At 38.7% G+C, this 144,179-nt stretch overlaps 4 protein-coding genes across 8 annotated transcripts in view; 2 read left to right on the forward strand and 2 right to left on the reverse strand.

Moving 5' to 3' along the window:
- Window positions 1-6,957: 6,957 nt before the first annotated feature.
- Window positions 6,958-39,999, reverse strand: LOC121374990 (titin-like). The gene is made up of 19 exons (XM_041502171.1): window positions 39,941-39,999; window positions 37,369-37,471; window positions 36,900-36,947; window positions 35,924-35,990; window positions 32,532-32,617; window positions 30,398-30,469; window positions 29,675-29,733; window positions 26,668-26,774; window positions 25,991-26,200; window positions 20,952-21,127; window positions 20,167-20,316; window positions 19,436-19,528; window positions 18,839-18,931; window positions 13,067-16,688; window positions 12,080-12,229; window positions 10,736-11,523; window positions 9,534-9,638; window positions 7,967-8,056; window positions 6,958-7,621 (listed from the first exon to the last, which is right to left on the reverse strand). Exons 2-19 carry the CDS (start codon window positions 37,447-37,449, stop codon window positions 7,523-7,525), a joined length of 6,096 nt encoding a protein of 2,031 aa, XP_041358105.1. The 5' UTR covers window positions 37,450-37,471; window positions 39,941-39,999; the 3' UTR covers window positions 6,958-7,522.
- A 600-nt stretch (window positions 40,000-40,599) lies between these two features.
- LOC121373931 (transcription activator BRG1-like) lies at window positions 40,600-88,295 on the forward strand. The gene is made up of 36 exons (XM_041500759.1): window positions 40,600-40,722; window positions 43,869-44,002; window positions 46,049-46,844; window positions 47,410-47,595; window positions 48,068-48,305; window positions 49,581-49,707; window positions 50,086-50,259; window positions 50,979-51,152; window positions 51,992-52,156; window positions 52,750-52,779; window positions 55,763-55,893; window positions 57,112-57,166; window positions 59,410-59,513; window positions 63,812-63,944; window positions 64,557-64,720; window positions 66,386-66,563; window positions 67,258-67,386; window positions 67,750-67,863; window positions 68,342-68,455; window positions 68,882-68,989; window positions 69,500-69,633; window positions 70,873-71,101; window positions 72,453-72,469; window positions 75,114-75,351; window positions 79,527-79,640; window positions 80,607-80,837; window positions 81,326-81,403; window positions 81,622-81,732; window positions 81,955-82,065; window positions 82,524-82,741; window positions 84,052-84,157; window positions 84,585-84,686; window positions 85,130-85,313; window positions 85,788-85,831; window positions 87,083-87,181; window positions 87,653-88,295. Exons 2-36 carry the CDS (start codon window positions 43,904-43,906, stop codon window positions 87,740-87,742), a joined length of 5,325 nt encoding a protein of 1,774 aa, XP_041356693.1. The 5' UTR covers window positions 40,600-40,722; window positions 43,869-43,903; the 3' UTR covers window positions 87,743-88,295.
- A 2,695-nt stretch (window positions 88,296-90,990) lies between these two features.
- Window positions 90,991-121,409, reverse strand: LOC121375718 (ribosome biogenesis protein BRX1 homolog). The gene is given in 10 exon segments (XM_041503316.1): window positions 90,991-91,416; window positions 91,918-92,012; window positions 98,839-98,974; window positions 99,228-99,278; window positions 99,910-99,983; window positions 101,956-102,013; window positions 109,289-109,375; window positions 110,331-110,374; window positions 110,521-110,632; window positions 121,231-121,409. Coding segments are annotated over 10 exon segments (945 nt in total). The 5' UTR covers window positions 121,348-121,409; the 3' UTR covers window positions 90,991-91,245.
- An 8,616-nt stretch (window positions 121,410-130,025) lies between these two features.
- Window positions 130,026-144,179, forward strand: part of LOC121375717 (polyadenylate-binding protein-interacting protein 1-like) — a 53,157-nt gene continuing 39,003 nt past the window's right edge. For 2 of the 5 annotated variants that reach the window (XM_041503310.1, XM_041503312.1), the window contains exons 1-3: window positions 137,906-138,106; window positions 138,725-138,814; window positions 139,913-140,025. In XM_041503310.1, coding sequence (XP_041359244.1) covers window positions 137,977-138,106; window positions 138,725-138,814; window positions 139,913-140,025 — 333 coding nt within the window. In that variant the 5' untranslated portion in view covers window positions 137,906-137,976. Of the gene's footprint in view, window positions 130,266-137,905; window positions 138,107-138,724; window positions 138,815-139,912; window positions 140,026-144,179 lie in introns of those variants that run through there. The other 3 variants (XM_041503314.1, XM_041503315.1, XM_041503311.1) reach the window with 2 other exon arrangements.

Here is a 144,179-nt window from a genome sequence, read left to right on the forward strand (position 1 = left end):
ACATATGTGGGGGTGGATTGACACCAGAGAAAGCTTGGTATAATTTGAAGAGTGCTTTTGATCCCTTATTACCGAGTACAGTTTTAGTTTCGGTAAAGTTTCCAGCGGAGTTTATAGTGCAACCCAGATACGTGTATGCATTTGTTTGAGAAATTGTATTGTTATCTAGGTAGTTTAGTAGTTGTGGGGCTTTTCCCTTTTTGTATGATCATAAAATTTGATTTTGAATGGTTTATATTTAGGTGCCATAGCTTACAGAAGTCATCAAGACTATTAAGACATTCCTGAAGGCCTTGTGGGGTTTCAGACAGGAGGTCATCTGCCCATACAGGGATCGAGTAGTTGCTTTCCAGACGGTTCGTCCTCTGGACGTTTCGTCCACAGACGATTCGTGCACCGTACAATTCGTGCACCCACCTCGGACAATTCGTCCACTCGATTACAACATTTAGACCAATAAATCTAAAATGTTATTCCTTAGCCATTGAAATGGTTAATTATTTTCGTTTTGTGGTAAATTACTAGAACTAGTATAAGAATAAGAATAAGAATAATTTATTTGCATAACACCAGAATATGGGCAAAGCAAAAATAACAATATAATATACATTTATCTGCAGTAACAATAACATAAATATACATTAATTACATGAACAAACATCTGAATCAACAAATACATATGTAATTAAAGCCTCATTACTAGTGATATTAATATTTAGGTGAAACGAATATTGTCAGAAGTGTAGAGCCATAAAAAACCCATCAACTATGGCGTTCGTGAATTATTTTTCACGATTCCACACACCTTCGTACATTTTTCATTAGTTTATACAGACGTGAAATGCAAACAATTTGAAATTACTTTCAATTCATATGCTTTCACGCAACTTAAAGTATCTCTTTACAAAATTGCAAATGATAGGGCATAATTCCGGAATATTGTTGTGTGTAAGAAATAAGAATATTTCATTATTAGTCAAAAAAGAAAAATGTGATTCTAGTTTTATTATTTTATGATGTAAATCATTTCTAAAAGCATTATATATAGGGCACTTCATAATGAAATGATATTCGTCTTCAACTTCTAGGGGACAGTTGGGACAATATCTCTCATTCGCAGGGACAGGTGGTTTCTTGTGTCTTCCCTTTTCAATCATAAGTGAATGTGAACTTAAACGAAGCCTACTAAAAGCTTTTCTGCTTTCATAGTCTTTGATATGTAATAAATAGGACTCAACTGAACTCGAAATTTGTTTGCATGACATATATGTGCGCATTTTATTACAAATGAAATTAGTATATGAAACAAACTAAATTTTAGTGGCACTATCAACTTGTTATTGTCTGTCTGTGTCCATTATTTATAGTATTGATATGTTGTTATTCAAATTGCTCTTCAGTTATACCTATAATTCTAACATACTATTTAGAAAACAAAGCTAGTAACAACTCTTGCCAAATTACCATTTTAACATTGCGATTGCTGTATTACCGTACTCATTTCGTCGACATGATTTTTGTTGTTTCTATTGGAAAGTTTGCGTCGGAAGGTAATAGTCAATGCGCATCGGATAAAAATGTCGTCATTTATGTGAAAAATACCATACCCTATTATAATTACAATATTATAACAATAATAGAGTATGTCTATCAAATTTCCCCCATCATACTTGGTAACCCCCCTTCTGCTGTGGGAAAAGCCACTGGCAATGTCAGAGATATAGGCATGGCAAAGCTGTTAGGTTAGGTTACAATCTGCACTTCTCTGGCAATTCTCTGTGTCGATATTCCACTAAAATGAAAGTGTCCATACATTTATTTAGTCCGTGGACGAAATATACGGTAAATAACTAACAGAAAAAATGTATAGTGGACGAATCGTCCAAGAATGTTTTTTGGTTGTGGACGAATCGTCCAAGAATGTTTTTTGGTTATGGACGAATCGTCTCGAGTTCAACAGTGGACGAATTTTTAGTGGACGAAAAGTCCAGAGGACGAACCATCTGTATCCCGAGTATTTAGGCCAACAATAGTTTCAGAATTCAATAGTTTTAATTATCAACTGATTAGGCCTACATACAATCCATTTCTCACGTAAAGGTCATATATATACCATCATTTTTAAAGACTATAATATTAGGCTAGTTTTGTCCAAGTTCACTACAAAACGCCATTCCTTAGGGAAAGACTAATATATTTAGTTAAATATTTAGTTAGTTATGTTTCGTAAATCAGCTGCAACGTAATCAAACAGAACAAGCAAGTAGTAAGGCCTTTATGGGATCATGACCTACTTTCAGTGACCATGACTTACTATTCTGTGACATTGACCTAGTTAAGACATGGGGGGGGGGGGGGTGGCCTCAACCTACTGACTCGCTAGCCGAACATTCTATAGGCTAGATATACGTTCACAATTTGACGACATTCACAATTCTGTGGCTTGTGACTCATTATTTTGAAACAAAGAAAGAAAGAAATGTTTTATTTAACGACACACTCAACATATTTTATTGACGGTTATATTGTGTCAAACATATGGTTAAGGACCACACAGATAATGAAAGGAAACCCACTGTCGCCACTTCATGGGCTACTCTTTTCGATTAGCAGCAAGGGATCTTTTATATGCACCATCCCAGACAGGGTAGTACATACCACGGCCTTTGGTATACCAGTCGTGGTGAACTGGCTGGAACGAGAAATAGCCCAATGGGCCCACCGACGAGGATCGATCCCATACCGACCGCGCGCTGTACCACCGGGCTACGTCTTACCCCGTAACGCACGTCAGTACCCCGCTTGTCATTATGATGTAATTTGACCAATGTTGTTGCATTTTATTTGTGGATTTATGCTTGTTTAGTTCATTAGTAATAATACTAGACAGAAATGTATCTATAGTCCCCACCGTCATTTTCTTACTATTGGTATGTACTACAAGTAATTTGTTTTTGAGCCAATTGTTTTCTAAACTGCACACTGTTATTTCCAAAACACCGTTTACTTTTCTTACAAATCAAACTAAAATAATTTACAAAATAATGTTCCTGAACTGCTTGAAATAGCGCCTGCATAACCGATGATGACACCCCCTCACCCGTGATCGTTACGTAATTTCTGAACGGCCCCTTTCAATTTTCAACATTGATCGACATTTTTCATTTTCAAAAAAAAGTGTACGCTGGTCCCTTAACCCCCTCCCCCCACGTACGGTTTGTACGCTCGTGAAAATGTTGAAAATTATGGACGGCCCCATAGCCAAGTGGTGGAATTCTCCGAATACGGAACAATGTTTGTTTTGTGTTATTGTTTTTTTGTTTGTTTGTTTTGGGGTTGTGTGTGTGTTTGTTTTTTGTTGTTTTTTTTTTTTTTTTTTTTTTTTTTTTTTTTTTTTTTTTTTTGGGGGGGGGGGGGGGGAATGTCATACAATTAAAGTATTACTTATTTGTCCGACCGGCCTCGGTGTCGTCGTGGTTAGACCATCGGTCAACAGGCTGGTAGGTACTGGGTTCGGATCCCAGTCGAGGCATGGGATTTTTAATCCAGATACCAACTCCAAACCCTGAGTGAGTGCTCCGCAAGGCTCAATGGGTAGGTGTAAACCACTTGCACCGACCAGTGATCCATAACTGGTCCAACAAAGGCCATGGTTTTTGCTATTCTGTCTGTGGGAAGCGCAAATAAAAGATCCCTTGCTGCTAATCGGAAAGAGTAGCCCATGAAGTGGCGACAGCGGGTTTCCTCTCAAAATCTGTGTGGTCCTAACCATGTCTCACGCCATATAACCGTAAATAAAATGTGTTGAGTGCGTCATTAAATAAAACATTTCTTTCTTTATTTGTCCGAATTCTCTCCTCTTTTTTTCAGTTTAAGAATAGGCGTAACAAACGTTGACCAATCACGAGTCTTTCTGCACTTGAGAGGTGGGGTTTCAAAAGTGCAGTGTATGGACAAATACTGCACACTTTTGTCAAAGGGGCCGGTACCAAAGCGTGGTACAAATTCAGCGTAAAATACAAAAATCTTAAGAATCACATTTTAAAAGGATTAGCCAGCATTTACTGTGATTAATTTGCTTGGAGAATGCCGAAAATATATCAGAGCATTTAATTTTCCGAATTATCTCCTTTAAAATGCCCCCCCCCCCCCCCCCCCCCCACACACACACACACACACAGCCGTGTTCGATCAACCGCATTGCCTAAGCAGTCAATCTTTATAAAGACCCTCTTGCGTGGCTTTGTATCTGCGGCGCTCGCCAGTCTTGACCCCCAACACCCTTCATTTTTTTTTTTTTTGCTCGCTCGCCTGCCAGTAAATCATCTGGTAATTGTCTCTGTAAAGCTTTATTTTGTTTTATATTATTTTAATGATTTATCTATTTTATTTTTATGTCTTCTCAGTGGCCTTTACAGATTGGTAGGCCTACGGGTTTTTGTTTTGTTTGTTTTTTTAAGAGTGGAATTCGCAATAACAATTGAGAAAATCGAGCGCATCCACATGGTCCGCGGCGTCTCACAGTTTTAACAGGACTACGTTCGGTCTTTGTAAAAACCATTGAACATGATATATAGGGAATCACTGGTTATTGTCTAAAGATATCAGCTTTATCCTGCGACTTTTTACAAATGTTATTCACTCAAATTTTTTTTCCACTGCATGTTTTTTGCCTTAGACATTTTCTCAATTGTTGTGGTTGCTTAGACCACACAGGTGATACTTGATGTCAAACATTTGTTCATTTTTGACTCAGTCTTAGGGGAAACATGCAACATATTTTTCATTAGCAGTAAGGGATATTTTAAATGCCCTTTCTCACAGACAGGACAACACATAACACATTCTTTGATATACCAGTTGTGGTGCACTGGTTGGAATGGGGTAAAATGCAATCAGAGTATGGATCCTCTTAGGTGATTCGATCCTCCAACTGAGCTAGATCCCAATACAACCATATATGTCTGTTTTTTCCTGCTATTATTATCGTCATATTATTGTTCACGATTTTGCACGATTCATATATGGAAATGTAGGACTGAATTAAATTATATCAGTTCCAGCAAAAATAAAAAAAAATAAAAATATATCAGACAAGTTTCATTTCATAAACAACAATAATGTAAGTGCATAAATAATTGTTTTAATATTAAAATCCGATAATACCGGAGTAGTTCTGCTAACTGATGACTCGCATGATACAATGGCCAAGGCACCAACAATCACAAACTACTGGTGTCAGTTAAATACAATTGTTACAGGTTTTCACAATCAAAATCAAATTACTATTTTATATATTTTTGGCATGTATTTTGCATTCATTGAGAATAATTTTTCTCTTTTTTTTAAAACAGCTGATGAACTTGACACACAATCAGAGATCCGTAGACAGACAGTAGAGCAATATCACCATTGTTTTTTCAAGTGGGAGAATAATAAAAATGTTTGGTAGTTTTTGTAATTGATCTAGATTATGTATAGGCTAGTATTATTTGAATGTTGTGTAGTAAATGTAGGCAGTTACGATGTTTAACAAGTCTAAATTTAAATATGAACCTGACAAGATTTAATAATTAATTGCATCACTCAAGTCTACCACACACAACTATCAGATGGTTTTCCTGTCGCAATCAGCAGTTCCTGAGGTAGGCTGGAAAAATTAAGGAAGAACACTTCAACATTGAAATCTCCTCTGTTGCTTATACAGCTGAACCTGTATATAACAGCCACTCAAGCGATCTGGCAAAAGTGGCTGTTATTGGCAGGTTGCTTTTCTATACTGGTAAAACAAACATTCACATAAGAACATCTAAAGTTTACTACGAAAGCTATTACCCAACTGTCCTTCATACTAGTAACAAGTCATTACTATTGCCAGTGGGCTTAATATGAATATTTTAAATTCCTAATAATTGTCTATTGTTCACCTTTTGGAAAGTTAAAAATCCTAGCACTTAAACAATCTTTGTCTGTAATGAAATGCATAAAACTAGCAGTGGCCACATACATTTACGTAAATCAGTTATTACTCCAGGGAAATTTATACTACTTTTTGGTGTTACTTTACCCATAATTCATTGAGGGTGTATACTACCAAATCAAGTCCCACAGATGACAATAGTAACATATGTGGTGAAAACTCCTGCCTGCAGTGTATCAATCAACATAAACGCCATGGATATAAATACTACCACCCCTAACCCTTAAAGTGAATCAGAAAACGTTGGGGGTCAAGCTGCTCATTTCAGAGATAACAGGTAGCGTCTATGACTACCCTAGGTCTGCACAAAATTTGAGTACTTTTTTACAGGTACCCCATACATGTATCAAGCTACAAGGCTACATGACACAGTGGTACTAGATGAAATAAAATTACATACATTTTTTATCACCAATCACAGGACTTGTGGTGTTAACTTCTCTGTCAAAAGTGTGGTGTACCTTGAACTTTGACCCAGCAGAAAGTTAATTGGTTTAGTACTACCATGATGCAGTATTGATATAAGACAGGCAATAGGATTTCAAATTTCATTGGAAACACTTGTGATCATGGGAACCCATCAGAAACAGTGTTTTAAAAATAATTATATATAGATTATTTTTGTTGAATAGTCGTGCTTGAAATAATATTCATGGGGAAAAAAAATTTGGTTCAGTGATTTTACCAACACGCTACCGACACGGTACCCGGAAATGATCATTTCGTGAAATCAGAGGGCATGCAACAGTTCTAGCTGATGTGCACTGGCTGACCAGATATCACTGATGTATAACTAAACCTGTTGACACCTGAATACGGCCATCTAGCTGTAATTGGAAACCGTGTATGACAATGCTGTCTTGTCAATGACCACACCATCTCATACAATTGAGATGCAATTAAGATCAGACAACAGTTGACAATTTAGTTAATTAAATTTATAAAATTAAGTTATTCACAGACAAACTTATATGATGCAAACTATAAAATTGTATTTTGAGTAGAACGTTTACTATATACAAACAAATTGCTTAGTCAGTGTATCTAATGACCATCATAGGTTTAGCCATTATTAATTTTGGTTAAAAAAAATAGTAGCCACTGGCTGCATTAACAGGTGGCTGTTATATACAGGTCAAATAATGAATCAAAGGCACTGGGTGTGTTTAGAGTGGCTATTATGGACAGATAGCTTTTATAAACAGGTGGCCATCAGATCATTCTTGACTGTATAGACTACATATATTAAGTGATGTGTATGGAAAATCACAAAATCCCTCATACATATGTATAACGAAACAGTACTGATTTGGCCCTTGTTTACGTAAGCCAAGGCACTGGAAGTGGGGACAGAGGGGGGAGCACTGCGTCTCCCAGTTCTGGTCAGAATATGTGTTGGCCCCTCCAACTGCTGGCATCTTCTGCTGCCTCTGTGAGTGGGCTCTGTAGTCAATCAGACAATTACAGGTCTAGATGTTCATTAACTTGTCCATTCTGTAGCTGACAGGTTTTGGTTTTGGCATGACATACGCCTGCAGTGTGTCATTGCTGGGAGACAACCATTCTCGGAGAGGGCAAACTGCCCCCAGACATCTCAAGGTCGCCTGTAGGAATGGAGACTGTAATACCCCTTCCAGGAACCTAAAAAACAAAAACAAATTCAAATCTTATGTTCTTGTTTTTTTTTAATTAATTTTTACAAAGCAGTAGGAATAGTAAGAGTCATTGTTAGTCCGTAAAATGATGTTAGCATGCCATATATAATTTTGTAAATACATGTATACTCGATGGTCAATAATATGCTATTTTTCGTCTGCTACTGTAAACATTATTTGAGGCCTTAAATGGGTTAGAGTAGTTAAATATTTAGTTTAAGACTGACCAATACTGTAAATGAAAACTGGGATTTTGATAACAAAATCAATAGGGTTGCATAAACATAAATGAAAATGAATGATGTTTAAATAATGATTTTAAGCAATGTACCTGCTTGTATCGCTGGAATTGACTTAAGCCATCAGATCTTAAGGATATTGGAGATATTGGTGGAGAAATTCCATTAGTATGAGCCAGATTCTACAAAATAAATACATTTATTAGCATACCCAGCCTCACAAACACAATGGTTAGGACGGAAGGCACTGGGTTCACATCCGGGCACTGGCTTCTTAACAGAGCAAGTATTAATGGTTTAATGGGGAGGTGTAAGGCCACTACACCAACTTTTCTATAACTGACCACCAATAACTAACCATTAACCCCTATCCAGGTCACACAGCTCAGATAACTAAGGTGTGTACCCAAGATAGTGTGCTTGAACCATAACTGCATGGCATTAACGGCATGAAAATAACTGAAAAAATAAAAATGGAAAAATAATGTAAAATATACAAACCAAATTGCCTACCACTAAATCTAGCAGGAAAATGATATAGAAGGTATTCATTTTGACACTAGGACAAAGCTGGCTAACACCCCAATTAAAAATTTCAACTTGTGATTATTTTTACATTCTTTAGATAATAAACTAATAATGTTCAGAAGAGACCCCCCACCCCACCCCCAAAAAATGGCTGTAAAAGTAACTTTATAATTTAACTGTATATTTAACACTACAAATTAACATATATTTCAGGAAAGGCTTGCATGCTTAGATTGCTTGTATGTATATATACACACACAATATATACTGATGGAAATAAATAAAGGACCACCCCAACCCAACATCAAATAGTGACTGTATCCAACCCCTTCATCCATAGTGTCAGAAAGTTAACCGTTTTACTGGCTTTCAATCAGACATTATTGATATTACATCTTTGTATTTCATACAAACATTACCATGCATGTATAGAACAAAATATGGTTAATAAGGTAATATGTTGCATTATTCAGTTCTACCTGAAGAGCAAGTTGAAAAACGACAACTGAGATACCTTCCATCTTTAAACAGAGTTCTGTCTTGCATATGCAGGAATGAGTGCCAGGGCAAGCTCTGGGTCAGCAGAAACATTCGCTAAATTATCTACTAAAGTTCAAAAATGGCAGAAACCCTGTTGTTTTCTGACAAAATATCATTTATTTCATGAAATTATTTCCCCAAATTAAAATACAATTCACCAATTGTTTTTGAAATTTACAATTGGCGAATATGGCAAGTGCCAGAGCTAGCCTGAGAGCAAAAGGTCTGTTAGACAGTATCTTGAGTTACAACACGCATATCTTTTAATATGGAAAATATCATCCGAGTTTACAAGCCTGATATTTTACATATTAAAAAAAAAGAAAAAAAGTACCAAATTTCATTTATCTTATAACACTTCCAAAATAACATTTAAATTAGATATGTAGTAAATTACAGTTGCCTTCAATATGATATGTTGCAGTTTGACGTCATGCACTTTAACTAAATCGTATGAAAACATTATGCTCAGGTCTTGTTGAAATGATCCATTGACAACAATAATGACAATTTTCAACTGGACTCATAACATGGATATTATGGTTAAGTTATGGGATAATATATATTATCATCACTGATAAGGGTATTCACCTCGTTGTAGTAGCTCGGTTGCGTATTTGTCTGCTGCCCCGAATCAACACCGTGAGACGTCACCGATACAGATGCCGGTTTCAAGTTAATCTCAACTTGGTTCGGCTGAAAACGAGAAAATCAACATAGAAGCAAATGAACAAGTTATACACTGTAACAAACTTCTAATAAAGAACAAGTGCACCATAGTTTGACCTGTTATATATCTGTCACACAAATGAGACACTGTGACTGCCGTGTAGTGTGTGTACAAGGGACCAGTGACGTTCCTCTGTGTGTGAGGGGTGTTGATATATTCACTTTACTTGAGTAGTGTGTGTACAAGGGACCAGTGACGTTCCTCTGTGTTGGGGTGTTGATGTATTCACTTTACTTGAGTAGTGTGTGTACAAGGGACCAGTGACGTTCCTCTGTGTGGGGGTGTTGATGTATTCACTTTACTTGAGTAGTGTGAGTACAAAGGACCAGTGACGTTCCTCTGTGTTGGGGGTGTTGATGTATTCACTTTACTTGAGTTGTGTGTGTACAAGGGACCAGTGACGTTCCTCTGTGTGGGGGGTGTTGATGTATTCACTTTACTTGAGTAGTGTGTGTACAAGGGACCAGTGACGTTCCTCTGTGTTGGGGTGTTGATGTATTCACTTTACTTGAGTAGTGTGTGTACAAGGGACCAGTGATGTTCCTCTGTGTGGGGGGTGTTGATGTATTCACTTTACTTGAGTAGTGTGTGTACAAGGGACCAGTGACGTTCCTCTGTGTGGGGGGTGTTGATGTATTCACTTTACTTGAGTAGTGTGTGTACAAGGGACCAGTGACGTTCCTCTGTGTGGGGGGTGTTGATGTATTCACTTTACTTGAGTAGTGTGTGTACAAGGGACCAGTGACGTTCCTCTGTGTGAGGGGTGTTGATGTATTCACTTTACTTGAGTAGTGTGTGTACAAGGGACCAGTGACGTTCCTCTGTGTGGGGGGTGTTGATGTATTCACTTTACTTGAGTAGTGTGTGTACAAGGGACCAGTGACGTTCCTGTGTGAGGGGTGTTGATGTTCAAGAAAAATCAGACACTACAAGATACCACAATAAATGTTATTTTTAGACACTTCAGCCGAATGTATGATTCATGGATATTGCTTGCTTGTATCAGACATGCATTCCTTAATAGACAGACACACACACTCAATATAGATTCTTTTCTCCTTACCTGTTCATGTTGTCCAGAATAATACTGATGCCCATGTGCTCTCTGTGGTTGTTGTTGTTGTTGCTGCTGCTGCTGCTGATTAATAGGATACCTTTGACCTACTGGCTGTTGTTGTTGATGATATGAAGACTGTGACCTTTGGCCCTGTGTTTGCATTTCATAAATCTTTTGCTGAGGCTGTGGCATCGGCATATGATGTTGTGGAAGCTGTTGATGATGTTGAACTTGTTGCTGCCGCAATATCTGTTGCTGCTGCTCTTGATGTTGTTGTGTCTCTTGAATGTGCTGCTGTCGTTTTACTAGCTCCTCCTGCTGTCGTTTCATTAACTCCTCCTGCTGCCGTTGCACCTGTTGTTGCTGCTGTCTCACTTGCTCCGTCTGCTGTTGTAGCACTTGTTGCTGTTGTGAATAATGTCCTTTCTGCAACAACTCAATTCTTTTCTGAGCCGCTTCGTGCTGTTTATTCAACTCGGCAATCTGAGAGGCAATATTTCTGTTTGTTCCGGCAACAGGCAGACTTTGGTAAGTGGATGTTGAAGAAAGACTAGACTGCATCAAGTCATTTGCCTCCGTGTTTCTCATTGTCGCTGTCTGAGTCGTGTTTTGTGCACCACCAACCTCATTCCAGGCCTCACTGACATTACACTGAACCAGAGGTTGTGGGCGTGGCACTGTGACAGAGGCAGCAGCAATCAAAGACTGAGACTGTGTCACTGGTCTTGTGGTGTAATGCTGCTGGGAGCCTCTTTCAGCAAGGCTCGAAATGTCAATTAAGGAAGTCTGCCTCCCTGAAACACAGTTTTAAAGTAAGAAACACCTTGAGAAACAGTTATCTAAATGATGTATCCTATTAGATGTAGACGTATTTTCAGAAACCTCTCTGAAACACATTTTAAAGTAAGAAACACCTTGCGAAATAGTTATCTAAATGATGTATCATATTAGATGTAGAAGTATTTTCAGAAACAGCATTTATAATGGTTGGCCAGTAAAAGTGGAATAAAGGAGTGGATGGAAAAATAAAATAAAAATATCAGATCTGTATGTACTAAAATCTTAAATGCTAATAACAACAACTAAAACATTTGAGCCATGCACACTCTTACCAATGAATAGATTTCATTTTGAAGGGGATAATGGACTATTTTTAGTTTTCCATTAAAAACACAATAAAATAATATTGACATATTTTAAGGCAGTCCTTAATATCCATTTAGATTGTTTTGTCTAATTAGCAGCATTAAATCTGATAACATTTCAAATGAGTTAATATAGAGAATGCAGATTAAAAGAAATGGCACAAAACCGTGTGTAATAATATGGATAAAAAGGAAATCTTCCTACTCTGCAATGTGGCCCCAGGTTGAGCAGCTTCAGGCAGCCGTGTTTTCCTCACCACCGGAGAAAGCAGAACAGCCAACGGGGCCGGGGACTGGAGGTGTTCACGCGTCAAGCTGGCGTTATGACTCACAAGATCGCCACATCCCTCATCACCTATACACAAGAGAGAATTACACTAGATCATTACGTAGACTTGAAGACGGGATAGTCTGTTTGATTATTTATGCCTTGAGGACAGTCCAGCAGTGTGTTAGTGTTCATTGTATTCAATCGACTGACAGCTTTAATGTTTTGTACAACTGCACGTGCTTGTGTGATCCAAGCTATTTAAGGATCATGGTTTTCTTGTGGTTAGTTTTCTTATATTCAGGAGGTTAATTTAAGCTATTTGATGTAATATTGGGAAGGGCATCTGTTTATAAAAAATATGAGATAATTCATATATGATTCTCTTGAAAAATGACTGTTTCTTTTGTGTGTTTTAGCAGATGAACATGTCTATTTCACCTGCTAGGTCTAAAAAATGGACAGCTTTTCGCAGGCCACTATTTCAAAGACTGCCTTACTATTTACAATTACCCATACAGTGCAACATATCCAGGTTCTAATCAAAGATGTTTGTTCGTCTAGTAAGTGATATTCCAACCACAGCTGATCATGGCAACACACACTGTTATCACATATTAACATGTTGTCTGGTTTCAGTTCTGTATAATAACGTCACTGTTTAAAACATGCCTACTGGATAATAAACAAGACAATATACATGATATTGCTGCTTGTATGTGTGTGTGTGTGCGTGCATGCGTATATGTATGTATGAATGTCTGTGTTGTGGGTGGGATGGGGTGAAAATACACACAAAAATTAGAGCAGTTTAATCGACATACCCCTCTCCCTTATTGGTTATGAAAAGACTACGAACAAAGTTAAATGAAAGGGTTTTCAATAGTTACCGACAATAACATCTTTATAAGAACTTCAGCCTACCTTGTGACAGGTGACATTGTTCTGGTGATGGTTTCTGTGCGGCAGTCACTGGTGGAGGTCCAGGGCTCACATGTTTCAGCCTACCTTGTGACAGGTGACATTGTTCTGGTGATGGTTTCTGTGCGGCAGTCACTGGTGGAGGTCCAGGGCTCACATGTTTCAGCCTACCTTGTGACAGGTGACATTGTTCTGGTGATGGTTTCTGTGCGGCAGTCACTGGTGGAGGTCCAGGGCTCACATGTTTCAACCTACCTTGTGACAGGTGACATTGTTCTGGTGATGGTTTCTGTGCGGCAGTCACTGGTGGAGGTCCAGGGCTCACATGTTTCAACCTACCTTGTGACAGGTGACATTGTTCTGGTGATGGTTTCTGTGCGGCAGTCACTGGTGGAGGTCCAGGGCTCACATGTTTCAGCCTACCTTGTGACAGGTGACATTGTTCTGGTGATGGTTTCTGTGCGGCAGTCACTGGTGGAGGTCCAGGGCTCACATGTTTCAGCCTACCTTGTGACAGGTGACATTGTTCTGGTGATGGTTTCTGTGCGGCAGTCACTGGTGGAGGTCCAGGGCTCACATGTTTCAGCCTACCTTGTGACAGGTGACATTGTTCTGGTGATGGTTTCTGTGCGGCAGTCACTGGTGGAGGTCCAGGGCTCACATGTTTCAGCCTACCTTGTGACAGGTGACATTGTTCTGGTGATGGTTTCTGTGCGGCAGTCACTGGTGGAGGTCCAGGGCTCACATGTTTCAACCTACCTTGTGACAGGTGACATTGTTCTGGTGATGGTTTCTGTGCGGCAGTCACTGGTGGAGGTCCAGGGCTCACATGTTTCAACCTACCTTGTGACAGGTGACATTGTTCTGGTGATGGTTTCTGTGCGGCAGTCACTGGTGGAGGTCCAGGGCTCACATGTTTCAGCCTACCTTGTGACAGGTGACATTGTTCTGGTGATGGTTTCTGTGCGGCAGTCACTGGTGGAGGTCCAGGGCTCACATGTTTCAACCTACCTTGTGACAGGTGACATTGTTCTGGTGATGGTTTCTGTGCGGCAGTCACTGGTGGAGGTCCAGGGCTCACATGTTTCAACCTACCTTGTGACAGGTGACATTGTTCTGGTGATGGTTTCTGTGCGGCAGTCACTGGTGGAGGTCCAGGGCTCACATGTTTCAACCTACCTTGTGACAGGTGACATTGTTCTGGTGATGGTTTCTGTGCGGCAGTCACTGGTGGAGGTCCAGGGCTCACATGTTTCAGCCTACCTTGTGACAGGTGACATTGTTCTGGTGATGGTTTCTGTGCGGCAGTCACTGGTGGAGGTCCAGGGCTCACATGTTTCAGCCTACCTTGTGACAGGTGACATTGTTCTGGTGATGGTTTCTGTGCGGCAGTCACTGGTGGAGGTCCAGGGCTCACATGTTTCAACCTACCTTGTGACAGGTGACATTGTTCTGGTGATGGTTTCTGTGCGGCAGTCACTGGTGGAGGTCCAGGGCTCACATGTTTCAGCCTACCTTGTGACAGGTGACATTGTTCTGGTGATGGTTTCTGTGCGGCAGTCACTGGTGGAGGTCCAGGGCTCACATGTTTCAACCTACCTTGTGACAGGTGACATTGTTCTGGTGATGGTTTCTGTGCGGCAGTCACTGGTGGAGGTCCAGGGCTCACATGTTTCAACCTACCTTGTGACAGGTGACATTGTTCTGGTGATGGTTTCTGTGCGGCAGTCACTGGTGGAGGTCCAGGGCTCACATGTTTCAACCTACCTTGTGACAGGTGACATTGTTCTGGTGATGGTTTCTGTGCGGCAGTCACTGGTGGAGGTCCAGGGCTCACATGTTTCAGCCTACCTTGTGACAGGTGACATTGTTCTGGTGATGGTTTCTGTGCGGCAGTCACTGGTGGAGGTCCAGGGCTCACATGTTTCAACCTACCTTGTGACAGGTGACATTGTTCTGGTGATGGTTTCTGTGCGGCAGTCACTGGTGGAGGTCCAGGGCTCACATGTTTCAACCTACCTTGTGACAGGTGACATTGTTCTGGTGATGGTTTCTGTGCGGCAGTCACTGGTGGAGGTCCAGGGCTCACATGTTTCAACCTACCTTGTGACAGGTGACATTGTTCTGGTGATGGTTTCTGTGCGGCAGTCACTGGTGGAGGTCCAGGGCTCACATGTTTCAGCCTACCTTGTGACAGGTGACATTGTTCTGGTGATGGTTTCTGTGCGGCAGTCACTGGTGGAGGTCCAGGGCTCACATGTTTCAACCTACCTTGTGACAGGTGACATTGTTCTGGTGATGGTTTCTGTGCGGCAGTCACTGGTGGAGGTCCAGGGCTCACATGTTTCAACCTACCTTGTGACAGGTGACATTGTTCTGGTGATGGTTTCTGTGCGGCAGTCACTGGTGGAGGTCCAGGGCTCACATGTTTCAGCCTACCTTGTGACAGGTGACATTGTTCTGGTGATGGTTTCTGTGCGGCAGTCACTGGTGGAGGTCCAGGGCTCACATGTTTCAGCCTACCTTGTGACAGGTGACATTGTTCTGGTGATGGTTTCTGTGCGGCAGTCACTGGTGGAGGTCCAGGGCTCACATGTTTCAACCTACCTTGTGACAGGTGACATTGTTCTGGTGATGGTTTCTGTGCGGCAGTCACTGGTGGAGGTCCAGGGCTCACATGTTTCAGCCTACCTTGTGACAGGTGACATTGTTCTGGTGATGGTTTCTGTGCGGCAGTCACTGGTGGAGGTCCAGGGCTCACATGTTTCAACCTACCTTGTGACAGGTGACATTGTTCTGGTGATGGTTTCTGTGCGGCAGTCACTGGTGGAGGTCCAGGGCTCACATGTTTCAACCTACCTTGTGACAGGTGACATTGTTCTGGTGATGGTTTCTGTGCGGCAGTCACTGGTGGAGGTCCAGGGCTCACATGTTTCAGCCTACCTTGTGACAGGTGACATTGTTCTGGTGATGGTTTCTGTGCGGCAGTCACTGGTGGAGGTCCAGGGCTCACATGTTTCAGCCTACCTTGTGACAGGTGACATTGTTCTGGTGATGGTTTCTGTGCGGCAGTCACTGGTGGAGGTCCAGGGCTCACATGTTTCAACCTACCTTGTGACAGGTGACATTGTTCTGGTGATGGTTTCTGTGCGGCAGTCACTGGTGGAGGTCCAGGGCTCACATGTTTCAACCTACCTTGTGACAGGTGACATTGTTCTGGTGATGGTTTCTGTGCGGCAGTCACTGGTGGAGGTCCAGGGCTCACATGTTTCAACCTACCTTGTGACAGGTGACATTGTTCTGGTGATGGTTTCTGTGCGGCAGTCACTGGTGGAGGTCCAGGGCTCACATGTTTCAACCTACCTTGTGACAGGTGACATTGTTCTGGTGATGGTTTCTGTGCGGCAGTCACTGGTGGAGGTCCAGGGCTCACATGTTTCAGCCTACCTTGTGACAGGTGACATTGTTCTGGTGATGGTTTCTGTGCGGCAGTCACTGGTGGAGGTCCAGGGCTCACATGTTTCAACCTACCTTGTGACAGGTGACATTGTTCTGGTGATGGTTTCTGTGCGGCAGTCACTGGTGGAGGTCCAGGGCTCACATGTTTCAGCTCTTGTACTTCTTGCTGAAGAATACACAAATTAAAATATTTAACAACCATGCACATCAATGTCTATTACTAGCCAGAGAGAACACTACTATTTTGCATATAATGGAATTTTTTTAAAGGATGACCGACATCAAACATTGCAATCTTTCTTCCACATTTTTATTTTTAAAAATAAATAATAAAAAAATAATAATGTGTCTTTTCCCTATCAACAGACATCATCTTTTACCCATGTAACTAACAAGTTCTATCTTTATTTTAAAAACAAAAACACACACATATAAAAGTGAATTAGATTTAATTGCCGTAGGCCTATATTTATTAATGAATGTTTCCAAGGTATTTTTCCAAGTAATTAGAAAATAATATACAGAAATCAATGAATTGAGAACAGTATTTTCCAACTTCTGTTTGCACTGTAAATACATGTATGCTGTCACATTGCATCAGTGTCCAGCCAGACATGATCTAATTCACATTCAGTGTGTTTCAATATAACCTACCGTATAACCGCACATTTTCGTGGTCTTAATTTTGCGTGGTTTGGGGTATAAAAGGTTTCTTATTTTCGTCGTTTGCCAAATCTAAATTGAAAGTGATTTTATTTTCGAGTTTTAGCAAGTCTAGTAGCAATAATACTTGTTATTGTTTATTAAAATTTCACGTGGGCTGCCAGTTGTACGATACCACCGACGTGTAATGTTAAACAATAGAACACGCAGCTGTAGCCTAATTGGCCATTGTGATACACGGTATGCTATTCGCAAAACAACTGATCACAGTCTTTGATTTTGTGTAAAGCAATTACAACGTATGTGTGAACAAACCACTTAAGGACGCCATGAAGTCAGAATTCACCACATGGTATTCAAAGCAGGTTTTCCCTGGCTATGAAAGACGTCGAAGGTGTAAGAGACATCAAGATCGAAATGCGTACTTCGATGATAACACGAATTCATGCAAGGTGGATTATGAAAGTTATGGCAGAATTAAAAACACGCCAGGAAATGTTGAAATATGCATTCATTCACCCCGGAATCACTGATGCAGTGCGGGCGGACACTGACAAAAACAATATACGAAATTTCAAAATATTTCATTATATTCTATAATATTCACACAATAACTTTTTTTAAATTTATATTTTTTTAAATTTATATTATTTTCTTGTCGTATCCGGTGGACTGCGCATGACAGGAAATAAAATGTTCCGGTAAATTGTCAGTGTGTTATGGTTTTCACAATAAATATTTTAGATAGAATTTGTTGATGTTTTCAAATATTTTCAAGGATTTATATTTTCGATGCTGACTACTTACCCTCGTAACCCACAAAAATAAAAATCCTTGAAAATTTCCAGTTATACGGTATATTGTAAATATGAGCTAGCCCTATATAAAATCAAAGCATGGTACACCCCTGGAACCAGTTCATATACACTAAATGCTAATATTAAATATATACAACCTTAAAACATGCTCCAAGTAACCATGCTTTTTTTTGCTTTTTTCGATACAAATAAAAAGTATTTTTACCTGTATTTAACCTTCTGACTACTGCAGGCGAGATATCTTGCCCGACGTCACGCCAGTCAACATACTGTACACTGTATACAGTGCATTCCTCAATTCATATTTCCCGCCGTTTTGCACACAACACTCACCGTTTTACAGTATGATAGCTTTTGTTTGTTGCTTTTCAATGGACAGTTTGATTTTGGTTTTCAGCAAGTATTTTCACTTGACAACAACGGTAATTTTCAGGGATCGATAGCTGATTGTGACAACTAATTTGATAATTAATTTTATCGTTTCACCAACAACGAAAATCACCAAATATTCGGGGTTTTTTGGTTTTTTAAATTATGGTCATAAAACCACCGTTATCGGGAATAATGGACATAAATACTTGATAGCTGGCCACAAATTCCCGTAAGTAAACGCGACTTCTTTTTTTTGGTCTAATTTTAATCACCATTATCTGATCTAAAATACCATAAAAATTACGAAAACCCACGAAAATAATACTTACCGATTCAAATATGAATTTTATTTTATGTATTTATAAAATTTTAAGAAAATATATGTGAGTAAACATTTTGTCAAAAATAATCCTGAAGTCTAAAGGTTAAAGACAATTAGGTGATGAAGCAAACTAAAGCCTACCCATAAGGCAGCCATCTCATTTGTTGTGGCACAGCGATGTCTGTCGAATTCACCAACAAGCTTTGCATATTCTTCTTGAGTGAGAATCAAATCCTGAAACATGCAGACTTACATCTCAGATTTCTCCACAGAGAACATTCTCTGTAACTAGAGGTATACTTAGAAACGTTCAAATGCATGTGTAATAAAAACAGCATTAACTATATTTATCCTGCAACCACTGGTTCTATTGGCCGATTATGATGACCGATTAAAGCAAAGTCATAAACGTAGACTAGCAGATGAGATGAGATGAGATGAGTGCCATCACATGCACAGCTACATTACAAAACTGCTCATTTGACCTCTAGGTTATCGTAAATGTAGCTGAAATAACAGAAATAACAGCTTGTCCCCATAATGGTCTGCAGGATAAAGATAATAACTAGTTAATGATTTAGGATATCGGCTTTATCTTGTTCAGCCTTGCAGAATTTCCCATTCCTATCTTCACAGGATACAGCTGATATCCTACGTTATTAACTAGTAATTCTCTATGTAGTCACCTTCTACTGAGAACATTAACATCACAAAGACTGACAGTAAAGATCTGCTGACCGTGGTAAGAGAATCCACGATGGTTCTGAACTGCAACATGTCCTGACTCAGCGTTTCCCGGACAGCAATCTCACCCTGTAGTTGAAGGTCAGTCTGAAAATAGACGGTCTCTTGCAAGTCTACAGCTAAACTCAACTAATAAAGTATGAATAAGTACTCTTGACATCCAGTGGTCGATGATTGGTGAGTCAATGTGCTCTAGTGGTGTTTTTAAACAAAACAAACTGGACAAATACTCTACCACTGAATTACATCCCAACCATGACCATGGTTAAGTAATGTGGAGCAAATTAGTTAAAAACCAGTTCCTAGACCCGAGTCTGGGCTTATAACAACTTAGTCTAGACTCAAATCATTTATGATGTGACACACATGCAGTTTGTATGGCAATGTCACAATGTTAAAGTCTTAAGACATTGTTAAAATCTTAGTTCTAGACTCTGAAAGTGTTATAAGTGTGGTGCCAGATAAACTAAACTGAATAACAGAGAGAAAACCTTTTTTTCAAAACTAACATGGATAACGACAAACACTGTTTGAATGTACAGTGAAACCACTCTAAACCAGACAGTTTGAACTTAGAAAAATGTCCAGTTTTAAGAGGGATCTGGATTAAAGAGGATAAGTTCTGTACTGATTTTTAAACAGGGACTCTTGTGTAAAATGTCAGGTTTAGAGGGAATTTTACTGTATGATGATTTCCGAGTGTACAGAATGAAGTGACAACTGACCTGTCTGAGGTATCTGGCGAGTTTGGTGACAGCATCAACGAGGGCTACAGTGTATCCAGACAGCGAGTCCGACCTCTGCTGCTCCGCAGGCGCACAGCGGCCCGTCTGCCTCTCAAACTCGGCTATCTCCTCCTGCAGGCTTAGCAAAACCTGGAGACAAATATACACTAAATAAAACTTATCAAAACCTGGGGGAAAATATACACAAAGTAAAATATTAAACAAAACATTAGGCTAGGTATCGAAAGTAACTAGTTGGCCGTAACAAGACCTACTGTTCTCACGCAATTCTTTTATCAGATGTTATTTCCTCTGCCTTTATAAAATATAATACTAAAAAACTACTACTACTAAAAGTACTGACTGACTGACTAGCTTTGAAGCTGATATATAATGAAGACTCTCATCAACATAAAGTGGATGCTAACTTTATCAACTGTAGAGAGACATGAAAACTGTATAGCTCTCACAATTAGATGGCCAGGCAAAATGCTGCATTTTAAGAAAAATCTTTTTAATGGAACACTGTTTCTCTGGTGAGCTTTTATGCAACATTTAAAAACGAATTATGATATAATAAAAAATAATTCTCACTATAAATGTTTTTGACAAATACTTATATGTTTAAAAATCTGTAACTAAAGAAAGGAAAGGAATTTTTATTCAATACACCTCATTACTAATGAGAGAGTGTGTCTGACAAATGAATGAATGAATGCTAATAACTGGTACATATCTCACACCCAGTAAAATTGACTGAACAGCTAACAACTGAAAAACTACACCTTTCGGAAGTCCGTGAACTGCATAGTACTGCTTCCACTAATGGAACTCTTTTGAGGTGAGGTTCGTTTCTTTGTTTTCTTCACCCTTTTCGTGTCATTGATTGCTGAATGGGGAGTGCGTAACATCTCAATCGATTCATTATGTTCTCTCTTGGGCGTTTCAAATCCACTTCCATCTGAAACGTCAAGATAAAAGCTAGAAATGTGTCTGCTAAACACTGATGTCACATTCAAACCACTCGATAAAATGGAAACAAATAATAAAAAAACTCACTATATTCTGGGAATTTATAAAAGCCAACTAAGAATACTACTTAATAATTTTGCCAGACTTTAGAAAATACATTAACAAAATTTAAACATTAAACCTTTTCAAGGACTTGTTCAACCTCTGTACTGACATTAACATCTTCAGTTAAGATGCATTTACTACTATTTACAGTTTTTGATTCAAAACAAAATGCTGGGGGAGTACACCCCTCCATCAATTTAAAATTGTCTCGCAAAACCAGAGTTTAACAGACGAATATGAACATTTATTTGGTTTTACTGCGTGTTTTATTTAACAATGCACTCAACACATTTTATTTACGGTTATATGGCGTCAGACCACACAGATTTTGAGAGGAAACCCGCTGTTGCCACTACATGGGCTACTCTTCCGATTGACAGCAAGGGATCTTTTATTTGCGCTTCCCACAGGCAGGATAGCACAAACCATAGCCTTTGTTGAACCAGTTATGGATCACTGGTCGGTGCAAGTGGTTTACACCTACCCATTGAGCCTTGCGGAGCACTCACTCAGAGTTTGGAGTCGGTATCTGGATTAAAAATCCCATGCCTCAACTGGGATCCGAACCCAGTACCTACCAGCCTGTAGACCGATGGCCTGCCACGACGCCACCGAGGCCGGTTTACTGCGAAAGATGCAATATCTTGGTCAGATGGATTTTTCTCCAAAAGACTGCCTATATCTACACTAAGCTTTACATAAAGAAATTTTTTGAAATCAGGTTAACAAATATTTAAGAGATGAGTTTTTGCTTTTGAGGTGTATTTATTCATGGATACTTTTGTCTCTCAGTGTATGTAATGCACATCAGTGTACTTAGGAATATTGTGTGCCGTGCAGCCCCTCCCTACATTACCCTGCACTACATATAGTTGTAGGTAAGGATTGCCCTGTGTGCCATGCAGCCCCTCCCTACATCCCCATGCACTACATAATAGTTGTAGGAAAGGATTACCTGTGTGCCGTGCAGCCCCTCCCTACATCCCCCTGCACTACATATCGTTGTATAGTTATAGGTAAGGATTACCCTGTGTGCTGTACAGCCCTCCCTACATTCCCCTGCACTAAATATAGTTGTATAGTTATAGGTAAGGATTACCCTGTGTGCCATGCAGCCCCTCCCTACATCCCCGTGCACTACATATAGTTGTAGGTAAGGATTACCCTGTGTGCCGTGCAGCCCACCCTACATTCCCCTGCACTACATATCGTTGTAGGTAAGGATTACCTGTGTGCCATGCAGCCCCTCCCTACATCCCCCTGCACTACATAATAGTTGTATAGTTATAGGTAAGGATTACCCTGTGTGCTGTACAGCCCTCCCTACATTCCCCTGCACTAAATATAGTTGTATAGTTATAGGTAAGGATTACCCTGTGTGCCATGCAGCCCCTCCCTACATCCCCGTGCACTACATATAGTTGTAGGTAAGGATTACCATGTGTGCTGTGCAGCCCTCCCTACATCCCCTGCACTACATATAGTTGTATAGTTATAGGTAAAGATTACCCTGTGTACTGTACAGCCCTCCCTACATTCCCGTGCACTACATATAGTTGTATAGTTATAGGTAAGGATTACCCTGTGTACTGTGCAGCTCTCCCTACATCCCCTGCACTACGTATAGTTGTATAGTTATAGGTAAGGATTACCCTGTGTGCCATGCAGCCCTCCCTACATCCCCATGCACTACATATAGTTGTAGGTAACGATTACCCTGTGTGCTGTGCAGCCCCTCCCTACATTCCACTACATTACATATAGTTGTATAGTTATAGGTAAGGATTACCCTGTGTGCTGTACAGCCCTCCCTACATTCCCCTGCACTACATATAGTTGTACAGTTATAGGTAAGGATTACCCTGTGTGCCGTGCAGCCCCTCCCTACCTTACCCTGCACTACATATAGTTGTAAGGATTACTCTGTGTGCTGTGCAGCCCTCCCTACATTCCCCATCACTACATATAGTTGTAGGTAAGGATTACCCTGTGTGCCGTGCAGCCCCTCCCTACATTACCCTGCACTACATATAGTTGTAAGGATTACTCTGTGTGCTGTGCAGCCCTCCCTACATTCCCCATCACTACATATAGTTGTAGGTAAGGATTACCCTGTGTACCGTGCAGCCCTCCCTACATTCCCCCATCACTACATATAGTTGTAGGAAAGGATTACCTTGTGTACTGTGCAGCCTTTCCTACATTCCCCTACATTACATATAGCTGTAGGTAAGGATTACCCTGTGTGCTGTGCAGCCCCTCCATACATCCCCGTGCACTACATATAGTTGTAGGTAAGGATTACCATGTGTGCTGTGCAGCCCTCCCTACATCCCCTGCACTACATATAGTTGTATAGTTATAGGTAAGGATTACCCTGTGTGCTGTGCAGCCCTCCCTACATTCCCGTGCAGTACATATAGTTGTATAGTTATAGGTAAGGATTACCCCGTGTGCTGTGCAGCCCTCCCTACATCCCCATGCACTACATATAGTTGTAGGTAACGATTACCCTGTGTGCTGTGCAGCCCTCCCTACATTCCCCTGCACTACATATAGTTGTATAGTTATAGGTAAGGATTACCCGGTGTGCTGTGCAGCCCTCCCAACATTCCCCTGCACTACATACAGTTGTACAGTTATAGGTAAGGATTACCCTGTGTACTGTGCAGCCCCTCCCTACATCCCCCTGCACTACATATAGTTGTATAGTTATAGGTAAGGATTACCCTGTGTGCTGTGCAGCCCTCCCTACATCCCCTGCACTACATATAGTTGTATAGTTATAGGTAAGGATTACCCTGTGTACTGTGCAGCCCTCCCTACATTCCCCTGCACTACATATAGTTGTATAGTTATAGGTAAGGATTACCCTGTGTGCTGTGCAGCCCTCCCTCCCCCTACATCCCCTGTGCAGCCCTGCACTACATATAGTTGTAGGTAAGGATTACCCTGTGTGCTGTGCAGCCCTCCCTACATTCCCCTGCACTACATATAGTTGTATAGTTATAGGTAAGGATTACCCTGTGTGCTGTGCAGCCCTCCCTACATCCCCCTGCACTACATATAGTTGTATAGTTATAGGTAAGGATTACCCTGTGTGCTGTGCAGCCCTCCCTACATCCCCCTGCACTACATATAGTTGTATAATTATAGGTAAGGATTACCCTGTGTGCTGTGCAGCCCTCCCTACATTACTGTGCACTACATATAGTTGTAGGTAAGGATTACCCTGTGTTCTGTGCAGCCCTCCCTACATTCCCCTGCACTACATATAGTTGTAGGTAAGGATTACCCTGTGTGCCATGCAGCCCCTCCCTACATCCCCCAGCACTACATATAGTTGTAGGAAAGGATTACCCTGTGTGCCGTGCAGCCCCACCCTACATTCCCCTGCACTACATATAGTTGTAGGTAAGGATTACCTTTGTGCCATGCAGCCCCTCCCTACATCCCCCAGCACTACATATAGTTGTAGGTAAGGATTACCCTGTGTGCCATGCAGCCCACCCTACATCCCCCTGCACTACATATAGTTGTAGGTAAGATTTACCCTGTGTGCTGTGCAGCCCTCCCTACATTACCCTGCACTACATATAGTTGTATAGTTATAGGTAAGGATTACCCTGTGTGCTGTGCAGCCCCTCCCTACATCCCCCTGCACTACATATAGTTGTATAGTTATAGTTAAGGATTACCCTGTGTGCCGTGCAGCCCCTCCCTACATTACCCTGCACTACATATAGTTGTAAGGATTACCCTGTGTGCTGTGCAGCCCTCCCTACATTCCCCCATCACTACATATAGTTGTATAGTTATAGGTAAAGATTACCCTGTGTGCTGTGCAGCCCTCCCTACATTCCCCCATCACTACATATAGTTGTATAGTTATAGGTAAGGATTACTCTGTGTGCTGTGCAGCCCTCCCTACATTCCCCTGCACTACATATAGTTGTATAGTTATAGGTAAGGATTACTCTGTGTGCTGTGCAGCCCTCCCTACATTCCCCTGCACTACATATAGTTGTATAGTTATAGGTAAGGATTACCCTGTGTGCTGTGCAGCCCCTCCGTACATCCCCGAGCACTACATATAGTTGTAGGTAAGGATTACCCTGTGTGCTGTACAGCCCTCCCTACATTCCCCTGCACTAAATATAGTTGTATAGTTACAGGTAAGGATTACCCTGTGTACTGTACAGCCCTCCCTACATTCCCCTGCACTAAATATAGTTGTATAGTTACAGGTAAGGATTACCCTGTGTGCTGTACAGCCCTCCCTACATTCCCGTGCACTACATATATTTGTATAGTTATAGGTAAGGATTACCCTGTGTACTGTGCAGCTCTCCCTACATTCCCGTGCAGTACATATAGTTGTATAGTTATAGGTAAGGATTACCCTGTGTACTGTGCAGATCTCCCTACATCCCCCTGCACTACATATAGTTGTATAGTTATAGGTAAGGATTACCCTGTGTGCTGTGCAGCCCTCCCTACATCCCCCTGCACTACATATAGTTGTATAGTTATAGGTAAGGATTACCCTGTGTACTGTACAGCCCTCCCTACATTCCCCTGCACTACATATAGTTATAGGTAAGGATTACCCTGTGTACTGTGCAGCTCTCCCTACATCCCCCTGCACTACATATAGTTGTATAGTTATAGGTAAGGATTACCCTGTGCGCTGTGCAGCCCCTCCCTACATCCCCGTGCACTACATATAGTTGTAGGTAAGGATTACCATGTGTGCTGTGCAGCCCGCGACTGTCCTGGAGACGAGTGCTGTGAACAGGACCGACGTCAAGGCGACTCGCTTGATTGGGACCACTGATGGAACTGACTGTCCGGTTCCTCTCCTCCTCTGAGGCCAGGAATTGCTGGAACCGCGCCAGGTTCATCTTGGGTTCATAGACGATAGGTTCACGAACAGACACTTCTTCACCATCTTCATCTGTTACAAGACACAAACATCTTCACTTACATACCATTCTGTTATCGACTGACTGAATTGTTATCACATTCAATACAATCACCACCCCGAAGATGGATATTCTAAGACATTTTATACATTAACTCACTGAGATTTTAGATTTGATTCTACAATTGCTTGTAGAGGTTATAGGTCGTGATCAAATCATACAATGGTAATTATTGTTAATTTTAAGTATTTCAAATTCAGTGGGTGATTTATTGATAGTTGAAATATTTGGACTGCTGTCCTCTAGCAATTCCAGCTGCCATAGTGACATATTCATTACACATTAAAATTAATGTTCCATCTTTTCATTACATATAATTTTTCAAATTTTAAGGTTTGAAGATTAAAGAGAAGAAAATTACTTTTAAAGTGTTAATTGAACAACAACACTAATTACGACAATTACAGTAAGATTTATTCCACTAGTAAACATAAGTGACCTGATTCCGAGCTGTGACATTCATTGAGTGCCGTGGTGTTGGTAACCGTGTCACTGAGAGCATCCATCCGGGTGTAGATCTCAGGTACAGGCGGCACAACACTGGACCTGTACAAAGTAACGGTAATCACATACAACATGTGCATTGGCACAACACTGGACCTGTACAAAGTAACGGTAATCACATACAGCATGTGCATTGGCACAACACTGGACCTGTACAAAGTAACAATAATCACATACAGCATGTGCATTGGCACAACACTGGACCTGTACAAAGTAACAGTAATCACATACAACATGTGCATTGGCACAACACTGGACCTGTACAAAGTAACAGTAATCACATACAACATGTGCATTGGCACAACACTGGACCTGTACAAAGTAACAGTAATCACATACAACATGTGCATTGGCACAACACTGGACCTGTACAAAGTAACGGTAATCACATACAACATGTGCATTGGCACAACACTGGACCTGTACAAAGTAACAATAATCACATACAGCATGTGCATTGGCACAACATCTGTACAAAGTAACAGTAATCACATACAACATGTGCATTGGCACAACATCTGTACAAAGTAACAATAATCACATACAGCATGTGCATTGGCACAACATCTGTACAAAGTAATGGTAATCACATACAACATGTGCATTGGCACAACATCTGTACAAAGTAACAGTAATCACATACAACATGTGCATTGGCACAACATCTGTACAAAGTAACAATAATCACACACAGCATGTGCATTGGCACAACATCTGTACAAAGTAACGGTAATCACATACAACATGTGCATTGGCACAACACTGGACCTGTACAAAGTAACAATAATCACATACAGCATGTGCATTGGCACAACATCTGTACAAAGTAACAGTAATCACATACAACATGTGCATTGGCACAACACTGGACCTGTACAAAGTAACATTAATCACATACAATATGTGCATTGGCACAACACTGGACCTGTACAAATTAACGGTAATCACATACAATATGTGCATTGGCACAACACTGGACCTGTACAACAAAGTAATGGTAATCACATACAGCATGTGCATTGGCACAACACTGGACCTGTACAAAGTAACGGTAATCACATACAATATGTGCATTGGCACAACAATTTGTGTACAGGCGACTCATTTTATGTATAAATATTGTTGAAGTCACAACGTTACTTGTTGTTTAAGACTATAAATATTGAAACAAACACAGCAATTATGATAGTGATGTTTATTTGTGTCAAAGTGGTCAAATAATAGTTAATTTATCGAATGAATGAGAGAAAAAGACTACATCATTTGCAACCATGTGGGAGAGAAAAAATACACCATCAGTGGTGGAACTTTCGAAGAAATTCCATCATCTTGGGTGCACTTTTTCTGTCCGACATGACTGCATGTAATGGGAGTCTTATATTCCAACCAATTAGCAAATGAGTGGTTTTATATATACTTTCTCAGACTGGACAGTTATACCACAGCTTTTGATATACTGTAAATACAGAAAGTTCTGCGAACAACAAAGTACTGCGAAAACTGCGATAACTAAAGATCGCAATACTTTCTCCACGCAGTATTATGTCGTTGGTGATTTTTTTCTCTTTCCAAAAAAGAAAAAAGAAAAGAAAAACAAAGTATCAAAATAATTAAAAATCAGTTTTATTTAGTAATTTAATAATCAACCAGTCATAAGCAAACATGTTCAGTCTTTGTAAATTGCACAATTCTCACTTTGGCCTAGTAATCCTGCCAGAAACCATCCCCTGAGAATAATTTCTTTGTCTTTCAACAACTGATCCATGCAGGCCACAACCCACCGAGCATGAATAGGCTTGATCACACTTATTCTTAAGTCAACACCTTTGTCATTCTTTTCTTTCAAGTTCTTAGCTACAGTATCAGCATACCACTGAGTAAACCTTTCCTTCATGGCAGATTTAAAATCTCCGTTCACGGACAGATCCATTGGCTGCAGCTGACCAGTGCAGCCAGCCGGAACAAATTTAATTTCGAATGACCGTTTGCGTAACAAGTCAAGAAAAGATTTGCATCTGTGTACATGCTTAGCTCAAAATGTCAGCTTGCCAATTAACTGAAAAAACATGTGGTCTAAGTTTTCACTCCTTGCGGTTAATTATAAAACGTTATTGTGTAAAGTTTTAAATACAGTTCTATCAGCTGAGGTTGCAGTACTTTCTACACGCAGTTTTGGCCATTGTTGACTACTCGCAATACTTTCATGACGCAATACATAGTAGATTTACAGTATCATTGCATACTGGATATAAAAGAAAAAAATTAATGGAATAGTCAACATCAGTAAATACTTAAATGAATACAATTATGTTTCTTGCTTAACAGAATAATATATACAGGGTTCATACACTTAAAGGAAGTCAAAATTCAAGGGTTTTTCAAGCACTTTCCAGGTCAACTTTACCAAAATTCCAGGACCGTACCGAGTTTTCACAGGTCGTTAAACACGCAAGTGCAAACCATCTTTGTGGGTTTACAATAGATTCATTAACTTAACACGCTCCCTGAACTTGCTAAATACCCAGCGGCAAAAAGTGACAAACTTTCTTTTCCAATATGGCGACGCTGTCGCTTGGATCTCGTGGCCGCGTGATCTTCGCATCGCAAGATAAAAAACAACAACAAACATTCACACGTCAACTGAGTCGGTAAACATCGATTGGCCGGACGATTGGCATTTGATTGTGCCGCGGAAATGAAACAAATAATTTAATTACATGTTAAATAAAGTAAATAAAGCCTCCGTTTTAGGCGTTTATATTTTATTTGACATCAAATTATTATTTTCAAGGGTTTTCCAGACCGCAAGATGATTTTCAAGGGTATTCAAGCACTGGAATACATTAGTTTATTTTTAAGGGTTTTCAAGGGTTTTCCAGGCGCGTACGAACCCTGTATATAAATAATACGAAAGAATACCATACAAAAATATTAAGACATACTTGCTTTGATCTGCTAACCCAGCTGGTACAGATGTCACATTGGGAAAGCCAGTATACCTCTGCCGAAAAAGTAAATAGCATTACATTAGTATCAGATACACAATATAATTCAATAATACAAGCCAATACTAAGTTTATTAATTTTTTCTGTTAAGTCTTTTTAACATACATGTATGTGTATGATGTTATGACCTTCAAACTGCAGTAACCATGGAGCAGCTGGGGTTATGCAATATGCCTTGGTGACCATCCATAGCAAATATGAAACCACCCATTACATAATTCAGAGTTAAATTCAATCAGAAAATGTTTAATCAAACTTTACTAAATTCTAAATCATCTTGACCTTTGCCCAAGATAAAATTCTTGGGGCTGCTAGTATGCAGTTGAATGTATGAATGAGCGAATGGCTATTGGATTTCAAACAAAGGTGAATATATTGAAAGACTGTGAAAAGACAATGTTGGAACCTATGAGAAATAGCACAAGTTCTTCAGCTAATTTATACAAATTATTTATACTTTAATCACTTTTATACATACAGCTTTAAAGCTGTCCAACTTTCATTCGTATTAGACTCAAAATCAGTTTACTCTACCAGAAAATCTGTGAATACAGGGGCCAAAACATAAGTGAAAAAATTGTAACCTGAGTTCAACCACAAGACTTGGCAAATGACTAATATGACTATACACTTAAAAGTGTGACATTTCAAAATGATACCTTTGGATCGTCTCCAAACAGATCCTTCACCACCGACATCATTCGATCCGACTTAGACAGGGCTTCTTCAAGCTGAACATACAAACAGATTCATTTTATTTTAAATAAAGTTTATTATTCCCATTATTCTGATGGTATCAAAAGTTCTGGCAGAGTTTCTGCCAGAGGGTAAAATGGGTATGGCGCCATACCCAAATTGTTATTTTTTTAAGTTAACATTTTGACAAAATTAATTACTCTTATCATTATTGTATGATTTTCTTAAGCCTAACCCTAAATGTAACCCATTTTCTTTGTGGAGGAGGCCCCCCATAGCCCCTGTTGACTGTGGTTGCATTCAATAACATAGTGCCATACCCAAAAATTTCTTTCTGGCAGAAACTGGTTCGGAATGTCCCTGAAACATATACACACATACTAAATATGCTAATAGTTTTTCTTTGTTTTAATGTTAGAGCACATTGAATTATTAATCATCAGCTATTGGGTGTCAAACATTTGGTAATTTTTATGTATTGTCTTAGAGAGGAAACTTGCTACATTTTTCTATTAGTAGGAAGGGATCTTTTATATGCACCATCCCACAAACAGGATAGCACACACAAAGGCATTTGGTTCACTGGCTGGGACAAGAAATAGCCAAATGGGCCCACTGACGGGGATCCATCCTGGACCTGCCATGTATCATGCAGGTGCTTTACCACTGCACTACGTCCCACCACACAAAGGACTGAAGTAGCACTATATAACATTATAGTCTGCTTGCATCAAATGGGCCCACTGACGGGGATCGATCCTGGACCTACCATGTATCATGCAGGTGCTTTACCACTGCGCTACGTCCCACCACACAAAGGACTGAAGTAGCACTATATAACATTATAGTCTGCTTGCATCAAATGGGCCCACTGACGGGGATCGATCCTGGACCTACCATGTATCATGCAGGTGCTTTACCACTGCGCTACGTCCCACCACACAAAGGACTGAAGTAGCACTATATAACATTATAGTCTGCTTGCATCAAATGGGCCCACTGACGGGGATCGATCCTGGACCTACCATGTATCATGCAGGTGCTTTACCACTGCGCTACGTCCCACCACACAAAGGACTGAAGTAGCACTATATAACATTATAGTCGGCTTGCATCAAATGGGCCCACTGACGGGGATCGATCCTGGACCTACCATGTATCAAGCAGGTGCTTTACCACTGCGCTACGTCCCACCACACAAAGGACTGAAGTAGCACTATATAACATTATAGTCTGCTTGCATCAAAAGAATGGAACTCAAAACCTGTCAGTGTAAATAAAAAGGTTTCTTTATAAATTACCTTATAATTGCATCTATCAAGGCAACCGATGGAATAGCCAAGGTAATAGCAATTGCCTTTAATTTCTGTGTACTGCATTATTAATTACTAGTGACAATGGTAATTTGTTAAGAACCTTTGTTATTTATATAGAATTGTATTTACATAGATTATTGGTCATGAGAATTAGTATGGGATAAAAACATGACGTGAATTTCAAGAGCTGCAAGCTATCCACATGCAGCAGTTTATACACACATAGGAAACGCCTTGCCCTTAAAATTAATTGAAACATATGGGCGCTACATTGTATTAGCCTTTGACTACTCTTGTTTCAAACACAATTGGTTTTGAAAATTTTAGTGGCACCCTATACAATGTTTTAAGTCCATTAGTATTTGATGCACTAATACTAGTTGAAAACAAATTACGTTAATTTATTGATGAGAAAACAACATGGATGGCAGACATCGGAGTATTCTATTTAAAGCTGGGGACATGTCATACTTTGACCATGTAAGGTGTAATCAGTTTGCGTCAAAATGGAACCGATCAACTGGCATATAGCTATATACTAAAAATAATTATAAAACTACAATAAAAACTTTATTATTTTGCAATAGCATCTTAGGACAAATAGAAACAAAGTAAAATACCCAATAATAATAAAAACAACACTGTAGTAATCATTTTTTCAAACTCCGTTTGCAATGGCACTGCTAACTGATATTGTGAATTTTAAAGGCTACATTCGGGGGATTTGATTTGCAACACAAAGGAAGTCTCAGACTGTGCTTAATTAAACCAGACTGTTTACCTGACTCTGGTCATAAAGGATTTCTTTCATGATGGCCATCTTGCGTACATCAGCGGGAGACATTGTGTTGTCTTTTCTCGCTTGTTCTGTAAATAAAAAAAGCATTCTGAGAATCCTGCTAAAACAATACATGTCCACTAGCAGGTCCAACAAATATTTTTATCTTATAAATTCAAGGGCCATAACTGTAAAAAATATGTCTATTGCCATGAAAGTTAATCATACAGCTATATATAAAATTTCATTTCAATATCTTTAGTCATTGCTGAAAAAAAGAAGTCTGGAAAACTAATTTTCATATCTCCTATGTTCTGTCAAAAATGGGTTAATGGCCATGAAAGTCCATCTTGATCTGTAACTGTACATGATAAAGCTATACACAAAATGCCACCTCAATATCTCAAGGCATTGTGAAAAACACATCTGTAAAACTATATGTGGGACACCAGACGGACAGACAGAAGGATATAAAACCTATACACCCTCCAGTTGGACCAATAGTGGACTGACATGTGACAAAGTGAGTGGATAGTGCAATACCCATATCACATTTGTCATCAGTTGTGTGTATGAAGCAGAGGCGTAGTCAGAACATTTTTTGCATAATGCACATCACTTAATTGGGGGAACTTAATTACTGAAAAAGGAAAGAGGATATTTTATAGAACAATTACAGACAGTCTCGACCTATTCCCGGATTTTGTTTTTATTACGCATGCATACTGGGCATAATGGGCGCTACACCTTTGTGAAGGAAAGGTTTCCCCATATTTTATTATGCATGCATACTGGGCATAATGGGCGCTACACCTTTGTGAAGGAAAGGTTTCCCCATATTTTATGTTCTTGTTGAAACCCAAGTTCTTGTCTTCCAATACATTTTAAAGAAGGACCCAAACTGCAGTCAACATGTAATGCAGTTCTCAAATGAGTTTCCAACATTTTCTGCACAAAAACACTTTAAATGTGATTCACAAAACAAATGCTCATAATTCGATCTTTTTAATGAAAAATTAACATATTAAAAACAAAATTGCGAAAGAATTTTCAGTTTGGCAAAACAATTATATTCAAACATTTGTAACTGATTCTATCGATTTCTCCACCTATCTGATAGATTAGGTGCCAATTGCAGGTCCATGTGATCAGTATATTTTTATAGAGTATAAAGTATCTTTATATATATTTGTCCAACTAAGCGACTTAAATACTGAGACAGTTATCGAGGGTACCAGATATCAAGGGTCCAATTAAAGGATCAACCTATTCAGATAGTTATGTAACACACAGTGATATGAGGAGACAAGTCACTACCAGATATCGAGGATCAACCTATTCAGATAGTTATGTAACACACGGTGATATGAGGAGACAAGTCACTACCAGATATCGAGGATCAACCTATTCAGATAGTTATGTAACACACGGTGATATGAGGAGACAAGTCACTACCAGATATCGAGGATCAACCTATTCAGATAGTTATGTAACACACGGTGATATGAGAAGACAAGTCACTACCAGATATTGAGGGTCAACCTATTCAGATAGTTATGTAACACACAGTGATAATAGGAGACACGTCACTACCAGATATCGTGGGTCCAATTAAAGGATCAACCTATTCAGATAGTTATGTAACACACAGTGATATGAGGAGACAAGTCACTACCAGATATCGAGGATCAACCTATTCAGATAGTTATGTAACACACAGTGATATGAGGAGACAAGTCACTACCAGATATCGAGGATCAACCTATTCAGATAGTTATGTAACACACCGTGATATGAGGAGACAAGTCACTACCAGATATCGAGGATCAACCTATTCAGATAGTTATGTAACACACAGTGATATGAGGAGACACGTCACTACCAGATATCGAGGATCAACCTATTCAGATAGTTATGTAACACACCGTGATATGAGGAGACAAGTCACTACCAGATATCGAGGATCAACCTATTCAGATAGTTATGTAACACACCGTGATATGAGGAGACAAGTCACTACCAGATATCGAGGATCAACCTATTCAGATAGTTATGTAACACACCGTGATATGAGGAGACAAGTCACTACCAGATATCGAGGATCAACCTATTCAGATAGTTATGTAACACACCGTGATATGAGGAGACACGTCACTACCAGATATCGAGGATCAACCTATTCAGATAGTTATGTAACACACCGTGATATGAGGAGACAAGTCACTACCAGATATCGAGGATCAACCTATTCAGATAGTTATGTAACACACCGTGATATGAGGAGACAAGTCACTACCAGATATTGAGGGTCAACCTATTCAGATAGTTATGTAACACACAGTGATAATAGGAGACACGTCACTACCAGATATCAAGGGTCCAATTAAAGGATCAACCTATTCAGATAGTTATGTAACACACAGTGATATGAGGAGACAAGTCACTACCAGATATCGAGGATCAACCTATTCAGATAGTTATGTAACACACCGTGATATGAGGAGACAAGTCACTACCAGATATCGAGGATCAACCTATTCAGATAGTTATGTAACACACCGTGATATGAGAAGACAAGTCACTACCAGATATTGAGGGTCCAATTAAAGGATCAACCTATTCAGATAGTTATGTAACACACAGTGATATGAGGAGACAAGTCACTACCAGATATCGAGGATCAACCTATTCAGATAGTTATGTAACACACCGTGATATGAGAAGACAAGTCACTACCAGATATCGAGGGTCACAATATAGGAACAAGGATCAATCAACCTATTCAGATAGTTATGTAACACACAGTGATATGAGGAGACAAGTCACTACCAGATATCGAGGATCAACCTATTCAGATAGTTATGTAACACACAGTGATATGAGGAGACAAGTCACTACCAGATATCGAGGATCAACCTATTCAGATAGTTATGTAACACACCGTGATATGAGGAGACAAGTCACTACCAGATATCGAGGATCAACCTATTCAGATAGTTATGTAACACACAGTGATATGAGGAGACAAGTCACTACCAGATATCGAGGATCAACCTATTCAGATAGTTATGTAACACACCGTGATATGAGGAGACAAGTCACTACCAGATATTGAGGGTCCAATTAAAGGATCAACCTATTCAGATAGTTATGTAACACACAGTGATATGAGGAGACACGTCACTACCAGATATCGAGGATCAACCTATTCAGATAGTTATGTAACACACAGTGATATGAGGAGACACGTCACTACCAGATATCGAGGATGAACCTATTCAGATAGTTATGTAACACACAGTGATATGAGGAGACACGTCACTACCAGATATCGAGGATCAACCTATTCAGATAGTTATGTAACACACAGTGATAATAGGAGACACGTCACTAACCTTTCCTCATCTTCTCCAGTTTGACAGCCATGTGGTTTTTAGACTGATGTCTCATGGTACGAGCAACCTGAAACACAAGCTTTAATTATCTTGGAATCATGACACAAAACACCGACATGATAGAAATACAGACATACAGTGAATGTGCATCAAGATGTGTATGGCAGTGGTTAAGAGCATGTATGTCCGAGAGTCTATGTGTTTGACTGTTTGTGTGTGTGTGTATGTGTGCGTGTTTGTATGTGTATGTGTAACAGTGTATGTATGTGACTGTTTGTGTGTGTGTGTATTTGTGTCCAAGTGTGTGCGTCTATATCTGTGTAAGTGTACAGGTGCATGTGAATGAGTACATACATGTGACAATATTAGTGCACAAATGTGTGTGCATGCATGCATGTAAACAAAAACTGCACTTTTGCAAACTACAAAGATGACACAGTATCTCTGATTACTTACATGTATTAACCAATATGAGTATGATTAAAGTAAGCAACAATAAATACAAATTGTTTCACTTTTAAAGTTTATTCACAAACGTACGTGTTCTTAAAACATTCCTTGTCTCTGAAAACTATTTTGGGACGGGATGCAGCCCAGTGGTAAAGCGCTCGCTCGATGCGCGGTCGCTCTGGGATTGGTCCCCATCAGTGGGCCCATTGGGCTAGTTCTCATTCCAGCCAGTGCACCACGACTGGTATATCAAAGGCTGTGGTATGTACTATCCCATCTGTGGGATGGTGCATATAAAAGATCCCTTGCTGCTAATCGAAAAGAGTAGCCCATGAAGTGGTGACAGTGGGTTTCCTCTCAATATCCTTAACCATATGTCCAACAACATATAACCGTAAATAAAATGTGTTGAGTGCGTTGTTAAATAAAACATTTCTTTCTTTCTGAAAACTACTTTATTTCTGTTTAATCCTTCAAGCCAGTGTGATATGTTGACATAAAGTAGGGCATAATTATCTAAACTCACCATTTCTTCTCTTGTTGCTTTGTATACCGACAGATCATGTATCGTACTCTGAAAATATATCCCATTAATTAATTAATTTATTACAAGCATAGAATATTTGTATATAACATATAACAGCACGGTTTCTACCAGAGTACAGAGGGTAAAATTATGTACTATAAAATCTTGGAAATTAATGCATATATATTTTTATTTTAGATAATGAATGAATGTTTAATGACACCACAGCACAAAAATACACATCGGCTATTGGGTGTCATAAATGGTAAAATGATAATAAGAAAATTCCAGTTTAAATTTTGTAAAAATGCAAAATTACATGAAAAGTAGTGTCACATTTCAAAACATTTCAAACCCGTAACCACCGAAGTAGGGGCACTTATGATGTTATACTTTAATTACGTTCCCTCAAATTATGTTATGGCAGAAAACGTGAACAGGTTTTTAAAGAACTACAATATTCACATACATCCCATGCAGGTTTCCTGGCAGTGGCTCTTTTCTTGCGAGCAGTAGCACGACCGTGGTGACCAACTCGGATCAAAGACATTGACGCTAGTTTTGACCTTGGTCTACAAACAAGTTAAAAATATCAACAAGTATTCCACCTTCAGATAATATTCTTGGCTAGATAAATACAAGTGGATCAACTACAATAACAGTCTGAAATCTGTAAACAAGAGAGAGGCCACAAAATTCCAAATATCATGATTCAACCGAGTCAACAATAAAGTCAATGCACCATTGTTTTGGCTTCATACACAATAAGTATGACATATCGAATGGTAAGTTTTTCATATATTATATTTTCTCCTCTTTTTATTCTTCCTGATTTTTAAACTTGTTTTTTGCTTTGCAGGGCTTCTAGATTATGGTAGCCCCATTCCCATGGCTAGTGATATCCAATGTTGGGCTAGTAAATAACTACTATTGTCATGCCCGAAGGTTAGTGAAAACAAAAGTCAAAAGATGCAGTAAAGTCAATTATGTAAATATGAATATCCTGCCCCTACACCAGCCCCTCAATGTTTGTGTTTTTAAGCTCTATCTCCCTCTTTTGGTAACATACCTGATTATTACTAATATTTAGTAAACTTTTATTAACTTAAAGTAGGGCTAGTGGATTTTTAATTGCAGCTAGTAAATTTGTTAAATCACTGATCCCATGGCTAGTGGATTTTATAAAAATTCTAAAAGCCCTGCTTTGTGTACATTCATATACAAAAAATAAAACATACAGACATCAGGGCTCATGTGTGTTGTCATTGTAAGCAAATCTGTCGGGACTGAATGGGTATCGGTACTAGTATTCCTGAAGGTGTGACGATTGATTATTTGCTGCACCTTTTATATCATAGTAAACATTCACTGTGGCTGCTTAATACAGGTATTTTAGCGATTTGGGATCCTCTGTAGGTGGCCGCTGACCGCATTAGGCAGGTGGCTGCTTATTACGAATACATTTAATTTAACAATCATTTGAGAGGGGGAAAAAGTGGTTGCTTATGGCAGGTGACCACTGTTTATAGGTGGTCACTAGAACAGGTTTGACTGTATTTGTATATTTACAATAATTTATAAACATTATTTTAAATATTTTAAGGTAAATTACACAGTGGAGTCCTCAAGAACGAATATTAACAGACATTTTTGAAAAACTAATATAACAATTCTGATGTCTTGCAATCATGTTATAAGTTGAGCAAATGGATGTTTATAATGATAAAAAGTTTTGTTTAAAAATATAAGCTGCATTTTGAGTTTTAATAAATATATAAACTGATATCCAGAAAGATAGTTATGTTAAAACATATAAGGACCATATTTTTGGCAAGTATTGATCTGTAAAGAGAGTTTTGCCAGCAGATGCTGTAACAATCATGTGACATCAATACCAAGAACAGGCAAAAATAGTTTTTAAAATTATGTTTTCTTTCAAATTACAATCTTTGAAAATCATAGAAAAAAGGGACAGCCGTGTCCGGTGTATCGATGCATCCGGTGATTCAGCGCACTTGGTATTTTGCTTAAATATACTTAGGAAGTTGTCATGTTGTTGGTGTTTTTAAAGAATTAAAGTTTAATTCCTTTTTCAATGGTTAATCAAGTATCAACATATTTATTGTTTTAAAGAGTACAATTAAAAATTATTGGAATCAATAATAATATCATAATTTCAAAATAAATTATTCACCTGCTTTTGTGTATATAAACGCGAAATAGGTCAGCCGTATTGATATTAAGAATGTTAAAACCAGTGTAAAAACATGTTTCCTGCATTTTTAAAATTATAATAAATGGTAAAGTATGTGTTTAGGTTAATTTTATTTAAATTGAAATAAATTGCAGACAAATGCAAACAAAACAAACGTTTTACACCTTAACTGACAGTAATATTTTTAACAATAACGTAGCGTTTATGGGCTACAAAGTTAGGTCATGGGCGGTCTATATATAGCGGGGTCACCGATCTACATCTACTGTGCTGAATCACAGGACATGCAAACTGTTTTGGATACAAGGGGGTGTCTAAATTTATGCACAATTTTAATGTTTATTTACTACATACATAAAAGAATTTCTATCGTATTTCCGATTATCCACTGCTTCATTGGTGAGAGACACATTTTATTAAGTACTGAAACCAAACAACCATCGAAACAGGTCCCTCCCCAAAACAGGAAGGCTAAATGGGGGACAACAATAAATTGGAAGAATTTTTAATGAAAATTTTATATTTTTTTTACTGAAGACTATTAAAATATTTACGAAATGTGTATATGATGTGTTATATTTGACATTTGTTGTGTACGAAGCGAAAAAGGTGGCGTGCTACTTGTCGTCTTCACCGACTTCAGTTCAAGTGTGACAGTAAACTTGTATGGACATGTCATTGTCAATCGGAAATTATTATATTTTTATCTTGTTCTCTTTTTCAATTAAAAAATCTAATTAAATTTTTTTTTTAAATATAAATTGGTAAAATGTAATATTACAGCAATCTATATACAGCGCTATAAAGTAATTAAAGTTATGAAAACCTTAAAACAAAATTAAAGAAACCGCTTCGATTTCCCCCGTACTTGTACCAGGCTGTTGATTGGTGACCTTGTCTCGTTAAAGTGTTTATTATATGTGCACCTGTAGAAGCACAGGAGATATCTAAAATATCGAGGATAACTGCAAGGTGAAATAGACTGGTATGTACAACTAGATAAGGTCTCACTACACAGATCACTTCCGGGTGAGAGTTGATTGATGACGGTCCACTATAGTTCCTAATTGTGGCACATGTTATGGTTCACATATCCACTTCTAGGAAATGGTGAAGAATTAAAACAATATGTATGTTTAATGGTAAGCCTTCTGGCTGTATTTTGCCCATGTTATTTTGTAATATTGTGCATCGACCTTTTGGAACAAGTGACAGCCGGAGTGAATCGGTTTATGAACCACCTGTTCGGACCGGTACTACAGCCAGATGCGGTCATATAGCAAAAAACTGAGACGGAAATGCTCACAATTTTGGAATGAATATAAATGCTTATATAATGTATGTTCGCAATGGTGTATGTTGTTAGTGCCAACGAGAACCCGTTCTATGGGCAGTCTTCGCTTGAAGTTGGGCAGTTTAACATGGGTTTCAATGGCAGATGACATCTGTGTAGTGAGACCTAAGTTGACAAGCGTATCTAATGTATAAACATTAGTGTACAAAAAGAGCATATGCGCAGAAAGATGCGCATTAAAAAATCAATCAACCATTTCAGAAATTTTTGTGAAAATTATTGTTGATGCTTTAATTGACCACTAGATTACATTGGTAAGATTGTGTAATAGCAAGAAATGTCTCGATAATCCTATTTCCGGGTTTTGCTTATAAGCGCGTTATGTATAATTAGTTTAGTTTGTTTATCGGCTGTAGAATGCACGCGTGGAAGGTTCTTTGCTTTGTTATCGGCCTTCCAAAATCCAATTCGATCACCATTATTATTCCGAATTCATACTGAACTCATTCCGATTTCTAGTTTCATAGTGTTAGTCTACAAAGGCCCCGAATGTTTTGATCTCTATTATGGTCACATTTTGTTACATGTCTACACAATATATGGGGCTTTTTACTGTAGTGCTGTATAGTGTATAGGAAACAAATTAACGTATCATAATCCATTATCCTGGCGTCATTACTGTCATATGTTTTCCAATTAAAAAATTTAATATAATAAAAACGAGGAAGGATGTAGCTCAGTGGTGTGCGATCGATCTAGGATCAATTCCGATCGGTAGGCCCATTGGGCTATTTATTCTAGCCAGTAGGCCTACTCCACAACTGACATAATAAAGGCCGTGGTATATACTATCCTGTATGCGATGCCACATATAAATGATCCCTTGCTGCTAATCAAAGAATAGCCCATGAAGTGGCAACAGAGGGTTTCCTAGCTCTCAATATCTTTGTGGTCCATAACCATATGCCCTATGCCATATAACCATAAATAAAATTTGTTTGACTGCATTGTTAAATAAAACATTTTTTTCCTTCCTCCAAAAAACAAGCCGCAAACTTGTGCTAGTATTTAGCTATATTTTGACGCCATATGTTTTGCATAACTTCATTAGTTGTCTATTTTTGTCCTTGTTATAGTAGTGTAGTGTCTACCAGGGTTTGAAACAAAACCTGACAGCAACCCTATTCAACACTGCTTCGGTAAAGTTTGCTGTCTTTTTGAGATAGCGGCCTGTGAAAAGTGAATAGCAACCTAACAGTTGAAATACAAATTCACCTGCTAAAATCCAAAAAATTGCAGGTCATTGTAGTACAACACATATCAAGCCAAAATAAGTGGGGTAGTAGGTTGAAAACAGTTACGTGTTTGCCTTCAATCCAGCTAATCCTGCTTCTTTTTTTTCTTTTTAAAACTTTTTTTCAAAGTAACATATCAATTCCCCACCCCCAACAATTTTATAATTTGTGCCATGTTGTTGCGTTGTGTTAAATGCTTCTTGTGATTTCTGCTTGTAAAATACCTAGGCTAAGAATGCTGACTTCACAGTATATTTCATTTATTAATTTATTTTTTATTTTTTATAAAATTAAAATTTAGTCTAACTTATTAAATGTCACCTCACAGTCTTACAAATATATATCTAACATTATCTAACAAATATGATTATTGTAAACTAATTCAGTGTACGTTTAACTGCAATTTGTATAAATACTGCATGTTCATTTCCCGCGATCTGCATGCATGCTCTTGACCATAGGTACAAAATTAACAAAGACAAAGGAAGTGGGAAGGGGGTGTTAGGATGGAAATGATTGATTGTCAGCTTAACTGTACTGTTAAAAAGTGCTTCACCTATCATTTATTCAGAAACCCCTGACTGTTCCAAACCCTCCACTCGCCCCATGGTCTTTTGTTTTTGGCCTGCTATGTTAAAAAATAACAGCAGGCCATATTTTACTTCTTTTTTTGAGCCCTGTCCCTAAGACTGAACATGCAATTACTAGGCTCTAATCTAGCAGGTGGAATGGAGGCTTTTTTTAATCGAAACTGTTCGTCGCCAAGTTATTAGCAGTAATGAGAAGTTGGAGTCGCTGTAATATTTTGGACCTAATCTGATTTAAAACAAAATCACACAACAGACGAAGAGGCCCATACTTGTATAGTGCCACAGCTCACATTAAACATGTTGTCGGTCCGTGGTTTTACTTTGATGCCAGACTGTACATCATCGCATATCATGCTGTTTGCAGTAACCAGTAAAGCATTATTTCTCGGCCACATTCATTTCAGGAATGCCAGAAAATACTTTTATTTTATATAACAATGACACAGTAATGTAAAATTAAATATTAACTGATACTGCATTTTTAATTAAAACAAAAAATTTTTTTATCGAAATATTACAATTTGAACCGAGTGTATAATTCGGAATGTTTCCGAATGAACGCGGAACATGACGAAATATTACGAAAGGTACCGATACTACCAATAAATTTATCTTCGCTTTGGCTATTTTAATCAAACGTTTTCCCTTTCTCCTAAGAAGGGAGAAGTCACTTCTCCGGCTTTTTCAATTCTAGATTAATGCTTGAAACACAGTTTTGCTTCAGCGTAGTGTTTATTGATTGTTCTGCCACTAAATATTGTAATATTTTTATTGACTATCAATCTATATGTTGTGAGTGTAACCATTATATATCATTGCGGGGTTGTAGAATGCCAGAGTATGACAAATATTTTGAAAAGTCACTAGCCACAGGGCTAGTGGGTTTGTGAAAACCACTAGCCCACCAAGATAAAGCACTAGCCCAAATTCCTGATCAATTATAACTGGATTTTTATATAATTTTTGTAACATTACACATTTATGAGTATAACAGTAAAATAAAACAAACACTTAAATCATGTTGTAACTTTCAGTTTTTTGTCGTGTCGTACGTTTTGTCTTTTGTCAAGTGTGATCCATCGTCATTGTCCCGCAGGGGCTAGTGGTTTTGCGTTTCTCACTAGCCCGAACTTAAAAACCACTAGCGTCGGGCTAGCGGATTTGTCGAACTCTGAGAATGCTTGTTCAAGCCACCCCAAGATGTGTGATGGGTTGCAGGATTAAACGCTTTCTGTAGACTTGTGATGGGTTGCAGGATTAAACGCTTTCTGTAGACTTTATTTTCTTTCCTGTCCCAATCTGTGCAAACAACTAATACGTCATGGCTATGGTATATATTGTCCTGTTCAATGTGAGTAGTTTGTGTGGTGGCTGTGGGTTTCTTCTCTCAACCAGTTGTCAAAGTAATGATATGTTAGGTGCCTTATAGCCTTGGTATAAAATGTGCTATTGTATCACTAAACGGTGCTTTCAAATTGATTAGCAGCTGTCACTAATACAAAATTAAGAACAATATGTTTCCTGTAAAACGCTGTTATGTGTCTGTGTAATTAACATCTGCTCTTGTTTTGTTAGGCTCACAACACGTGTAGTTCTGTAGGAAGGCCAGTATGGCTTCTGGCGAAGACGGTGGCATGATGAGTAGTCCAGTACCCGGCCCAGGACACAACCCAGCTTACCCTCATGAAAACACACAGATGATGCAGAAGGTGATGTAAATTATATAGGGAATAACTGGTTACTGTCTTAAGATATGAGCTTTATCCTGCGAAGGTTATAATGGCAAATGCAGCGAGACTGCTAAGCTGCATTCGCCATTCGACCTGAGCAGGATAAAGCCGATATCTTAAGACAGTAACCCGTTATTTCTTTTATTCTGTAATCCTACAGAAATATTCGGAAAATAATTATTTATTCCAATTTTGTGTACGCAAATCGAGTATTGTCAACCTAGCAAGGCTTTGCCGTATGATGTCATACAAGATACATGGCGTCATTATTTGTAAGAAGTTAGCTACATTCTGTCACATTAAAAAAACATTTTCTAAACTCTAATTCATAAATAAATATACAAGTTTTGTATTGTTATTGCAAAACTAAAAGTTATTTGTATTTATTGTACAAATGATTTAAAGAGTATGTTTATTGAAAATCTAGTCTGAAACACTCAAGTCGAGTTGGGCTTATGTCACGTGGCCTATATTTTTGGTCAGTGACCGAAAATATAGAGATTTATCTAGTCATCACATCTTGCCAATGTATACAGTGATTGCTTGATAAATAGAGGTTATTACCAGAGTGTTTTTCGGTATCGTCAATATCATATATTAGGAATAAAAATTGTATTATGCGAGCATAATACATTATTTTTATTCCTAATATATGATATTGACGATACTGAAATACACGAGGGTAATAATCTCTTTATCATATAAGCTCAAGCTTAATACAACATGTTTTTGTAAACTGTACACGCAACTTTAATTCCAGTCCGCCATTACTAGATATTCAAATGACGTAAGAATATGTGGCGCGGTGTATTTTTGAATGGAAATGACGTAATTTTGGATGTCCTTACATCAAAATAAAGTTATGCCTAACGTTTTTTGTTTTCTGGACAGCTTTCAGTGTCAAATTGCCATTGAAATGTTTTTATTTGATGACTATGAAAGCAAGAAATGTTTTATTTAACGACGCACTCGACACATTTTATTTACGGTTATATGGCATCAGACATATGGTTAAGGACCACACAGATTTTGAGAGGAAAACCCGCTGTCGCCACTACATGGGCTACTCTTCTGATTAGCAGCAAGGGATCTTTTATTTGTGCTTCCCACAGGCAGGATAGCACAAACCATGGCCTTTGTTGAGCCAGTCATGGATCACTGGTCGGTGCAAGTGGTTTACACTTACCCATTGAGCCTTGCGGAGCACTCACTCAGGGTTTGGATTCGGTATCTGGATTAAAAATCCCATGCCTCGACTGGGATCCGAACCCAGTACCTACCAGCCTGTAGACCGGTGGCCTGCCACGACGCCACCGAGGCTGGTTTGATGACTATGAATGTCAGTCATGGAGTGTCACCCAAATACGTTTGCTTAAATGTCAGTAAACCTAGTGCCGAGACCTCAAACTAATTTACATCTAATTTGCAAAGTTATCAAATTCTTAAAGTATGTGATCTGAAAAATATCACATACTTTGATTGCACTGAAAATGTAAGATATTATATGATAAATAGAGATATTATATACAGTAATGTTACAGATCAAGTTTAACTTTCATGGTGATTTATCACTTTGTCACAGTTATGGCCCATGAAATTTGTTGGGCCTGGTACGGAACATGTATTGCTTTAGCAATTATCTCAGAATGCTTCTATTCTTTTTAATACAAAATAATAAACCATTGTCAAACTGGCTACAAAACAAAATGAAATAATACTAATAGTCCTATTTATGCTGTGCTGTGCTGATTTTGTATGCTAAATTTCAACCCTGGTAATACCCCAGAATGATTATAATCTGTTTCTTCCTCACATTTGTTGTTACCCTTCAACATGTAATATGAAAAATGTAAAGTTAGCTATGAGTTATCTAGCTCATTTGTATTATTATTCTTAAAATGAAAATAAATTGTTGGGCACTTGCCCATAACAATTAAATATTTCTTATTACAAAATATGTTTATCATATAATTGGTACTGTTTATAGCTTTGTTATCAAGTATGTAATTTGTTTACTGTTTTCAGATGGATGATAAAGGAATGCCGAATGATCCACGTTATGACAATTACATGTCCATGGTAAATCGACAGAAAGGAATGCCAGGTCACATGATGCAGGGTCACAACATTCCTGGGGGCCAGGGTATGTCTGGGAACCCGCCCCATGGGATGGGGATGGTTCCGCAGTCTCAGCAGGGAATGTCGGTCAGCGGAGGCCCAGTTCCCTTGTCCATGTCAGGAGGGCCGATACAGATGTCTGGACCACCCATGCAGGGCATGCCACAGGGTATGGGAAATATGCCTGGTGGGCAGGGAATGCCTGGACCTCACCACAACATACCGAGGGGTACTTCTCCTGCCAACATAGGAGGCTCCCCTGGAATGTCGGGTGGCCCTCCAGGAATGTCAGGCGGCCCCAATGCTGGGATGCCTGGGCCTATGAATCCACAGATGGTCGGACCAGGTGGTTCTGGGTCATCGGGGCCACCGATATCCAATTCCAGTATGGGACAGGGGAACATGCCCGTGCCCAGCATGAACACTCAGAGCATGAGTTCCTCGTCGATGGCGGGACCCAATGGTGGTCCAAACATGGGTGGACCCAACATGACCGTCCAGCCCAACATGGGGTCTGGTGATGGGGTCAGTTCTGGAGGGATGCCCATGTCGGCTGCTAGTGGTTCCGATGTTCCCAGTTCAGCTGGTGGGAGTATGAACACTGGACCGTCAGGCCCTCCAATGAATCCAGGCTTCATGGGACCACAGCTTACATCGGGAGCGTCAGTTGGACCTCCGAATATGGATGGCAGTCAAGCACAAGGTAGGGACTAAATGGTCTAAATTGATTCAGATTTTCATTATTATTATTTTTGTAATACAGTGGAACATGACTAGTTAATATTTTGTATTTTATGGACTTTTATTAAAGTGTTGTTTCGTACTGAGCTTTATAGCATCTGGTAACTGAACATGTGTTTGTCCATTGTTCCAATATGCCATTCACTGCAATGTTTGCTAATTACCTGAAGCTGTTAGGAAATATGAAAGTGTTGTGGAATTATCCAGATTTCAAAAAATTTTTCTCCATAAATCGTCTGTACATAGTTCTAGATTTTTATCTGTGTATCCAAAATTTTCCATATTATTCATTTGAAACTTAGATTTATTTTAAGCTGATGCTTTGCCTACATTGTGAATGGATGCCACCAGTTTAGATCATTGTACAACCCTAATCCTAGGATCAATCTTGGTACCCAAGTATCAGTATTAACATTTCCAGATTTATTTCAAATTTCCAGATTTATTTATTTATCTCTAATTGTTGTTTGATGCAGTATTCACTGCAATGATTGTTACTAACATGTTTTTATTGTTCTTTGTTGCAGGTCCCCCAGGAAGCCAGGGACCGATGGGAGTCGGCCCTCGACAGTCCAGCTTCAATGCAACCCAGCTTCACCAGCTGAGAGCTCAGATCATGGCCTACAAACTTCTGGTGCGCAATCAGAACTTGCCAGATAACCTGCGAATGGCTGTGGAGGGCAAACGGCCACTGGGACCTTTCCCTCGGCCAGGTAAATGACACTTCTATTCAGAGATTAATTAGGCTTTGCTATGTAGTTGGATGTGACGATGGTTTTTATCTCCATCCTACTGTCTGCATCCATCTGCCATCTTGTCTGTTCCAGATACAATTTTCAGGACGTTTTTTTGCAGTGCCTCAAATTTAAGCTGAAATTTTGTGTATAGCTTTAACATATAAAGAGTATCAAGTTGCATATCAAATGTGATTTCTTTGGGGATTGGGCCATTTTTAACAGTTATGGCCTATGAACTTGGGAGATACAAAAGGGGACATATACTGCTGTAAGCAGTATTCTCAGAATGCTTGTTTAAATATTGTTGGTTATTACTCTGCATATCATGAAATGGTGCTATGGGACATATAGCATTATCCAACTGTCCCTATCACCATCAAATTTCATGGAAGTGAGGTTAGCAGTTGTCATGGTCATATTTCAATTTTGTTGTTGATTGTGCTTACAGTTGACCAACAACAAATGCATCAGATGCGGATAAGTCAGAACCTACAGCCAGTGCATCATGGGACAGTGATGGGTCCCGAGATGCCGGCCCAGCCCCCGCGGATACACAGCACCCAGCCGCCCCCGCCCCCCTCGGTCCAGGCCATGATGGCCATGCAGCAAAAACAGAACCGGATCGCACCGGTCACCAAGCCACAAGGTCTCGATCCTGTTGAGTTACTTAAAGAGCGGGAACACAGGTCAGTGTCTTGTGCATTTTATCACCAGCAAATATTATGTACTGTTATATTTGCTAATTAATTGGTCTTGTTATGTAGATACCACCAGCCTTTTATTTATTTATTAATTGTTAGTTTTTAATTTTTTTTAAATAAGGTGATTAGTTAGCAAGAAGAAATCTCCCTGTTGGGCTTTTGATAAAATATCTATTATGAACATTTTCGTTGATACAAATATGTTTTGTGTTTAAAAACAATATTGCTTTAATTGATTTCAGTTAGTTAATGGTCTTAAGTATCGCTGGCACTTTTCAGTCAAGTTCATTGCGATTCATGGCACTTTTTAGTCACATTCATTGCGATTCATGGCATTTTTCAGTCAAGTTCATTACGATTCATGGCACTTTTCGGTCAAGTTCATTGCGATCCATGGCACTTTTCAGTCACGTTCATTGCGATCCATGGCACTTTTCAGTCAAGTTCATTACGATTCATGGCACTTTTCAGTCACGTTCATTGCGATCCATGGCATTTTTCAGTCAAGTTCATTACGATTCATGGCACTTTTCGGTCAAGTTCATTGCGATCCATGGCACTTTTCAGTCACGTTCATTGCGATCCATGGCACTTTTCAGTCAAGTTCATTGCGATTCATGGCACTTTTCAGTCAAGTTCATTGCGATTCATGGCACTTTTCAGTCAAGTTCATTGCGATTCATGGCACTTTTCAGTCAAGTTCATTGCGATTCATGGCACTTTTCAGTCAAGTTCATTGCGATCCATGGCACTTTTCAACTGAGTTATTGCAATCTGTAAACATGACTGTAGGTGTACTAATCTAAATCTGCATTGTCACTGTTTTTTGGTTTTACAAACAATTAAATGCTTGTTTCATTAATTTACAGATGATGGACTGATAAATATTACACCGAACAATAGGCAACAATATTTCACCCAATCCATCATTCTGTTCTGGTGTCAGTTACATAACTTGAAATCCACAATACCCACCAATTGGTTATATTGGGTTTTTGACGTGGTTAAATAAAAAAATACTATCTCATTGAAAAATCAATTAACTTAAAAAATATTTGAAATGTCATTGTACCAATTAACCATTGTATGAATGTGTTAGAATTAGGTAACAAAAAATAATTTTCTTAACTTAACAGGCGTTATCTAAGTAAAAATCATGTCAACCAACATTCGGTTAACTAAATTGTTGAAATATTGTCCCCTGGAACAAAATAAAATTGTAGCTATTTGTAATGTGGTTGATATTGTTTTTATTTACAGACTTGCAGCCCGGATATCGGCTCGAATAGAAGAGCTGAGCAGTCTTCCAGCCGTTATGTCAGATGACCTCAAGGTCAAGGCTACAATTGAGTTACGAGCACTCAGGCTGCTTAATTTTCAGAGACAGGTATCTCATCAAATCAGCTGTTATTTTCCTTGAAATTAATTCATGTGTTTAGGAGTATTACAGTGAACTGTAATTTAATACTCTAACTGTAATACATCCCATGGATCCTTTTGAAAGTAAACTATATATATTTTATGACAAAAATTATTTGTATTAATTATAGTTTATATAACTTAAGTTAGCTGGTTTGGAACTTGTATAAATTCATAAATGGTTACCTTTTGATAGGGAAAAGTAAGATAAAGAATAGTGATCAGACTAATTTGTTAGGATTCACTTTTACTCTTTGACTTTATCTTTAATGAGTATAGACAAGACTAACTGATCTATCATTAAATATGTGTTTAGAGTAAAGTTACACGTCATAAAATGTTTCAGTTGCGTGCTGATGTCACCACCTGTATGCGAAGGGACACAACTCTTGAAACTGCGCTGAACACGAAGGCGTACAAACGCAGCAAGCGACAGTCGCTGAGGGAAGCGAGGATCACAGAAAAGTTGGAGAAACAGCAGAAGGTGGAACAGGAGAGGAAGAAGAGACAGAAACACCAGGTTTGTAACTTTATTCTGTTTACTCAAGATACATGTTTAAACACTATTCAGTAACTGTACAAGAATAAAAACAACAATGTGGAACAGGAGAGGAAGAAGAGACAGAAACACCAGGTTTGTAACTTTATTCTGTTTACTCAAGATACATGTTTAAACACTATTGAATAACTGTACAAGAATAAAAACAACAATGTGCAACAGGAGAGGAGGAAGAAGAGACTGAAACACCAGGTTTGTAACTTTATTCTGTTTACTCAAGATACATGTTTAAACACTATTGAATAACTGTACAAGAATAAAAACAACAATGTAGAACAGGAGAGGAAGAAGAGACTGAAACACCAGGTTTTTAACTTTATTCTGTTAGTGCTTGAATGGATGTAAGATAAATATTGATAAATCAACTCAACATTGTTAAAATCCATGTTATGATGCATGTTTAAAATCTTTCAGTTAATAACTTACACAATAAAACCATTACAGGCGATCATCTCTATTAAATAGTTGGGTTTTTTTTGCATAAAAGATGCATGGCATCAGATCAAATCTCATAGCAAACGGGTAACAATTTTAGATCATTAATGTAATCAATCAGCATATACATTAGACATGGAAAACCTTGATACACTGACTTGCTGTTGTATGTATCGTAGTTGGCAGTAGATTTTGTGCTGGATTAATGAAAGGTATTTGACGAGTTTGTTTCGACTTGTTTTCAGGAATACTTGAATGCAGTGCTGCAGCACGGTAAAGACTTCAAGGAGTTCCACCGTAATGTGTCAAACAAGCTGAGTAAACTGAACAAGGCAGTGATGACGTACCACACCAACACCGAGCGGGAACAGAAGAAGGAACAGGAGCGCGTGGAGAAAGAACGAATGAGGCGACTCATGGTAAATATTTAAATAAATCCAAACTATTTATGATTTAACATAACTAGTAGTTTTGAAGAGCTGTGTTGTAATATGGTGGTGTGGCAAAGATTGTGTTTACTAGTAGACACTGCCTTTCTTCTGCATATTAGAATTAAATTGAATCAAACTGATTTTGATTTGCTATTCATGTTTATTAGGAATAACAAGTATATTTGGCTGAAATGAAAAGTAAGTTAAATATGCATATTATTTTTTAGTGTGTCTTACAGTCGCATATTGAGCCAGTTGAAAAGTTTATTTGTTACACTCTGTTTTAAATTAATCCTATGTGTTGTTGAATGTGTAGATACCAGTTGGTAATCATAAGTTATCATCTGTGTAGAGATAAATAGGGTTTCCTGTTTATATCTCAGTTATAGATACTAAAGGTCTGATAGGAGACCGAGATAGACAGGTTTAGAATGATTACAGACTGACATGTCTCTGTGTTACTAATTAAGGTCGGGCTATTTCTCTTTCTAGCCATTGCACCATCACATATATAAAAGGCCATGGTATGTGGGATTGTGCTTATAAAAAATTCCTTGCTACAAATAGAAAAAATGTTGCATATTTCCTCTCCAAGACTATATGTCAAAATTACCAAATGTTTGACATCCAATAGCTGATGATTAAGAAGTCAATCTGCTCTAGTGGTGTCATTAAACAAAACAAACTTTAACTTTTACTGACACCTCAGAACTTTAAAAACTGCAGATATTTGATGCGACAATTGATCTAGAGTGTAAAACAGAAATTCGCTGCCACCTAGTAATGTCGTAAAACAAAACAAACTTAATACCGTTTTTACTGATCAGGCTGAAGATGAAGAGGGCTACCGGAATATGATCGACCAGAAGAAGGACCGGCGTCTGGCGTACCTGCTGCAGCAGACTGACGAATACGTGAACAGTCTGATGAAACTCGTCAAGGACCACAAGGACGACGTCCGCAAGAAGAAGAAAGAGAAGAAGAAACCCAAGGTCGGTATGGTGTAGTGTTGCTATAAAGTGCTCCTACTGGCAGTAGCTAGGGGGGGATTTTACTATTAGCTCAGTTGGTAGAGTGCTGGATTTTTCGTACTGAGAGTCCATGGTTCGAATCCCGTCAGTGGAGGTTGATTTTTACTGTTACATAGCCCACATAGCGACTTGGTGTGTTTTTAATACAAGAATACAATTATAACCCAGTCAGGACCCGTAACAATTCAACTGCCCATGGCCCACTTGAGGGGCAGTAGATCAGTTGATAGAGCGCTGGAGGTTGATTTTTCGGTTACATTTACTTAATCACACATACTCTGTACACAGTGACAGATAACATCCAATATACTGAGATAAGCAGAGTTGTAAAATCTTATAATCTTTACATAATACAAACAAATGATAGATATGTTTTTAAGATCTGCAAAAGTAATTGCAACTTTAAATAAATCAAGAGTAGATTCAGGTAATCTGCTGTTCCTAGGCTTATTAGTATTAACAATATTTTTAAACATATTATAGGATTTTGGAGACTGGGGAGTATTGTGTGCATTTGTATAGATTAATAGTGGACAGCTTTTAATAACTTGCAGGAAAATGAAGATGAATCGCTCAAAGAAGCAGTAAGTCTGCGCTGTCAAGTACAGTACTCCACTTGATTAATATGCTACATTTGTCCACCCATATTTTAGTACCCCAAAAAACCCTGAAAAAAACATTACTTATACAAAAATAATTTTTTGTCTCAATATCTGACAACTATGCTGTTTAGTTGAGTGGAGTAAGACCTAGAAGGCTAACCCTTATTGCTTTCTAAACATTGATTGGGCTTTCTACTTCAGCCCTAATCATATACATATATTAAACGTATATCTGTTATTTATTTAGTAGTCTCACTAATTCTTATATTGGTCATGTTATAGTTTTTAACAGGATTTTTTCTTGTTATTGTTGTTTTTTGAAAATATCAGAATGTACTGAAAGTATTATGATTTTAATGGCTTAGAAGCATTTAACTTCTTTACCTAATTTGTGAGTTAGCACTTAAAAAATGAAAACAGTGAAATGAAGTTACTAATATTCATTTTGTTTCAGTGATATATATATATATATATATATATATTAGTTGTGATGAAAAAGTGGCAGTGATTTAGCTCACTTTAGAATGTAGATTAATTGCAAATTCAACATCATGTGTTGAAAATACTATTTACTTTGAACTTGAATGTTCCAGATATCATTCTGAATACATGTTACTCTGTATTGAACGATAAATGAATTCATATTAACAATTGACATGTCATGTGTGTTATTTCTAATTCTTAAAGAAACAAATTTCAAATGATGTTTTTATTGATCACTTTTTAGGTTCTTTCTATGTTGCATGTGTATATCCCTCTAATAAGCAAGCACCAGTTGATCCTACAACCTTCAGTCTGTAGCCATGCTTTTTTTATCATTAATGAAATAAGCAAATTCACTCCAAAACACTGGCCACACTTAGAATTATAATTACTTTATATGTAACAGTTGTCATACTAGTGAGATGTTAGTATTACGTAATTATGTAGGTGACAGATACATTGGTTCAGCCCCTGTAATTGCCCACGACAATCGGCATTGCCGTGGAGGTTTTCATTCTCTGTGGCATTTTCTTTGCCGTGGACTATATTGGAAATTTGTTTCTAGATGGATTTTTTTTTTCCTTATTGTTAAAAATAAAATATACTTTGTGAATTGATATGGATTAAAAGTAAATATTAAAAGAGTAACTGCACCATTATTACTAAGTATCTGAATCTCAGTGTCATCGGCAGGCTTGCAAGCGGGCCCTTATTTTCCTAATTTTCCTTATTTTTTGACAGCAGCCCTAATATTCCTTATTAAAGCTTCAAAATCCTAAAAAGCCATAATTTTTTTGTGAAAATCCTAAATTTTCAAATTTTGAATTTTTTTGATAAATGCAACATAAAATAAGTGTTGGAATTAATTAAATCTAGCCTTAGTATACTTTCAGATAATGAAAATGTTGAATTAATGTATTTCTCAGAAGACATCTTGGTGGTTATCAGCATCATATTCAGCATGGATTTGCACCATATCAGATTACTTTAATCTGGTTGTATTGATATGCTGAATATCGCTGTTGATGACCATTGGCATGATCTTCTGAGTTGGTAATTAGCTTTTGTATTTATGTTCACCCTGGAGGTGAGTACAGAATGTTTTTCTTTTATATTGATTATTGAATTTCAGTCCTTATTTTTGTCAAAAAATTCCTAAAAATTCCTAAAAATAGCCATTATTTTTTAAGAATTTTGCCCTAAAAAAAAGCCCTTATTTTTCACAAAATCTTGCTTGAAAGCCTGCATCGGGCATGATCGAAAATAACATGAAAATTACCAGCATTAAGAGAGTATCAATTAAGTTGTTAAACTCTGTTGACTGTTTATAGCACGGGTATTACAGGGACCACAGGGTTGCAGGGGCGTGACAGCTTATACCTTGTTGACCCGTTGCTATGGTGCATTACGGGTGTTTTATTTTCAGTAAAATGTTCTACATACACTCCTACAAGTCACTAGAAGTGTTATGGTCAGCCTGATGATGAGATATTTCTAGAAATACATAGAGAGATCGTTCCGATAGTTTAATAAAAATTTCTCCGTCATTTATATTGGCAAAATAGCCTAATCCAAAAATCTAAAGAAACTTTACCAATTTTATTGGGCTTGAAAGGTGGGCATTCAGTCTAGGTGACAGATATCCTAACAGAAATTATATGCCATTATTAAAGAAAATTATTTTAATTCTATATCACATATATTCTGACAATTCGATGTAATATAATTACAATATAAAGATTGAATTGGCACATCATTGTGAACTGACTATGCTGTATATGATAAATTATCATCCCCTTGCAACCCCATTGTTCTTGATCGTGCACATGTCATTAGCGTGTATTTTAATCAACGAATACCGCCACTAGTATAAATAAATCTTACAGCATACTGGCATAAAACAACAACAACAAACTCATCATTCAAACCACATATGCAAACATGTAAAACTATTTTTCCCACAGCAAATAATTTGCCGTGGTCACTTTGTTAATTGCAGGGATTGTTGGTTGCATGTTATAAGTCACTTCTGCATATTTAGGTTTTAGTATACATAGCTGTTTTTTAATGGGCACAGTCATTCCTCATTTATATTTAATAGCACTGATTAGAAGTGGGGGTTTTCTTTCTTTTCTATATTTTCATACAGGGGTGTCATTTCTGTGTGTTTCCAGTGACTAATTAAAGTCATCTTACCAACTGAATAAAAATGCACATAGTTCAGTTTTGGTACAACATTACAGACAAAATGCAAAAAAAATAAAAACATCAATAACCTCACACACCCACCCCCACACCCACCTTCCAAATACATTGCACTTGATCCTGGTTTTCAGGTTTCATTACTAATATTCAGCACCCTGACTTATTAATTTTATCTGAATCTCGGTAAAGTGTATGAGATAATTTGTTGATATATGCATGTTTAACTTGACGAGGTGTACAGTTATATAATAGCCGTTTTGTGTGGTTTCTTTCTAAGAATGCCGATGAGTCGTCCAACTCGAGTGACCAGCGGATCAAGGTGATCGACAACGAGACCGGACAGATCCTCACTGGGGAAGACGCACCTCTAGCCAGTCAGCTCGAATCATGGCTGGAGATGCATCCCAAGTAAGACAACTCAGTCTTTGTTTATTATACTAACCATGGATTGTGACTTCATTTTACTTTAATTATACTGACCATGGGGTCAGATTGTGACTTCATTTTGCTTTAATTATACTGACCATGGGGTCCGTTTTAGCAGAATTGTGCTCCCATAGACCGGTCACCTCAAGTGTGATGGGGCTCATGATAGATGGCCTCAGATGAAGTTGGGGTTTTACCATTCCAACCAAAAATATTAATATCAATCAAGGTGCATAAAATATTACATTTGTTTTTGTTTACTTTTAACTGATGAGTTTGTGGTAGTAAAAATGTGTATGTTTTGGTTGTTCCAGTTAACCGATAAGTCATGTAATTATAACACATTATTATTAGTCCCCTATGGGTCCAACCGGAGGGTACTATAGGTTTCATCTCTGTCCGTCCATCTGTCGTCTTTCTACATATAGAAGGCCTTGCGATATAGACATGCAATGTTGTGTATAGCTTTATCACATACTCTTACAGATCAAGTTTGACTTTCATGGTGATTCACACATGTTTGATGGCCCTTGAACTTACGAGAAATGAAAATCTGTTTTTCCGGACTTTTTTTCAGAAGGCCTTGAGTTATTGAGCTGAAATTATGTGTATATATATCTTGATCATGTACTGTTACAGATCAGGTTTTACTTTCATGGCTATCTACACATTTTTGATAGAGTTATCAACCTTGAACGTAGGAGATACCAAAAAGTGTTTTTCCGACTTGTTTTGCAATGCCTGAAGATTTTGATATGAAATGTTGTATATGCCTTTATCATGTACTGTTACTGATCAAGTTTAACTTTTATGGTCATTTGCCATCTTTTTACCATTTACTATCTCTTTTTACAGAAGTATGGCCCTTAAATTTAGGAGATACAAAAAACATTTGAGTTCGGTAGGGGACATGTATTGCTTTAGCAGTACTCTCATAATGCTGGGTTTTTTGTTTTGTTTAAACAATATACAATTATCGTCAAACAGACACTAAGCGTATATAAATGCCTCTCCATATTATTATGGGTGTTATCATTGTTGTTACCTGATGAGTTATGTAGTAATGAAACATCTGTATGTTTGTTGTTCTTCCACTTAACTTGTAGTAGTAACACATTATTATGGGTGTTATCGCTGTTGTTACCTGACAAGTTGTGTAGTTTGTACAAGTGAAACATGTGTATGTTGTTGTTGTTTCAGTTTCCAAGTTGCCATTCGAGAGGAAGAGGAGGAGGAGGAAGAGATAGAGGAGATAGTAAGCCAGTTAATCTTAGTCTCGGGTCCACCGCAGGTCTACTCATGACTCGCTTTTCTTTTGTCAAATATTAATTAATATATTTTGTGAAATGTTTTGCTTTAAACGGATCACTTTGGCCATATGTCGGCTGATATGTAACGTATGATCTGAACCCAACGTGGTACTATATTTCAATTGCTTCATCCGTTTACCAACTTAATCATCAAATGTTTTGCTTTAAACGGATCACTTTGGCCATATGTCGGCTGATATGTAACGTATGATCTGAACCCAACGTGGTACTATATTTCAATTGCTTCATCCGTTTACCAACTTAATCATCAAATGTTTTGCTTTAAACTGATCACTTTGGCCATATGTCGGCTGATATGTAACGTATGATCTGAACCCAACGTGGTACTATATTTCAATTGCTTCATCCGTTTACCAACTTAATCATCAAATGTTTTGCTTTAAACAGATCACTTTGGCCATATGTCGGCTGATATGTAAACGTATGATCTGAACCCAACGTGGTACTATATTTCAATTGCTTCATCCGTTTACCAACTTAATCATCAAATGTTTTGCTTTAAACAGATCACTTTGGCCATATGTCGGCTGATATGTAACGTATGATCTGAACCCAACGTGGTACTATATTTCAATTGCTTCATCCGTTTACCAACTTAATCATCAAATGTTTTGCTTTAAACAGATCACTTTGGCCATATGTCGGCTGATATGTAACGTATGATCTGAACCCAACGTGGTACTATATTTCAATTGCTTCATCCGTTTACCAACTTAATCATCAAATGTTTTGCTTTAAACAGATCACTTTGGCCATATGTCGGCTGATATGTAACGTATGATCTGAACCCAACGTGGTACTATATTTCAATTGCTTCATCCGTTTACCAACTTAATCATCAAATGTTTTGCTTTAAACAGATCACTTTGGCCATATGTCGGCTGATATGTAACGTATGATCTGAACCCAACGTGGTACTATATTTCAATTGCTTCATCCGTTTACCAACTTAATCATCAAATGTTTTTGTGAACCTTCAGAATCAGTTGGAACCATGTTCAATTAGCAAACTTGTTTAACTGTCATCCTATCCAGTATATCAAACCATGTTATTCTTACCCTGTTTGTGGGGAAATACATCAAAAAAACCATGTTGTTTATGACTAAGAGTAGGCTATGTGGTGACATTCATTTTAGTGTTTACTTGACAAGATCATTTGCACAGCAGAGCACTAGAATTACATATAATTAGTGACAGAAATAGGAAAGCAGCATGTTAAAATGTAAGGTTCATTCTGCTATAAAATGCATTTACCAAAAACAATTTCTGTTACATTAAAAAAAAAAAAAATGTTTATGACTAGGAGTAGGCTATGTGATGACATTCATTTTAGTGTTTACTTGACAAGATTTCTGTTACATTAAAAAAAAACACATATTGTTTATGATTAAGAGTAGGCTATTTGTTAATTAATAGTTGTATATACAATTGTAAATTATATTATTCTACTTGTCGTTTATGATGTTGTATTTGTGTTACTATGTAGCCCAGTACGGTTGGTCATTGAGCTATTTCTTGTTCCAACCACATGGGCGGATCCAAGGGGGTGGGACCAGGGGGACGCGTCCCCCCCCCAAAATTGTTCAAGTGCCCTCAAAATGTCCAAGTGCCCTTTTTGTTTGTAGAATTTTTTTTTTTTTAAGTAAACAATAATTATATTGTAGATAAATGAAATCAAGATTTTCGTGTACATGCGCAAGCTTGCAGATATGTGTCTGTGTTATTGAGTCTCAATGGGGCCCCATTGAGGTTCTAACGCGAGTGACGCCAATTTACTACATTATTGCTAGTATATTATGACGTAGAACTGTAGGAATTCATATTAATTGTAAATATCATAACTTGTAGTAAGGTGCCCTTTTGACGAGTCAATGTGCCCTTCTTTTTTGGTCCCCCCCCTAAAAATATTTCCTGGATCCGCCCATGAACCAGTGCACCACAACTGGTACACCAAAGGCTGTGGTATGTGCTATCCTGTCTGTGGGATGGTGCATATAAAAAATCCCTTGCTTACTAATGGAAAAATGTAGGTTTCCTCTCTAAGACTATATATCAAAATTACCAAATCATAACATCCAGTAGCTGATGATTAATAAATCAGTGTGCTCTAGTGATGTCGTTAAACAAAACAGACTTTAACTGTTTAACTTTTGTGTTGTGCTATAGGATGAGGAGTCTGAAACTGTTGCCCTGCCGATAGTTGAGGAGAAGAAGAAACTGGCAAAAAACCCAGAAGATCTGGACGAATTTGAAGCTGAAGAAATCATTCAGTAAGTTTGTGAACTTGGCTTGTTTATTTTGGGTAAAATATCTTTACCCTATTAAGTGTTTTAGATAATAATGCATCGTGTACCAAAATAAGTTCACCCACAAAATTATCCATTGTGGATTTTTACCAAAAATATCCAACATATTAGCAACTGTTTATGTGTATTGTTCATAATACAAATGTTTCAGGCAAATTTAATTTGAGCTTTTGTATATTTGAGCTGTTAAACAGATATGAATACAAACAGTTTGGTGCTATTAATTATAGTTAATGTATTAATTATAGTTAAAGGAAACATGACACGAGACCATATTATAGCTCATTTTAAAAGAAAAATGATATAAAAATAATATACAAATAACTTTATAACAATAAAATACGTGTAGTTAACTTAAAATGAAGAAATTACGCTAACCAGTATCAAAGTACGATTTATGCATATTTCTTCGTGAGCGTTCGGAAAAAAAGGGAAGTGACGTCAGAGCCGCTGTACTCTTCCATTGTTGTTAACTGTTTATATATGGAGTAAGGGGCTTACGATCTTTTCAGTCCAACAGTGCCGTACTGCGCGGCCTTCGGGTGTAAAAATAAACAGTTTAAACGATCGGGATTGTCTTTTTATGGTTTTCCAAAGGATTGTATCCGAAGAAAGACGCGTGTATTTTATCGCAAAAGAAAAGATTGGACACCAACACCGCATAGTACTTTGGTGTCCGCCTAATTACAGCCCGGAGCCTGAACGTTACCCGGAGACACAGTACTCGGTTGCGAATGCCGAGGTGTACATTGTACATATTTGGCACAAAGATACACCTCAGCATGATGTATTTATATATGTTAAAACAAAAATGTAGAATTTTTTATTTATTTATTTTTTTGGAAAAAAAAGATTTTTCATGTTAGGGCTGTAGGCCTACATAACAAAATCTGTATTCACCGTCCGAAGAAGGAAACGTCAATAAGTAATTAAATATGGCATATACAAACATGGGATTTGGCATGAGGATACATCTCAGTACGATGTATTTAAATATGTTTTTAAAAAACGTGTAGAAAACAATAATAATTTTAAATAATGTTTTTAATCTTCGGGCTGAATAAGTCACAAAAACGTTCCTCATCGCCCGAAGCCCCAAAGCAACACGAAGTTCAATACAAAAAAACCCACTACTGTCGGTGTCGAAATAACTATTATGTTTCATCCACGGGCTGACTTGAGAATCGGAGTGTTGTTTTAGTTAATTGGTCCTTTCTTTCCGTGGCCTGCACATGTGATTCCTGATTGGCAGGTGTATATTGCAGGGTATCGACCAGGTAAGTGATTACCACAGTCTAGACATGCGTACAAAATACGTGCCAGTTTTTTTAAGATCACAGGGTATTGTGGCGTAACCTGTCGCGACTATAGTACAATGTTAATGGACATTATCAGCCGCCCTGCTTCATTACTGTAAATAATGCTGTAAAACCCTTGATTAAGTAGACTTTCCCATCTAAAACTACAAAACTGACCAATTACGTAGTACCAAAGAAAATAAAATTATCACTTGGGTATCGTGAGTGGTCGTTTTTACTCTAACGCACCCTACCAATAAGCCTAATAATATGCTACTTTTTTTTTATGAGAGAAAAATACTATAATCCCATTTCGTTCTATTGATGCAAATAGAAATATATTTAGTTTAAAAGTTGATTATACTCTCAAGTCATTTATGTTGTTTTACAAGCCAGGTTAATGAAAGTGAAGCGCCTTGTCGTAAATTAGAGCGTTTGTTTACACTGTGCATACAGATTTCATTATGTACAGCCCGAACATAAAAAATGCGATATTTTCTATAAAAAACAAACCCAATAATGTTTGTCCTACATTTATATTTTTTACATATTTAAATACATCATATCGAGGTGTATCTTTATGCTAAATATGAACAGTATACACCTCGGCATTAGCATCCGAGTTTTGGTTTTGTCTCCGGGTTACTTTCGGGCTCCGGGCTGTAAATTGGTCGACCGGTCTGGTCTGGCACCATCAGTTTCTCCACCCTCCGACTCTCTATCCGTTTTTTCTTCAGTATCACTGTTGTAAGTAAATGTGTGTCTTTCTTCATTTACTAACAGCTCATATTGATACGGCAAAACGTTTTGCGAACGAACACTCATTGTTTTGGTAAGCTGTGCAAGTCTTAGATTCTTTATGAGTGGTACGGACTAATGCTTTTAAGTGTAAGGCTTCAGATCAAGCGATGTGTCTCTGACGTCACGGACCTCGTGATTGCCCTGCTCATTAAAGATCGGCAATTTCCGCTAAGAGCTCGTATATGGGGTTCTTTTATGGAGATATATTAAGTAATTAATTTTTTATAAAAAAATTTTTTAGGTGATTCAATTTATAATTAATTGTACATGGTTGGTGCCAAATATGGTTTACGTGACATGTTTCCTTTAATGTATTAAATGTTATGTTTAGTCATGGCTAATTTGGATACCAACAACAAAGTCCCTTGATTGGCTGTGTAAAGTTGTCTTGTTTCTTTCTCAGTGAGTACTAAAACATCTTGTACATTTATTTTGTCGAGTGCTTTATGTTTTTAGAAATTGTATAATACTGTGTTGTTAACACTGTTTTGTTTGTTGTGTTCAGGGGCTCTGTGTTAACACTGTTTTGTTTGTTGTGTTCAGGGGCTCTATGTGTTAACACTGTTTTGTTTGTTGTGTCCAGGGGCTCTGTGTTTTAACACTGTTGTTTGTTGTGTCCAGGGGCTCTGTGTTTTAACACTGTTTTATTTGTTGTGTCCAGGGGTTCTGTGTTTTAACACTGTTGTTTGTTGTGTTCAGGGGCTCTGTGTTTTAACACTGTTTTGTTTGTTGTGTCCAGGGGCTCTGTGTTTTAACACTGTTGTTTGTTGTGTTAAGGGGTTCTGTGTTTGAACACTGTTGTTTGTTGTGTTCAGGGGCTCTGTGTTGTTAACACTGTTTTATTTGTTGTGTTCAGGGGCTATGTGTTGTTAACACTGTTTTATTTGTTGTGTTCAGGGGCTCTGTGTTTTAACACTGTTTTGTTTGTTGTGTCCAGGGGCTCTGTGTTTTAACACTGTTTGTTGTGTCCAGTGGCTCTGTGTTTTAACACTGTTTTGTTTGTTTTGTCCAAAGGCTCTGTGTTTTAACACTTGTTTGTTGTGTCCAGGGGCTCTGTGTTGTTAACACTGTTTTATTTGTTGTGTTCAGGGGCTCTATGTGTTAACACTGTTTTATTTGTTGTGTCCAGGGGCTCTGTTTTAACACTGTTGTTTGTTGTGTCCAGGGGCTCTGTGTTTTAACACTGTTGTTTGTTGTGTCCAGTGGCTATGTGTTTTAACACTGTTTTGTTTGTTGTGTCCAAAGGCTCTGTGTTTTAACACTGTTGTTTGTTGTGTCCAGGGGCTCTGTGTTTTAACAGTTGTTTGTTGTTTCCAGGGGCTCTGTGTTTTAACACTGTTTGGTTTGTTGTGTCCAGGGGCTCTGTGTCAACAGTGTTTTGTTTGTTGTGTCCAGGAGCTCTGTGTGTTAACAGTGTTTTGTCTGTTGTGTCCAGGAGCTCTGTGTGTTAACACTGTTTTGTGTGTTGTGTTCAGGAGCTCTGTATCTTAACACTGTTTTGTCCAGGAGCGCTGTGTTTTAACACTGTTTTGTGTGTTGTGTCCAGGGGCTCTGTGTGTTAACACTGTTTTGTTAGTTGTGTCCAGGGCTCTGTGTGTTAACACTGTTTTGTCTGTTGTGTCCAGGGGCTGTTGTTAACACTGTTTTGTGTGTTGTGTCCAGGGGATCTGTGTGTTAACACTGTTTTGTGTGTTGTGTCCAGGGGCTCTGTGTTGTTAACACTGTTTTGTGTGTTGTGTCCAGGAGCTGTGTGTTGTTAACACTATTTTGTGTGTTGTGTCCAGGGGCTCTGTGTGTTAACACTGTTTTGTCTGTTGTGTCTAGGGCTCTGTGTTGTTAACACTGTTTTGTGTGTTGTGTCCAGGGGCTCTTTGTTAACACTTTTTTGTCTGTGTGTTAACACTGTTTTGTGTGTTGTGTCCAGGGGCTCTGTGTGTTAACACTGTTTTGTCCGTTGTGTCCAGGGGCTTTGTGTGTTAACACTGTTTTGTGTGTTGTGTCCAGAGGCTCTGTGTGTTAACACTGTTTTGTGTGTTGTGTCCTGGGGCTCTGTGTGTTAACACTGTTTTGTGTGTTGTGTCCAGGGGCTCTGTGTGTTAACACTGTTTTGTCTGTTGTGTCCAGGGCTCTGTTTTTTAACAGTGTTTTGTTTGTTGTGTGCAGGGGCTCTGCAGCAAAGGAGATGGATGACGACTACAATAGCATGGACACGTACTACGGCATCGCTCACACGTACCGCGAGAAGATCAAGGAACAAGCCTCCATCATGGTTAATGGATCACTCAAGGAATACCAGGTTTGTGGCAAGAAGGAATTGCGTGTAGATCGGCTCACCTGATATATGATAGGTCATGAGCTTCAATGATGTCATTGATGGCTGGCTGCCAATGATGTTTGTACTACCTGTTTTGTAAATGGTCGCCAGTTATAGAATTACAACGAATACATGCTTCCTCTGTGTTATTGTTTATAATTTGTGCATGTTGATAACTTTGTGAATTGTGTTTGAAAGCTCAACCCTGACTGGTTAATGTGTGGTGTTAAGATTTAAAATGAACCAATGAAAATGCCATTTTTAGGCTTCAGTATCCACTTGTTTAGGTGACATGACCTAGCAACCTTTAATTTCATGTTCACCTGTTATCTATTCTTAATGACATCACAGGGCTTGATTTCATCAGTACTTTCAGAGTTGCTTTTGATTCCAGCTAGTGCTCCGCAACTAGTGTATCAAAGGTCATGGTATGTGACAGGTCGTGATTGTCATGTTAATACCTATTAGATCTAAACTGCAGTCACTAATACATTATCCATATGGTTTTGTCTAAAGTTATACCACGGGTTTTGAATAACATAATATATTGTTTGTGTATGTGGTAAACTGACGTAGAAGATTTCTGTGTTTCAGGTGAAGGGTTTGGAGTGGCTGGTGTCACTGTATAACAACCACCTGAATGGGATCCTGGCCGACGAGATGGGTCTGGGAAAGACGATCCAGACCATCGCACTCATCACGTACCTCATGGAGAAGAAGAAAGTCAACGGACCATTTCTTGTCATCGTTCCGCTTTCGTGAGTAGCATGGTTTTCATGTAACTTCAGTTACAGATAGTTTAATATGAGATATTTTTTTTATGCAAGGTTGGTTGTATGTCTCAGTCCCGGATTTGAATTGAGGAGCATATATAAGTAAGTTGAGGCCATTATGATTGATGTGAAATACATTAAAGGTACTTCACGGTCAAAATAGTTTTAGCTATATTTCAGTAAAATACTTAGTTCCATTAGTTTGAGGTTGTGTCAAGTATTCAGGAAAAGAGAAAATAGTCTATTGTCTGTCCCATCATTCTATTAAAACAAAATTGAAAAATAATTTCAGTTTAGTCTGACTTAAGAATAAAACTAAAAGTGTTTTGGAAATAACACACACAAAAAACTATTTTTGTGTGCAATTTATAAATTAATCAGCTCAGAAATAAATAACTTGAAGAAGTAAATTCCATCGTATGAAAAAAGGATTTCCTTGTGGGACGGACTATACATATGCATTCAGTCATACAAGTGAAGTTGAAACAATATGTCAACTCATTCTGCCCATTGCCAAATTAGCCAATTGTTAATTTAAATACAAAGTGGCTACAACATTTAGTCTGATTAATTAAATATTCTTTAAATTAATCATTGTGAGGATCAGCTCTCCTCTCCAATACTTCTTTTTGAATCAGTCTTGTACAAATATAGGGGATTAAATATGCTAATGGATGATTCATAATTATCATGTATCTTACAACTTCCAGTAAAATTCTAAAAAGTCTTAATATCTCACAAGGAATATAATTTTATTTAAAATATATTCTGAATGTCATTGTAGTACATGTAAGAAAAGTCGAGAACGGTGTTTTGTTCTCGACAAATATTTCAACGTACAGTAGTTTCGTTTCTGAACGTAAACCATGCAATTGTTTCCGGACTTCTGCGTTTCATTTTCTCGTAAGGAATTGCATAGGCGTTCGCACGCACTTGTGCAATTGCAAGCAATTATAGTCACTGCGTTTAAGCACTAGATGAATTTATTTGCACATTTCATTTTCTCGTACGAAATTGCACTGATGTTTGTGCGCACTTGTGCGATTGCAAGCAATATCGGCTATCCACGTTTAAGCAGCGCCCACTAGATAAATTTACTTCCAGATTTCATTTCTCGTACCGATATTCGTGCACACCGATACAATTTCAGAACGACCGCGTAGTAGTAACAGGACTTCAATTCTAACTTTCATATAGTTGTGGAAACCTATAGGTTACCAGACTATATTTTGTAAATGGGTTACCAGACACAATGCTTATTTCGATGCCTGGTACAGATTCTTAATACAAGTGTGTTACGATGAGGTAACACTGTTTATACAGATATAATTTATGTAACTAAACAATCGGTTAAATAGGTTAAAAATCACATGAACCAACTTACATAAGATTTTTAAATATTGTCCCCTGAAAATTGTGACATTATCAAGAAATCTATTTCAAGTAACAGCCAACATATTGATTAATAGGAATTTTGCCTTTATTGTGTTTGGTTTTAAACTTCACTACCTTTTGTAAATAAGGATGACATTTTCTGCAGTTTTCAGCCCTAACACACTTTTTGTAGTACGTTTTGACTGTTAATTACGGAACTTTGTCAAACTGGTGTTACGAGTCAGCTGTACTAAGTTTTGACTGTGTTAATTACAGAACTTTGTCAAACTGGAGTTACGAGTTCGCCAAATGGTCGCCATCAGTGACCGTGGTCGCCTACAAGGGTTCTCCGACTGTGCGTCGTAACTTGGCTCAGACTCTCAAGGGTGGCAAATTTAATGTGCTGCTTACCACGTACGATTATGTCATCCGAGACAAAGCTGTGCTGTCCAAGGTTTGTTTGATAGTTTGGTGTGTAATTTGCTATATCGTCATTCATAACTAATTTTCATATTTCTCACTGACAAAATATCACATGGTGGAAACTTGGGCAGTCCATTTCAATTTGACACCAGTGATTTAGTTACGGCAGCATTGGTTTCATTAGTTTCTATCAAAAATCTAAATGTTTTTGTTTCCCTAATTTATTGTTATTAATAATAATAATGTGGTGGTATTAAGTAATAAATGAATAATTAATTGTGAATAAGTTGTTACCAAATTTCTCATTTCCCTAAAGCTTGGGATAAATAAACAATATTTTGTTGATAATAACTGCTGATTCGTTTATTGTTATTTGTTTAATATGGAGAGATATTTAAGATTTAATTGGGATTATAATATTGAAAATAGTGCATTGCACCAATTTTCACATAACTATAGATGCACTACTGAAATGGAAGTGTTTGATTTAAAATGAACACATATTTAATAGTTTACTATATTTATTTAGGATAATTTAAGTTTTTGCTGAAATGAGAGCAATTTACTATATTGAAAAAAGTAGCAGATGAAGATGCTAGATTTTTTAAAATACAACTTGTATTATGCTTGTTATTAAGTAGCTGTATCATGTTATCATGATGTATATGCTTGGTAAGATAAATTGTAGATGTGTTTTCATGACCAAGATATCTCTGTCGTTACAGCTGCGTTGGAGGTACATGATAATTGATGAGGGTCATCGTATGAAGAATCACCACTGTAAGCTCACCCAGATTCTTAACACCCACTACATTGCACCACACCGATTGCTGCTCACAGGAACACCTCTACAGGTAAGTTATTAGGAACATCGTCAGACCAGGAGTCGGGCATCTAGCAGCTGTCACACACAACAGTTAGGACATGAAAGTGTATTTCAGACATTTTCTCAAGTGTGGATAGTTTGTAGATTCCTTGGATATTATCAGTACAAATCACTCAGATGGATGGGGTGGAGAGTGAGAAAGTAAAAATTGCTACAATATTATCAGTGATAACTGTAGTCGAGGAATGTTTCAGTTGTTGGAGACCTACCGAAATTGTTTAAAGTCGACCAATTTGAGATATTTGTTTTTTAGAATATGAAATACATTTGTATTGTTACAGTGTTACTTGAGTAGTAATGCAGGAATGATAAACATCTTGTTGTGTTTCAGAACAAACTGCCGGAACTGTGGGCTCTGTTGAACTTCCTGCTACCGAGCATCTTCAAGTCATGTTCAACATTCGAACAGTGGTTTAATACGCCATTTGCACTGACTGGAGAAAAGGTGAAACCCAGATCCATATGAATTTTATTTAATAATGATGTCGAGTTCCTATCACCAGCTATTTGTGGGAACATTGTAATTTTCAACTTGTCTAGAATAGCTAATTTTGTGTGTGTAGGATCATTTTATTCATTGTGTTTAAAATGTTTTGATTATTAAAAACTTAAAATTTTATCTGTTGAGATTAAATGGATTAAAATTAAAATCATATACAGCAGTGTTAAGATTACTACAAATGACTAATTTGTCAATTTTGTTTCATTTACCACCTGTTAGTAATATTTGTATTAAACTGAATATTGCAATATGTTATACCATTAATAGCCTTTGCTCATTTTAGGGGTGGTTTTCACTGTTAAAAATAAATTGTATTTTCTTATTGCACGTTTATATTTAATTAATCTTACATAATTGCTGATGAAATATTCAGTCAAATTCATTGTAATGCAAAATAACCCTTTGGCGCTATCTCTGATAGGTTGAACTGAATCAAGAGGAAACACTTTTGATCATTCGCCGTCTCCACAAAGTGCTGCGACCGTTTCTGCTGAGACGACTGAAGAAGGAAGTAGAATCTCAACTACCCGACAAGGTATGGTGACAAATCTCAGTTTGAAAAATACGGCAGTTGTGCTCGACTATTGTGTTGTGCTCTTTCATCATTTTTGTCCAAAAAGTGCGACATATTTTGTTTTATATATGACACGTGTTTTAATAAAATAAAAATTGAATGTAGGAAACTCATTTGCTTGTCTAAAGTCATTTTTTTAACATACATGAGTAGATTGTAAAAGAAAAGATTTTGTTTTCATTATATTTAAAAAAACATCAGAATTTCTTGTTATTACTGCAAAAAGACAAAATTTTGATGGCATAAATATTGAGAATTCCATAACAGAATATCAAATAAACAACGGTTCATAATACAACGGTGTTTTAGAAAACGTCAGATATACAGCATATTTTTGCGAGATTGCTTATAAAAATTACAAGTTATTACAACCATTTATATTTTCAGGTGGAGTATGTAATAAAGTGTGAGATGTCGGCTCTCCAGCGACACGTGTACCGACACATGCACAACCGAGGAATTCTCCTCACGGACGGATCCGAGAACAACAAGAAGGTCAGACTGGCTTACTTTTGAGTGCCTTAATGTATTAGAATGGTGCACTGCTGCACCACTAGTTCATCAACATAAACATGATAGGCTGGGTTTCTTTTACTTGCGTATATTTATAATGCATTTAAGAAAATCAGGTTTCATAAATTCATCCCTATATCTCATTATTTAGCTTTGAACAATTACTTGCATGCTGAACTATTTAGCCAGTACGTAGATGTGGCTCTCTGTTAGGGTGTCCATTACCAGTTTTTTTTTTACCATAATACTAAATCCAAAATGGGTTAAATGAAATTAAAATCATTATCTTTTGTTTTTTAAAAAAGCTGTCATTAAAAAAATATTTCTTCATCTTCTAATAGCAAGTTTTCCATGAGTTTGTGTAGATTAACCTGGTGTTGTTTGCTATTCATGCAGGGTTGTCTATGACGTATTCTTATAACCTACTAATTAGTGAGTTTTCCCTGGGTTTGTGTGGGCTAACTGAGTAGATATCGTTTTTGATTTGTTCAGGGTAAAGGAGGAGCGAAGACTCTGATGAACACCATCATGCAGCTGAGGAAGATCTGTAACCATCCATTCATGTTTCAACACATTGAGGAGGCGTTCGCTGAGCAGACCGGGTCCAGTGGGGGGATCGTAACGGGGCAAGTATTAACATTTATCATCTGTTCATGTTTCAACACATTGAGGAGGCGTTCGCTGAGCAGACCGGGTCCAGTGGGGGGATCGTAACGGGGCAAGTATTAACATTTATCATCTGTTCATGTTTCAACACATTGAGGAGGCGTTCACTGAGCAAACTGGGTCCAGTGGAGGGATCGTAATGGTGCAAGTATACTCAACATTAACTATATAACTAGGTGTGATCTATGTCGGAGGGTTTTCTTCTCTGTTTTCTCAAGTTTGATCATGAATCCATGTGTGACATAAAGTGATTAAACACCACATGTGGATGGCATTAAGGAAATATTTTTTTCATTTGAATCATCTAATTTTGGGTTTTCACAAATAAAAAATTGTGGATTTTGTGTCCATCAGCATCAATCTTGTGAATCGTCTCCCTTTCCCAATGAAGGTCCTAGGACATCTACCTGATTTTTGGTTTTAATTTATTTTTATTATTTTGTAAAATCTAACGTATCTTTTTTTCCATTTTTGCGAAAGTTAAATATGTACTAATAAAAGTAGCCACACTTCATATTATTAGGCATGAATTTTCCAAAACTGAGTTATTCAGTGAACATAATGTTTATATTTTGTGTTCATTGGCGAGTATAATAATAATAAGATTATCACAAACATGTTTAACTTTAATACTTTGCAAAAACAACTGAATCCTGTTACAGACAAGTTACTTCAAGGGTTTTTAATACTTGCTTGATTTTGTTGATATCTAACATTTTGTGTATAAAAATTGCATTCAACTTTGGTAACCATAAGAAGCATGCATAGTTTCATTGATGGCAGTTTTATCTTTAATTTTTGCCAGAAGTTATTTCATTTTTATTTGCGATTTGGGAAACACTTGGGACACACTGATATAAGTTTAAGTTTGATATTTGACATTGGGTACGTGAACCAGGCTATGGAACTTTCACTTTCAGTTTCAGCCATGAAATGTTTGATTTTCTGCAGATGACTGGTGTCAGAATTAAAAGTTGAAAAAATTTAAGCTGGATTTTTTTCCAATGACCATTCTCATCCTTGTATATTACAGCTGTGATCTCTTTTTAAATTTACTAACATAGAATGACATTATTTAAGGTTAGTTTCAATATCTTATATTAAAATGTATTGTCTTATGTGTGTATTTTTATCATTCTTTATGGAAGTTATTTTAAAGTCGGATCCTAGTTTTAATGTAAACATACTTTTGTTTTCAGTCCCGAGTTGTACCGATCATCCGGGAAGTTTGAGTTGCTGGATCGAATTCTTCCCAAACTTCGATCAACAAATCACAAAGTTCTACTCTTTTGCCAGATGACTTCGCTCATGAGTATTATGGAGGACTATTTTCTCTACCGAGGTAATTACAACTTCTTTCATAATCATTTCTGGATTGTGACACTGACATTTATGGCATATATATCCCTTATCAATTATTTAATTTTGGCTTGAAATAAAAGGAAAGGTGCATTTTGTAAAAACTTTGGGTAATGTAAACTGACGATCAAAAGAAAGTATACCAATTATTTTTTCAAAGTATTAAAAACAACACAAAACACAAGTTGATGCAAATGTTATATTTTGAAAGTATAATAATTTGGCGATAAATAAACATGAGTATACTCGATAAAACCAATAAAATGATAATATCACAGTTCACAACAGCACTAGGGGTGAAATGTGCGATTTCATAAAGGACCACTCATAATGAAGGTGAATATATTTAACCACAAAGAACATGTTTCAGTATCGTGTATGTCCACCATGTGCAAGTATGCAAGCATGGACCCGACGTTGGACAGATTTCCGTCAATGACAATAAGGTCTGTACGCTGTTGGCCACAGATACCGCCCCAAACCATCACAGATCCACCACCAAACGGTTCAGTCTCCTGAACACAGCACGGACCTGTTCTCTCTCCTGCACGTCGGTATATCCGAGTCCTGCCATCAGCTCTGAATAATTGGAATCTGCTATCATCAGAAAAGAGTACACGTTGCCAGTTCCGATGTTGCCAATGTTGAAACTGACGTGCCCAACGTAAACATCAAAGTTGATGTTGCCTTGTCAATGTCATCCCTCTGAATGGTGATAGGCCCTGATACCATGTTGTCGTAGTCGACGACGTACAATATAATGACTGATGACATGTCCAAGGCCAGTCGCTGCAGAGGACGTCATAGTGAGGAATCTGTTACGTAAGTGTAAGATGCGGAGATGGCGGTCCTCGTTGGCTGTTGTGACGCGGGGTCTTCCACTTCGTGGTCTGTCTGCAGTCCTGCCAGTCAACCTATAACGCTGTATCAACCTGGTGATCGTCAATTTTGTGCAATTCAGGATTCTTGCCACATGGGCATAACTCGCACCCAACTGCACCATACCAATACCTCTTTCTCTTTCTTCAGCAGTTAGCCTTGCCATGTTCTCTGGTGTTTTACTGTTGACTGAGGCATGTTCTAAGCAGTGGCACCCTTTTTTACACCCTTATGTGCACGAGTATCATGTTTCTCGTGCAGTATAAATTTGATGAATAAACTCATTTTGCACGTGCAGCATCGCCCAAACGCAGCAATGTGCGACTATTCGTCATTGATTGCATTATAACGAACAATACTGGGACCTATCTAACCTTCCATGGATGTGTATTTGTGTAATTGGTATACTTTCTTTTGATCGTCAGTTTATATAAAATATCAGTACGTACCTGTAGTGAAGAATGTCTTAACTAGTTTATCCTATTCAATTTATATTGATTACTCTTTTCTTAAACTCCATCTTTTAAGCTTTCTCTACTAGGTTGAAATCTGTTTTTGGTTTGTATGTATGTTTGATTAAAAAAGATTGAGAAACGGTTATTTAACCTTCTGACTACTGCAGGCGAGATATCTCGCCCGACGTCACGTCAGTCGATATACTGTACACTGTATACAGTGCATTCCCCAATTCATATTTCCTGCCGTTTTGCACACGACACTCACCGGAAACGGAAATATAATTAAAGAAAAAAGATTTTTTTTCAAAATGGTGATTTTTGTTTTGATTTTTTCAATTGAGAATACCTTGAAATTTTGAGTTAAAAAAGTGGTTTTCGGCAAGTATTTTCGCTTGACAACAATGGCGGCACGTCGCGGTAATTTTCATGGATCGATAGCTGATTGTAACAGCTAATTTGATAATAAATTTGATCGTTTTACCAACAACGAAAATTACCAAATATTGCAATATGAATCGTAGTTCGGGTTTTTAAAAAAAAATCTGGTCAGAAAACCACTGTTATTGGGAATAATGGACATAAATACTGGACAGCTGGCCACAAATGCCCGTAAGTAAACGCAACTTTTTCGATTTTTTGCCTAATTTTAATCACTATTAGCCGATCTAAAATAATAAAAATTACAAAAAAAGACACGAAAATAATACTTACCGATTCATATATGAACTTTATTTCATGTATTTATGAAACATTTAAGTGAATATATGTGAGTAAAAATTATAAACTTGTACCCACTCAACGTGGTTTTTGTTAAAAATTAATCCAGTAGTCTAAAGGTTAAAATTGCATGACATTCTTCACAGTGAATGAGTTATGTTGTTTTAGAACTAAAATTTTGTTTCCTTATTCAACTTACTGTGCTAGCACAACAAATATGCTATTCAACCTGAGTCATACCTACACACTGCAGAATTCTCTCCCTTGCCGGATATGCGCAATGCTATCCTTGCACGGGCTACCTGTAACTTCATTCTCAATTCTGCAGTCCACCTGTTAACACCTGTTAAGCTTTGGCAAAAAGTTTTCTTTACTTGTAATTTTGTGTTTGTTTTTTTGGTTGAACTTGACATACGGTTGGTAGTTGGGAATTCTGTGTTGAATTTACCATGTCCGACGCGAGTTCGTTGACAGCTAGCGCACGGAAAGTTTGTGCGCGAGATGGTTGTCCATTTCTTTTACGACGTAAAGACACACACGTGTTGTGTCCGGACTGTCGGTCTTGTTCTCAAGACCGTCAGTGTGAGATCTGCGCCACGTGGTCTCCTGACCAGTGGGGTCGGTTCGGTTCGCAGACTCAGGTTTCGGGTACCAGCAAAATCTTGTCGTCTGCTTCGGCAGTAGTCGGCAAGTCGGACTTAGTGGGTAGGTCCCATAAGTCTGTAGACACTTCGAAAAGTGTCCGGAAAGGGGGGAAACACAAGGGTGTTTCTTCTTCGGTCCGTGTTACGAGTACAGTTACAGATACTTCGGGAGCGCCCCCCCCGGGCTCCTATTGTGACCGTGGTACGTGAGCCGTCTTCGTTAGTGACGGCGCCTTCCTCTGTTTGTGTGGCTTCGTCGCGGGCGTCGCCATCGTCGTTACGGTTACCTTTACAAACAGAAGGGGGGCAGGGTGGAGTCGTCGCGGCACCGGTTTTGACGACTTCATCGGTTACCGAGCACATGCACTCCGTTGTGCATAGGTCCACTGCTTCGTCCGCAGAGCAGGTGGCCCCGACTTTGCCTTCGATTGCTGACAGTCGCTTCGGCACCTCAGCATTCTCAAGGCCCGAGGAGAGTTCTGCCAGTTTGCTTCGAACTGAGCCAGTTGTTCCGATGCCGGGATCCGTCTCTGATGGCATCCCGACCGATGTTTACCGTTGGGTGGAGGACTCATCCCGTTTGGTCCCTCCGTTTGCATATGTTTACCCCAAGGGTCCGGTGACTTCGGTAGCAACGGACATCTCCTCACAGTTTGCACCGTCTTTGGTCCCTACCTCTTCGACTTTACTCGATAGAGGACGAGGTTCGCGCAGATACCCCTCGGTTGGGGGTACTCTGTGGCCGCAAACTCCGACCGTTCCGCACTTGGCGCAGGAACGACCGTTAGGTTTTCAGGAAACGTTGTTTCGGAGTTTTGTGGAATTTTTTGAACGCTTCGCCTCAGTTGGGATCATTGCTTTCGCAGACGGGACCGACGGGTGCGGCTCCCATTCCCCCCCCCCCCCCCCCCCCCCTGGTTTTCCGCCAAAACCAGCAGAAACTGCGTCTCGACAGCAGTTTGACGATGCAGTTAGGGATTGTCGTTCGGTTCCTATTGTTTCCGTCTCGGGAGACGCTGCCCCAGGGGCGTCTCGATTAGGGGGAGGAGTCCATATCGATCTTCGGGATCCAGTGGACAGTGACCTGGCTTCAGAGGAAGCGTCGGTTGGACCGGATTCTGTCGCTGACCCAGCTCTCTCTCACTTCGGTTCGGAGGTAGAGGAGGAGTGCGATTATCCGGCGGTTCTGGCTTTTGTCAGGGACCAGGTCCGACAGGTATGCGGGGACGCTATACCTCAGGTTGAGGCCCAGCCTACATTCAAGGGTGTCTCCTTCGGGAACCGTTCTTTGAATTTGGTCACTCCTCGTGAGGAGTCGGGTTTACCACTTGCACAGGAGGCGCACAGTTCACTTTGTGACATTGATGTGTTGATCACTGGCAGTGATCGTATCCTGGGAGTGGGTGTTGATGAGTACCCAACGGCACTGCCTACGGGGAAAATCCTAACGGGAGCGCGCATTTTTCGTGCCGACTCCTATGAGACGTTGGGGGCGGATTTTCTCGAACATCCGGCGGTCGTTCCCGCTAGTGTCCGAGCCGCTTGTTCCCCATCGCCGCATGTGTCATTGCCAATCGCGGATCTGGAATCGTTCGAACGGCTGGCTAAGTCGATGTTCCAGGTTAATAACCATTTAGGTACGTTCCTATTTGGCTTGGATAAGGCTGTCGAGAGCCTTCCCGCGATGGCGAAAGGCTGTTTGGAGGCTGCGTCAAAAGCCTCTAAGCATATCGCTCAGTTATCTGGCCGATTGTTTGCGAACAGTCTTTTGTTACGGCGTGACCATTACCTGGCGGGTTTGAGTGCGTCAAACGTTGCGAAGACGTTTTTTCGTACACGTTTGGTACGGGAAAATTTACTTTTCGGTCCCGATTTTAATATTTGTCCTAGACAAGGATTTGTCGCGACCAGTCCCGAACACTCGACCCTCAACCTCTGGTAAACGTCGGTCCACGTTTTCGGGGTTCAAGCCTCCTCCTGTAAAAAAGGCTGCTTTTTTACAGTCGGATCAGATCCCTAGGGTTCCTGACACTAGGAGGCAACCAGGTAACAACCCGTCTTCCGCTAAGCGAGGACGCAAACGTCGTACTGCGTTCCGTTCTCAGTCCACCAAAGGCGTTGCGCCTACGGGTGGTAAGCGGTTGGGGTGAGGGTACGTGAACGATCGGCAGTTGCTTTCGGAGGTACCGTTAGCAACCATACCCGTGGGGGGCAGGCTCCGCCATTTCCTTCGAAATTGGTGCAAGCTGCCTGGTCTCGACCCCTGGGTTCTGTCGGTCGTTCGACACGGTTACAAAATACCCTTTTCTTCGAGCCCCCCTCTTACTTCCACTCCGAGAATGCCGCCGTTACCGTCCGCGGATCGGCGCGTTTTAGTGGAGAGTATGATTGCCGAGTTTCTCGACAAAGGGGCCATCCAGAGAGTCAGTCTGGACACTCCGGGATTTTATTCTCATCTTTTCTTCGCCCGGAAGAAAAATGGGGAATGGAGACCAATCCTAAATTTGAAGCCACTGAACGTCTACGTCGATGTTCCTTCCATGAAAATGGAAACGGTTCATTCGGTCCGGAACCTGCTTCAAATTGGGGAGTGGGCTGTGTCGATCGATCTGAAAGACGCATACCTCCATGTCCCGGTGCACAAGGCGTTTTGGAAGTTTCTGCGCTTCCTGTTCGACGGGAAAGCGTACGAGTTTCGTGTGCTCCCGTTCGGTTTGGCGACGAGTCCCCATGCTTTTACACGTGTGGTAAAAGCGGTGGTAGGTCATGTTCATTTGTTAGGGGTTCGAATGCATACCTATCTGGACGATTGGTTGATCCCAGCTTCGTCGCAACAGGAGTGTCAGACCAATGTCGGGTTGGTTTTGGACACGATCCTCCAATTGGGTTTTATTCCCAATTGGGTGAAATCGGAGTTAACGCCGGCTCAGATTTTCACATATCTCGGAGTGGTCTTCGATCTTGTGGTAGCGTCGGTTCGTCCCACCGATGCGCGTATCCACAATTTCCAAACGTCGGCGCGACGTTTGATGGGGGAGCAAAGTACTACGGTACGATCTCTCCACGTGGTGTTGGGCCACCTCGAATCTCTGGCCTCATTGATCGTGCGGTTCAGACGATTCAAACGACCACTCCAGTGGCATTTGTCCCCACGGTGGGACGGTCACAATTGGGACACGATAGTGCCTCTGGGCCCATGGTTCACTCATCCGATACAGGAGTGCCTGTCGGACAAGTGCATGTCCCTATCGGTTCCGTTGCACCCCCCTGCTCCGGATCTGATCCTGTTCACGGATGCGTCGCTGCACGGGTACGGGGCGCATCTGTTGGATCAACACATTTCAGGGGTATGGAATCTCTCCGAGAGGAAGCTTCATATCAACTGTTTGGAGATGGAGGCAGTGCATCGTGCCTGTCTTCATTTCCGGTGTGTTCTTCGACACCGTCGAATTCTGTTGAGATGCGACAATACGTCGGTAGTGGCATATCTCAATCGTTGGGGTGGAACCAAATCGGAGACTTTGGGTCGCAAAGCTCTTGCGATTTTGGAATTCTGCGACCAACTAGGGACCACTCTGTGGGCGAAAAACATTTCCTTCATCGGTGAATGTGTTAGCAGATGCCCTCAGTCGACATACCCCTGTTCAGACGGAGTGGATGTTGAACAAAGGGGTGGTCGCAGCGGTTCTTCGGGTGTGGGGCAGTCCACAGGTGGACATGTTTGCCACACGGTTGAACAACCAATTGCCGGTGTTCGTGTCCCCGGTACCGGACACATTGGCGTTGGAGTACGACGCGTTAAGTATGGATTGGACGGGACTGGATTTTTATGCCTTCCCTCCTCCTGTCTTACTCGGCAAGGTGTTGACCAAAGTGGTCCAGGAACCTTGTCACGTGACGTTGATAGCTCCTCTGTGGGTGGCGCAGCCCTGGTTTCCACAGCTCCTGTCACTGTTAGTGGCAGTCCCGTTCCGATTACCAGTGTTGTCCGATCTACTCAGCCAGCGACTGAGTCAGACGGTGTGGCATCCGAAGCCGGAGGTCTTCCGGTTTCACGCGTGGAGGTTATCAGGGCTTCCTTGCGACGCAGAGGTTTTTCGACAAGAATTGCGCATCTCGTCTCTTCAGCAAAGCGCAAATCTACCGAGTCGGTTTATCAGTGTCACTGGCGTATGTGGGTTCGTTGGGCGAACGCACGGGATTTCGATCCCTTATCGCCTACTGTCAACGATTTAGCGGAGTACTTTCTGGCGTTGGTCCAAGAAAGGAAACAAAGTCACGACAGTGAAAAGTCACAGAGCTGCGATTTTCACTACTCTTAAACAGTGTGGATGTCGTGACTTTTCTACCAACTTGGTGTTGCATGATTTACTTAAATCATTACAATCCACGGTTGAACGACCTTCCATTATTCCGAAATGGAATGTCTTTCTGGTGTTACATGCTCTTAAGGGTGCGCCTTATGAGCCGTTGAGGTTTGCTAGTCTTCGTGCCTTGACGTGGAAGACTCTGTTTCTGGTTTCACTGGCAGCTTGTCGTCGGATCAGTGAGATACATGCTTTTTTGCATGACTTGGTTGATTACAATTCGGACGGGTCTGTCACTTTACGTACCGACCCTATCTTTGTTGCTAAAAACCAGTCTCCAGGGGAAGAGTTTCCACCTACTGTCATTCACAGTTTATCTCGTACACTGTCATCTGATAACTCGGATAGACTTCTTTGCCCGGTGAGAGCATTGAAGTATTATTTGCAGCGTACGAAAAACCGGCGGCAGGGTAAAAAGAGATTGTTTATTTCTTATACCATTAGGCCGGGTGATGTCACAAAAAATGCTTTGTCTCGATGGATAGCAGCTACCATCAAGCTAGCATATGAGATGGCGGGTGATCATGTGTTACGGAATTTCTCTGTTAAACCACATGAGATCCGAGCCATTTCTGCTTCCCTGAATTTTCATGACTCTTTAGATATTATAAAGGTCATGAATGCAGGGGTTTGGAAAGGACGGCACACTTTTGACCGTTTCTATTTCCGGGATATGGCGGTTGGTCCTGACGGTACGCGTAGGATCCAGACAGTCATTGCGGCTCAACACGTCGTGTCTGTGCGCAGGGCAACGGAAAGGGGTCGACCTCTTTTCCGTCCGACTGCCATCGTTTCACACTTCGGACATGTTTAACACTCCACTCTTTTCTGAGGGATGGGGTTTTTTGTAGTGTTGTCTACCGTTTCCTCTCCCTGGGGAGATGTTTTTCCTCCTTTTCATGGGGATGAGTTTTTCTTTTGGGAAGCCCCTTTTTATTCCCAAAAGTTTTTTTGACTCCTTGTTACCGTATGTCGTGGTTCGTCCTATCTCCATGTCATTACTTCAAAGGAGCTTTTTGGGTACGGGTAAGTCCTCTATTTTCTTACCTCCTCCCATTAATGTTGAATTCACGTGCTCTAACGGTGTCATTGCACGTCCGTTATAGCATATTTGTTGTGCTAGCACAGTAAGTTGAATAAGACTATTAGAAAATTTGTTTCTAATTTTCATTATTATTCATACTTACCTAGTGCTAGCACAACAAACTATACCTCCCACCCACCCCTATGAGGCTTTCCCTCGGTGGGTGGACTTTGAACCGAGAATGAAGTTACAGGTAGCCCGTGCAAGGATAGCATTGCGCATATCCGGCAAGGGAGAGAATTCTGCAGTGTGTAGGTATGACTCAGGTTGAATAGCATATTTGTTGTGCTAGCACTAGGTAAGTATGAATAATAATGAAAATTAGAAACAAATTTTCTCAACGAGCCCAATTCTCCCATCTTCTGTTTCTTGCTGAGCACTAGGGCGGGTGGTCTGGGCTTGAATCTGCAGACGGCAGACACGGTCATCATCTTCGACTCGGACTGGAATCCTCACCAGGTTTGATCAGTTCTCTCTCCTGTGTGTCAAGTAAACAAATGGGAGATGAGTAGCCTTGTCTGTTAACAATTGGGAGATGAGTTGCATATCAGGTAACAATTAGGAGATGAGTAACCTTGTCAGTTAACAATTGGGAGATGAGTAGCCTTGTCAGTTAACAAATGGGAGATGAGTAGCCTTGTCTGTTAACAATTGGGAGATAAGTAGCCGTCTCAGGTAACAATTGGGAGATAGAGTAGCAGTTTCAGGTAACAATTAGGAGATTAGTAGCCTTGTCAGTTAACAGTTGGGAGATAAGTAGCCTTGTCAGTTAACAAATGGGAGATGAGTTGCGTATCAGGTAACAATTAGGAGATGAGTTCTTGCTCAGAACCAGCTTGGGCAATCTGGCTTCGAATGTAGACTGTTGCAATGGTTGACTTTGTTTCATATCCAGTGCACCATGACTGGTATACAAAAGGCCATGGTATGTGCTATCCTGTGTGGAATGGTGTATATAAAAGATCCCTTGCTATTAATGGAAAAATGTAACTGGTTTCCTCTCTGAGACTAATATATCCAAATTATAAAATAGCCGATGATTAATAAATCAATGTGCTCTAGTGGTGTTGTTAAACAAAACAATCTTCTTCTTGTTTCCTCTCCATGTTAGGTTGATAGATTGTCTTATGTACGGTGTTAATAAACTAATTCACCAGACACAATGGACATAACAAGAGTTTTTATTGTAATGCCTGCTACTAAGATTTTATTACAGAGACTATCAAATCAGACTTTCAAATTTTTTAAGCTTTGTATTTGTTAACATGTATTACATTTAGTTTCCTAGATTATTTGCTGAAACCGTCTTATTGAAAACATATTGCAATGCTTCATCAGCAAAATGCTGATATCCTTCAGAAAGGAAAAAAGAATTTAATTTTTTGTTGTTTGTTTACTAATTAAGAGTAAAAATTGTCTTTAAAGGATTTGCAAGCCCAGGATCGGGCTCACAGAATCGGCCAGACTAATGAAGTGCGGGTGTTACGTCTGATGTCCGTCAACAGCGTGGAGGAGCGCATCCTTGCCCAGGCTCGATTCAAGCTGAACGTTGATGAAAAGGTCATCCAAGCCGGGATGTTTGACGCCAAGTCAACGGGAAACCAGCGTCAGATGTTCCTTAAGAATCTACTCATGAATGAAAATGAGGACGAAGAGGTTTGCAAATAGGTTTTCTGAAAATATATACTTGGTCGTGTTACTAATATTTAATTCTTGGGTTGAATAACCTATGATTTCAGTTACTATACTCTTCATAATTTAATATTTTTATGTATCAGTGTTGGACAATTGGAGTAACTGTACTCATCGATGTATATATTCAGTTTTTCATTAACATTGTGAGATGGGGTAATTACTTTTTTACTATGTGTGAATTATTGTGATTGTTATTCTTTCTGCATACAATATATTATATTTCTTTAATAACACAAATGAACACACACATGGAATTTGGTGTGCATAAAGTGTATGATATGTTTAATTTATATTGGCAGTTGGTTCACAATGTTTCACATAATGGTTTTAAAATGTATAAAATACCAGTAATAAATACCAATTCACTTTGATTTGTTGTGATGTACTCATCTTTGTTCATTAAAAACTGTCTTAAGTGTTTGTTTATGAACAAATTTGCTTTGTGCCAGGAGGAAGATGATGTCCCCGATGACGAGACCATTAACCAGATGTTGGCCCGCACAGAGGACGAGTTTGAAATATACCAGGTATGACTTTATTTCACCAAATAGGCACCGGTAATCTTTAATGGTTTCCTTACTATTGATATGCTTATAAAGCAAGTGGTACACTAATGCACAACTATGTAACACCAAAACTGCAAGTATCTGTGCCTTCTGTTGCCAGTTTATTTTAAAATAAAATTATTTAAGCCCACTTATCAGTATGTAAAATGTTTGTTTATATATTTATTTATTTAATTTAGAAAATGGATATTGAACGTCGACGTGCAGAAGCTACAACGACAGGTAAGCGCAAACCGCGTCTCATGGAGGAGGATGAGTTGCCCAACTGGATCAAGCTGGACGAAGAAGAGGTAAACCTCATTAACTCAAGTCTAGTTTTTTAACTCTTTTCCTATTTATTACTAATAGAATTTGTAAACAATATTATACTCTATTTTTCTAAGCAGCTGTTTTAATCTTTTTCAAGTATTGTTTATTTCAGTTTTACATTGTTCAGACTGATAGATCATGTAATAGTTTTGTTTTGAGTGTTTTGAAAAATTGATTAATTGAGTTTATAATTATGTTTCCAGGTTGAACGGCTGACGTTTGAGGAGGAAGAAGATAAACTGTTTGGACGTGGTTCTCGGCAGAGGAAGGAAGTAGACTACTCTGATTCACTCACAGAAAAACAGTGGCTGCGGGTAAATAGCGATTCGCAGTTTTCACGCATAAATATTGTATGTGGTGTGGGCTTTATCATGTGCTGACTGAATTTTGGAGTGGTTTACACTGTTAACTTCAGCGTTGAAGGTTCTGTATGTTTTTATTTTTAAAAATGAAGTTTTTTAAATTTAGTTTTGCTCAGTGGTAAATTCAATTATTCAGTGATAAATTGGTTGTCTGTATGTAGCTATCTTGTGTGTGTGTGAGATAAGCTGTTACAGTAGCTGTAAAGGCCTTGAGTACATAGAAGGTCTGTTGTGTAGTACTTGATAATTAGCTGAACATGATGAAAAATAATAAACATTCTTTACATATGAAGTATTCTGATTAAATATTGCTGATTATTTTTAATAACCACCTTAAGCAGCTGATTTGATACGCTGTTTGACCTGATAGTTTTGTTTACAAATTGTGATTGTCATTTTGTTTGCTCCAGGCTATAGAAGACGGCAATTTGGACGAGATGGAGGAGACGGTGAAGAAGAGCAGCAAGAAGAAGGGTAGGAAGCGGAAGATGGTGGAGGAAGAGCCCGAGACCCCCAAGGTGAAGAAACGGCGAGGACGCCCGCCCGTCGAGAAACTCGCTCCCAATCCACCCAAACTGACCAAGGTGATGAAGAAAATCTTCGATGTAATCATCAACTACAAAGACAGGTTCGTGTTGCATTTCATGGAGAAACGTGTAGCTCGGCAGTACAGTGTTAGCCTTAGAATCCGTCTCGGTGAACTCATTGAGTTATTTACCAATCTAACCACGTCTAAATCTTATAAAAGAGGGTTGATGAAACTTAGTATTAAACTTAGTTTTGTCAGTAATAATTAATTGAATTTGTATTGAATTAACTTTGATACAATATAGGTTGTAATTTAAAATAAAATCCAGTGCCTTGGTTTCTAGAAAAGTTGTATGTTTTACGAGAGAAAAGGAAGGAATTTTTTAAAGACTCACTCAGCACATGGTTATTTATGGTTATATGGAATCACACATGGTGATGGTCTTCAGTTACCAGCAAGGGATCTTTTATATCCACCATCCCAGACAGGATAGTACATACCATGGCCTTTGTTACACTGATTGTGGAGCATTGCCTCGATTGAGAAATGGTCTCTTGGCTTACGTACATGATTGATCCCAGACCAGTCTCACGAAGCGAGTGCTATCTGACAGTTACGTTAGAGGTGTAATCTAGTCACAGAGTTACGTTAGAAATGTAATCTAGTCACAGAGTTACGTTAGAGGTGTAATCTAGTCACAGAGTTACGTTAGAGGTGTAATCTAGTCACCGAGTTACGTCAGAGGTTTAGTCTAGTCACTGAGTTACGTCAGAGGTGTAGTCTAGTCACCGAGTTACGTTAGAGGTGTAGTCTAGTCACCAAGTTACGTTAGAGATGAAGTCTAGTCACAGAGTTACGTTAGAGATGTAATCTAGTCACAGAGTTACGTTAGAGGTGTAATCTAGTCACCGAGTTACGTTAGAGATGAAGTCTAGTCACAGAGTTACGTTAGAGGTGTAGTCTAGTCACAGAGTTACGTTAGAGGTGTAGTCTAGTCACCGAGTTACGTTAGATGTGTAGTCTAGTCACCGAGTTACGTTAGAGGTGTAGTCTAGTCACCGAGTTACGTTAGAGGTGTAGTCTAGTCACAGAGTTACGTTAGAGGTGTAGTCTAGTCACCGAGTTACGTTAGAGGTGTAGTCTAGTCACCGAGTTACGTTAGAGATGAAGTCTAGTCACAGAGTTACATTAGAGATGTAATCTAGTCACTGAGTTACGTTAGAGGTGTAATCTAGTCACTGAGTTACGTTAGAGATGTAATCTAGTCACTGAGTTACATTAGAGGTGTAATCTAGTCACTGAGTTACGTTAGAGATGTAATCTAGTCACATCATGAGAGAAGTTTCAACTTTGAGGTAAACATGGCATATACTGTTTGTGACTCCTCAAATAATGAATATTTATTTCAGTGATGGTCGTGTACTGAGTCAGATGTTTATGGAACTGCCGTCGAGGAAGAGAATGCCCGAGTATTATGAAATCATCAGAAAGGCTGTGGACTTCAAGAAAATAAAGGTTTGTGTAGACAAAGTCTGTACTGTATTGGCTCCAACCCAGAGATAATGGTCTTCTCTACACTAAAACTAACTATTAAACCACCATTCTGGACAGTGGGTGATGACAACACAAATCGTGAATCTTAACAGTGTATGAGCACAAAAACCCCACACAAAACCCCACACAAGTGTTGCATGCGAGGACCCAGGTGAAATAATATATTAGCACAATAGTAATCATGTTTAACTTGTTCTCAAATGATTATCCACTAGTGAATTTAACTGTACTATTGATAGTCTTTTTTTTCTTTTCTTTTTTTGCTGTAATATTATTTTTCCCTCTAAGATATGGTTTATTCTTTTTATGCTTTGTAAATAATAACTATTTATTTCTATTTTGCTGTGCAGCATTTTGTGATTATCAGAAATGTTCTTTTCTTTATCAGGCTCGAATAATGGACCACCGCTACCGATCACTGGATCACTTTGAAGGTGATGTCATGTTGCTGTGCAAGAATGCGCAGACGTTCAACATAGAAGGATCAATTGTGAGTTCATACACAGTACTAGTAGTGTGCCATTGTAATAATTCGAGAGAGAAAGATGGAGTGAGAATGTGATTGACTGACTGACTGATTGATTATGATGCAGTCAGCGTTTTTATTATTCAGATCTATGAAGACTCTATTGTGATCAAGTCTGTATTTGTGTTTCAGATCTATGAAAATTCCATTGTGATCCAGTCCGTGTTTTGTATTTCAGATCTATGAAGACTCCATTGTGATCCAGTCCGTGTTTTGTGTTTCAGATCAATGAAGACTTCATTGTGATCCAGTCCGTGTTTTGTATTTCAGATCTATGAAGACTCCATTGTGATCCAGTCTGTGTTTTGTATTTTAGATCTATGAAAACTCCATTGTGATCCAGTCTGTGTTTTGTATTTCAGATCTATGAAGACTCCATTGTGATCCAGTTGTGTTCTGTATTTCAGATCTATGAAGACTCCATTGTGATCCAGTCTGTATTCACGAGTGCGCGTGAGAGGCTGGAGAAGGAGTATGCGCTGTCTGACCACAGCGAGAGTGAGGGGGAGGTGGTGGAGGAGGACGAGGAAGAAGAGGAGGAGGAGAAACAGGAGGAAGATGATGATGACAACGATGCCGATGATGATGATAGTGAGAAAATCTTTAAACTAATCATAGTCAAGATTTGTCCCAGTGTTGTGCCCTAGATTTCACTAAAAATATGAAGCATTTTTTTTTTCGGGATGTAATACGCAGCTAAAAACAAAACCTTGATTCCGTAGTTATTTTTCAGCATTCCAGTCTTACTTTGAGAAAATTATTTTTATGCTGATTTAAAAATCTGAAAAATGGGATCTTTGTTCTTGTTACATATCCTCTTTTTTTTTAAATGTATTTAGTTGCGTTATGTCTGGATCAAGTGTATAAATATTTGGTCGACTTGATTTTGTAGTCTAACTAGGATAATGTCACCAAACAATTAACTATTCTATGAATTATCTGTTTCAGTGGATATTGTTTTTATTTTGACATAATTTTGTTTGTGGGTTGTTGGTTTTTTTAATAAAGCAGTCATATTTAGCATCACCTGTTCATATTTATTTGTATTTATTATTTTTCTTTCAGGCAATCAGGTGAAGGTGAATTCAAAGCATGGGAAAGACGTGAAGGTTAGTTCAGAAGGAGTTTATTGTTCTGTCTCCCAACACTACATGAACTTGTTATTGTCTGTTAAAGCGTTGTGTGCATGTGTGGGAACAGAAAGCAGTGATGGAATCTGTACAGTGTTTCTATTATATTCTTTTAGTCATTTGAGCAGCATTTTAAATTATTTTCCCATTTAAATAGTGCTCCATAATTGATGTATCAAAGGCTGTGATAAGTGCTATAATATCTTTCTGAAAGTGCAGGAAAATTACATTCCTTGCTTCTACAAGTATGTGGCAGTATTCCTATTCCTGCCACTTCCCCTTTAACATCTGTTAGACACACTGGAAATTGTTATGGGTGAAGCGTTCTCTTAATGTGCCACTTTAGGATCGATCCCCATCAGTGGGCCAATTGGGCTATTTGCTGTTCCTGTCAGTGCATCATGACTCGTATATCAAAGGCTGTGGTATGTGTTATCCTGCTTATGGCATGGAGCATATAAAAAAAATCCCTTGCTACTAATGGAAAAATGTAGTGGGTTTCCTCTCTAAGATTGTTAAAATTACCATCTGTTTGCTGTCCAATAGCTGATGATTAATATATCGGTGTGCTCTAGTGGTGTCGTTTATCAAAACAAACTCTTTTTTAATGAAATTACTACTAAAATTTATTTTCTCAAAAGAAATATTTTTCTATACACCTCACCCTACATAACGGTCATAAAATAGAGAGTTCCTGTTTAAAAACTACTTTTAATACCCTCTGCTGTCTCAATGCATGGAGTTATCACTCGGATGTACATTATATTTCTGTAAGGTCATTTAAATACTTCTGAATTCATACAAATATTTTACACCTCATAAAACAAAACCTAATTTTCTTATTCCCTGTGATGATACCTGTTGTAACATAATTTTAAATGAATGCACAGTGTTATTCGGGCTGGGTGGAGGATGTATGTGAGAGTATTGTAGTTTTTCGTTTTAAAACTATTACACACCTAATTAATTTAAAACAGTAACACACCTGTCTCTAATTAATTTAAAAACAGTAACACACCTGTCTCTAATTAATTTCAAAACCGTAACACACCTGTGTCTAATTAATTTTAAAACAGTAACATACCTGTCTAATTATTTTAAAACAGTAACACACCTGTCTCTAATTAATTTAAAACAGTAACACACCTGTCTAATTAATTTAAAACAGTAACACACCTGTGTGTCATTAATTTAAAACAATAACACACCTGTCTAATTAATTCTCCACAGCACCCGAAGGAGAGCTCGTCCCACAAGCGGCGCCCGAGGGCAGCCAAGACGCGAGCCAAGCCAGTGATCAGCGACGACGACACAGACGACAGCGCTGCTGTAGGCATTGCTTCCTTTCATCTCCTTATTAGCTTAATCCCTTTCAGTTCACCTTAAACAATGTGGCAGTTTGGTATAGAACCTCTGCCATTGTTGTGAAGCTCTGTGTATAATATGTAGTGTATTGATGTAGTCATGTAGTGTAGTACATTTGTAGTGTATCAGTTTTGAAGTTCAGTTTATATGTGTGTATGTGGTGTTGAACACTGGTGAAATTGTATCGCCAGTGTGAATTTGACATGCAATAGCATATAGTGTGTGGCACATTCGTTAGATTAAAACAACAATTTTTAAACAAGCAAATCTGAAATAATTAAACTTAAGGCATGAAGTCTAAACAAAAACTTTTAAATGACCATTGTGAACTTCAAGGTTTTGTCATTGGCCCTTAATCTGTACACAAGATTGTTGTATTTTTCATAACTGTTAACATGGGTAAATTGAACGTATTTTTTATATATTTTTTTACAGGAAGAAACTGATGATGATCGGGCTACATCATCGCGCAGTTCTTCTAGAGTAGCTTCCCCTGCTCCTGGACATAGAAAACGGAGAGAGTAGGAAAAACATGTATATAGCTCTTTTCAAAAGTGGCATTGCCAGTCTGTTGATGAACTGAAGAAAATGTGTGTAGGTCATACTGGACATGGTTTGCAAGACGGAACTGATCTGTGAATCATTGTGCTTCTGTAGGCCCACTGCTAAGTGGAATAAATCAGTCGGTTATATCGGTTTATTGTCATCGGAGCTAAAATGATTGTGCACTAGTTTCCTGGTATTTTCCCCATGTAGAAATATAACAGAAGTGACATCCGTATCCAAGAAACAAGTTTCTAAACAATTTGGTGTTATCACAGGACACTATCCAAATGAGTTTGGGCAATTACAAAAAATAAGTTGACGTATCTTTTGTATGGTGAAATCTGTATGTAATAAGTTTTGTATGTAGCACCATTGGCCGTTATCATTAGTTGTGTAATATCAAGTATAGACTGCATGCTTTAATGTTAAAGGAAATACATTATATCGTATCATATGTCTTTAGTAGTTTGCCATGTGTGCAACGGTTATGTGCTGCGGTAAATGGTGTCGATCATTAAACTGTAAAAATTCACACATGTATCAGTTTTGTTTTTTGTGCTCTGTATTGCCGTTGGTTATCCATGACATATGACTGGTGTTCTCAGTAGAGTGCTCACCTGAGATGCTTGCGTTGCAGGATGAAACCACCTAGGTAGATCCATTCAACTGATTGAGGTTTTGTTTTGATAACCAATGCACCACAACTGGTCAAAGGCTGTGGTATAGGCTTTCTTGTCTGTGTGTGAAAGTGTGTATAAAAGATCCCTTGCTGCTAATGAAAAAAGGTAGTAGGTTTCCTTGGATGAATTAACAAATGTTTGACATCCAATCACCGAGGATTAATTAATGTGCTCTAGTGGTGGTGTTAAACAAAAACTCAGTGAACCCATTTTCCGATTGGTCCTTTTCCCAAATTGTGCCAGTATATCAGAGGCTGTGGTATGTGCTGTCCTAGCTATGGGAAGTGCATATAAAAGATCCCCTACTGCTTGTGAAAAAATTTAATGGGTCTTCTCTGACTGTTTAAATTACTAACTTTTCGACATCCAATAGTCGATGATGAATACATTAATTGTTGTAGTGGCGTCGTTAAACAAAACAAGCTAACTTTTACTGTTCAGATAATGAAGCATAATGCAAATTGTATACCTGGTACTTTTCATGTACTAGAATGAGAAACACGATGGGAGTTCTACTGATGTGCATTAAGTTAACTTCTTATGGCTCGAGTTCGGTAGATGTTCATTTATATAGTCCGATTTCATCCAAGTGAATAACCTATATTTAATATTCTGACAAATTGAAGTTTGGAATATTACAAATTAATTAATGAATGAATGAATGAATGTTTAACAACACCCCAGCATACAAGTTACAGATGCAATCATTGAATCTTGTATGGATATAAAAGTATGGAATTTCTAAATTATACATGCATACTTAAGTGTCCCCAAAAATATTTGAATTTCAACGTTTTATAATGCAAACTAAAAATACTATTCTTAAGCCAGTTAAACGATGGGTTTTTTCTTTATATTCTCATTACAAGTGATAAGCAAACAGTTGAAATAACACCCTTCGTTTATCCACTTCACAAGGTGTAATTTTTAGAGCTTCCCACTGACCATATGGCACTTATGGCAACGACATCAACAAAACAACCAGGTCAGGGACTCTCCCCGTAGCGACCAACCATCTGTGACGACCCCTCCCCAAAACACGTGGATCCGAACCACGCATCTGCGAAACAGGTTCCAGCCAGCAACCCTCACCATCCATTTCTCCAGCGTTTAGTCGCCTCAATGAGACAACAGTGCCAGGCCTGTATCAATGCTCAAGGTGGACACACTCACTACTCTGACGGTGTGAACTTCGCTCTCTGGACCCCCTCTAGTGAAGTGGCTCATTTGCATATGGCAGGTGTGCCCATTTCATTGACTATTGCTCGTTTCCATACCTTCGGACATTTCTCTTTCCATGTTGTAACGTTTCAAACATGGCAGTAAAAACTTCATCAATTATTTTTGTCTTTTGTGCGTCACAATAACGTTTGCCTTTTATGCGACCACAAATTGTCAGGAAGAAATATACATCAATGCTATTGTTCATTACAGGGCAATTCACACACCCCTACCACCGACAGCAGATTAGGAATAAATGTGACTTCTACACAATGAGATTACATAATCCGATGCCATAGCAGGTTGGCAGTACACCCGGTCACTTGGCATCCTTGATCTCATTGTGTGCGGACAATGTCGCATATTCAAGTTACAGATGTCTGCTAAATATGTTGATATGTTTTGCTTTTCAAAATGAGCCTTTAGTCCTATTAAAGGATTAACTTTCAATAAGCAAGTCTTTCATTTTGATGGTATTTAGTAAATGTGCAGGACAGAAGTAGGTACCAATCATAGATTTATTTTAACTAGGGAATGATTAGATTAATGAATGTCTTGTCAACCTATTGATCAATAGATTTAATAATACTCTTTAAACACATTTTATTACATATACATGGGTTTTTTATTTTAATAATTGCAAAGAATTAATTATTTAAATGCTATTCAGTCTTCCCTTACTGTTGATCAGTAATTTTTCTTATGACATTATGGCGAAAGAAATAACAGCACAAATACGATATCACAACAAAGTGATTCAGGGACTAATGTGGTCGTAACGAGGTCAAACTACTCCCCCACGAAACAATTATTTAACTGCTCGATTTATTTTAAAATAATCTCCCAACAATAATAATATATCATCCATACATTTAATAAAATATTTATTTTTATAAATACTCCATTTGTTTTGGTGTAGGTCTTGAAATATTTTTTATTTATTTTTTTACGATACAGCACATATTTTATATAAAATGTTTTCATTTACTTCAATAAAAATGACACGGAGAGGTAGAATTATTTTTAAAATAGATCTCAAATTATTGCTGGTTAAATATTCATCAGTAAAACCCCGAAATGTTGGTAGTTTTTTCTTCAGAATAATTTTTTTTGTTTTTTGTTAATGCCATCATTTTCCAGGTAACACAAAGTTTTATAAACTGGCAGTCCTTCTCACACTCATTCCTGTTTCCTGATTATCATCTGTAGGTTTACACACAACCGCCATATTACCACAACCACCATATTACCACAACTGCCAGTGACCATTTATGTACACTGCAGCTAGGACCACCCATTTTAATACTATAACAACAAATGCAATTATTGGCAGAACATATTTTATTGTGTGGCAGGTTTTGTAGGATTCCACTAAAATTAACTTTCTCCCAAGTACAATTCTCTAAACAACCTAGTCATTTTCTGGCATGGCACAAGATGGTTTGCCAACATTTAGTATATGTGCTCCCTCTTTCTTTAGAAGTTAGACATTTCTTCTGTCATGCACTGTTTATAGACTGACATAATCCGTGCATAGTCTCATCATGACATCTGATTCACCAAAGTTTAACCCAGTGTTTGTCATCTTTTCTTTCCTATTCTCTCAATATTTTCTGGTGTCACTGTCTGAAATACGTCATCTGTAGGATCAACTTCGTATGATTCTTTTGGGCGACGCATTTGCAGAGAGCTTTTGGCTTCAACTCTACTCACATATTTTCCTGCCACAGACAGCCTGAGTTTCCGTCGATGCTGAAATGGAGAAAACGAGAGTGTGTACTTTTATTAGCCATATGGGCAAAACAAATCTATATCCAATATTTATTTTGCTGATGTATGTAACTGCCATAATGATTTTTCAAAAACAACACAAAAGAGATTGTTTTTTAAATCCCAATTTAATTTAAAAAACAGTTACACAAATTTATTGACATGAACTTACAGGAGAAAAAAAGAAGTTTAGTTGCAAAATGTTATATTCTGACCTTTAACTTGAACACTCTCAACACATTAAGTAACAATTTATTGCTGTTAAAAATGTGCATTCAGCACTTTTACAAAGTTAGTTGTGTTCACTTTGTATATTTCTAATTTTTCCATTACAAAATTTGCAAAATTATAGTCAAAAGTCATGCACATGCACCCCACCCCGAAAGTATGTGGTGTGTGTGTGTATGTGTATATTAATTGATATATAGTAATAAACGTAAACAAAAAATAAAGCCTCCTGCCTGCAAACACAGAGTAGCATACCTCATTAGGAGAAATGTAGTGTGGATTCTGGTACAGAGTGGGTCCACCGAAACTTCCCTCGAATATCCTGATTGGATTCAAGACAAATCTTGGCCCTGCAAAATGATGATTTTTAAGTTTTAAAAACTATTTCAGAAAGAATAATCACATGTCCTCAGGGCTCTCAACGACTCGGGAGCTTGAGTCAAATCGCACCTTTGACGCACAGTAGGCAAGGAGCAGAATCTTGCTGATGCATCAAAATAAAACTACATTTATATAAGAAAATGTACTTGAATTTCTTGCTGAAAAACTATTATATGCAACAAGTTTTGATTGTGTGAAAAAGTATGAAAATATGCAAGTCAGACATGCTCATGTGGTAAATATGAATTGCCAAATACAGCTGAAATCCGAAGAAAAGTGTGGGTCGAATTTACGACCGTTTTATTTTTAAAAATGAGTTGAAAATGTAAAAATCAAACTCCCAAGTTAAATGGCAAATAGAGTGACGAATAAGTCCAAATGGGGACATGTTTTGATGATAAAGTGACAATAAAAATGGTAAAATAAATACTGAGTACACCATTACAAAATCGAGCTGAAACAAGATAGTTCTTTGCGCACACAAATGTAAACTATGAGTGTTTTAATAAACAAATGACACTTCTCAAGTGTGTCTCAATAGTGTTGGCATCTAGTCATTCGTAATGGGAAGATCAAGTGTCTGGTTTATTTAATTTACACCAATTTGATATTTGTTACTTTGTAGCTTCCAAACAGAAAAATGGGATGGCCTAAATCTTCTACAGTATGCTCCCCTGTAGTTCCGGTCATGTGACTACAGCTTCCTTCTTTTTCACTGAGCCCATCACACGGATGCCGGGAAGCGGGGAGGCACGGGTGGGAATAAACCCTTGAGGACAGGTAATATCTCTATAAAAGAGAAAACACTAAGTTTTCTCCATTTCTTTTCAATATTACCTGTCCTCAAAACAAGTGCAGCATTCAACAGATGGTGGTGTGTACCAAATCCGAAGATTCTCTTAAAAACTCCCAGAGACCGGAGGGAGACTTAGCAGTGGAAGAATTAGGCCAAAAGAAAGACCTCTCTTCCAAGGGATGCCCGTCACAACCGAGTGCAGGTTAAATGAACAACTAACCAACCCAGGCGGCATCCATCACAACCGTTGGGAAATCGTAGCCACCAGGGATGCAGGTATTAGGTAACCTCCCAATGTATTGGAGTGTTATGAAAACATAACAAGCAACAACATTGTATGGGTGCATCCGTCAGAACACCAAACTGAACAAGCCCCCGAGTGTTTTCTGTCCAGTACACCAAAAGCATGTTAGTTCAGTGAGACAACAATTAGCCGAGAAAAGTGTTATCCAGACAAAAAATTCCAGCACCAGTGCATGTGAAAAGTGCAAAGAATAAAAAGTCTTAGCAATCCTCACCTGTGGATTCAGTAGACATCTCTGTGTGCAGTCTAGAATCCAAAAGCAACCCTCAATGGCGATGAGGACGGCTAGTGTTCACTAGTGTCTGCGCAGCCACCACAGGACCCAGATGATGGAAGCCCTCGACATCCTCAGTGGAGACATCCCTCAAATAATAGTCCGTCACCCAGTAACAGCCAGTAATAATGTGCTGGATAGGAGTGTTACAGTGCAAAGACATGGTGGCAGCCAGTGCACGCAGTTCATGCGGATTGGAGGCAGTGGGTGCAGGCAAACCTTCCTTCTGGTACGCACACAGAATAGTCAATTGAATCGACGGAGCCACAGTGTTCTTGGTAATGTCTTTTAAATGCGACTGGTGACACAAAAGGAACAACCTCGGACGGTGTTGTCGAAACGAGCGAGTCCTTTCAATATAGTGGTACAAAGCACGAACCGGACACAAAGCCAAGTCTTCAGTGTCGGCCGGACCCAGGATAGATGATAATGCTTGAACCACATACGTTCATGGCTGTTGATCAGGTAGCTGATTTTTAGCCACAAAGTTCTTTAGAAGCCCAAGGAAACCGACTGACGATCACGATGAAATCGAACAAGGCATGAATTTCCGAGACTCGAGCAGCTGTTGCAAATCCCAACAGAAAAACTTTTTTCCCCAAGTTAAAAGTTCTAATGAGGACTCTTCAATCGGCTCATATGGTGCAACCGTCAAGGACCTCAAAACCAGAGTCAGGTCCCACTTCGGAGGATGAAAGCGACGAACTTGATCCTCCAATTTAAAGCTCTTAACCATCTTATGAATTTCAGGGATGACGGAGAGCTTCGTTCCAGTAGCCGGATCACGAACAGTAGCAATAACCGAAACGTAACCCACAATCGTCGAGCCTTTCAACTTCAGTGACGTCTGCCAGACGAGGGACTGGAATCTTCTGAGGCTTAATGTGTTGTCGCAGACACCATCTATGAAAACACAGCCATCGGACATTATATGCCGCTGTAGTAGATGATCGATGAGCCTTCAAAATTGCCGCAGTAGACTGTGAAGAAAACCCCTTCTTCTTCAGACCTTTGGCAATACGGTCCACGCATGTAGCCGGAACAAGCGTGGATTTGGATGGTAGAGCCGAGATATGATCCCACTCGGGCAGAGGCAACGGATGAGGATCGGCGAGACTGATTAGATCTGGAAACCACACCCTTGATGGCCACATGGGCACGATCAGCAACAGGCGACATCGGTATAATTGAAACCGCTGTAACACCCGAGGCAGCAGAATAGACATATGCATCCATCTGATCCCAGCTGATGGTGAGAGCATCAAGATCGAATGCATCTGGATCTGGAACTGGCAATACATAAACCCGAAGCTGATGGTTGAACTTTGTGGCGAACAGATCGATGTTCGGAGTCCAAAGATGCTCGCATACCCAACGAATAACGTCTGGATGTAGCATCCACTCAGTTGACTGTGGTGATGACGGACGGGATAGACTGTCGGCTAGGACATTGGACACCCCTGGAATATGTCTTGCTCGCATCTGCAGAGGCACATCGTCCACTAGATCGTACAGGCAATAAGTCATCTGGAGAAGACTTTCTGAGTGTGTGCCGCCCTGACGATTGATGTAAGCCGCCACCGCCACGCTGTCAGTTGCCACCACGAGAGACGCTCAAATCAACTGGAGACGCCAGTGAAGGATCGCATTGTAGACAGCCAACATCTCGAGAAGATTGATGTGTAGCACCAATTCTTCTGCTGACCACCGCCCTGAAGAGGTATGCTCCCCAACCCTCGAGTGACGCATCTGCGAACAGATGATGCATCACTTGAAACGGCCGCAAAGAGATGCCTTCTAAGACATTCGATTGGCGTTGCCACCACTGGAGACGGACCGCAGGTTGATCGGCAATGGAATCATCAAGTCTGGAATGTCGTAAAGAATGTAAGGATACAGGAACATCTGGATCCGTCGTAGCTGTAGGCGTCAAAAATTTATAACCAAATAAGTTTTAGAGTGTATTAAATTGATGATATAAACTACACCAAATTTTTTATTTATTGTTCCATATTTACAAAAAACCACAAATAAACGTCACTGTATACAAGAAAGTCACATGACATGCTGTCAAAGTTGAAGGTTGTCAAACATGGATTTTACACATTAGAACATTCGTTTAATAGTGTGTGAATCCACCCCTGGCGCGAATACACTCGACACATCGTTGCCTCATGCTGTTGATCAGACGTCTGAAGAACTCTTGGGGAATGGCCTGCCACTCTGCCATAAGAAGTTGACCCAGATCATGAAGGTTGGCCGGAGGGGCATGGTTATCCCGAACTCTCCTGCCTAATTCGTCCCAGGCGAACTCTATTGGGGCCAAGTCATGCAAATATGCTGGCCAATCCATCCTGGCGATACCTTGTTGTCTGAGAAAGTCCGTTACCACCCTGGCGCGGTGGGGTCTGGCATTGTCATCCTGCAGAACTGCCCCGCCGCCAATCTGCTGAAGGCCTGGGAGAACCAATGGCCGGATAATCTCATTCAGATAGCGGATTCCATTCAGATTGCCATCCACCACATAGAGGGGGGTCCTGTGGTGGATAGAGATGCCGCTGCCACCACCGAACCGGTGACGTTGTCTAACGCTAACGTCAGCGAAGCGCTCCCCAGGACGTCTGTAGACACGAACCCGACCGTCGTTGAACTGGAGACTAAACCTGGACTCATCAGTGAACATCACTCGACCCCACTGAACACGTTGCCACCGCAGATGAAGCGTGCACCAGTGACGTCTGGCCGTTCTGTGACGTGGTAGGAGTGGTGGTCGAACAGCCTGGCGACGGCAGCGTAGATTATTGGCTCTCAGACGATTGCGTATGGTTTGATCAGACACTCGAGTTCCAGTCGCGGTCCGCAGATTGTCACGTAATCGGCGTGCAGTGGTTGTGCGTTGATGTAGAACCATATTGGTGATGTAGCGGTCCTCTCTATTTGTAGTGCTTCGGGGTCTTCCCGAACGTGGACGATTTCAAACAGAATTCGTTGCTTGGTACCATTGCCACAGTCGGCCAACGACACTCTGACTGACACCAAATCTCAGAGCAACATTTCTTTGCGTATTGCCATCCTGAAGCCAAGCAATAGCCCTTCCTCGATCTTCGATAGTCAGTTGAAGTCGTACCATTATCGAATTTGGAGTGTGCACCGTACAAGAACGCAAGCTCCAATTATACGGAAATTCAGCATTGGGAACATGGAATACACGTGCAAAGCGTGCAAATGAAGCGCTTTGTGAAAAAGCAAGTTATGGGCACTTTCGCTTTCGCCCTAATTTACGTGCAAATGTAAGCATGTTTTCGCCATTAGAACTAGTTGACAGTGTCAATGACAGTAGATTTTAATTCATTTATGGGTTGCTTAGACCCACTTTCGTCAAAATGGAACAATACCATGCGTGACATTATGGTCTAGCTAATATAATTGACATTCAGAAAATAATGTCGAAAATATCGTCTGGGTAGTATAATTTAGAGGAAGACCATGGCTGCGCTAACAGTTCCTTCTTGTGTTGGGAATCTAACGTTGATTTCTTCAAGAAGGCTTGCCGTCTATGGTGCGTAATCATCGTTGACATTGATGTGATCAAGGACAATTGATCAGTCGCCTCTGGGTCATCCGCCACCGATGGACCCGACCCTTCATTTGGAAAATCTCGAAGAACTCGAGAGCAGGCATGTCTGTCTGGTAGATCATAGGCCGTTGTAGTACCGGACCGTGGACGGTCCCTTGAGGATACTGGAGAACCCGACCATGGGCTGTCCTGCCTGGAAACCGTAGAGACCGCATCAACCGTGGATGACCCAATGGAGCCGCTGGAGTCCGTGGTGAATGACTTCTATTACATCTGGCACGGTGACCCATGGACCCATGCGCCTGCACCTTCAAGGATGGATCAGACCGGCGATCAGAAGATGATATCCGCTTCGACGACGAAGTACCCTTCTCGGCCTGTACACTGGATCCCGCAAGCACCCGTGATGAATGTTTGGCCGCCGCCTGAGACTTCCGTGGAACAGTAGATCCCGGTTTAGAAGTTGGAACTGCCGTCACAGAAGAGGGAGGGTTGGGCCCCTCCACCTCAGGTTGTGGATCCGCCCTGGCTGCCGCTGACATCACTGCCAAGGTCTCTTGTAACATTGCAGGCAACATCAACTTCAAAGCATCGGCCACCCAATCGGCTATGGACGGCGCCGAAGACCACGCCGGGGTTGACTCCGCCTTCTTGGCCCTAGTAGACAGCAAGGTCAAGTAATTCCCAAACTCCAAGTCGGACAATTTGGAACAAACATCGCACCTCGTCTCTGCCGAACAAGGCACACGGCATGCAGGACAAAGCTCATGAGGATCATCGCGAGATAGGAACTCTGACAGCGAACACAAGAACGTTGTCGGCACATACTAGAATTTGACATGATAGAATTTCTACAAAGAGAAATAATAACAAACTATTAAGACATAACCGGTAACATGGCCGCCATCTTTGCAAATGGCGACCACGCAGCGTTTACCGGTAACAACAGTTTTGGAAGTAAAAACACACTTGAAAAAAGTGTTTACGCCAAAATAATACACTTAGAAACACTTACAACAAAGACAGAAACGAATCTGTCAATTAACAACAAAAGTATCGTCATAAAAAAAACACCAATCGGACTCCAAGAACAGAGCCAAAAGAAAACACATCCGACCAGTATAGCGAAGAGAAAAAGAAGGAAGCTATAGTCACATGACCGGAACTACAGGGGAGCATACTGTAAAAGATTTAGGCCATCCCATTTTTCTGTTGGGATGCTCAGACCAGTCCACTTGCATGGGAGGGGGGGGGGGGGGGGGGAATGCACTTGTTTGAGGACAGGTAATATTGAAAAGAAATATTATACAAGCTTGAGTGTCGTACTGATTTTATGAAACGAGTGTTCAGTTTTTGTATTGCCCGAGGGAGAGTGAGAGTAATACATGAATCCTGACACAAGTTTTGTAACATCAGTACGACTCACGCGCGAGTAGTAATTTCTTTATTATCCATATTATTATTTTTTTATGAATAAGAAAGACTGTCTAGAAAAAGTTTCAACCACACCTAGTAGGAGACGATGAAATGACGTTATATTTCATAAGCACTGGGGAAGCAATGGCATGTTATAACGTCGCTTCCCAAAATCACGTCATTACACTTGTTATTATATGTGTCTTCTGGTTTTCATTAACTTGGTTATATTGAACCATTAGATAATAATACATTTTATGTGCAATAATATTGATATCTTTCGGATATAACCGTATTGGTATTACCGTTTTCTGCTGTAAATCAGTTACAAGAATGTTACCAATATAGAGAAAAATATATTTTTATGATTTTGAAAAATCTATGTAATATCAACATAAAAGACCAATCCAACAACAAAGAAGTCCCACCTATTTCCGCCAGTGACCCATCTTCCTCTAGAATCTGGTAATTACGGAACCACACCCGATTATCAACCACAGAAAACATGAACACGTGGTCTACAAACGGCTGACTCTTAGGATGGTAATTTGGGGTTCCAAATATCTGAAAAAAAACAACAAGACAAAAGATGCTAACATTTCATACAACAACAGATTCATGAATGCAAAATAGGATGTCACTCACGTCATTCTGTAGATACTTTAATCCTATCCTATCTTAAGATCACTGACACGAGTGACCCAAAATAGATAGTCCAGAGAACCACGGTGTGGTGTTCCAAGGGCACTGTGCTTGAACCATAAATGGATATAAGCAACAAAATAAACTGAAATTAAAATGAAGTGGTGCCAAATACCTGTATAAATAACTCCTTCAGAAGTTTCCAATGTGGACTTTCATCAAATTCCTGAAAAACAACAGTAAATAGTGTGGGATTACATTGCAGCAGACAACACCTAAGTAATGTAAGTTGATGATGTCAGTAAGTCACAAGTTCCTATAAAATAATTAAATGGAATATTCGTTAAGAAAAAGGGACATAACTCCAGCATTTATTGCAGCAATATTTAAGATGAAACAGTATGTGGATTCCTAAATTAAAGCTATAATCTCAAGAATAATTTAAGCATCCAGTATACACATTGGCTCATTCAGAATGAATCATCCAGTACACAGTAGGAATAATCATGATTTTTTAAAATTCTATTTTTATTTCTTAAATTTGCATTTTCCCAACATCTTTAAGAATAGATAATCTAGATAATATAATGGTTCATACAGAATAAACCATCCAGTATTGGTTCAATCAGAATATATCCAGTATATATATACTGGCTCATTAAGAATAGATGATCCAGTATTCACTGGTTCCATCATGTTGTATACTTCCATTTAACGAGACTATTCTGGAGTAAAGGTCATATAAACACATAGTTTGCCGTTATAAAGCCTGAGAGCATTCTGCTTGTGAACTCTGTATTAAAAAGATGGAAAGCACTTAATGACAGTAAGACTACGACAAAGTCAATAAAACAAACCTTATCAAACGACAGAAGTGGCCGTGAGGTTTTCAAACAGTTTCCAGTCATCTTCAATTCCATCATAGTGTGAACTGTGGAATACGAGAATGTTTTAGTCAGTGAAGGCAGGATTACTAAGATACATGCTGTGGAACAAGGGTCTTGTAACTGCACGGGTAGCTGTGTTTTGCATTTAGGTGATAATATCACTGTGTTTAATTGTTAACTAAGGATTTATCACATAATTTGTATTTGGGGACGAGATGAGGTAGAGTCCCTCAATCCAAAAATTTTGTGATAACGTTCTTGTTATAGTTAACAATGAAACACAGTAATAGTATCTCTATTCTAATACTACACCTATTAGGAGTATCTGTAAGAAATTTTATTGTGTTTTTATTTAAAGAAATCCAACACATTTTTTAAAACTACTCATCTATTTTCCTTACTTAAGATATTCAATGAAAACGTTTGTAGTAAGTAAAATGATGTAATATTTTTTTCTTTCTTTCCTTGACATGACATCACTGACTTAAGAGCGAAGCAAAGGCAAATTTATTAGTATTGTAATCTGAATATGGTTTATTGTAATACAGGATTCACTAAAAATATGTTTTCATTTGCTGTTAATTTTTGTTGCAAAATGTATGCATATGATTGGACTTTACATGTGTGAAGCGGTGTTTCAACCTCATACAGAATTATTTCGAGCAATTCGTATGGATTGATTTTGGACAATGGGTAGGTCTATGGGTTTATAACTTTTACTAACATATTACCACTTATTGTTTTTATAAATACATAAAATAATATTTATTTATGAAATGGTATTATTTTCTTGAGTTTTTCAAAATTTTGCGATATTTTAAAACAGTTAATGTTGTTTAAAGTTGCATTTACAAAATCGATAGTCTATTCCATCTTGTCTTCTTTATCAATTTTATTGTCCCAAAAAGTATGTTCTAAACACAAATGGTGTACTTCAGATTGTGATACAATTATTTATTATTAACCTGCCATTGCCATTTTGGAAACACTGATTAGAATAGCAGGCAAAAAGACACATAATCGAATTGACTGCTGCGATCGATCAGGGACCAGACTTTATTCATTGTTGCTAACGAAGTGTTAAAAATTAGAATGGCACAAAATAAAATAAGAACAATAACATCATTTTCATTGGAAGTTAGTAATATTTTTGAAAATTATTTATATCATAACAACGTTTAAATTATTATATTGGAAGACGCAGAATTAATATACTAACGAAAACACCACACGAGGCTATATATGACAGCATATCAGACGAGTTCTCGGAATTTTGTCATTATGATAAATCCTGATTGCCCATTACATCGTACATCTATCATCCGATTTATCAAGAAACTTAACCATTGGGAAAAAGGCTTATATATGACAATTGTAGGAGAATAGTAAACAATTCACAGGATAGGGAGATAGTGCAGATTTAACTCTTAGCTTGCTGGCTGGAAATTTGGTCTAATATCACATTATTCAAGCCACAACCAGCAAGTTTTCCTGCCCAGTGGAAGCAAAGGGTTAACGAACTATTTTTTGAGTAATGAATGAGTTTTAATTGCCTACAAGAACCAGTAAATAATCAAACTGTTTTTTAAACTGCTTTCTAACTTTACTAAAAAATAGATTATAATGTAAGCAGATAATAATTTATAATGTGACTGGACATACCATTTTCTACAAGGATTAAAATGTAAGTAGATAATAATTTATAATGTGACTGGACATACCATTTTCTACAAAGATTAAAATGTAAGCAGATAATAATTTATAATGTGACTGGACATACCATTTTCTACAAGGATTATAATGTAAGCAGATAATAATTTATAATGTGACTGGACATACCATTTTCTACAAGGATTATAATGTAAGCAGATAATAATTTATAATGTGACTGGACATACCATTTTCTACAAGGATTATAATGTAAGCAGATAATAATTTATAATGTGACTGGACATACCATTTTCTACAAGGATTATAATGTAAGCAGATAATAATTTATAATGTGACTGGACATACCATTTTCTACAAGGAATTTTGCTGATGGACCTCTTGGGGCAAGCGATGCACCATACCACTGGGTTACGTCTAGCCCCTGGAAGACAAGACTGCGCATCAAGCAGATAGCCATACCCCTGGAAGTTTAAACTGACTGCGCATCAAGCGAGTGCTTTACCACTGGGTTACGTCTGACACCAACCATTGTTTAAACTGACTGCGCATCAAGCGAGTGCTTTACCACTGGGTTACGTCTTGCCCCTGGAAGACACCAGATAGCCATTGTTTAAACTGACTGCGCATCAAGCGAGTGCTTTACCACTGGGTTACGTCTTGCCCCTGGAAGACACCAGATAGCCATTGTTTAAACTGACTGCGCATCAAGCGAGTGCTTTACCACTGGGTTACGTCTTGCCCCTGGAAGACACCAGATAGCCATTGTTTAAACTGACTGCGCATCAAGCGAGTGCTTTACCACTGGGTTACGTCTTGCCCCTGGAAGACACCAGATAGCCATTGTTTAAACGGACTGCGCATCAAGCGAGAGTGCTTTACCACTGGGTTACGTCTTGCCCCTGGAAGACACCAGATAGCCATTGTTTAAACTGACTGCGCATCAAGCGAGTGCTTTACCACTGGGTTTGTTTACGTCGTCTTGCCCCTGGAAGACACCAGATAGCCATTGTTTAAACTGACTGCGCATCAAGCGAGTGCTTTACCACTGGGTTACGTCTTGCCCCTGGAAGACACCAGATAGCCATTGTTTAAACTGACTGCGCATCAAGCGAGTACTTTACCACTGGGTTACGTCTTGCCCCTGGAAGACACCAGATAGCCATTGTTTAAACTGACTGCGCATCAAGCGAGTGCTTTACCACTGGGTTACGTCTAGCCCCTGGAAGACACCAGATAGCCATTGTTTAAACTGACTGCGCATCAAGCGAGTGCTTTACCACTGGGTTACGTCTTGCCCCTGGAAGACACCAGATAGCCATTGTTTAAACTGACTGCGCATCAAGCGAGTACTTTACCACTGGGTTACGTCTTGCCCCTGGAAGACACCAGATAGCCATTGTTTAAACTGACTGCGCATCAAGCGAGTGCTTTACCACTGGGTTACGTCTTGCCCCTGGAAGACACCAGATAGCCATTGTTTAAACTGACTGCGCATCAAGCGAGTGCTTTACCACTGGGTTACGTCTAGCCCCTGGAAGACACCAGATAGCCATTGTTTAAACTGACTGCGCATCAAGCGAGTGCTTTACCACTGGGTTACGTCTTGCCCCTGGAAGACACCAGATAGCCATTGTTTAAACTGACTGCGCATCAAGCGAGTGCTTTACCACTGGGTTACGTCTAGCCCCTGGAAGACACCAGATAGCCATTGTTTAAACTGACTGCGCATCAAGCGAGTGCTTTACCACTGGGTTACGTCTTGCCCCTGGAAGACACCAGATAGCCATTGTTTAAACTGACTGCGCATCAAGCGAGTGCTTTACCACTGGGTTACGTCTTGCCCCTGGAAGACACCAGATAGCCATTGTTTAAACTGACTGCGCATCAAGCGAGTGCTTTACCACTGGGTTACGTCTTGCCCCTGGAAGACACCAGATAGCCATTGTTTAAACTGACTGCGCATCAAGCGAGTGCTTTACCACTGGGTTACGTCTTGCCCCTGGAAGACACCAGATAGCCATTGTTTAAACTGACTGCGCATCAAGCGAGTGCTTTACCACTGGGTTACGTCTTGCCCCTGGAAGACACCAGATAGCCATTGTTTAAACTGACTGCGCATCAAGCGAGTACTTTACCACTGGGTTACGTCTTGCCCCTGGAAGACACCAGATAGCCATTGTTTAAACTGACTGCGCATCAAGCGAGTGCTTTACCACTGGGTTACGTCTTGCCCCTGGAAGACACCAGATAGCCATTGTTTAAACTGACTGCGCATCAAGCGAGTGCTTTACCACTGGGTTACGTCTTGCCCCTGGAAGACACCAGATAGCCATTGTTTAAACTGACTGCGCATCAAGCGAGTACTTTACCACTGGGTTACGTCTTGCCCCTGGAAGACACCAGATAGCCATTGTTTAAACTGACTGCGCATCAAGCGAGTGCTTTACCACTGGGTTACGTCTTGCCCCTGGAAGACACCAGATAGCCATTGTTTAAACTGACTGCGCATCAAGCGAGTGCTTTACCACTGGGTTACGTCTTGCCCCTGGAAGACACCAGATAGCCATTGTTTAAACTGACTGCGCATCAAGCGAGTGCTTTACCACTGGGTTACGTCTTGCCCCTGGAAGACACCAGATAGCCATTGTTTAAACTGACTGCGCATCAAGCGAGTGCTTTACCACTGGGTTACGTCTTGCCCCTGGAAGACACCAGATAGCCATTGTTTAAACTGACTGCGCATCAAGCGAGTGCTTTACCACTGGGTTACGTCTTGCCCCTGGAAGACACCAGATAGCCATTGTTTAAACTGACTGCGCATCAAGCGAGTGCTTTACCACTGGGTTACGTCTAGCCCCTGGAAGACACCAGATAGCCATTGTTTAAACGGACTGCGCATCAAGCGAGTGCTTTACCACTGGGTTACGTCTTGCCCCTGGAAGACACCAGATAGCCATTGTTTAAACTGACTGCGCATCAAGCGAGTGCTTTACCACTGGGTTACGTCTAGCCCCTGGAAGACACCAGATAGCCATTGTTTAAACTGACTGCGCATCAAGCGAGTGCTTTACCACTGGGTTACGTCTAGCCCCTGGAAGACACCAGATAGCCATTGTTTAAACTTGCGCATCAAGCGAGTGCTTTACCACTGGGTTACGTCTTGCCCCTGGAAGACACCAGATAGCCATTGTTTAAACTGACTGCGCATCAAGCGAGTGCTTTACCACTGGGTTACGTCTAGCCCCTGGAAGACACCAGATAGCCATTGTTTAAACTGACTGCGCATCAAGCGAGTGCTTTACTTTACGTCTTGCCCCTGGAAGACACCAGATAGCCATTGTTTAAACTGACTGCGCATCAAGCGAGTCTTTACCACTGCCCCCCTGGAAGACACCAGATAGCCATTGTTTAAACTGACTGCGCATCAAGCGAGTGCTTTACCACTGGGTTACGTCTAGCCCCTGGAAGACACCAGATAGCCATTGTTTAAACGGACTGCGCATCAAGCGAGTGCTTTACCACTGGGTTACGTCTTGCCCCTGGAAGACACCAGATAGCCATTGTTTAAACTGACTGCGCATCAAGCGAGTACTTTACCACTGGGTTACGTCTTGCCCCTGGAAGACACCAGATAGCCATTGTTTAAACTGACTGCGCATCAAGCGAGTACTTTACCACTGGGTTACGTCTTGCCCCTGGAAGACACCAGATAGCCATTGTTTAAACTGACTGCGCATCAAGCGAGTGCTTTACCACTGGGTTACGTCTTGCCCCTGGAAGACACCAGATAGCCATTGTTTAAACTGACTGCGCATCAAGCGAGTGCTTTACCACTGGGTTACGTCTTGCCCCTGGAAGACACCAGATAGCCATTGTTTAAACTGACTGCGCATCAAGCGAGTACTTTACCACTGGGTTACGTCTTGCCCCTGGAAGACACCAGATAGCCATTGTTTAAACTGACTGCGCATCAAGCGAGTGCTTTACCACTGGGTTACGTCTTGCCCCTGGAAGACACCAGATAGCCATTGTTTAAACGGACTGCGCATCAAGCGAGTGCTTTACCACTGGGTTACGTCTTGCCCCTGGAAGACACCAGATAGCCATTGTTTAAACGGACTGCGCATCAAGCGAGTGCTTTACCACTGGGTTACGTCTTGCCCCTGGAAGACACCAGATAGCCATTGTTTAAACGGACTGCGCATCAAGCGAGTGCTTTACCACTGGGTTACGTCTAGCCCCTGGAAGACACCAGATAGCCATTGTTTAAACGACTGCGCATCAAGCGAGTGCTTTACCACTGGGTTACGTCTTGCCCCTGGAAGACACCAGATAGCCATTGTTTAAACGGACTGCGCATCAAGCGAGTGCTTTACCACTGGGTTACGTCTTGCCCCTGGAAGACACCAGATAGCCATTGTTTAAACGGACTGCGCATCAAGCGAGTGCTTTACCACTGGGTTACGTCTTGCCCCTGGAAGACACCAGATAGCCATTGTTTAAACGGACTGCGCATCAAGCGAGTACTTTACGGGTTACGTCTAGCCCCTGGAAGACACCAGATAGCCATTGTTTAAACGGACTGCGCATCAAGCGAGTGTCTAGCCCCTGGAAGACACCAGATAGCCATTGTTTAAACTGACTGCGCATCAAGCGAGTGCTTTACCACTGGGTTACGTCTAGCCCCTGGAAGACACCAGATAGCCATTGTTTAAACTGACTGCGCATCAAGCGAGTGCTTTACCACTGGGTTACGTCTTGCCCCTGGAAGACACCAGATAGCCATTGTTTAAACTGACTGCGCATCAAGCGAGTGCTTTACCACTGGGTTACGTCTTGCCCCTGGAAGACACCAGATAGCCATTGTTTAAACTGACTGCGCATCAAGCGAGTGCTTTACCACTGGGTTACGTCTTGCCCCTGGAAGACACCAGATAGCCATTGTTTAAACTGACTGCGCATCAAGCGAGTGCTTTACCACTGGGTTACGTCTTGCCCCTGGAAGACACCAGATAGCCATTGTTTAAACTGACTGCGCATCAAGCGAGTGCTTTACCACTGGGTTACGTCTTGCCCCTGGAAGACACCAGATAGCCATTGTTTAAACTGACTGCGCATCAAGCGAGTGCTTTACCACTGGGTTACGTCTAGCCCCTGGAAGACACCAGATAGCCATTGTTTAAACGGACTGCGCATCAAGCGAGTGCTTTACCACTGGGTTACGTCTTGCCCCTGGAAGACACCAGATAGCCATTGTTTAAACGGACTGCGCATCAAGCGAGTGCTTTACCACTGGGTTACGTCTTGCCCCTGGAAGACACCAGATAGCCATTGTTTAAACTGACTGCGCATCAAGCGAGTGCTTTACCACTGGGTTACGTCTTGCCCCTGGAAGACACCAGATAGCCATTGTTTAAACTGACTGCGCATCAAGCGAGTACTTTACCACTGGGCTACGTCTTGCCCCTGGAAGACACCAGATAGCCATTGTTTAAACTGACTGCGCATCAAGCGAGTGCTTTACCACTGGGTTACGTCTAGCCCCTGGAAGACACCAGATAGCCATTGTTTAAACGGACTGCGCATCAAGCGAGTGCTTTACCACTGGGTTACGTCTTGCCCCTGGAAGACACCAGATAGCCATTGTTTAAACTGACTGCGCATCAAGCGAGTGCTTTACCACTGGGTTACGTCTTGCCCCTGGAAGACACCAGATAGCCATTGTTTAAACTGACTGCGCATCAAGCGAGTGCTTTACCACTGGGTTACGTCTTGCCCCTGGAAGACACCAGATAGCCATTGTTTAAACTGACTGCGCATCAAGCGAGTGCTTTACCACTGGGTTACGTCTTGCCCCTGGAAGACACCAGATAGCCATTGTTTAAACTGACTGCGCATCAAGCGAGTACTTTACCACTGGGTTACGTCTAGCCCCTGGAAGACACCAGATAGCCATTGTTTAAACTGACTGCGCATCAAGCGAGTACTTTACCACTGGGTTACGTCTAGCCCCTGGAAGACACCAGATAGCCATTGTTTAAACGGACTGCGCATCAAGCGAGTGCTTTACCACTGGGTTACGTCTTGCCCCTGGAAGACACCAGATAGCCATTGTTTAAACGGACTGCGCATCAAGCGAGTGCTTTACCACTGGGTTACGTCTTGCCCCTGGAAGACACCAGATAGCCATTGTTTAAACGGACTGCGCATCAAGCGAGTGCTTTACCACTGGGTTACGTCTTGCCCCTGGAAGACACCAGATAGCCATTGTTTAAACGGACTGCGCATCAAGCGAGTGCTTTACCACTGGGTTACGTCTTGCCCCTGGAAGACACCAGATAGCCATTGTTTAAACGGACTGCGCATCAAGCGAGTGCTTTACCACTGGGTTACGTCTAGCCCCTGGAAGACACCAGATAGCCATTGTTTAAACGGACTGCGCATCAAGCGAGTGCTTTACCACTGGGTTACGTCTTGCCCCTGGAAGACACCAGATAGCCATTGTTTAAACGGACTGCGCATCAAGCGAGTACCACTGGGTTACGTCTTGCCCCTGGAAGACACCAGATAGCCATTGTTTAAACGGACTGCGCATCAAGCGAGTCTTTACCACTGGGTTACGTCCCCCTGGAAGACACCAGATAGCCATTGTTTAAACTGACTGCGCATCAAGCGAGTGCTTTACCACTGGGTTACGTCTAGCCCCTGGAAGACACCAGATAGCCATTGTTTAAACTGACTGCGCATCAAGCGAGTGCTTTACCACTGGGTTACGTCTTGCCCCTGGAAGACACCAGATAGCCATTGTTTAAACTGACTGCGCATCAAGCGAGTGCTTTACCACTGGGTTACGTCTTGCCCCTGGAAGACACCAGATAGCCATTGTTTAAACTGACTGCGCATCAAGCGAGTGCTTTACCACTGGGTTACGTCTTGCCCCTGGAAGACACCAGATAGCCATTGTTTAAACTGACTGCGCATCAAGCGAGTGCTTTACCACTGGGTTACGTCTTGCCCCTGGAAGACACCAGATAGCCATTGTTTAAACTGACTGCGCATCAAGCGAGTGCTTTACCACTGGGTTACGTCTTGCCCCTGGAAGACACCAGATAGCCATTGTTTAAACTGACTGCGCATCAAGCGAGTGCTTTACCACTGGGTTACGTCTAGCCCCTGGAAGACACCAGATAGCCATTGTTTAAACGGACTGCGCATCAAGCGAGTGCTTTACCACTGGGTTACGTCTTGCCCCTGGAAGACACCAGATAGCCATTGTTTAAACGGACTGCGCATCAAGCGAGTGCTTTACCACTGGGTTACGTCTAGCCCCTGGAAGACACCAGATAGCCATTGTTTAAACGGACTGCGCATCAAGCGAGTGCTTTACCACTGGGTTACGTCTTGCCCCTGGAAGACACCAGATAGCCATTGTTTAAACGGACTGCGCATCAAGTGAGTGCTTTACCACTGGGCTACGTCCCGCCCCCTACACAAACTAGAAAGACACAAGATGGCTGCCCCTAGTTAGCAGGCATAACAATGTTTTTAAAAATAAATTCATTCTATTTTTATTTGTTAAACTGCCAGTATGTATTGGTACACTAGGTACACTATCTTTCGAACATATACGGCTCATATTTCATGAAACTGTCACTTTAAATGAGTATCCAAATGAAACATATTTCTATTATTACCATAAGTATAAATCTTCTTTCTTTTTTCCCTCAAAGAAGAGACATTTATTGCAATTCTTCATCTCACAAACCTGAAAATAAACAAAAGCAAATTTTTTAAAACCATTAACTGAATTAAAATCATTGGCTGTCTGAAGACATTCAGGGAAAGTGGCCCACAGAAATCTTAAAATAGTTGAACTAAATCAAGTAAAATGTTATGATTAGGTAAATCAAAGTATTTACTGAACACATACAGGACATGTATTTAATATTTTATGATCCGAAAACAACTATATTACTGATAGATTACGTTTTACGATTTCGGTGGTATTTTAAAAACCTCCCAAAGGAATCAATGCATGTGTACATTTAGGCCCCCCCAAAATATAGTCGGTCTCTACTCAGACCAAAGTTCAAAATCAATGCCTGTGTACATTTAGGCCCCCCCCCCCCCCAAAATATAGTTGGTCTCTACTCAGACCAAAGTTCAAAATCAATGCCTGTGTACATTTAGGCCCCCCAAAATATAGTCGGTCTCTACTCAGACCAAAGTTCAAAATCAATGCCTGTGTACATTTAGGCCCCCCAAAATATAGTCGGTCTCTACTCAGACCAAAGTTCAAAATCAATGCCTGTGTACATTTAGGCCCCCCAAAATATAGTCGGTCTCTACTCAGACCAAAGTTCAAAATCAATGCCTGTGTACATTTAGGCCCCCCAAAATATAGTCGGTCTCTACTCAGACCAAAGTTCAAAATCAATGCATGTGTACATTTAGGCCCCCCAAAATATAGTCGGTCTCTACTCAGACCAAAGTTCAAAATCAATGCATGTGTACATTTAGGCCCCCCAAAATATAGTCGGTCTCTACTCAGACATTTAAACAGATTATGAGGACAACAAAAGTAAAAGATTCGAAAAAAATAAACCACCAAATGTTTTGCCTAAATTTCCTGGACACAATAAAATTTAATGCTTTATAATTTATAATCAGACAAACTGATGATCAATCACAAAATGTCTTTTATTTTCCACATTACTTACCTCATTAATTATAAAAAGTTTATCTTTCCTGTCCATCTTTGACTCTGAAAGATAAAAAGAAATGTACATTTAATGTGTATTTAGTGTTAATGATTAACACTAAATACATAATACAGAAACATACTGTGTCTTTTACCGTTTATTTTAAAACAAGTGACAAAACGTGAAGTCTTTTAAATAGTGACATTACCTGATTTGGAATGTGGCATCAAAGTTCTCAAGTCATTCATTAAATGTCTGGCCCGGTAGGAAATTCCACGGGAAGAAAACACCAACACTCTCTGCTTATTTGTCCATTTTGTCTGCAAACAAAACAAACAGCATTGAGTAATAACCAATACCAATACAGTATTATACTAATTTCTAAATTTACTCATATATAAAATATAATAATCATAATCAATGAACAGGGAATTCAGTAGACCATTTCAGTTTAGAAATGGTCACCCGTACTACTAAATTTAGAAATTTCTGAAAAAGAGTTCCAGTACAACATGCTAATATATTTAGACAAATATATATATTTTTTTTCTTCTTCATATTAGTGACATTAACTAGGAATAAACAAAAAGATGAAAGATTTAAAAATTAAAAAAAAATCCACATGCATTTATTATTGAATATATAATTCATTTTTATTTTGAGAAGTAGACTAGGAAATTTGATGTAGTTTAATTATAAGGAGAAATTACAGTGTGTAGGAATACTGATGTAGTATTTTGTAGGTTTTGAAATGTTTTAAGTCAATCTTGGAAATAAGTTGTTGAAGTGTTCATGTACCTTAGACCAGTAGTAAAATCCGTAGTAAAATCCGTAGTAAAATCAGCCAATTGTTCATTTGTGTATAGAGTAACTCCAACATTTGTGTGTAGAGTAACTCCAACATTTGTGTATAGAGTAACTCCAACATTTGTGTGTAGAGTAACTCCAACATTTGTGTATAGAGTAACTCCAACATTTGGCATTTTAATCATTTGTGTATAGAGTAACTCCAACATTTGTGTATAGAGTAACTCCAACATTTGTGTATAGAGTAACTCCAACATTTGTGTATAGAGTAACTCCAACATTTGTGAATAGATAACTCCAACATTTGGCATTTTAATCATTTGTGTATAGAGTAACTCCAACAGTTGACATTTTAATCATTTTTAAGGAAATACTGAGTAACTCTAAAATTTGGCTAAAACTGTAACCATTCCTTTTGTTTTAAATCTTGTTCTTGGTAACATGAAATTGTTTTCTGTTCTTAATGATTATTCTAAAATAGTTCATTTGAGACATGTTGTCTAGTTAATGTCATTTATGTTTGTGGCCTGTAGTTACATTTATTGAGTCATATAGTGTATTACAAGAACCAGTTACTGCATGTGATTAAGTCACTGAATGATAAATTGCTGCATGTAATTTTGGTTTGGCAATAATGATTTTATCTGACTGTTGTCATGCCTAGGTGTAAGGTTTCAATGTCATCCATCTGTACTTTGATACAGTATTCAAATAATCTATTGTAACTACAGTGTTCATTTAACAAAATACCACCAAGACAACTGGTGACAGTGTTACGTCGCCATTAAAATTTGAGTGAGCACTGCATATTGTGTTTTTCTCTTTTTAGGTCATTACTCCTTGACCTGGCTAACTTAGGGGAGATGGAGTTAACTGATACTCATCAAGTTTACTGCTAAATCAGATGATTAAATATGTCAGTAAAATCTTGATTCGTTTCATTATTTTTTGTAAGTGGGTAAAAAAAAAAAAATGTTTTTCATCTTGATTGTCCAGTCAGATTCAAAGGACAATGATGAATGGTACTGTTGGTTTGCATATTGTATTTCTATACATGCAGAGGTTAATTTGGATACTAGTAGTCAACACTTCTATTTAATATCAATAAATAAAATTATTTTCCAAAATAAAAAGTTTTTCCTACCTATTTACCCTATATTTTCCAGCATGTAATGGGAAAGAAATAACTTTTTTTCCCAGCCTAATGTATGCAATCAAAAGTGCACATATGCTTACAATCGGCCTGTCCCAGCTCACTGAATGAAAAAAACATAAGTCTATTGCGTTATTTACTATTTTCAAGCATAGAAGCACAAAACATCACAAAAACAAGTTTGTTTTGTTTAACGACACCACTAGAGCACATTGATTTATTCATCATAGGCTATTTTTTGTCATTTTGAGTCATAGAGAGGAAACCTACTATATTTGTTTCATTAGTAGCAAGGGATCTTTGATATACACCATACCACAGACAGGACAGCGCACATCACAGTCTTTGATATACCAGTCGTGGTGTACTGGCTGGGACGAAACATATCCTAATGAGCCCACTGGTAGGGATCGATCCTAGACCGACCACGCATCAAGCGAGCACTTTACCATATAAGAACAAAGTACATGTATATAACTCTAATTTAATTGGTTGAATGTATGTCTTGAAGCAATCAATAAAACACGAACTGTTTTTACAATTATTTTGATTGGTTTAGCAGTCTGCAGATTGCTGGATGGTATTTTTAAAATACTGCTTGCAAGATAAGGTGGGACAAACTTCTTTTGTGTTTTTTAAACAGCTTTGGTTATATTTCTATTTTAAATTTTTATTTAAACCAGGGCTAGCTCTGGCACTCGCCAAATTCGCCAATCACGAATATTGAAAGCATTTGGCAAATTTTATTTTATTTTGGCGAAATAATTTCATGTAATAACTGACAATTTCTACAATTTTTGAAGTTTAATAAACAATTTGGTGAATTGCTTTGCTCACCCTGAGGTAGCCCTGTAAACATTCTTTTAATATTTATTCAAATGTAATACTGACTATATATAGTAGTATTACTAGTAATAGCAATATTTTTAATGTAAAACTTAACGTTGATCTAAATCCTATTTTACGTTTTCAATTTTTAGTGCCCTTATTTGCTTCCTTATGTCACTCATTAGTACGTAAAAATAAACATGAACATGCAGACAACACTTCGATATATATTATGGACATGATTGCCATAAATTAAGAAAACTATAAATGTTTTTTAATTTACATACCAGCAGTGTTTCTGCCAGAAATAAATGTTTGGGTGCAGCACTATGGAACTGAATGCAACCACAGTCAACAGGGGGTATGGGGGGGCCTCCCCCAGAAAGAAAATGGGTTAAGTTTAGGATTAGGGTTTAGAAAATAATACAGTAATGATAAGAGTAATTAATTCTGTCAAAAGTTAACTTAATTTTTTTTATTAATAATTAGGTATGGTGCCATACCAGTTTTACCGTCTGGCAGAAACCTAGCCCGAGTACTCTGACTGTAAGAGAGCTAGACGGATATTTGGAAGGTTGTATACTCTCATTACAGTCACAGACCAAGCAATGTAAATTTTTTTGCAATCGCTGCCCACCAAAAAGTAGTCAAACATTCCTGCCCTAATACCACAACAATTCTATGTTTGCCATCAAATACCTTTACATCGGTCATTTTTTAGTTCCTTGATTTTAAAAAATTCACATATTAATCATCAATACACACACTACAGAAAGAAACCCATTCAACTAAGCTTCGGCAAACTTCGGACAGCAGAATTTTAAGGTCGCTGACCTATATCGTGGTCAGTGATTCAGTTTTTCAGGGGCCGTCTCATACAATAATAAGACAAATAAGAGCACATTGATTCATTAATCATGGGCTATTGGATGTCAAACAATACATTTTAGGGCTTCTAGATTATGGTAGCCCCACTCCCATGGCTAGTGATATCCAATGTTGGGTTAGTATATAACTATTACTGCCATGCCTGACAGCTAGTGATTTTTGGTGGGTCAAATGTTGCAGTTAAGTCTATTTTTAAAATATGAATATCCTGCTCTCATCCCCATCACCCAATGTTAGTGTTTTAAGCTATATCTCTCTCTTTAGGTACCGGTAACTTATCCGATTTTTACTATTTTTTAGTAAAATTGTACAGTAGAGCTGGTAAATTTTTAATCATAGCTAACTAGTAACTTTTTAAATCATTGATCCCATTCTCGGAACCGGCATGACGTCACACGGCCTAGTTACCGATCATCCGGGTCTTTGGGGGTGAAGCAAAGCCTTAGTGATTACTGGTTTACATAGAATAAAGTTATCATATTAACTTTTTACATGCCTTACATATTGTCATTTATTTTCTGCAGCTAATACATAGTTGCAATACGTCTTATGTGTATTATAACAGCTTGGGTTGCCATATAAGAGAAACGAACAACGGGAATCTGAATTAGTATAATCTATATTTAGTACCGATGTGTTTCCGTGTACTTTGAATGTCGAGGGGACAGGGCAGGTTGGGCAGAATATAATTTTTGTTGATGCAATTTTCAGGTAATGTTAAAATTTATAATTAACATCTTTTATTCTTAAAACAAAATACTGTTTCTTGAAATAATGAAATGCTTTTGTTTTTACAGATTGCAAAATTACCACATGATGTTGCCCTTCCTTACCGGTTGAATGCAGGCAACAAAAAATAGCAATAATAAAATATAGCCATCCTCAGACCTTGACATCTAGGGGTAGCAATATCTCTCTCTACTTACCCATCACACCTGAGATTAGTTCAAGGAGAATAATATATAGTTTCCTTTGGCATGTGAATTTATATACATGTATCAATATGGTAATATTTTAAATTGCTCCCCATAAACTACGTTAGGGAGCATATAATCAGTTCCCTCAGTTATTTTCATGTCGAGGTCTAGAACCTAATAAAACATAAGTGTTACCTCGTCGAACAAACATGCAAATGTTTTAATAATAGGGTTTAACCTGGTATATTTAGTAATAAAACACAAAAACTTACCTGAGTAAATAATGGTTATATATATATATATATATATATATATATATATATATATATATATATATATATATATATATATATATATATATATATATATATATATATATATATATATATATTGGTGTTGTTTTATTTGTTACTTCCCCGAAAAGACAACTGGACTCGGTGAAGATATTTTAACAGGGTTCTTTATTCCGGAGAATAAGGATATATATAGTCAAACAAACCCTTTAGCTGTGGGCTTTAGGGCGGTAACATGATGAAAAAGCGTCAAACGTCAATTATTCCAGTGTAAGATTGAAAGCAGATGAGTGCGTGGCCTGTGCAGCTCGTGATGCGTCAAGAAATGTCAGGTCAGTGACAGTGAATAGCCACCAACTGGGTCAAACACAGCTGGCCAGTCTATTGGTTGATCGTCACTGTCCCTGGTCAGAGGTCAGATGTAAAGACAGGTAAACGCATGTCCCTACAGCTCCTAGCCAAAAGTTTAGGTGCATGTGCGTTGTGCATAATAAAATCATTAAAACAATAAAACCTACATGGTTACATATATCTAGTCACAATGGATATTGCAGATATTTTCTTGTTCAGTCTTGTGCTGTATTGGAATTGTTATTGCAGTTCAATTTAAGTAATATCTACAAAACTAATTTTTAATAGTATACAATGTACAGCTGGAGAAAGGAGGCAAATATGGTTGTTAATAAACTGATCTATATCGGTATGCCTTCTACTAGACTACACATATTTAACCTAAGTTGCTTTTAACCCGGGTTAAATTACCTCATGTAGATGCACTTATGTAGCATATTCAAGGAAAATATATGAATGAGATGGTTAAATGCTATATTCTTCATGTCAAACAGTGTTTTCAAAATGGAAAACAAATATCAGATATGGCAGTTGACCATTCATTTTATTGCAGGTAATTGCTAAAGCAGATTACACACACAAACACACACACACACTGAACTGTAGAATACCATGAAACTACATATATATGTAAAAAGGTAAGTCCTCTAACTTGAACAAGCAAAATGTACCACAACCACCAAATTATATTGATCCACAATAGAATAGATTTTTAGATTTATGTATATGTATTTTTCTTCTTCTTTCAACTTATTTTCGTGCTTATATCCAATTAAGGTTCAAGCATGCTGTCCTGGGCACACACCTCAGCTATCTGGGCTGTCTGTCCAGGACAGTGGGTTAGTGGTTAGTGAGAGAGAAGAGGCCTTACACCTACCCATTGAGCCCATAAGAACTCGCTCTGGGTTGGAGCCGGTATCGGGCTACGAACCCTGTACCTACCAGCCTGTAGTCTGATGGCGTAACCACTGCGCCTCCGAGGCCGGTCATGTATATGTATGTGTGTGTATATATATATATATATATATATATATATATATATATCAGGCCTTTCCCCAGGATTTTTTAAAGGCGCTTACATAATATTATATAGCATCATTATAACACAAAAATCAAGCCAAAAGAAGTGGGGTAGTGGGTTGAAAACAGTTAAGTGTTTGCCTTCAACCCATCAAATCATGTTGGGGTTGTTGGGGGGGGGGGGGGGGGTAAAACTAAAAAAAAAATTAACCCATCAATTCCCCACCCCAAACAATTTCGTAATTTGCGCCATGTTGTTGCTGTTGATTTCAGCGTCGTGTTAAATGCTTGTCACCTCACAGTTTAACAAATACATATCTAGCATTATCTAACAAATATGATTATTGTAAACTAATTCAGTGTACGTTTAACTGCAATTTGTATAAATACTGCATGTTCATTTCCTGTGATCGCGATCTCAGTGCGTGCTCTCGACCATAGGTACAAAATTAACAAAGACAAAGGAAATAACGAAACTGCAGTTAGGTATTCATTGATGCAAACAACTATTGTTTTTCTACACATTTACATCAAGATTTACTTCCGTGTAATCGTATTTTTCATGTCCGCAACGATGTCTCTTGACACATGGGTGTCAGCTGACTCTGAAGCGTGACGTATATTACCGAGAGCTTTCCTCAGTTCAGCCAACGAACGTTCTTCCTAACGTTCGCGAACTATTTGATTGGTGTCCGTCATGTCCATTTGGTTTAAGGTGAAGCGCACAAACCAGTGTAGCGAACGTTTTGTTTTCGCTCGGTCTGGCTGAACTCAGCCCTTGGGATAGCCGACATGTCTTTCGGCCCTGAACTGGCATGTGTATTCCAATTGACATGCAGTGTTGGTTTGTTTTTATTACTTTGGTTCAAAGACTTTACAAAATTAAAATAATGGTGACATGTTTTACTCAAGAATTTCACCTTCAAAGATGTTTATTCAATTAATAGGTATTTTCTTCGATTTGTCTTGATGCGTAATTCCCAAACATACAGACATTATTATAACAAGCAGTTATCTGGCAGATTAGTAGTAGCCGATCACCTGTACCACGTGACCAGCACAAGCCCGCCGACAATTAAAACGGTGCGATCAATGAACCTCAAAGTGAACATCTAAAGAATTGCAGAGATACCAAATGGAAGTGTGATAATGTATGGTGAATGACGTTACGGATCACAGCTCCATTGTTTTGTATACATGTTACAAATTAAGCCGACACGGTCCTGCAGTTAAGGCGCTTACCAGACATGAAGGCGCTTATTTGGCTGGTTAAGGGAGCACGGGCCGTGTCGGCTTATCGCTCTAGGGAAACCCCTGTGTATATATATATGTATATATATGTATATATATATACTAAATTTTTAGTATTCACTAATAACTCATTACTCGGAGTTTCAGGCTCCTCGCCTTCATCAGATGAGTGTTTATAATTGTGACAGTTAAGGTGACGTCACGCTGTGTGTACGCGGCGGTGCGCTCCTGACGTCATGGCACGTCAGTCGTGAGACTCTCGGCTTGTTGCTGTGGCGGCATTTTGATATGAGTTCTGTCCTTTTGTTGAGTAGCTTGTCTCCTTTTTCAAATAGTATTGAGAGCTTCTCCTCGATGCACAGGTTGCATTGTCCCGAGCTGCGTTTCCGTGTGTCCGATTTCCTGACGATTTCCCAATTGATGTGATAGGCGGTTTTTTTTCGTTTGAGTTCCCAGATGTATTTTGACAGTTCTGTCTCTTTTTCATAGCGTTCATATTTGAAAGATTTAGTGTGGTTGTTAAACCTCTCCTTGAATGTACCTCCAGCAAGACCTATGTATGATCTGACAGTCTTACCAGATGCCACGTTTGCCCGGTATACGAGGGAGCTAGTTTGGCAGTTGCCGTTCAGGGGGCATTCGTTCTTCTGTCTGCAGTTACAAGACTTTTTTTTTTTTTTTTTTTTTTTTCTTTTTTTTGTGCGGGATCGGTTGAGCTCTGGGTGATTTTCGTGTTGTGGCTTTTGATTATTGCTCCGAAGTTTTTCATGCAGCTGTAGCTGATTTTCAGGTTGTTTCTGTTGAACAATGTGTGGTACTTGTGATTACTTGGGAAATGCTTGGATATCAATTTGATGAACACGCTACCGACGTTTGTCTTCACATTCTTGCTGAATGGGGGGTTGAACCATGTGATTTTTCTGGGTCTTTTCCTTTTCTTTGTGTCTGGTTGTTCTCTATGTTTAGGCGGGTCGTATTGGATGTTTACTGTGTAGCCACTTGCCCTCAGCGCTTTGTTGTACCCTAGTGCAGCTTCCGCGAAGTAGTCTTCATGGGAAGACAGAAGGGAAATTCGTTTGCCGATTGATTTTGGTATTTGCTTCGTGATTGCGGGTGGGTGGTTTGAGCTGACGTTGATGTAAACGGGTTCGTTGTTGGGTTTCCTGTAGGGTTTGTGGGAGTCAGTTTCAAGGTTCAGGGTGGTGTCCAGATAGTTGACTATTTTCAGGTTGGTCTGGATGGTGATCTTTAGGCCAAGATCTTTGAATATTTTGATGAGCATTTTCCTCATTCTGTCTGCTTGGCTTCCTGAACTTCTGCGTAGAACTGCTAGACCGTCATCTCTGTACAGTCCGACGTTCATGTTGGAGGTATTTGTTTGAATTGTGTGTAGGATGAGGAGTCCTACTAGTTCGCACACTTCCGCTCCATCATATCCGCCCATGGTGACGTCGAATGCATTGGGAGTGTAATTTTTCACCCATGGCTGTTCTTTGTTGTCAAAAAGTAGTGATTTTCTTGCATGCATGATAGTTGCGTATTCTATATCTGGGATGACTGTATATTTCTTCGCCCATTTCAATGCCTTGTCGAGTAGTTCAGGTGTTATGGAAGGGTAGAAGTCCACAATGTCGAATACGAGGAAGGATAGTTCTTTTTTATCATGCAGAGCTGAGAACCATTCAAGTACAGCGGAAGTGTTTCTCCATTGGTTCATTTGCGTCTTGAGTCGTGTTTCACTGTTTATTCGGTCTAACATAATTTTGCTGATCCTACCGATTTCGCTTTTTGCTGGATTGATGAGTCTGCAACTTGGATTAGTGGCAAAATTGTCCTTATGATCTTTCTATATATATATATATTGTGTTTGTATATGTATACATATATATAGATAGATATATATACACACACACAAACTTTATATATATACTTAAACAAAGGCACACACACACTATTTACCCTCTGCACCAAAGTAAATACTAAACACACGGAGAGAAGGGGGGAACGACCTATATTTTCTTACTGCAGGCCTGCTACAGACACATTTGCAAAAAAAAAAAAAATAATAATAATTAAAGTTTAAACAAGAATTTAGGCCTATATTATAATTATTATATGTGTGTAATTTAGCAGTATAAACTTTTATTTTAAAATAAAAAAATAAATAAATAAGATGTAGTAGCTGTAGTATGGCAAAATAAATACAAGTATAGATAATATCCAAGCAACTATGATTAAATGAAAAATAAAGACCACACAAATTAATGATAAAGGAATATACTCTTTATTCAAGAAATGGATGTGCATCGTTTTGTTCGGGGTTTTTTTACATGGAAGACGATGGAATTGTGTATTTTATTTACAGTATAATGTGGGATTTTTATCACTGCACATACTTTAACCATTTTGTTTGCTAAATTAATCTCTGTTGGTGTCAACAAGCAACAACATTAAAGTCAACGTAGTCGCATTCTGTGAGGGAAGCCATGAAATTCCATCAGGTTTGTCGTTTTAATGACCCTACCCACAAGCGGCGCCTAGTCTCTTCTTTTGGAAATTTGTAAAACGATATTTTTTTTAACATCATGTTATGGTTTATGCAGCCAACTGCACAACATGTTTTAGGCATAGTGACCGTTAACTGTTGTAAATGATCGACCAAAGTTGCCTCATTTCACTATCAAACCATACGTAACTAAGGAGAAGCTTCACCGCGTCACGTGATAAACAATGGCGGCCAGGGGTCGAAGTACCTGTATGTTCGGTTCCGAGAATAGCTAATGGATTTTATAAAAATTCTGTCATAGTCTTTGAGACAAAACTTGCTACATTTTTCTATTAGTAGCGAAGGATCTTTTATATGCACCATCCCACAGACAGGATAGCAAATACCACAGCCTTTGATATAATGGTCGTGGTGCACTGGATAGAACGAAAAATAGCAGAATGGGCCCAGCAACGGGGATCGATCCCAGACCGACTGTACTTCAAGCGAGTACAACTCTGGGGCCTATTTCACTAAACATTGTACGTTTACGTCTGCTACTAGCAGTTATACCGGTCGTGCGTTTACACGTGTTTGGCGTCTATTTCACGCAGAATAGTTATCATTATGGAAGATGGAGCATTTTAAAGACAAAAGACAAGGACATATGTGTATTTCTGACTATATTTGTTGTAGTATAATAGTAATAAGAATTGTGGTTTAGTCGTAGATTTACGTTTATGTGCAAAACTAGGCTTACGATGTTTTGTGAAATTGGGCCCTGGTATATCAAAGGCTGTATGTGCTATCCTGTCTGTGGGATGGTGAATATAAAAGATCTCCCCCCACCCCCACCCAAAATAAAAATATGCACATTTAACAATTTAAATAATGCATAAATAATACAAATCCAATTCTGTAATACCTGACTTTTAACTGGTTCATCTGAACTGACCACTGCAGGTAACACAACTTCAGAGTTTGTCTTTTTAATCTTGGTGGGTTTTTCAATAACTTCACGTGGTCTTTTCCGTTTAACCATGTTTCTTATACAGATACTTTGTATTTTGTTCCGCTGCAACCACGGTAGGTATCAGTCAATCAGTCATAGTGCGTTCCTGTAAACAAAAATTAAAAAATCATCAAATTTAACCAAAAAATTAAATATCTTTTGGTAATTTTATTGACTAACTATGTAGTAAATTTGTGTATGTTTATATTACTTTTAAATTTAAGGAAAACACTATTAGTAAGTATTTTATATTGGCGTGATGCACCACGATATATTATAGGTCGCTCGGACATTTTCGGACGTCTTCGGATGTTAATGTATAGGTTCTGATAGACCAAATCAATTCCTATTGCCGAAAATGTTAACGTTTACAAAAAAAACCCTGATATACCCCAGCGTATTAACACATCCAGGAAGTACAGCAATAGAAAGTGTGGCACCTCACATCTAATCTACCTGCAAGAAAATGGGGGTCACTTATCATTTAAACGATTTAAATAGCAACCGTCATTTTTGCTGAAAATTGCAGTTCCATTTTTAAGGGTACCTCGCATTAGTTTCAACCTCTGGTATATACTGCATAACAACTGTATAACAAATAAAAGAGTATTTATTTATTGTCAATGGATAATAGTATTTGCACAAATAATCAATGTCACATATTACTACCAATCACACAGCTTACACGGAACTCTCTTCTTTGGTACTATGCAACTATGCAATAGAATAGAATAGATGATTAACGACACTCCAGCACAAAAAAATACATCGGCTATGGTAAATGCAAAAATAAAGTGTTAATTAACATCAATATAAAAATTCAACAGTTAAATTAAAACACAGTTTAAAGAACTGTGAAAAATACAAATATCACAGAAAAGTAAAATTAAAATTTAAGAATAAAAGTCAGTATCACAAAGAAAATTGTACTAAAAGTTATGGATGGAATTGAAAAGATTCCATCACATTTCTTCGTCAAAATATATCTTTTCGAGTCTCTTTGAGATGAGGACACTCCACCAAAATGTAGCGTACACTGAGTACACTGACAATGCTCACACTGAGGTGGAGGATCCTTCTTCAGTATAAATGAATGGGTCAAGTATTATATGGCCGATGCGAGCACGACACAACACTATTTCATTCTTCCTGCACTGCCTATAGGAGGACTTTCACTCTCCCAAGACCGGTTTGATGGCACGCAGCTTGTTCGCAACCGCACCGTTCCACTCAACTTGCCAAGTCTAAAAGATAATTGATTAATAGGCCCTACTATTTTTAAAATCAGCATACGGTACACCAACCCTGGCATGGGGCAATTTAAAGCAGACTTTGCAGCTGAATCTGCCTTTACATTACCACTGCCAACATGGCTAGGCACCCAACAAAATACAATATCTTTATTAACAATCGATCAAAATACGCACTTTCGTCTCATCAGCCCAGCTTCATATTTTGTAAAGCTTGGAGACACGAAAATTAATCTGTGAATTTTTTTTAATTTGGATGCAATCGAATCCTTTATTTCTTCCAAGGCTTTAATGACAGGCCAAACTTCAGCACTAAAGATTGATGCTGAGTCAGGCTGTCTCATGGGAAGTATTGTGTCTGATGCAAAATCTGTAGCACAAGCCATATAATTCCTATCCCGTGATCCATCTGTATACCGGTACAGGAATGTAATCACGGTACCTGTCTTGAATTTCTATGAAAATTGTTTATATACAACAGCATCTGTATGATCTATCTTCAGATGCGCAAGATCAAACACAATTTTAGGTGGTGTAATACACAAATATGGTAAAACAAAATATGAAGGAGTTCAGTGTCAATTAAAGCAATGTTGGAAATAGACAAAAAAAAACCCCACCCCGCTTAATGCTAAGCATTTGGCCTTAGATCAAACAACTTCTTATATTTGTTATCAAACACCGCAGTATGTGTAGGATGTTACGGTAATGATTTAATCTTGGTGGCATACTGCAGAGAAAGCTTTGCACGCCTAGCACCCAAACAAGGTTCGTGTACATCAACGTCCAAGCTCTCTACAGGAGATGTTCTAAAAACACCAAGACAAAGCCCCTGGTTGTGTATAGGATTTAACACCTGCAAGTAAGACTTACGTGCCGACCAATACACAATGCATCCATAGTCAAGTTTTGATATAATAAGATCTATACAGACCCTTCGGTCTGCTCCCCATTCCGTATTACCAATAATGTTTGCTTTTAAGCCCTTTTGTTTAACAAATTTAAAATGGGACACAAAAGTTAGCTTCCTGTCAAATATAACCCTTAGAAATTTGGTTCCTCCACAACTGGAATCGGATTTTTGTCCAGAAACAACCATGGATCTAAGAGGAGATATCTTTTCTGGCAGATATGCATACAAACAGTCTTTGACTTTGAGAACATATAACGCTACTGTCGGATGAAATTATTTAAACAAAACTGTAACTGACGTTCAGTGATACTCATACTGGACGATCTGTAGCAAATCTGAAAATCATCGACATATAACGAGCAATCAACACCAGGTTTTAATCACTGGGTGATGCTGTTAATTTTCACAAAAAATTAAGTTACAGACAGGATACTACCTTGAGTTACACCCATCTCTTGGGTAAATATCGAACAAAGTCGACCCCACCCGGACTTTAAAATATCTATCTTTTAAAAATTGATAAATAAAAACAGGAAGTCGACCTCTAACGCCCATGCCATGGAGGTCATTTAAAATCCCATACTTCCACGTGGTATCGTAAGCTTTCTCCAAATGAAAAAAAGTGCCGATTATGGATGAAAGCTTCCCTACAAAACGTTTCAAATCTATCAAGATGATCAACCGTGATACGTCTAGATCTGAACCCACATTGCACATTAGTACTAAGCAATTTATGGGATTCACGATACCATTTTTACAAATTCAACTTGACAAAGAGATAAGGCGTTAACTAGTAGGATTTGTTGGATACTTACCAGGCTTGAAAATAGGAATAATAATTGCTTTCCTCCAATCAGAAGGAAAGTCACCAGAAATCCAGATGTTGTTAAAAATATTTAAAAGAATCATCAGAGATGATTCAGGTAAATGTTTCAATAACTGATAATGAATTTCATCTGGTCTTACTAAGGTATCATGGTCTCTACGAAGAGCATCCTGCAATTCTTCCATTGAGAGGAGCCTTTTGTATACTTCAGCTTTTTCAGATGAAAAATTGATGGGCTGCTTTTCAATTTTATTTCGAACAGATGTAAAAGCATCTGTACTGAAAGCAGAGGGTGAGTTATGAGTAAAAATGTCTGCCAATGCATTGGCAATGTCACGATGAGACGTGGCATCCGTATCATTGATAGACAAATGGTGAACTGTATTACTGGATTCTTTGCCTTTGGTTTTACGGATCCTAGTCCAGACAGATTTCACCGATGTTTGTGAGTTCAACTTGGAAACAAAATGTCTTCAAGGTGATTTCTTACTCTGTCTGATCCCTCTGCGAGCATTAGCCCTAGCATTACGGAATGTATCCAGATTATTCCCAGTAGGTTCATGTTTGAACCTCTCAAGGGTCCTGTTTCGCTCTGTGATTGTATCTTTGCACGTATCATTAAACCATGGTTTATTGAAAAGCATTGGAACTGTCGAAGTCTTAGGAATAGTTTCATCTGTAATGTCCTTCACGGTGGAAGTGAACAAATACATGGGGTCATCAGCATCAGTAATGGCAAATTGTTGCAGACGAATGCTGCACAGATGCCAAACTGACCCCAATTCGCCTTCTCCCACTTCCACCGTTGAACCATTTCAAGTGAAGGAGGTCCATCATTCTCCAAAATAATTGGAAAGTGGTCACTACCATAAGGGTATGGACCAACTTTCCAGGAGAAATTAGCAAAAAAGGGAAGGACTACAAAAGGTTAAGTCTATGGACGTGAAAGAGCCAATTGCAGAATGAAAATATCTTTGACTTTCATCATTAAATAAAAGTATATTATCATTTTTTAAGAATTAAGTCTTCCAATTGTTTACCTCTAATATGTACATCCTCACATCCCCACACAGTGTAGTGACCATTAACCCCCCCCCCCCCCCCCCCCCCAACAATATAGCTGGTTAATAAGATCTTGGAGATCCCTGGGATTAAAATTAAAATGGTTTCGAGGAAGTAAATAAACAAAATGGATCCATGGAGTCAGTCAGTCGATCAAACAACCTTTTTACATGTGCTTACATCCAATGAATTTGAGCAAGGAGGGTTCTTTACTGCGGCGAGCCAAGTTTATCGGGGTGGGGTGGGGGTGGGGGTCGAGTCCTGCTTACCCGTAATGTTGTTGTTGTGTGTGTGTCGGGGGGGGGGGGGGGTGTTAAACAAAAAGAGAAAGGTTTCCTTTTGTTTAACGACACCACCAGAGCACATTGATTAATTAATCATCGGCTATTGGATATCAAACATTTGGTAATTTTTACATAGTCCTAGAGAGGAAACCCGCCACAGTTTTACATTAGTAGCAAGGATCTTTTATATGCACCATCCCACAGACAGGATAGCACATACCACGGTCTTTAATATACCTGTCGTGGTGCACTGACTGGAACGAGAAATAGTCCAATGGGCCCACCGACGGGGATCGATCCCAAACCGACCGCGCAGTGTTTTTTTTTTTTAAAGAAGCAACACAAATCTGCTTAAGTGAGGGTGGGAGTGGGGGCGTGGGATTGACACTCGAAAATATTTGTATTGAGCACATCCTCCGAATTTCCCCTGCAGATGTGTCCAAGACAAAACCACTGATTTTGATAATTGTCATTCACGCACACTGTCCTGAACATTCCCTCATCACCTCAACGTCTGGCTTGTCTGCCCAGGACAGATCGAGGTTAATGGTTAGGCCTACATTGTTATTTGGTATATTTTGACACAAAATGGGTACGTTTCTGTTAAATACTTGTTTACCTGCTCCAATCATTGTGGAGGGTGACAGTTCTCCTTATGGCGGACGAAGCACCTGATATAGTGACTCGCGGGGCAATCATCATATTGTTAAATACTTGTTTACCTGCTCCAATCATTGTGGAGGGTGACAGTTCTCCTTATGGCGGACGAAGCACCTGATATAGTGACTCGCGGGGCAATCATCATATTGTTAAATACTTGTATACCTGCTCCAATCATTGTGGAGGGTGACAGTTCTCCTCATGGCGGGCGAAGCACCTGATATAGTGACTCGCGGGGCAATCATCATATTGTTAAATACTTGTTTACCTGCTCCAATCATTGTGGAGGGTGACAGTTCTCCTTATGGCGGACGAAGCACCTGATATGGTGACTCGCGGGGCAATCATCATATTGTTAAATACTTGTTTACCTGCTCCAATCATTGTGGAGGGTGACAGTTCTCCTTATGGCGGACGAAGCACCTGATATAGTGACTCGCGGGGCAATCATCATATTGTTAAATACTTGTTTACCTGCTCCAATCATTGTGGAGGGTGACAGTTCTCCTTATGGCGGACGAAGCACCTGATATAGTGACTCGCGGGGCAATCATCATATTGCTAAATACTTGTTTACCTGCTCCAATCATTGTGGAGGGTGACAGTTCTCCTTATGGCGGACGAAGCACCTGATATAGTGACTCGCGGGGCAATCATCATATTGTTAAATACTTGTTTACCTGCTCCAATCATTGTGGAGGGTGACAGTTCTCCTTATGGCGGACGAAGCACCTGATATAGTGACTCGCGGGGCAATCATCATATTGTTAAATACTTGTTTACCTGCTCCAATCATTGTGGAGGGTGACAGTTCTCCTTATGGCGGACGAAGCACCTGATATAGTGACTCGCGGGGCAATCATCATATTGTTAAATACTTGTTTACCTGCTCCAATCATTGTGGAGGGTGACAGTTCTCCGTATGGCGGACGAAGCACCTGATATAGTGACTCGCGGGGCAATCATCATATTGTTAAATACTTGTTTACCTGCTCCAATCATTGTGGAGGGTGACAGTTCTCCTTATGGCGGACGAAGCACCTGATATAGTGACTCGCGGGGCAATCATCATATTGTTAAATACTTGTTTACCTGCTCCAATCATTGTGGAGGGTGACAGTTCTCCTTATGGCGGACGAAGCACCTGATATAGTGACTCGCGGGGCAATCATCATATTGTTAAATACTTGTATACCTGCTCCAATCATTGTGGAGGGTGACAGTTCTCCTCATGGCGGGCGAAGCACCTGATATAGTGACTCGCGGGGCAATCATCATATTGTTAAATACTTGTTTACCTGCTCCAATCATTGTGGAGGGTGACAGTTCTCCTTATGGCGGACGAAGCACCTGATATGGTGACTCGCGGGGCAATCATCATATTGTTAAATACTTGTTTACCTGCTCCAATCATTGTGGAGGGTGACAGTTCTCCTTATGGCGGACGAAGCACCTGATATAGTGACTCGCGGGGCAATCATCATATTGTTAAATACTTGTTTACCTGCTCCAATCATTGTGGAGGGTGACAGTTCTCCTTATGGCGGACGAAGCACCTGATATAGTGACTCGCGGGGCAATCATCATATTGTTAAAAAAAATACTTTCAACTCTGCCTTGTACAAAAATGCTATTTTGAAAATAATAATGTTGTTTTTGTTTGTTGTTGTTGTTGTTGCTGTTTGTTCAGATATTATTCAGTGAAATACATTCATATATTATAAATCTCCTATATGGTTGCATTATATCATATGAATCGGAAAGTTCAGCTCTGTGGCATTATTTATTTGTGGAAATACTACTAAAGAATTTTGTTTAATACTACAGTTGTTTGATTGAAGACATATTGTATTGCACGAAAAAAATAAAAGGATTGGTCATACGTTTGCCAACTTACTAAGCCTTCTCCTATTTACAGTTGTTAAGCAATGTACGCTAGAAATTGAAACCATTGTAGGATACCTCGAAAAAATGGAATAGCGAATTCTAGGTGGTGTGTGTGTGGTGTGTGTGTGTGTGTGGTGTGTGTGTGTGGTGTGTGGTATGTGTGTGTGTGGTGTATGTGTGGTGTGTGTTTGTGTGGTGTGTGTGTGTGTGGTGTGGTGTATGTGGTGTGTGTGGTGTGTGTGTGTGTGGTGTGTGTGTGTGATTGCCTGTGTGTGTGTGTGGTGTGTGTGTGTGATTGCATGTGTGTGTGGTGTGTGTGTGGTGTGCATGTGTGGTGTGTATGTGGTGTATGTGTGGTGTGTGTGTGTCTGTGTGTGTGCCTGTGTGTGGTGTGGTGTGGTTGTGTGTCTCTGTGTGTGTGTGTGTGTGCATATGTGCATATGTGTGGTGTTTGTGTGGTGTGTGTGTGTGGTGTGCGTATGTGTGTGTGGTGTGTATGTGTGGTGCCTGTGTGTGTGGTGTATGTGTGGTGTGTGTGGTGTATGTGTGGTGTGTGTGTGTGTGGTGTGTGTGTGATTGCCTGTGTGTATGTGGTGTGTGTGTGATTGCCTGTGTGGTGTGTGTGGTGTGTGTGTGTGGTGTGTGTGTGTGCATGTGTGTGTGCCTGTGTGTGGTGTGGTGTGCCTGTGTGTGTGCGGTGTGTGTGGTGTGTGTGTGATGTGTGTGTGGTATGTGTGTGGTGTGTATGTGTATGGTGTGTGTGTGGTGTGGTGTGTGTGCATGTGTGTGTGCCTGTGTGTGTGGTGTGTGTGTGTATGTGTCTGTGTGTGTGTGTGTGTGTGAGAGAGAGAGAGAGAGAGAGAGAGAGAGAGAGAGAGAGAGAGAGAGAGAGAGAGAGAGAGAGAGAGAGAGAGATTAGCGTTGCTGGTTTAAATAAATAAATAAATGACAGAATGGATGTTTTTTAAATAATAAAAATAAAACATTCATTAAAGTTTTAAAATCCCACAAGAATGCAGCAGATAATATTACATAGCCGACTCCTTTTGGGTAATAGTAAAAATGCTCATAAATCCTTGCAAATCCATGTTTTGCTTGAGGGTACCTAATTGAAGACCCTGAACACTTCTTATGTTTTTGTCCACTATATAACGTAGTTCGAAAAACCCATTTGTCAGATTACCATAATCTTAATTGTCCTAGAAAATAATGCATTTTTAAAATCTGTCCAAAACTTCATTATAAATAGTTAAGGTTTTGAGATTAATTAACCATTCACAGGTCACGTCATATAGTTTAACGTGCACATTCAGAGCAAGCTGTTGTAGCGCACGCCTGTCGTGGGCACATGTGTCGACTTACACCGGCTCCTTCGTCCAGGACAGGATCCATTGATTCACATTCTTTTTCTCGCTTGACATCTAATTTTAAATAATGTATAATGTATAATATTTAAAAATAATAACCTGTTCATCCTCTTTACCATTTCTACCTGTTTATTAGTAAAATAAAAATTTGGAACAAGTTATAATCACTATGTTTTATTTTTATTGCTTGTATAATATTCATATTGTAAAATGTTGGGAGAGGCTTTGATATATAATTATTATAGGCTAACGTTGGCCAGACAGAGCTACTGTTTTTGAATGGCAATAAACCAAAATTTCATGATCTACTTCTTTGTAGGTACAATAAATGTGAGGTGCCGCAATAAGTCTTGTGTGTACACGATGCTTGTATCAGTTTTACTAGAAAATGTTAACATTATCGGGAATTGGAATTGATTAGGTCCAAGAGAACCCATGTTCGAAATGTTGAAAGAAAACGTATAACACGCATGCGTACAATCAGATGTTAAATTTTCAGAGATAATTGCTTCTGGATCATCACGTTGTCGAAGTCACAAAGTAGTTTCGGAGTTAATCGTTTTATGGAAGAAGGCAGAAGCGAGAGTGTTTTTTGCAATATTTGTATTGTACACACATTGATCAACTGAAGCAGCTGACCGGGGTATATCCTGGGTTGTCAGGCAATAGAAATGGAGGGTGCAAACTCAAACTTTATAGATGAACAAAATAAGAAACCACCTTTGAGGCAACCTACCGTAGCCACGCAAGAGCGTCTGCTAAACAGCGTGAATCAAGTGAATGTCAACGATCGTCCTAATGGTTAGTTACGTAACAATTTTTAGCGATCTCTATGGCATACTCAAAATTTGTTTTCTTTTAAAACAATCTGCAAAGATACAAATAATTCCTATGGTACAGCATTTGAAAATGACATCTGCTAAATTTAAAACTACAGAACGTGGCTAGAGTTTCACCAATATAATTTATAATTGCTTTTAAATATTGATTTATCCTGACGTCATGAGTTTCTGAACAGTAATACTTTACTTTTCTCATTGATAATCTCTTATGAATGCCAAACTAGTTTTCCTCCAGAAAACCCCCCACAAAATATTGTGCTATTATACAATTTCGATGGACATATGTTTTCAATACTTTCTTTGTAACTGCATGTATCGCGAGATTGTGCAAAAATATTACGTTACTATCAGCCTGAACAGAAACAACGAAGTGTATTTTTCTCTTAATAATATTACCTAGGTAAAACATAAAAGCGAGTGCAAGTTAGATAAATTAAGTGTGCTACACTCTTTAAATCATTTGTTTAACCTTTAGACTACTGGATTAATTTTTAACAAAAACCACGTTGAGTGGGTACAAGTTTATAATTTTTACTCACATATATTCACTTAAATGTTTCATAAATACATGAAATAAAGTTCATATATTAATCGCAAGTATTATTTTCGTGTCTTTTTTTGTAATTTTTATTATTTTAGATCGGCTAATGGTGATTAAAATTAGGCAAAAAATCGAAAAAGTTGCGTTTACTTACGGGCATTTGTGGCCAGCTGTCCGGTATTTATGTCCATTATTCCCGATAACAGTGGTTTTCTGACCAGAATTTTTTTTTAAACCCGAACTACGATTCATATTGCAATATTTGGTAATTTTCGTTGTTGGTAAAACGATCAAATTTATTATCAAATTAGCTGTTACAATCAGCTATCGATCCCTGAAAATTACAGCGACGTGCCGCCATTGTTGTCAAGCGAAAATACTTGCCGAAAACCACTTTTTGAACTCAAAATTTCAAGGTATTTTCAATAGAAAAAATCAAAACAAAAACCACCATTTTGAAAAAAAATCTTTTTTCTTGAATTATGTTTCCGTTTCCGGTGAGTGTCGTGTGCAAAACGGCGGGAAATATGAATTGGGGAATGCACTGTATACAGTGTACAGTATAGGAGAAGCCATGTGTTTAGGGAAGTGACGTCACGTATCAGCATGCGCGCGCATCTGGTAGGCAGAAGTCTATCATAATGGTCATTAGTAACAAAGCGAACTAGCGTAGCGTGAATAGCAAAGAATGGCCAACACGTGCTTAAATTACCGCTTGTAGCACGGGAACGCCATTCTACATAGCTCCTGTATGGAGGAGATACATGTACTCTTTCCACCCATAAAATTTGACGATTGACAGAGTTCAAAACTATAGCAAACTTCCTTTTTTTTCTTTTTCTTTTCACCTGAATAAATATTTTTAGTCCATGTATTTTTAAAGCGTCTGGTCCATATTTCAAGTAAAGCATTACAAACGAGCGCGCGCACACACAAATAAAAATAATAAAATAAAACGAGTAGCCTATATTTTTTATTTAAAACTGTTTAAAAGAAATAATTGGCCTACACTTTGTTAAAGGAAATTATTTCTTTAAACAATTTTAAATAACCCATATATATATATATATGCATATATGTATATATACATATACATATATATGTACATATATATGTACATATAGATACACATACATATATATATATATGAACATTTGTTACAAATGAACAACCAGTAGACAATATATAGACAGTAGTTATATATATATATATAACACATCAAACTTGTCTACTGGTTCATTTGTAAGGCTTTTCATCAACAATAAATTTAAGCAAGTATCTTATTAGAAAACTTTACAAAAACTTTTAAAACTATTAATTTTATCGTCCTTTTATATTCCTTAAACTTGTTGATATCGGTTACATATTAACACATTGTATTAAAATGGAGGAACCTAAATTTAGTTTCCATACATGTTCCATGACCACACATACATTGCTCCCTCTAGCTACAGCGTCCCTTTTTAAATATTAGTACAGAACTTAGCCTTTTAAACCGGATACATCTCAAATTTAATTTACTTGGTCCCTCACCTTTGTGCTTTACATCTTCAGAACATTTTGTAGCATTATTTTTTATATATATATATATATATATATACATAAAAATTGCCATTAATATTTTAATCGCCTAATCCCATGCAGGCCAGGACATAGTTTAATACGCAGTCGATCTAGGATTGACTCCTGTTGGTGGTCCTATAGGGCTATTTCTCATTCCAGCCAGTGCTCTACAACTGGTGTAACAAAGGCTACACTATTTATTATCCTGTCTGTGGGCTGATGCATATAAAAGATCCCTTATTGTTAATCGGAAAGAGTAATCCATTGTGTGACAGCAGCAGGTTTCCTCCCTAATATTATCTGTGTGATCCCTAAACATGTCCGACTCTATATATCCGTAATTAAAATGACTTGATTGCATTGTTAAATAAAAAGATTCCTTCCTTTCAAATCTAAAACAGTGTCAGTTACCTTTGACAAGAGGCACAGTTTTCAAAGGCTATCACTTTCAACCTGATTAATAAACCAGTTAAAACACAACAAATTACTGTAAATGGTAACAATACAATGTTTAAATGTAAGACACACATTAACACAATGCAAATATCATTTGATCATTGGTTTATAATGATAATAGAAAAAGAAAATAATAAATATGTGTTGTCTATTGTTTCTCGATATAATTTTATTGATTTTGTAAAGTCTGTTTTTATTAGAAAATAGAGATCCTGGTAAAAAAAGATTAAATCCAAGTGTTATCAATGTCATCATCACATACTGAATAGCCCCAATAATATTGCACATGGTAGTTTGGAAAGTCAGTGAAAAAGGTTCTGGTATCCTTCTTATGCACAGAAACATGAGATACTGTAGAAAAGAATCGCTGAATCTGATACCAGTGTTCTCCTTAGCATCCCTTAATTCACCCTAAAACTTAAACGCCCTTAATTCATCGTGAAAGGCCCATTTTTCATCCAAGAGTTGCCGGTTTCTCTTTTTGTCCATAAACAGGGATCACTGATAGCTAGAAAAAAATAAGAAAGTTGGTAAATTTCTATGATATATAAGTATGAAAGTTTTATATTGTGTATATTGAATATTATTTAAATATTTGAATACACATAAATGTATTTGTGAAGACATATTGACATCTGTCACTGATGACAATAATACTTGTAAATACAATCAGCTCCCCTTTTCTTTCTTTATTTGCTGCAAACAAATTCAGATAACTTATATAATAAATGCATGTAACATAATTTATGTTTTTAATAAAATATGGTGGTTATCACCAACTTGTGGATCAATATCCAGTTTTATTATTAGTATTTATTTATTTTTAATCCCAAACAAATGATTTAATACATCTGATATCCCACCCTGAAATGTTTATACCTTTTACACATTACAAATACACCTGTGGATCACTTCTTCAATAAAAAAAGTAAAACATTATAATTAACATATAATATAATTAATAAATGGAAATATTTCAGAACCATTTTCATATGAAACAATATATATATATGCTTGATTGCACACACACACACACACACACACACACACTCCCTGTTATTTAATTAAAAATATAAATACTCCAGCCACCTACATATTTTATGGCATAATACAATATAAAATATATTAAGATTTTTGTTTTACCCACTATAATGGATCCGTCAATACAAACAAAAAGTTACATAAAACGTTGTTTGTCGATTGACTGGGTAGGCCTACTGTTCACAGGGCATCTTTGTTTCCATGTCAGTTTGGTGGGGGCTTTATTATTATTTTTTTTTAATTTTATTATCTTTTCAATTTTCATTTCAATAAATACTGACGTGTATTAGTATTACGAATGAATAACATACAACAAACCTTGTATAAAATGACGATCTCCGTTGTGGGATGGGCAAAGTTGATTGTTGTCAGCTTTAACTGTTCAACGTTTCGCTTCCACTGTATTTGATGAAACTAATTTCATAATCCTTACTACAGTGACTTGTGCATCTAACAACAACGTATGAAATTACCATGACAAAATACCATTCATCAAAACTAGTCTACACTGATTTAATTGACGGAAAAACATTCGATTGTTCATTACTACTAATGCCAGTATTGTCAACTGGTTTCTTGCCTACCAGCGCTCGCGCGGTACCACGTGATCAAAACATGTGACGTCACCGTGGCTTCTCCTATATCGACTGACGTGACGTCGGGCGAGATATCTCGCCTGCAGTAGTCAGAAGGTTAAGTACAGTAAATACAAATAACTTACTTTTGCGATAACAATACAAAACTTGTATATTTATTATGAATTGGAGTTTCAAAACATTTTTTAAATGTGACAGAATGTAGCTAGCGTCTTACAAAAAAATGACGTCATGTACCTTGTATCAGGGCTCGAAAAGGCCTGTGGCCAGGTCGCCAAATGTGACAAATGTCCTGTTTGGGCGACTTAAATGTTAAAAATATAATGGCGTTAGTCACCCAAATAATATTATCTTCTTTAGAGCTATAACACATGAGCCACTATTAATATTTGTATTCCACATTAAAATCTTGCTAGTGGTCTGCTTAAACCATAATTTGCTAACATGCATTATTATTTTTTGGGCCACCATATTTTTTTGCGAGTTTCAAACCCTGTTATATGACATCATACGGCAAAAGCCTTGATAGTTTGATGATACTCTTATTTGTGTACACAAAAATGGAATAAATAATGATTTTCCTACTATTCCTGTAGGATTGCAGAATAAAAGAAATAACTGGTTACTGTTTTAAGATATCCAGTTTCTGCCAGCAGGGTAAAAGGGTAAAATTACGTACCAACATATAATTCTAGGGTAAAATTACGTACCCAAAATAAATCCTCTTTTTTTTTTTGGCACCATACAGTCAATATCAGTCTCACACTTTGGGGTTTTAGGTCTCCAACAAAGACTTGGAGAAAAACTATGTCTTTTGTTTAAACAACACATTCTCTTGAACAATAATAGAAAGTAAAAAGAAGTCCATTTAAGCAATTCAATCGCGTACAAAAAGAAACACTTTCTAAAATTTAAGAAATATGGGACTCACTGGCTGTTTGTTTGTATGTCAAAGCATTGCTATGGAATTTAGTCAAACCTAGGACACTTTGTTCGCCCCATGTACCAGTTTGCTTCGCCCCCAACCATTTGTCAGTTCGCCCCAAACTTTGTGTGCGAAATCGCCTAAAAATAGGGTATGGTTGCACTAGAAGAAGCTCAGCACGCACAGATGGGTCCAGAACACACATTCACATCAACACAGTGGTATCTTTATGGGGGTAAACTGGTTATGCACGTGGGGGCGAACTGACATCCTATTTGTGGGCGAAACATCTAGTACCCAAACCTAGCATTAATAGATAGGACCAAGTCATGAAATGCGCATGCGCTGGTAACATTCTGTGCTTTGGAATGAAACCGTGTCAAAACGGCTCCAAGTGTAAACATTAGACAAAACGGAACCTAGCGTTGACTGAAACGGCACCAAAATCTATAGCTAAAATGGAAACAAGTTTTTGTTTTTGTTTTTTTATGTCTGCGCGCGCCCCCCCCCCCCCCCCCCCCCCCCCCCCCCCCCCCCCATAAAAAAATAAAATAATAATAATAAAAATGTTTATAATTATGCTTTTGTCTTCCTGGAGTGCTTAATACATTATCGGTAGTAATTTTATAATATGAATTCATAATTAAGTATGAGTAGCACTTGCTGTAGGTTAAGTAAGATCAACTTTGTATATTTGTGAAAAATATTGTATTAATATATTTAATTTATACGTTCATGTGCTTGCAAATTTTCTATCATTTGAAATGTGAAATGTATTTTATCTTGATGGGCAAGGTTTTTTTTTAAAGTTCATAAAAAGAACAAATAAAATAAAACTAATGACACAAATACAATGTATTGACGCTGTAAACCTTTTTGTTGTTACTTTTATGATGTTAATAGGTTATCGAACATCTAAATAAAATATGAATGGGAGGGGTTGAATTTAACACGCAAAGATCGTATGCTATCAAAATGTACCAGTGTAACCGGTCTGGGTTAGGGTAAAATAAAAAATGAAAATGAAGTTTGTTTAAAACGTTAAATAATTGTATTTCGGTGTAGACCTGCACATGAGAGGGCAGGATGGATAGTTATGAATGGTTCCTGTTTATTATATGCAATAATAAGAATATGTTTATAAGGTAGGCTACCGTTTTAACCATACTGAGCCAATACTTTGAGGTACGTTTTTGCCAAATCGGTTCCGTTTTCGCCAATTAAAATTAGTTCCACTGGTTAATTACTATTACATGTGGATCTAACAGCACCCGGTTGGAGCTCATGTCCAGTTGACCTTTCATTCGACCAATCAAAACCTTACTTGCAAAATCATGCCAGTAATTTGAAAAGAATTTGAAAACATTTGGGATTATGCCAAGGGAATAAGAAATGATTCGGGTGAATTACGAAGTATGCCGGAAACTAATTTCAATGTAAAAAATTATATAAAATTCATTTTAAGATGAAAAACCCCAAAACATGATGGTATAGCCATAAAATCTGTTTATACTAGTATATTACTGCATTTTTCCCCCCTGTTTTTTAATGTTGAAATAGTCTTGCCCGATATTTTTAGAATTTGTATGCTCCTGAATAACACTATAAAAGGTGATATTTAAATTGTTATTTATAGATGAAATGTCACCTGGACATGGGAGTCCACGAAATGCTGTTAGATCTAGTGGTAGACCAGTAGAGCTAATTTTAATCAGATTGACGAAAAAGGTTAGTTTTTTTTGTAGTGGTTCCATTTTAACCTGATCCCATTGGCTAAATTTCAGCCAACCGTTTGTGGCTTACATTTGCTAAACTTTAAAAAATATATTTTTACTCAACACGTGAAACCTGAATGACACAATAGTTAGGAAAAGTTTCCATCATTCGCTGTCGCTGAACGCAGCCTATGTCATGAATAATCAGACAATTAATTCAAAAATATGAAGGCAAGTTTACAAATTTCCTGCAAAACATTGAAAATATCACCATGAGCTGGCCTGGATTTCAGACTCCAAATGCCGGGAAATCGCTTCTCTGGACGTCTACAAATCCATTTTTTTCTGGGGGAGGCCCATATCCCCCTCCCAATAAGACGCCTTTGGCCACCTGTGGCAGGGTTCGCCTGCCAGCTCCGCGATCACAAACTCTATGTACTATGTACCCCAAAAAAAATTCTGGCGGAAACTCTAGATATCACCTTTATCCTGCTCAGGCCGAATGTCGAATACAGCTTGGCAGAGCCTCGCTTCATTGGCCATTCTAACCTTTGCAGGATAAAGCCAATATATTAAGATAGCAACCAGTTATTTCCTATATATACGACAGTATAGCGTATGCACATGACTTGTTCCATCGTGTTATGGTATAGAGCAATATTTGTATTGTACACACATTGATCAACTGAAGCAGCTGACCGGGGTATATCCTGGGTTGTCAGGCAATAGAAATGGAGGGTGCAAACTCAAACTTTATAGATGAACAAAATAAGAAACCACCTTTGAGGCAACCTACCGTAGCCACGCAAGAGCGTCTGCTAAACAGCGTGAATCAAGTGAATGTCAACGATCGTCCTAATGGTTAGTTACGATATGATGCGATTGTAATGACGTCACATTAATTACGTTACATACTTCAGAGGCTGCCACACCTCTTGAAGAGTATTCCATTAAAATGGCAGATGGCAAGAAATTATATGTTTTTTGTCAATGAAATAGGTGACATGCATTAGAAAAGCTTGTGGTTAAAATTTTATACCCCATATATCCACTCAGTTGTGGTGTACATATAAAAGCACATGCTATCGTTTTGGAATCATAAAACTCTCTAAAATAATAAGTGGTTGCCTTTAAACAGCAAAATGTAAGTAAACCATGAGTGAGTTAAATTAAACAAAATTATATTGATTTCTTTGTTTATTTTAACCTCATTTTTGACAAATGTTTATGAATATGACAGCTGTTTTTGTACTTTCCTCATGCAAAAGTCGATGATGCCACAGATTGTCAATTATATGTATTGTGTATAATGGACACATCCACCAAAACAGCGCACCTGACATTTGTTTGGGGAATGAGCATTAAACATAATGAAAATGGATAAAAAAATATTTAATATATATTTAATATAGTGTTAACACCATAAAACTTGCATTAACTTCTAAAGTGTACAATAAAAATTTAATGTTTAATTCCTAGGAGGTGAACAAATTAAGAAACAAGCTTTGAGACGGCCGACAGTAGCAACACAAGAGCGTCTGTTTAACAGTCTGAATATGTTTGATCTCGGTTAGTCTTCAAGGAAAACGACTGCAAATTAAGGCTGTTATTGTTAATTTCATTGTTTGATGGGTTCGATTAACCCAGTTTGTTTTGTTTTGTGTTGCATTTCAAGTGTTTATTTTCTACATGACAGAAATGAAGGATGATCAGCTCTTCCCAAACAATTTATCAAGATTCGTGCTTCACAAACCTTGCTATTAAGAAAATGTGTATAATAAAACATATGCCTGATATGCGGGGGGGGGGGGGGGGGGGGGGGTGGGATGCATAATGTACTTTGGCTTGTGTCCGTAATAAATATGTAGGGCTGAATTTACAAAGCCTCGTTTTGATTTACGTGTGTGCAACATGTCTTTACATCTGAACTGAAAAAAACCAAGCTTTGTACATTTTCCCTAGGGATTTTTGCATGAATCAAAACTATTGTATTATATTATTTTTAATGTTCAAATTGTTGACGTTTAGTTTTGAGTTATTGTTTATTGATTATGTGTTACTGCATGCAGTATGTGAAGTTATAATACATGTTTTGTGCAACAGTGTTTTCATTGGCTGTGTAACGGTTTTTTTTCTATATGTTAAATGTTAAAGTTGTAAGTTTCTTGTGATGGGAGGCAGCAGTTGTTAGTGTTGGGAATAGGATGAAATATTTCAATCGATCATCACTTGTACATTGTACATTGGAGAACATAAAACCTGCTACCGTAACTTTATATTAAACATATTTCAGAAATCCTGCAGGTACATTGGAGTCGTAAATAATGTTTTAACATTTTGAGATAAAATTCATGTTAATATTTCATACAGGATTCTTATCTTCTTCTTTTTTTTGAAAGCCAAATTTGGTGGGTAAAACCTTGAAAATGAGCCAAGCTTTACAAACTCTTCCAGAACCAGTGAATTTTATTGGCTATTGTAACATCTAAACTGACTACCAGCATATTTTGTACTAAAATGGAACTACATTACAGCTTGAAAACTTGGTTTAGTAAGATCCAACATGTAATATTTTTCCCAACAGCTTGCAGTAGTTTCCATTGAGCCACTAAAACAATAAAGCCTGATTAGAAGACAGTGGTATTCATTGAGAATTTTTTTTTTCAGAGCTGAATCGCAACAACAATGCTACTTGTTCCACAGATGAGGAATTTGAAAACAAGCCTCGGCCGTTCACGTTCAATGTTAATGCTATAGAGTTTGTTCCACGAATTACCAGGGTAACATATTTTTGGACTTCTTATTTCGTATTTATCTTTAAACGCAGCTTGTTGTAAATACTAGCATGCATGTATCATGAATTTTCATAATGTGTGTAACTATAAACTAGTAGAGAGTACTTTTCACTTTTATTTTCTATTGTTCTTTATATAATATGATATATTTGGAATTTAACATTAGTAGGTTAATAAGAAAATATCCCATAATATATAAAAAATATTAAAACTGTTAAAACAAAAATTATTGCAGGGATTGAAATAGAAGGTAAAATATGGCCTCTTATTATTTTTTAAAATATGAATCCAAAAGAAACATGTTCTTCTTCTAAAAAAAAAAAAGTGGCCTACTCAGTGTTCACGCTGCTCCATTTAAACAGGGCAGGGCCACCCTGCTATTGCATTTTGCCGTCCTTTATTTTTCTGCACCTATCTCTGCTATTTCCAAATGCACACTTTTTTCCACACCAAAAAAAAAAAGATCAGTCTGCACACTGGACATCAAAGGAAACTTGCCGCATTGTGTGTACGAAAAAGCAACTGACGACAAACTTCAGTCACTTACTACAGTTACCTTAACATAATTTAACACTATTTTAACAGCCTCTATTTTGTCCCATACTTGTATCCATTTGTATGGGGCAGGACGTAGCCCAGTGGTAAAGCGCTCACTTGATGCGTGGTCTGTCTGGGATCGATCCCTGTCGGTGGGCCCATTGGGCTATTTCTTGATCCAGCCAGTGCACTACAGCTGGTATATCAAAGGCTGTGGTATGTACTACCCTGTCTGTGGGATGGTGCATGTAAAAGATCCCTTACTGCTAATCGAAAAGAGTAGCTCATGAAGTTGCGACAGCGGGTTTCCTCTCTCAATATCTGTGTGGTGCTTAACCATATGTCTGACGCCATATAACCGAAAATAAAATGTGTTGAGTGCGTCGTTAAATAAATAATTTCTTTCCATTTGTATGTTTGATACACACAATATTCGGCAATCTCAAACTGAAAAACCCACTTATTTGGCACCAAATTTGTTACATGATCAGAACGGTTATTCTGTCTTTTGTTTCCACTATCATTTGATATTTTATCCTCAATTGCAGATTTAATTGGTTGTAACTGTTGATTTTTACTTTCTGTCATTTATGTAAGTTTGTTTATTCATCAATTCTTTATAAAATATTAATAACTTTTTTATTTTAGAGGGGCATATCACCGCTTATAAAAACAATGGAAGTGGTAGTATTTATCATTAAAATAATTTATCTTGGGTGCCAAATAATATATACACCGCCTTTAGAAAAACAAAACTTTTTATCAGCTGGTGATAGCTAAGCGATCAATTCATTTGATGAAAATGGAAACAAAATGTTTTTTTGTTTTTTTTATCCCACATTAGGGGATAACTTTACAAACATCTTTATGGTTTTTCATATATCTTGAAATCTTTATTAAAATAATATTAAAACTGATCAGTTCAGCAAAACCGAAACTGCCCGTGAATGTTAAGACTTAAGAAGTATTTCGTATACTTTTTTGTACCAAATACTGAGAGGCAAAATAAGGAGTATGTCTTTCCACAAAGTCGACCAACACACAATATATGGTAATCAAGCTTTCCTCCTTTTTTTTTTTTTTTTTTTTTTTTTTTTTGCTTTTTTTTTTTCTTTTAAGTTTTTTTTTTGAAGGGTGTGGCCGTGCGGCAGCCCTCCTTTAATTTTTACTCAGCGAGAACACTGCAACTAAAAATAAGACCGCTCAGGGCGGGTTCAAGTTTTGGGACAGTGTGTCGAAAAAAAGGACATCTGAGATATATTTTAGATCATTATAAAATTAAAATATACAGGAATCACAAGCTAAATGAAAAATGACCTGCGATTTTTGTTTGTAATTTCACAGGGGCGGGATGTAGCCCAGTAAGGCGCTGTCGGTCTATGATCGATCCCTGTCGGTGACCCATTGGATTATTTCTTGTTCCAACCAGTGCAACACGACTGGTATATCAAAGGCTGTGGTATGTGCTATCCTGTCTGAGATGGTGGATATAAAAAATCCCTTGCTACTAATGGAAAAATGTAGTGGGTTTCCTAAGACTATATGGATAAATTACCAACTTTTTCCCATTCAATAACCATTGATTAATTAACTATTGTACTCTTGTGATATCGTTAAACAAAACAAACTAACTTCTATTTCACATGCTAGGTATAAAAAGTGGACTGGCTTTTGCAGGCCAATATTTCGAGCCCTGTATTGAACACAAAACTAGGGGGAAATGTAAAGAAAAAATTAAAAGAAAACATTGTTATGTTGAAGTTATTTTTCAACTATATATTTTAATTTTTTAAAATTGAATCCAAAAATATTATTACACACTTTGTTATGTTTTGTTTATTTGGAAATATATCTATGTTAAATTAATACAGAGCCAGAATACACCATTAACAGAATTATTTAAAAATGAAATGAAGATTTGTTTTGGGATATTACCACAATACCAGTTAAGCTCTTAATAATAAGTATAGAGTTTATGTGAAATTGGTTTGTCACACCAGCACTATGATCATCTTGAGGTCCAGCACAGCAGAAGAGTTGATGTTCATGTGTGATGAGATCTACCGTCTGGTATCATCATACAGGTGATTACACACACTGGTTTTACTACACAAGGTATTGGTTTGGTGTGTGCCACACATGATTGTCTGACAGAAATGGTCTAAAGTTGTACCATCTACCTGACCAAATGACTCAAAACACAGTTAAAATTATTGTAATTTTATTGTCTGAAGTAAAAAAAAAGACCAAAGCTATATTTTAAAATAATTTCAGACATGGAAGATAATTTAAAACATTTGAATTATTTTGGAAAATGTGTGGCTCAAGTTAGTTTGTCTTAGCTGAACAAATCATCCAAAAAAAAAAAAGTAATTAAATTTGCTCATTCAAATTTGTATTTTGAATTTTGGGGAATAACTACTGATTATTATTTAAAAAATTGCTTTGAAGTCCATTAATCTCGAGCCACAAATTTGATGGAATCTAATGCTGCTGGCTTTGTTTTTAATAACTCAGAAATCTATAAGTATATAGGTAACAGTTAGATTCCATGTGTTAGAACTATGCTTCTAATGTGCAGATGGACTTTGTGTCTGTTTTCCAGTGTCAGAATGACCATATGTTTGACGTCCAATAGCCGATGATAAGATTAAAAATCAATGTGCTCTAGTGGCGTCGTTAAATAAAACAAATTTTACTTTTTGTGTCTGTTTTCAAATCACTGATGACTAAACCACCAGAGTCACTAAATTACTGAGTTTTAGGCTGGTAGTTACTGGGTTCAAATCCCAATACAAGTCATCACTGAATAGGTCGATCCCACCAATGGATGCACTGGGTTTAAAATAATATAGCACAGGTGGGAATTCTCCTCGGATCAGCTGTTTTCCTCTCATGGAACATTGCATTTCCTCGCATTTTAATCGTCTTTTCCTCCAAAATGTGTCAGATGGCACAGATTTTAACCTAGGATTTCAAGAAAATCCAGGGACCCCTCTAGATTTTTTTTTTTTTACAATTCACCAATTCCAACCCCTGATATAAATGTGCAATTTATCATACCAAAGACAACAGAACAAGAAGTAGACTGTGTCCACCAGATGGCCAGAACTGTTTGAAAGAATCATTTTGGATATGTCTTCTAAATCTATGGCAGCTTTGATCACTACATGTTATAGTGATATTTTATTAGCATAGGTGAATATAACAGTGGAAAATCCTACATCTTTTATCTGAATTCTAACTGTGTGTTCAATAACTTCAATATGATGACTAGTTTAATATTATACTTGCAGTTTAAGTATACTTAAATTAGGTAATTTTATGAATTCAGGATCAGGATTTTATTACTATCCTATAACAGTTTCTGTCCAATTTACTTTGATTAAAAAATTCACAGTAACGCTATATTTGTCTTTTAAATTTTTTATGCCATAGGTCATTTTTTATCCTTGTAGGAAGGGTGGCATGAAAAAATTATTCTGTCGAAATGCTCATAAGTCTGCCCATTTTGGACAAAATCAGAGAGTAAACATAATGCTAAAACTGCCTTGATGAACAACATTCATAAAGTTTAATTTCAATATTTGTATGCCTTATTA

The sequence above is a fragment of the Gigantopelta aegis genome, chromosome 6, assembly GCF_016097555.1.
Source record: "Gigantopelta aegis isolate Gae_Host chromosome 6, Gae_host_genome, whole genome shotgun sequence".
Classification (NCBI taxonomy): Eukaryota; Metazoa; Mollusca; class Gastropoda; order Neomphalida; family Peltospiridae; genus Gigantopelta; species Gigantopelta aegis.

Bases quoted from the DNA above. Each gene is read 5' to 3' on its own strand.
- LOC121374990 (XM_041502171.1), bottom strand. From the start codon at position 37,449: ATGTCTTTGATCCGAGTTGGTCACCACGGTCGTGCTACTGCTCGCAAG. The intron at 35,991-36,899 runs GTGAGTTTAGAT...CTTGTGTTTCAG, and splicing joins AAGCAACAAGAGAAGAAATG to GTTGCTCGTACCATGAGACA. The intron at 12,230-13,066 runs GTAGGCTGAAGT...TCTTGTGTATAG, and splicing joins ACAATGTCACCTGTCACAAG to GTGATGAGGGATGTGGCGAT.
- LOC121373931 (XM_041500759.1), top strand. From the start codon at position 43,904: ATGGCTTCTGGCGAAGACGGTGGCATGATGAGTAGTCCAGTACCCGGC. The intron at 46,845-47,409 runs GTAGGGACTAAA...TCTTTGTTGCAG, and splicing joins GGATGGCAGTCAAGCACAAG to GTCCCCCAGGAAGCCAGGGA. The intron at 55,894-57,111 runs GTAAGACAACTC...TTGTTGTTTCAG, and splicing joins TGGCTGGAGATGCATCCCAA to TTTCCAAGTTGCCATTCGAG.